General features: G+C 39.3%; 2 protein-coding genes across 2 annotated transcripts in view; both read left to right on the forward strand.

The window, feature by feature from the left end:
• The first annotated feature begins 24,644 nt into the window (after positions 1 to 24,644).
• Positions 24,645 to 85,060, forward strand: enpp2l (ectonucleotide pyrophosphatase/phosphodiesterase 2-like). The gene is made up of 25 exons (XM_061741444.1): positions 24,645 to 24,709; positions 33,732 to 33,837; positions 34,845 to 34,994; positions 39,374 to 39,499; positions 39,594 to 39,654; positions 50,535 to 50,632; positions 51,518 to 51,597; positions 51,816 to 51,935; positions 53,764 to 53,819; positions 54,542 to 54,607; positions 58,278 to 58,350; positions 58,449 to 58,557; positions 59,396 to 59,521; positions 60,971 to 61,002; positions 61,081 to 61,208; positions 62,260 to 62,338; positions 62,725 to 62,812; positions 63,093 to 63,265; positions 63,362 to 63,422; positions 66,356 to 66,495; positions 67,307 to 67,451; positions 68,302 to 68,379; positions 70,020 to 70,152; positions 71,993 to 72,146; positions 84,709 to 85,060. The coding sequence occupies exons 1-25, from the start codon at positions 24,647 to 24,649 to the stop codon at positions 84,877 to 84,879; spliced, it is 2,616 nt and encodes an 871-aa protein (XP_061597428.1). The 5' UTR covers positions 24,645 to 24,646; the 3' UTR covers positions 84,880 to 85,060.
• An 11,213-nt stretch (positions 85,061 to 96,273) lies between these two features.
• LOC133460710 (venom phosphodiesterase CdcPDE) overlaps positions 96,274 to 119,833 on the forward strand; it is a 60,539-nt gene continuing 36,979 nt past the window's right edge. The window contains exons 1-11 of the mRNA XM_061741445.1: positions 96,274 to 96,367; positions 97,657 to 97,744; positions 100,450 to 100,578; positions 100,694 to 100,819; positions 104,947 to 105,007; positions 106,505 to 106,602; positions 109,372 to 109,451; positions 111,657 to 111,776; positions 112,963 to 113,072; positions 119,032 to 119,097; positions 119,231 to 119,303. Coding sequence (XP_061597429.1) covers positions 96,323 to 96,367; positions 97,657 to 97,744; positions 100,450 to 100,578; positions 100,694 to 100,819; positions 104,947 to 105,007; positions 106,505 to 106,602; positions 109,372 to 109,451; positions 111,657 to 111,776; positions 112,963 to 113,072; positions 119,032 to 119,097; positions 119,231 to 119,303 — 996 coding nt within the window. The 5' untranslated portion in view covers positions 96,274 to 96,322. The remainder of the gene's footprint in view (positions 96,368 to 97,656; positions 97,745 to 100,449; positions 100,579 to 100,693; positions 100,820 to 104,946; positions 105,008 to 106,504; positions 106,603 to 109,371; positions 109,452 to 111,656; positions 111,777 to 112,962; positions 113,073 to 119,031; positions 119,098 to 119,230; positions 119,304 to 119,833) is intronic.

Consider the following 119,833-nt stretch of genomic DNA (forward strand, 5'->3'; position numbering starts at 1 on the left):
CAATTTTTAACTGTTTCAAGTAAATTTTCACTTGAAATAAGTAGGAAAAACTGCCAGTGGGACAAGATTTATCTTCTCATTACAAGCAAAACAAATCCTGTTCCAATGACAGATTTTTCTACTTATTTTAAGTGAAAATCTACTTGAAACAGGTGAAAATTGTTGTTTTTTCCAGTGATTAGTATTGTTTTTTAGTATTTTTTTACTAAAATGAGACATTTTGACTAGAAATGTTGTTTTGGTCAGTGCTATTATTTGTAATATATTATATTATTCGTAATCAGCACAAATTATCTGTCCCCATATGATAAAATCCACCCCCCCTGATTTTTTTTTTCACAACTCGAGTACTGGTTACAGGATGATGTTGGAAAGAAAAATTATGGGAGAAAACTGCATTGACTGCATTAGAGTAGCGGCTGTTGTATCTCTGGTTACCAGCAGAGGGCGCCAGACTTGACGTAGTATCACATCCATCCATCCAACTACCGTTTATACCACCTTCATCCCCCTGTTGGGGGTGTTAGCGACTGTAATCAGGTGAGACGCAGGGTACATCCTGGACAAGTGACCGAGTCAGACAGTTGTTTTTAAAACATTTAATTGCATGTGTTCTGTTCTGGATTATTTTTTTCCCCTCTACCTCTGAAGAGGACGAAGAGAACCAGTAGGAAGACTTAAACTTCATATGTGTAAACTGCTACGTACTGTATGCACTTCTGTATACTTTCATTTTGAATTAAAAAATAATAAATTGACTTTAGATCTGACAACTATAGGAGTTTTATCCACTGAAATGTTGATTTATTTTCTAAGTACAATGTTAATCTTTTAACCTAAAATCTTCTCACAATTTAAATAAACATGTTAACTATACATACACTCACTAGCCACTGAATTAGGTTCACCTGTTATATCGAATATACTTATATAAGTATATCTGTATATAAATATAAATATATATTCACCCCTATAATCTCTCATGTATAAAACAGTAAAGTGGAAAAAAATGGGACTTAAGTAGTTGGAGTCAAACAGGATCTTCACGGGAAAAGAAAGCCCTGCAGAAAAGATATGAAATTGTAATGTTCAATGAGTCGTGAACGCCAGAGCAAGCCATTAGTGTGTGTGTGTGTGTGTGTGTGTGTGTGTTTAAGCATAGTAAAACAAATATTAACTGTGTCCAAAGTACATTACGGTTCCTAAATTACGATGTGCAAATGTCAGCAGAGTCAATGTTTTTTAGTGGGATCCAATCTGAACTTCAAACTCTGTACTGGAGCATATGGCATTACATGGTATTACAATCAATACCATACCATAAAAATGTATATACTCGAGATTATCAGTTAAAGTTCTCCCAACCAAACATTATTTAAGTGATCAAAACGTGCACACAGGAATGCAAGCATTTTTATACCATATTTAGATATATATGAGCAACCACCATGTCACCATGGTCAGTCCAGTCACGTGGGCTCTAGATTGTCTTGGAAAATCACGTCACTCAGATTAATCCAGCACAGCATCCAAAGATGCAACTTGATGGTTTTTACACTTACCAGTGAAGAAAATAAAAACCCATTCCTCAGGTGTGTTAGTTAATGGTTTAAAGGAATTAATAAAATACATATGTTAGATTCAAAAAACCGTTCAGATTGCTAGCTGCACCAAATTCCACCTATCAATCAATCAATCAATCAAATTTTATTTATATAGCACCTTTCGTCCAAGTACATGAAATACAAGGTGCTTTGACATTTTGATTGAAAAATAAGCATAATAAACAAATAAAAACTGGGAGACCAAAAAGATAAAAACTGGGAGACCAATGCACCCTGACATACAATATAAAATATATAAAATTTATAAAAAGATAAAGGTTCAAGGATTAAGGCTAAAAAAAGAATAATCAGTCCACAACAATAAAAAATAATAAAAACATTATAAGAGATAGATAAATAAATAAAACAGATACCTTTAAAAAAATTTAAACGGAATAAAACTAAAACTATAAAATGTGATGCTACATAAAAGCCAGACCAAAGAGATGAGTTTTTAGTCTACGTTTAAAAATGTCCACATTTCCAGCTCCTCTCAGATCCTCCGGCAGGCTGTTCCACAGTTTTGGAGCATAGTGGTTAAAAGCAGCATCACCAAATCTTTTAGTTCTACCTAATTCTTTGTTTTTCTGAAGCATATGTGGGGGTTGTATATTTGTTCTGTAGAAACACTATTCTTCGGGACTGTGAACATTTTATTCATTCATTTTGCAAGCCCATACTGGAACCCATTCTAGTGATCACTGAGCAAGCGCTAGGGCACGTGCTCAACACTTTTGTAGTTCAGGGTCTTCAATTCCAGTCCTCGAGAGCCGGTGTCCTGCATGTTTTACATGCTACCCTGCATCAGCATGATACAAGTAGTTAAGTAGTGTAATCAACAGAGTTGTCCAGACCTTGATGACAAGCTTATGAGGACTGTTTATTTGAATCAGGTGTGTTGAAGCCGGGAACAATCTACAACATGCAGGACAGGGGGCCCCCGAGGTCCAGGATTGGGAAACACTGGTCTAGTTCTTTACAAGGACACACAGAGTCAAACAAGCACGCACACTCACACCTACAGTCGGTTTAGAATCACCAGTTTACCCAACATGTGTGATTATGGTCTGTGGGAGGAAGCCAGATCACCAGGTGGAAGCCCACGCAGACGTGGCAAGAACAAACAGGTTTCACAAAAGCTACAACTGAGCTTCAAATGTTGAACTCATCGCTCGGAGGTGACAGTCCCAAAGACCATAGTTTCATGCAAGGTTTTGTTAAAAAGTCACTGATAGCATAGCCATCCCCCAACTCCATCATAAGTGTGAAATGGTTACTGTAATTTTAAAGACACTGGGATGAACATGGAATAAATGACTGAGAAGATAAGTAAACAAACAAAATACAATGTAAAACAACAAAAAGAAAAAAATATTCTTAGAATGAGATTATTTTGATATAAAAAGTATCAAATTTGATCTTAAAGAAATTGAATAATAATTTAAAAATGCAATAAAATCAATACCAACCAATAAATATCAAACTACCTTGACTGTGTTCACACTGCAGGTCTTAATGCTCAATGCTGATTTTATGCCAAGATCCAATTTGTATCTATTCATTTTTTTGTGGTTGTACACGTTAGTATTTTAAATGTGTTTTATTTCAGACATCAATGAGAACAGGCTTCTGTGTTGAAGTGACCTGCATGCGCAGCAAGACAAAGTGATGTCCAACGCAGTATGTCAGGTGTACGGAGGTAAACAAAGATGCTGCTGCAGGAGACTTGTAGGTGTCTTTTCTGAAGTTTTTGTGCAGTGGAAGTGGAAAAAGTCGATATGCTCCCCGACTTTGGAACGTCCTCCCACCTGAACTACGGAACGTTGCCTTAATTACATCCTTCAAATCCGAAAGTTAAAACACACCTTTTTCAAGCTGGCCTTTTCTCTGACACTGATGCTTTTTCAAACTGATGTTATGTGGCAAAGCAACTGTTCTTAATTGCTTTAACGTTCATCTTTTTTCTTAGCTGTTGTAATGTTTTAACTTTTTAAGCTGACCTCGGGTGAGGAAAAGCACCAAATAAAATAAAATGTATTATTATTATTAATAATATTGTCTGAAACTGACATCAAACGCACACAAAGCTGCGGGCCCTGATGCAGAGCCGTCAGGGAGATTTGCGAGGCCCTGTGCGAAATGGCCTGTGCGAAATTTTGGGGTTTTTCGGGTCGGATCGGGTGTCTATATGCGCAATTTTAACTCTCCAATTAGCAAAATACTGGATACCTTCCCCTGCCTCATCATCATCTGGGCTTTCCTCGACGCGGGGCCCCGTAGCTGCTTCAGACCCGGTCGGATCGGTGATTTTTGTAACAAATTTATCAAACAAGCCTTTCAAAGGGGCATTAAACTGTTTTTTCAAATTTCCTGATTCTGTCTCGTTCTCTCGACATTGTGTGACAGTTTGTTCCACACTCCACTCGTCTGGATCAGAGCAGCTTGTGTCAAAGCGCTTGGTCTGACGCAGTTGTATTGAACAAACAGGCGCATCATTGCACATATATTTATTGATATGCACAGACTAGTACACATTTAGGTCTGTAATGGAACATGACTGTTGATATTTATAAGGGAAAAAAGGAAAAAAAAAAACGAAAAAAAAATAATAATTGAAAAAAAAAAAAAAAAACGGCCCATAGCGCAAGGCCCCTTGGGGCGCGAAGCCCCGTGCGGTCGCACGGTTCGCACACCCCTTGCGGCGGCCTTGCCCTGATGGCATTTCTGGACGTGTGCTCAGAGCATCCGCTGGGAAGCTGGCGGGGGTCCTGCCGGACTTATTCAACCTGTCCCTGGCCCGTGGTGCTTCAAATCCACCACCATTGTGCCAGTACCGAAGAGCTCCACACCAGCGTGTCTCAACGACTACCGTCCAGTAGGCCTCACCCCCATCATCTCCAAGGGCCTAGAGCAGCTGGTCCTGGCACACCTCAAATCCTGCCTGCCCCCCACCCTGGATCCCCACAAATTAGCCTACCGCAAGAACAGGAGCACAGAGGATGCCGTCTCCACAGCGCTGCACTCTGTCCTCTCACACCTGGACAACAACAACACTTATGCCAGAATGCCAGAATACTTCAGTTCAGCATTCAACACTGTCATCCTGACAAAGCTAGTAGTCAAACTTGTGGACCTGGGCAACACAGCTCCCATCTGCAACTGGCTACTGGACTTTCTGACCAACAGGCCACAACATGTCCGGTTAGACCACCACTGCTCCTCCACACTCACCATCAACACTGGTGTACCACAAGGCTGCGTGTTGAGTCCATTCCTCTTCTCCCTCTTCACCCATGACTGGAGACCTGTGCACGGCTCCAACACATCATCAAGTTTGCGGACGACACCACCATGATTGGCCTCATCAGGAACAAGGATGAGTCGGCCTACAGGGAGGAGGTGGATCACCTGGCCGCGTGGTGCGAGGACAATAACCTGAGGCTCAATAGCTCAAAAACCAAAGAACTGATTGTGGACTTCAGGAAGAATGCTGTCACTCATCCACCCATCCACATCAACAGTGTGGCAGTGGAACGTGTGACCAGCTTCAAATTCCTGGGGATTCACATTTCACAGGACCTCTCCTGGACAACAAACTGCTCCAACCTGGTCAAGAAGGCTCACCAGCACCTCTTCTTCTTGAGGACTCTGAGGAAACACCACCTCTCTCTCAGACGAGCTGGTGAACTTCTACCGCTGCACCATGGAGAGCATCCTTACCAGCTGTATCACAGTCTGGTACGGGAACTGCTCCAGCGCTGACCGGAAGGCACTGCAGAAGGTGGTCAAAAAATTGCCCAGCACATCGCCGGAGCTTCACTTCCTGCCATGAACACCATCCACAGGAAGCGTTGTCTCAGGAGAGCAACCAACATCATCAAGGACTCCTACCACCCAGCACACAGGCTGTTTGCCCTCCTGCCCTCTGGGAGGCGCTACAGGAGTCTCCGCACACGAACCACTAGGTTCAGGAACAGCTTCTTTCCCACAGCTGTCTCCCTGCTGAACTCTGCCCCCCCAGGCCCCCACACCAATACCCCAAACCTCAACCCCCCCAGAAGTGAACGGGGCTAGTACCCAGTAACTCTTTGCACCATTCAGCACAATTGTACATAATATAATTGCACTGGACTTTTTTACCAACTACCTCCTCGCACTACTGTAAATTCTTCCACACTGTGAATGCTGACATCACCCATGTACATACTGTAACTCAAATCTGTTGTAAATCATATAATCACATCTCATCTGTCCGTGATATATATGCCATTCATTCATATCTGACCTGCACCTTGTAGCAATAGTTATTTATTAATCTGCTCTGTGTACATACATATTTATATGTGTATATGCTGTACATTGTGTTTATTTCACTGCATAAACACTTTCGGTTACATGCTAACTGCATTTCGTTGCCCTGTACTTTGACATGTGCAATGACAAAAAAAGTTGAATCTAATCTAATCTGATCTAAAAACATGGCAGTGAACTCTGAACTCAGCACTGCCCACTATTGGATCAAATTACTTAACAATTAAGGCAACGTAAAATACGCCTATTTCCATACATAAGGGAGCATAAATGGGCCTTTAGATGTATAATTTTGCCACTTCATGCTTTCATGACTTGTCTGGTGAATATTGCTCTGGATACACTCTCACCACTTGCAGCGACATGGTATTCTGATTCCTGGTTTCATGTCCGTGCACACTCCCACAGAAAAAGAAAATGAGACTGTTTTGCAACGTAAATGATCAAAGTCTTCAATTTTCAAGTAAGTCTTTAGCCATGCAAGCACTTTATAAAACATTCACATCTGCTATTGGGACACAGTTGTTTCTGCCTTTTAATGCCTTTCAGCTGTCATCTGGACAGTAGGATATTATTTGGCAAAGGCTGTAACAATACTCTCACATGTCAGGGTTTTATGCTGTTTCAAAAAAGAATTGGTGATTTTACAAGTGAAAATGGTGAAACAGCTTGTGATGATTCAGTGATGATAATTATCTGTTAACTAGGAGAGTCCTTTACCCAAACACCTGCATCTTACTATTCTTTGAAAGTTTATGCAAACTTGCTGTCAACAGCCAAAAAAACAACAAACAGCATAAAACACAGTTCCTGTTCTTCTTTTAAGAATGAGATGCTCGTAAATCTAAATAAACCTAAATATGAACCATCAGATCATATCATTATTCTGAACCATAAAAAACTATAAGCAATGTCAAAAAGCATATACCAAGATTCATTAGCTTGCACAACCACCTTTGGAAGCAATAATTCTCCAAAATTGCTTCAGGTCATTGAGGTCTTTGGGCATTTGTTTATGCGCAACTATCTTCACATCCCACCACAGCATTTCAGCTACGTTGAGGCCAGAACTCTGAGCCACTGGAACAAGTTAATCCTTTTCATTTTCAGCCTTTCTGATTTAGATTTGCATGGGATCATTTCCCTGTTGCATCATCACCCTGCCCTCTAGTTCTCTCATAAAGTGCTATGCAAAAGTCTTAGGCAGTTTGGAAGAAATCTGTAAAGAATGTTGTAAAAAAATATCAAATGTATTTTTCTTTTGTAATTCAGTTGATCAAACAAAATGCAAAAGTGTGGAAACCGCTGTAATAAAACAAATCAGCGTTTGGGGTGACGGGTTGAACAGTGGCTTGGCATTGTAGTGCACTGTTTCCTCATAGCAGAAGGTTCCTGGTTCAAATCCCTGTAGGAGCCTTTCTGTGTGGAGTTTGTGTGTTCTCCCCATGCTTGCATGGGTTTTCCTGGGTACTCCAGGTTCTCCCCACCGTCCAATAACATGTCTCAGGTTAATTAATTAGTCTAAATAGGACTGTATGTCTTCCCATAAAGACCTGGGATGGGCTCCATTAGATCCCTGAGACCCTAAATAGATATGAACAGTTATACAATGGATGGATGGATTTTGTCTAATCCAGGGGTGTCAAACTCATTTTGCTTTTGACCAATTTTTTTCTCGCGGGCCGCATGCTGGTGCAAATTCATTTTTTTTTACTATTGTTATCTAATCCAATATCAGTTTAGTTAATTTTATAGGAAATATGCACTTTGTTTACACTCTAATTATGTAAAATATATTTCTTCAGGATCTTTTCTTGAAATTTCTCATTTTTTTTCAAATTATGTAAGATACTTTTAATATCATTTTGCAAAGATAAACAGAAACAAGTATGTTTTTTTATATATTTCGCTTTTTTATAGGAAATTTAATTAAAAGCAAAATGTTTCTTATTACATCCCAGTGTTTCTTTGTGATTTAGAGATTTTTCCAGTACAATTAAGTGTATTTATTTTTAAAAATTGGATATTTACGCCAGTGTGCCGAAAAAGTCAGCACTTCTCTTTTAACTGTTTTACTTTGTCACTATCCTCATATTCAAAACTGAAATTCTCCGAATAAATATCTTCTATCATCTTTTTTAGCAGTGATATTTTTCCTGCGAAAATATATAATAGTAGTCAGTTAATAAAAATAACGACCGTCTACAAAGAAATAAAATCGACAAATGCATTCTAGAAGACAAAAAAAATGTCGAAAACTGCTATTTTTGTGGAATAACGATGGATTTGTAGAAGAAATATATTATCGGATATGCTGCGATTCATGGCAATTATTTATGCCTTCCTTTTTAGTAAATTAACATTTCGTTTTTTTGCGTTGGAAACCTCTCTCGGGCCGCACATTTGACACCCCTGGTCTAATCACAATCAAAAGGTAAGTTGTTCCAAGCATCTTGGAGAACAAACCACAAGATCTTAATTGTATGTACAATGCCTCAAATCAATGTGTCTCTTCTTGTAATCTCAGTCAGACCCAATCATGTTGAGATCAGGGTTCTGTGGGGGCAAAACGATCACTTCCAAGACTCTTTTAAAAAAAATATTATTCTGATGATATTGGCTGCAGGTGTGAGGTCATTTCCCTCTTGAAAAATGAATATAAACTCAATCCCCAGGATTGGATGATGGATAATTATCTGCCTGTGATTATTAAGTACACCATCAATTATGAACACATCCTCAACTCCATTTGTAGAAATGGAACTCCAAATTTGCGAGGAACCTGCCATGACTCACTTTTTTTCATGCAGGAAATACAAAAAAGTAAAAGAATCGAAAACAAATCAGAAACAAACCAGAAACTGAATCATCAGAATGGGAACCAGGGCAGTAATAGGCAGGCAGACAACAGTACGGACTAGTAATGACTATTTATTTCTATACAGAGACACTCAGTAGTTGACGAAACACAGGTGCGATCAGGTAGGATTGAGAAAAGGAAGTTAAACAGGTCAATGCAAACTAAGGACATACTTTCATAATAAAGCCAGAATTAAACTACACAGGAACTAACTACTGTCGCAGCCAAATGTCTCAAATTTTGACTCATCAATCCAGATCATCTTTTACTACTTTCTACATAATTGAGTCGTTTGGGATGGTTTTGATGTTGCAGGTTTGTGGTAGAAGTGGCTTTTTGGCCCCAGGTCACCCCTGCAGGCCACTTCTGGCCAGAGCCGGATTAAATAAATGGACTACACTAGGCAGACTGTGATTTTTAGGCCCCCCTCCATCGATGTTATTTATGAAATCTTAAACTTACCAAAGTTACTAATAAAACTTAATTCACATTTAACATAGCATAGTCATAGTCAAGTTGGTTCTTTGTATTCCAAAATAAGTCATGTGTTGTATATTAAACAGTCTATCAGACTATTTTTAGATTTTTATTATTTATACGTTATTAGAACGCTCTATTAAATGCTATTAAATTATCCTTATCTTATTGATTGTGAGCATTTTGCAGAAAATCTTAATTAAATGTGTTGATTAAATTGAATAGTTAAATAAGAAGTAAAATCTACAAAGACCAATAAAATTAGAAGTAAGACCAAGTGTGCTGTAGTATGTATGTTCTGTATGTGTATATGTATGTATGTGTATGCATATGCAGAGCCGTTTGGGAGATTTGCGAGGCCCTGTGTGAAATGGCCAGGGGGGCCCTCGAAAATTTTTGGGTTTTTCGGGTCGGATCGGGTGTCTATATGCGCAATTTTAACTATCCAATTAGCAAAATACTGGATACCTTCCCCTGCCTCATCATCATCTGGGCTTGCCTCGACGCGGGGCCCCACGGCTGCTTGAGACCCGGTCGGATCGGTGATTTTTGTAACAAATTTATCAAACGAGCCTTTCAGAGAGGCATTAAACTCTTCCATTTTCTTTAGTTTTTTTCTTTTTTCATCCCCTGATGGAAATTTCCTGAATCTGTCTTGTTCTCTCGACATTGTGTGACAGTTTGTTCCAACTCCAACCGTCTGGATCAGAGCAGCTTGTGTCCGTGCTTGGTCTGATCAGTTGTATTGAACAACAGACACGCGTCATCATTGCACATATATTTATTGATATGCACAGACTAGTACATATTTAGGTCTGTAATGGAACGTGACTGTTGATATTTATAAGGGAAAAAAGGAAAAAAAAACGAAAAAATAAATAAAAATTGGGGGAAAAAAAAAACGGCCCATAGCGCCAGACCCCTTGGGGCACGAGGCCCCATGCGGTCGCACGGTTCGCACATCCCTTGCGGCGGCCCTGAGCTAAATGTGGTAATGTGCCATAAGGCCAAACATCTCCAGCTTGGTCTCATCTGCTGAAAGGACATTCCTCTTGAGTTTGTTCAAATGTAACTTGCCTAAAGTGTGAAACCATGTTCTTTTTAGAGAGATGAGCTTTTCTCATTCCAGCCCATCCAAATGAGACCAACTTGTGTATGCTTTTTGTTATGTACTGTTGTGGTCGTGAACATAAAACATAGTACTTTAAGCCTATGAGATACACTTTGGGAGTTTTTCCACATTTGTCCAAGCATACAGTACATGTTTTGACCTTGGGGTGAAACTGGGAAGTAGGAGTGATAAAATAAAAATGTACCTTTATTCTAACAAAAACTGATGTCAAAAACAAAAACCTGAATAGAGAGACACTGTGAACAACACAAGAGGCGAAGCAGAGGAGCGCAGCATGAGAACATAGCAGGAGGAGTAAACACAGGAGACTATCAACACACAAGGATAAGACACTAGCGTGGACCCATCACAGAAGGAAATGAGATTAAGAGGAAGGCTGGGAGGAAAGGCCAGATATTTTCAAAATAAAACCCAGGGGAAGAAAAAAAATCAAACAAAAGTACAAGAAATCAACAAAACCCCTCAACCATGACAATGTTCACTCCTGGGAAGCTGACCAACTTTCTTGAATGTTTTCCCTTGTGACTGTTTTCTCATGAGAGAACTCCACAATTGGTGAAAATGATCTTGTAAGGCTTCCCATGAGGATGGATAGCAATGCCTGTGATTATGTCTGACTTGACTTGATACAGTTTTCTGCATCACTTATCACCCTGTACTTTACTGCATTGCTTTTATACTGCTATGAGCTAGGGATTTGAGCCAATTTGATATCTTTGTGTCCCTGTCCACTTCATAAAAGTAGAACTACCTTACAACATGAGCTGGCATACCTTAAAGTCTTATTTGTTACATAGTCATTGCAGATGTAAATTGTACCAGAGGCAGGTGCTGTTAGCCTTAGGGGAGTAAAGCCAGTTGTTTTGTATTCTGCATATAGTAAAAAAAAACATAAAAATAATACAAATGCTAATTTGATGTTGTCATGATCAGTTTCTGGTTGCTTTGTCTACCCATGCATGATGTAAATATCATCATACGGACCAGTCTGGATTCACTTGGTCCCTCTCCAGAGTAAATCTCGCAAATTTGTAACCTGTTTGCACTATTAACTCCAAATATAAAAAGTCCTTGATTCATCTTGCAACCAGAAAAAGCAAAAACATGGACACCTGTTTGAAGGAGCAACTTTGAAAATGTCCTGTGACCCTTTTGTAGCCTTTAAAACTTATCACACAGGAAACTTCTTCTGGCACCGTGTCTTTATTGCCATATACTACAGATATCGGCATCTACAAAATCTTTTCTAAATAATATGGTTGTTTTTGAAAGTTTGATTAGGAGCAATGTGTGTGTGCGGCTATGTGTGTGTATGTGTGTGTGTGTATATGTATATACACAAAAAAAAAACTCACTGGGTTTGTATGTGTATATATATGTATGCGTATGTATGCGTATATGTATATATATTAAATATAGTAAAAATGCACATATATATGCCTTAGGTTTTTACCGGCATGGTATCAACCATTAATATGTGTGCAGACAAGGTAAAAAAAAAAAAAAAAAAAAAAAAAAAGAAAGTTTGATTACCCCTTCTTGTTGGGTCTTTTTTGCAGATAATTTGCCTTGTATGTCGACTATAAACTACGACGGAGTATTAGGGCCAAACAAAAAAACAAAAAAAGGAAATTACGAGAATAAAGTCATAATGTAATGAGAATAAAGTCGTAAAATTACGAGAATAAAGTCATAATATTACGAGAATAAAGTCATAATATTACCAGAATAAAGTCATTATATTACGAGAATAAAGTCGTAATATATTATAAATATATAAATATAACTTCACAAGATGCTCAATATTCCTCATTTTAACACAGGGAGAAGAAGCTCTTCCTGTTAGAGTTCTCATAAATTATATTCTCAAAATATTACGACTTTATTCTCGCAACATTACGACTTTATTCTCGTAATGCTACGACTTTATACTCGTAATGTTACGACTTTATTCTCGTAATTTTACGACTTTATTCTCGTAATATTACGACTTTATTCTCGTAATATTACGACTTTATTCTCATAATATTACGACTTTATTCTCGCAACATTACGACTTTATTCTCGTAATATTACGACTTTATTCTCATAATATTACGACTTTATTCTATTACGACTTTATTCTCGCAACATTACGACTTTATTCTCGTAATTTTACGACTTTATTCTCATTATATTATGACTTTATTCACGTAATTTCCAATTTTTTTTGTCTTAGTTTGGCCCTAATACTCCGTCGTAATAAACAGACCAGGTGCATTGAAACTCCAGCAGCAAAATGACCGGCATCAGCCCCTTAAGCAAGGCCTCAGGTGATTAGGACACACTGACCAATCAGATTCTCCTGAAGGTAATGGAGCGTAATCTGTGCTGGGGTTCAGGGCTGGCGGGGGTGGCGTGTGTGCACGTCTTTTTCCTTTGTGCTTTTCCATTCATCGTCAAGACAAAAACACGTCATCACAGGCCTTAGAAAAATGAATGAGGCCAACTTGTTTTCAACGGTTTGAACTGCTTTGTGTTCTAGGTGCTTGTGAATAAAAATCTTTGTGTGTGCGTTTGGCATGCAGCCGTGCCTCTGTATGTGTGCATGCCCATGCATATGTGACTGTTTAAGTATGTGTGTGGTCTTTGTAAGAGGAGGATGTTTCCCCTGTGGTGATGGATGTACAGATCACTTTCAAAGCCAGGAGATTTGTCCCCCCCCCCCCCCCATGAGAACAAAATGTTCCCAGCAGAGTGCAGGCTGTCAGTGAGAGCCTTTCAAAAAGCCCTCGTGTGTTTTTAAAGCATTTCTGTGAAAAGGAGCTGATGCTATGTCTTTCTGTGGTATTGTTTCAAAACCACAGGGCGGATAAAAATCTTATGAAGACTGATACCCATATTGCTGTGATCTCCGGAGGAGGTATTTGTCCTCTGCAGCGTGAGAGTGCAAGACAGCTTTGAAGAAGAGAGGTTTCCTCATGGCCCAGGTGTCCTTGTCTCAATGCTCTCAGAGAAAAACAAGATGTTCACTTCTTTCTCACTGTTTAATTGAAATGAACGCGGACATGTATATCTGAGGATACTTTTATTAAAACACACTTAAGACACACTTGTGTGTTTACATAAAATGGGGTTTCTGGCTGTGAGATTAAGGTCCTTATTAATATCTTATCTATAAATGCATTTTAATCATGTCCAACTTAAAGCAATAGCATTGCATCTAATTTTCCAATGGACAAATCAGCTTCAATTGCTGAATCTCTCCTTTAGCAAACTTTTGCATCTTTTCCACCAGGGCACACTGAGGGAATCAAATACCGGCTTAGTTGCAGAAAAGTACAAGGATTAGATGTGAAGCTGCAAGATGCAACAGTTCAAAGATAAATCAAGGACTTTTTGCTAGGAAATATTACAAATTGTATTGCAATTTATTTATTTCAAAACAGGGACAGTGCACAATAAGACATTCATCTTGTACAAGAGAATATGCATTGTGTCGGGTTGTAGCAGCTTGCTATTTTCCACCTGTAGTCCCTGGGCAGGTTGATGGAATAGTACATACAAATGAGTATAGAAAAAGAAAAAAAAAAGTAAAAGAGCAGAACAAAGCAAAGAGACAATAGATAAAATAGATAAATAGAAACATGGAAGCAGATTCAACAGAAAATCTGCAGGTAAGAGCAAAACTGAGAATGCACGGGCCAACTAGTCCTTCCGCAAGGTCAAATACTGTAGATTTGTGAAATCCAGTGGTGTCAAAGACAGCAGATTATCTTCATTCAGCAGGGAGCTTTACCTGAAACAGGTTACAAGCAATTAATGAGCACACTATGGGAGGGGAAATTCCCCAAAGATATTGAGATGACGGTTGATGATGATGGTTATTCGGTGTCCTGATGAAAGACAATCACTTCCTCCTGAGCTACAGCCTCCTAGTAGAGGCATCGCTATGCAGCTGACAATATTATATGCACAAATTCCAATTAGTTAGGGCTCAGATTCAGCATGGAGAGAAAGGTCCTTGTAACCAGTACTGGAGTTGAGGGGGGATGAGGGAGGATGCCCCCCCCCCCCCCCCCCCCGGAATAAAAATTGTCAAAATCATCTCCCCTGTAAAACTGCCATCCCCCCTTTCCATCCCTTATGTCATTTCATCAATGAATGTGGTTTTACTGCTATTTCAACATTTAGAGTCATCACCAGAAAAATAACACCAGAAAAATGTGACAATTTTCACCGGTTTCAAGTAAATTTTCACTTGAAATAAGAAGGAAAATCTACCAGTGGGACAATATTTATCTTCTTATTACAAGCAAATAAATCTTGTTCCACTGGCAGATTTTTCTACTTATTTCAAGTGAAAATGTTGTTTTTTCCAGTAATGAGTCTTGTTTTAAGTGTAATGTGATTTATTTTACTAAAATGAGACATTTTAACTAGAAATAAGAAATATTTTTGTTAAGATTTTCAGTTTTTTGCAGTGATCCATTTTACTTATCCTGTGAAGGACAGAGTCATATTGATAAGTTCAGAAAACTGTTTTTATTTTTGTGTTTTGATGTATTTGATGTAAGCCCAGTGGATATTTAAAGCTTACAGAAGGCTGCATTTAACTGCTGCTATGTCATTCCTGCAGTATTTCTGCAGGTGTTTTGGTCACTGCTATTATTTGTAATATATTATATTATTTGTAATCAGCACAAATTATCTGTCCCCATATGATAAAATCCACCATCCCCCCTGATTTTTTTTACAACTTGAGTACTGCTTGTAACCATGTTCCTCCCTGTATCACTGTGGTTACCCCCTTACATAGAAGGCTGGCTGCAGTAATTCTGTGCATAAACACAGATGACATTTAGAGCTCATTACCCGGACTGAGGGCACAGGGACGGTAACCTCTCGTCTACTGAGGCTGTAAATAAGTGAGATGCTGATGCCTCTCACCCAACTCCAGAGTGGATCAAGGTCCAGCCCATCCACAGCAGTGTGATTCAAGAACGTATACTGTGTATTGAGAAAAAACCAGAGACTAAGAAAATGTCAAGCCCCCATGGATATTTCCAAAAGAATTGAAAATAGAAAAATTGATCAAAGTCGTTCCCTTTACCTGCAAGTTGTTGTAATGTTGTGATTGATATGACTGTAGCTGTTGCTTTCTGTTAAACAAGCAAACTGGTCCACACTGATTGTATTTACAGCTGCAGGGAATCAACTTTGTGTTATTAGGTAATATGAGTGGCTAATTAGTGAGAATGTTCTGTGTTGGTTTCACGTTTAACATTTCTGTGCTTCACTATGACTATGAAAGCAAATTTGGACCAGAACTCACTGTATCTACTGTATTGTTCCCTCGTACTTCCACATATCAGTTACTGTGTGGACATATGGGGGAACAACTATCAGACAATATAAATCCAATATTTCTACTCCAAAAAAAAGCAATCAGAATTGTCAACCATGCCGAATACTACGCACCAACAAATCCACTTTTCATCCGGTCAAACACCATAAAATTATACGATTTAATCAAATTCAAGACAGCAATAACAATGTACAAGGTACACAACCAGATGCTCCCACACTGTATCCTGGAGTTGTTCCAGGTGAGGGAAAGCAAGCACAACCTAAGGGGCTATGGCATTTTTGAGCAGAAATGGCCAAGAACAAAAAAAATGTCAAGGTGTATCAGTGTCGAAGGGGTGAAACTATGGAACCGCCTGGATGAGGAACTAAAAAAAAGTAGCTCAATTTACAAATTAAAAAAAAATTATAAATCTAAAATAATAGATAAATATAGAACACTAATATCAATTATCTTCATATTAAACTGTCTAAATTATGCAACTTTCCTCCTGCAGCTGTCCTCAATCATGAGTGACCACATTTATTTTCTTCTCTTCTTTGTTCATTTTTTTTGTTCATTTTCTTTGTTTTGTTCGATCGTTTCGTTTTCTTCTTATTAGTATCTTTTTGTTTCTGAAGTCTGCCTTTTGTTGAAAAGGATAGGCGAAATAAGCCATGAGGCTTCAGCCTACACCTTTTGGTCAAAAAAGAAAAAAAAAAAAAAGGAAATGTGCACATATATATAATATATATATATATATATATATATATATATATATATATATATATATATATATATATATATATATATATATATATTTATACCTGTGTGTATATATATACAGTGTGCATATGCAAACATCTTAAAATGTAAATGACCAAAACAAAAAAAAAACAAAAGATGACCAAAACAAAAGAAACTAAACTAAACTAAACTATGAGAAAAGAGAAAAGCACCTAAAATGATGACCTATTAACCACTATTTCATTAACCTATTAACCACATTGTATAATGAAAAAGTCAGTGAACCCAAATGAATTCATGTCTAATTGAAACCCAAAGAGAGCATCCACTTAAAATATGTTGCATGATTGACTCAACCCCAATCCCATTATGATATGAAGATTTTTATAGTCTGACTTCATAATGGTGTTAGCTTTGTTTGCTGTTGGCAGGTAATATAACACCCTTTACTCACATGGGTCACATGAACTTATATGACCTTTAGGTTCATTCTTAATAAAAGACTTTTGATGAAACCAGAGGAGTAAGGAGACCTGTTTGATGAGCTGACATCTGTGCAGACATTCTAACACACAATTGTGCCTTTCAAGACAAAGAATGCACATATTACATAGTAAAACACTTTAACAACCAGCTTTAAAGTCAAGCTGTGTCAAACCTGGGCCCCTACAAATCCAAACACTTGAGACCATTGTCTGTGGAGGGCTGCGATAGCCAGGACGAGCTATGTGGGTGGTTTGAATGCATGACTTCAGGACTTCATGATAGCCTTGACTGGACTGCTGTTGTGATTTAGATAAGCAGCAAGAGAAGTTGCACAGGAGGTCAGTGGGAAACCGCTGCTTTTCTGCACAGTTGCCAAATGTTTCAGTCAGACTAACTTTCAAGCAGGTGTAGCCATCTCTCATTAAAATCTGGCCTTACAAAGTAACCTCAGCTCTTTGAGTTTCTTTGTACGGCCCCTTTAACCTGGATACGCCAGACTTCATGCAGTTTTCATGAACAAATATGTTATGATCGGATGACTCAGGCATGAGCATTTCAGTGCTTTCCTCTGTGATTCAGCTATGTACACACGTGGCATTTGGTCAAACAATTATATATTTGCTTTGGAGCATTTGTCAAGAGAACACGCGGTACATGTATAACTATACTGCATTCAGCAGTAAAGTGATTTTGCAACCCATAGTTTAAGTAGAACGGCTTCTTTTGCTGCATCAGTGTCATCCAGTCATTCAATGCGGTTTTCAACTGTAAGTGGTTCTGTTACCACTTTTATCCCTGCATGTTCTGACAATGAATGCTATTACGATTTCATGATTTTCTCCTATTTCTGAAATAAGAGCTGTTGGCTCAGATGTTAGCATTAAGTTTATACAATTTTGACGTTTTTCATCTTTGTTCAATTTTAGTTTTTCCTCAAATTCTGGTGGGCTCTCAGGGGATTTGTATTGTTTTAGAAACAATTGTATAATAATGACTGTAATACTGTATAGCTAGTAGCCACGACTCATAATGTTGTGAAATCTGGCTGTATTGTGTTGTTTTTCTGCTGCGTAAGCATCAAGTCACTGTGTTTCTGTGATTTCAACACAATATGTTAGGCAAAGGGAGAGAAGTCAGTCCTTTGGATTCAGCTTGGAGTTTCAGAGCATTTATTTCATAATGTGTGTGGAGAACATCTTATTTTTAGTATTTAAGTTTAAGTTTATTTTAGACGGGACAGTGCATATTACTTTAACTACATTAAGCAGTGTAAATACACCGGGTTTTAGCAGAAATGCTAGTTTCCACCTGCAGTCCGCACAGAAAACAAAAACAACTCAGTCAAACAATACAATCAAACAAGGGAACAAACATAAAACATACATAGTAGCAACATATATTTAGCAGCATTTAAAAACAGTATGGATTGTATCTTAAAGTGTAATGTGTAGTACTTTATCTTTAGTTTCTTCATAAACTACCAGTGCAGAACATACTAAGGATTTTGTTCTTTTTTTTTTTTTAGCACATAGAGTCTTTATTCTTTTCACCACTACAAACACTCCATTAGAGGCTGTATATCTGACACAAACAAAATATTGTAAAAACAAAATTCAAACCTTCAACATTTCTTTGGAGGTGCCTCATCCATGACGCCACGGACCTGTATGTGGACTTTGCATGAAGAATCAAAATATGACGGCGAGCTGATTTAAACAGAGACATGGTGGAATGAATGAGTCACTTAACACGTACTGGTTCGTCCAATCAGCTGCTGCAATGGGAACTTTCAGGATACCAAGGTTCATATTAAAAATGCTCTTTACACAGTTTCTCTGCTGATGAGGGAGGCGCTCAGAGCAGCATTACCTTTTTGTTTTTTATAAGGATTTTGTTCTTAATGACGTCAATGGAATAATCCAAAAAGGCCAAACTTCTACAATTCTTGATGACAATTTTAAAATTGTTAAGTGGAAGAAAGATCGTTGCTGTGCGTATCCCTGCCTGTTGAGCCGCATTTTGTAATAAACGTCCAAAATGTAATAACTTTGTAATTTAATTTTGTAATAAAGCCACATTTTGTAATAAACTGCCGCACTTTGTAACAAACTACCCCAACGCATTTTGTAATACATTTTGCCGCATTATGTAATAAGTTATTACATTTTGAGAAGATTATTACAAAATGCACTTGCAACTTTTTTATTCTCTAGAAAATATAATAACATGGTGCATTATGTAATAACAATTCTAAAGCACAGTTTATTTGTTTGTTATTGGCCTATATAATTCCAAACTTCAAATAGGCAACTAAACGTTATATTTGGATTATTATACATAGATTTATTGGGCTACCGTACATAGCTCTGAGGGAAATTGCATAAAAAACTACAAAAGTTACTCTTGTATAAATTCTTTGTTAAACAAACAACAATAATAGCTATTATTACATAATTGCTATGCAATAGCAATGGAGGAGCAGTGCCTCTTGGCGCAGCAAGAGGCACTATTGTTATTGTGTGCGTTTCATCTTATTATTCATTTTCCGGACAAACTTCGGCGCGTAACTAGTCCCGCAGCTTTGAGAAAACGTGAAAAGTAAAAACGTAGAAACGTGCACCTTAAGCGGGAATCGTGTGCTATGACTTTTAATAGCGATTGCTTTTAGCGCCATCCGGAACGCATTGGGATAACTTTGGGGCCTCACCACTCACACACCGTTACTCGAAAAATACTGAACCGATTTAGAAAGTTGTAGGCCCTGAATTTAACTACAGTCCTGTGGATTTTCAGAGCGATGGCACAAATAGTTTTTGCACGAAGTGCAAAAACATTTCCAAATTTCTAGGGGTGTAACAATATATCGTGCCACGAAATTTCGCGATACAAAAACGTCACGATACGTGTCGTGGAGGTGACAACCTGTATCGCGATATTGGGTTATTAATATTAATCTATTGTGTTGACTAGAAACGTGCATCCGACCGCGACCGCGGACCAAAATCTTACTCTGCTCAGAAGAAAGTAGTCCCGTTTTGCGGTCCTGTTTTGAGCTCTGCACCTTTACTTATTTAAGTCTGGTGTAGAGTTAAGCCTTACCTTATTAAATTAAACCTTTTTGGGGACGTGAGTAGGATAAACACGGGACAACTTCTGCGTGAGTTTGCGTGTACTTCAATGTCCGCTCAACAGCGTAGGATTTCAGAACATCAACACAACACCTAGTGCTGTATCACTCCGCACAAATCTAAAACATACTAAGCACTACAGATAAACTGACTAGTGTCATTATAGTCCCTGATTTACAGAATACGACTGGCTTTCTCTTTAAAACTTAAACAGTTATAAAGCATTACAAACTGAAACAATAGGGCAAACGCACAGCATTGTTTTGTATTATGTGTTTTTCAAATAAAAGACAATTTTTTCCAGTCATATGTTCCTCATTCAATGTTGTTAAAAAATACTGCTATAATATTGTATCGTATCGTTATCATGACTATCGTGAGATTAGTGTATCGTTAGACCCCTACAAATTTCCAAACTAATGGGGGGATTTTCCCATGTAAGTGAATGGGGCAGAATGTCACACTGTGGGTGGAAGGAGGTTCGAAAAAACCCAAAATTCACCTTTTTTCGGAGTCATCTTTCTCATTCTCTCATTCTTTAGAGTGGGAGGGACAGTAAAAATGTAATCAAAAGTTTTATTCAAAAAAATCTCACTTTGTATTCGCACTGCCGTTACTAACACATTTTAAGGAATATCTGAATAAAATTAAGATTGTCAGAATCTGCCGGGTTCTGTGTCTCTCACGATGTCTTTGTTTTTCTGCTAGGAGCTATGGTTTTCTCACAAATCTGAGTTATTTGAGAACTTGTCACAAGGCAAAATCTGGGGTTTTCTCACAGCCAACCCGGAGCCTTCTTCATTTCGAGGTTCTTGTTGCCCCTAGCAACCAGAGCTCAGCTGCTGACTCATTGCCTGAGCCAGAACTGGTTACATGACTGAGTCAGTACAGACTTCATATACTTTAACCTGGAAAATGGAGAAATCTGACCCCTGACCTTTTGACCTTAGACCAGTGATTCTTAACCATAGGGCCGCGGCCCACAGTTGGGCCGCGAGCCACCTAGTGGGCCGCAAAAAAAATTAAGTTTTGTACATGTGGGCCGCGGGGGCCGCAGGACTGCATAGCAACTCCCAACCAAATGACGACAAGACACTCAGCTAGCTGTACGTGTAATAGTAAAAGAAATGGTGTGTATTTACAGAGTAAATCCTTCATTTTGCACAGAGTTTAGATCCGCCAGGATCAGGGATCGATTACTTGGGTCTGCGCCCAGAGTGAGCGAGCGCGGCGTGATCATTTATCCTGATGTGTCCCCGCGGCCGGGGAGGTCGGTGCCGCTCGGGCTTGCGGGCTCCGTCGTTACTGCTGAAGGATTGTACATGTAGATGCGTGGGCTGTCGTGTCTGCTGGACGGGACTGTTCGGGCTTTCGCATCGGAAAGACTCGGCTGCTCCGCAGCCAGAGAGCAGCGGGCTCGTGCCCCTCTCAGCTGATCAGGCTCGGATGAAAGCTGACGAGTCCTCTGACAACTGATTAATGTAATATCTTAAATAAAGTACAATCAAACTAAGTTTTGTTCCCGCTCTATTTTTAAATATGCACACTTGTATGCTTGTGTGTGTGTGTGTGTGTGTGTGTGTGTGTGTGTTAAGGCGGCACTTCATGTGTGTTGACGGGGCCTTTCCACACGGCGCGCTGTGTGTGTGTTTTAAATACAGAAATGACACACACAAAACTGAGGGTGCGCCTTTCCACACGGTGCCCGTATGGTCGTCAAAATACGGTAATTAGCCTGACTGTATATACAGAGATGAGAAGCGTAACAGGTGGAAAGGGAAGTTCAACCCAGAATGGACAGATTCATCCTTGTTCAGTCTTCACACTGGGACAAAACCAGTGTGTCTCATACGTTCAGAGACCGTGGCGTTCAAAGTGCGAAAGTGAAACGCCACTGAAACAAAACACAAAGTTTTTCATCAAACATATCCACTCAAGTCTGAACTGAAGTCACAGAAAATAAACGGACCATCTTAAAACATCCTGCCCATATTTGGGTCCACATACAGCTGTGAAGCAGCTTTCTACACAATGAACAGAATTAAAACTAAATATCGTTCCAGGCTCACCAATGTTTATATTCATTTATTATAAAAATGTGTTGAGACAATTAACAAAGAAAAGGGGAAATTCAAACTGCTGGTAGAGAAATAAAATAAGATAGCATTTGAAAAATAAAATAAAATTTTTTTTATTTTTAAGAGAAAAAAATATGTGTAATTCAAGTTACAAATGTTAAGTAGCAAATATGTACTTTTTTAATATAACAGTCAGATGCAGATGTTGATACAACTATGAGGCTACTTGAATATATACATGTATATATATATATATATATATATATATATATATATATATATATATATATATATATATATATATATATATATATATATATATATATATATATATATATATATATATATATATATATATATATACATATAAATATATACATTTGTATATTATATATACAAATTAGCCCCACCCCTTCTTCTCATTGGCTGATATGTTATAGTCCAATATCTTTTGAATGGTTTGACATACAGAGTCATGGGTGGTGTCATTGGACTCTGTATTGAGTCCCTGACCTTCATTGGTGCAAATTAGCCCCGCCCCTTCTTCTGATTGGTTGTCTCTATTTTCTGCTATAACTTTTGAATGGTTTGACATAGAGAATCCTGTGTGGTGTCATTGGACTTAGTTTTGAGTCCTTCACCTTTATTGCTTGCAAAATGCAATAATGTACACAAATGGGCAGCAGCCCGTCGTGGCACTCTCAAAAGTTCTGCGAGGAAATTGTCTAGTGCACCATGTTACTACATTTCCTAGAAAATAAAAACGTTTTTTTTATAATAATCTTCTCAAAATGCAATAACTTATAACATACAGGACTGTCTCAGAAAATTAGAATATTGTGATAAAGTTCTTTATTTTCTGTAATGCAAAAATGTCATACATTCTGGATTCATTACAAATCAACTGAAATGTTGCAAGCCTTTTATTATTTTAATATTGCTGATCATGGCTTACAGCTTAAGAAAACTCAAATATCCTATCTCAAAAGATTTGAATATTCTGGGAATCTTAATCTTAAACTGTAAGCCATAATCAGCAATATTAACATAATAAAAGGCTTGCAATATTTCAGTTGAATTGTAATGAATCCAGAATGTATGACATTTTTGTTTTTTTTAAATTGCATTACAAAACCTTATCACAATATTCAAATTTTCTGAGGCAGCCCTGTATATATATATATATATATATATATATATATATATATATATATATATATATATGTAACCATCATGTCACCATGGTCAGTCCAGTCACGTGGGCTCTGGATTGTCTTGGAAAATCATGTCACTCAGAATAGTCCAACACAGTTTTTACACATACCAGTGAAGAAAATAAAAACCCATTCCTTAGGTGTGTCAGTTAATGGTTTAAAGGATTTAATAAAATACATATAGATTCAAGAAACCGTTCAGATTGCCAGCTGCACCAAATTCCACCTAATTCTTTGTTTTTCTGAAGCATATGTGGGGGTTGTATATTTGTTCTGTAAACGCTATTCTTCGCAACTGAGAACATGTTCTTTTTTTATTGCATTATAGAGAATAAAGAACTTTATCACAATATTCTAATTTTCTGAGACAGTCCTGTGTGGGAAAGTGTATTACAAAATTGGGCAGTTTATTACAAAATGCGGCTTTATTACAAAATGAAATAAAAAAGTTATTACATTTTGGACGTTTATTACAAAATGCGTCTCAACACTGCCCCCCCCTCTCCCTCTCCCTCCCCCTCTCTATCTGTGATCAGCTCAGAGCTTCAGCTCAGAGCTTCATCAGCAGGAGTCCGGAGCGTCGCCCCGACCTGACGCACGCCTGTACCAGCGCGCAGCTGTCACCATTACTTCATTACTTCATGCTTATTGGCCCGAGCCGGAGAGAGAGAGAGAGAGAGAGGGAGAGGCCGAGCGAGAGAGCAAACAGCGGGGGAGAGAGAGAGAGAGAGAGAGAGAGAGAGAGAGAGAGAGAGAGAGAGAGAGAGAGAGAGAGAGAGAGAGACGCTCCGCTCCATCGATCTGCAGACGCGCTCCGAGGATCCGTGTCCGCCGCCGGCCGCAACATTTATTCCTCCGCTCTGATCCCTCTTGGAATGCAAAAAAGTTGACTCTCTGCTCGGATCATGCTACTGGTACGGTAAGACTGTCGCAGTTTTGTTGTTTGCTCTTTTGCTGGGGGCCAACATGTTTCCCCCAGTTGCCCCGTTCCCCTCCCCCGAAAACATAGATAGCGCTGTTTAAGAATTGATCTATCGACCTGTCAGTGACAGGACAGGAGTGCTCTTTGACTCGCATGAGTGCAAGCACTGAGTTTTGGAAGCTTAAGGAAAGGGGAAATTACATAACTCGCAGGGGGAGAGTTTAATTATGGAGTAGCTGCTGTTGGCCTGGCTGCAAGATGGATGATGATGATGATGATGATGATGATGATGATGATGATGATGATGATGATGATGATGATGATGATGATGATGATGATGATGATGATGATGATGATGATGATGGCTTGCCTGGAACAGTTCAATGTCAACAATGACAGATTTGTTTTCCTGGGGGAGGTAAAGGTAAGCAAATGCTGTAGTTCGCACTGTGGATTGCCGTCGCTTCCTGCAGGATTATGATAATCATCATCAACTGAAAAAGTAAGACTCTTGAAAGGTCATTATGATTGTCATTTACAAGTAATCATTCAATATTATGGTTCAACATCACTCTTGAAAACAAAATAGCAGGGGCATGAACTGAAATGATGTTCATTCACTTTTTATTTTTACCTGCTTTCAATCATTTATAGAACTATCCAACTTGTTTGTATGAATATAAGCTTCCAAGGGAGAAATATTCTAACTGATCTTTGGAGTACAAATGGAAACATCATGGAAATGAGAGAACTTCCTAAAAAATAAATTGACTAAATTACTAAATTAAAAACCCAACCAAGCTTTTGCATCTCCAGGAAAAATGGCCCTATAATTTCATTTTATTTCTTGTTTCCAATTAAAGAATTTTTATTCCGGATGATGGACTTTTTTAATCTATATTTTTCTTAATGTTAATTTGTTAATTTGTCTTGGACTGGCTGCAAGTTCCGAGTTAACATCCACTCTTGAAGGATGGCAAATTGGTTAGGATCCAAACTTGGAAAAAGATTTTAAACAAGTTCATATTTAACCTTTTTTTATTCATAATGAGGGAATCAGAAAAAATGAATAATCATGTGTTCAGTATTATCATTTTTGTCAGTCATTGTTGTGGACCATTATTGAGCTGCTCTTCTCTAAAACATGGCTTCAGTGACGTTTGTTGTTTTAGTCAAAGCTCTTCTATAGGGTTCCTCTTCAACCACTTTCTGCAGGGGGGCCCGTCTGGACTTTGACTGGGTCATCCTATCGCTTTGACGCTTTTCTTTTTCAGTCACTCTGTTGTAGATTAAATGCCATGTTTGGGATCATTGTCCAGTGGCATGACCTGATTTCAGCAAAGTTTTGTCTGTTGGACAGACGGCCTCACCTTTGACTTGAAAGTACTTTGGTAAACAGAGGAGTTCAAGGCTGCAGGATGCAGGTCCCATGACCGCTAAGCAAGCCCAAATCACCAACCGTACGAGGTGTTTCTGCAGCCCTCCCAAATAAATCGGTCTTTTTCTAACATTAAACATGCCACCTGAGACTTGCATAGCCTGCGATGTTGCTGGTTTTGATTTTGGGTAGGCCTGTGTTGAAAAAAACGATTTTCCGATTCTAAATCGATTCTCATATTAATTCCTAAAAATCGATTGTTATGTCGATTTTTATTTCATCATTACATTACAACTTTTGGTATTTTTTTGTTTTATGGCCCAAAAAAGGAATGTTTTGTTGGACACGAGAATAACTAGTGCCATGTTTTTGCCTTTAAATATGTTTAAAGCTATGAAAACATTAATGTTTTCAGTTATTATTGCATGAATTGTCTATAATTAATTACTTTATATACTGTCTTGGGATAACATTTGCATAAAATGCTAAAAACCAAATTCTCAAAAATGAAAAACCAAAATAGACCGAAAATGGAAAAAATAAAAAAGGAATGTGGGAAAAAATAAAAACAATTTCATGCATCTCTGTTTGCTGCCCTGGATCTGTTTGATAATTCTGCCCCACATGATGTTTCTGAAAGCACTTCTATCAGCATTCTGGGAGGTGATTGGTCCTTTCAGCATCATTAGCTGCCAATACTTGCTGTTGAATATCAATATAATACAAGTATTCATATGTTGCATAGCTACATAGTCATATAATTCATGCAACTGCTCAAAAAACTGTTTTAATAACACTAAACCAAATTGATATCGGAATCGAATCGGATCAAATCGAATCTTGATAATCAATTCAGAATCTTAAGAATCGGAATCGAATCGATTCTTGACATTTGAATCGATCCCCAGCCCTAATTTTGAGTATTAGTCTGACCACGGGGTCAATATGTTCAGATGTTCACTCTTGGGAGGAATGACAACTGAAACTATAACTGTCATTCTCCCTCGATTAATTAACAACAATTGCTTTTTTAGGGCCATGTGATGTCTTTCACTCTTGACATTGTGTTAACCGAATGCTTCAGACAAGCACCTTGCCAAACACTCTGGTCTTATAAAGGTCTGTACACATGCTGATAGGTAACATGTCCTTTGATCATTGGTCCTGTCCTGTCCTGTCCTGTCCCTTAGATTAGAATCCGTGGTGGCGCAGCAGCGGATCTCCGAACCACAGCTTCCCATTCCTCTCTATCTTCAGCTTTCCGTAAGGTGTTGCTCAGCTAAAGTCCCGTCCATTCTTTGATGTTATCTTCCCAGCGTTTCTTCTGCCTCCCTCTCCTTCTGCCCCCATTTACGGTACCCTGCATGATGGTCTTGGCAAGGCCAGATGAGCGAGTAGTGTGCCCATACAATCTCAGTTTCCGTTGTCGAACGACGGTCAGAAGGTCAACATGTGGTCCAATGGCATTTTCGATTCTTCCTCTCACTTCCTCATTTGTGATATGATCTTTAAATGAGATACCAAGTAGTCTTCTAATCTATAGCACCTAATTTCCATGGCTCTGATTCTTCTTTCAGTATCAGCATTTAGTGTCCATGACTCACAGGCATAGAGAAAAATTGACATGACCAAGGAACATAGCAGTCCGATCTTAGAGCTAATAGCAATGTTCTTATTGTTCCAGATGGGTTTAAGTTTGGTCAGAGCGGCTGTAGTCTGGGCTATTCTGGACAGTATTTCAGGCTTTGATCCTTCGTCGGAGATTATTGAGCCTAGATATTTGAATTTTGTAACACTTTCAAGTATTTGACCGTTGGCCTTTATTTCTTTCTTCGATGACTCTTTGCTGTTGGTCATAATCTTGGTTTTCTCAGCGCTAATCTCCATGCCAAAGTTGGTCGAGGCTTTGTCCAGTTGTTCCACCAAACTAGCCAGTTCACATTCATTTCCAGCTGATCATTGGTACCTGGTTGCTACTTATCCTTTTAATTCCAATGAAAGCAGTTGTGGTCATTTTAGTATGTTAAACTCTGCTTCTACATTTTAACTTAGAGTAAAAAAAAAGAGGAATCACACAGTGTAGTATACCCTATATTTATCAAATTAAATTGAGAATCAGATTATATTGTTTCCTGATATGTAAAACCCCATCACTGTAATTATCATATGTATAAAAAGTAAAGAAAGCAACAAGAGGAAAGTGTGTAGTACATCATGGTTCACCAGCAGTCCAGGACTAAAACAGCTTTATTAAAGGACTGGGTCAGGGTCAACCCTCATCATGAGCTTGGTCAAACAGGAAGGTCCTAAGCCTAATCTTAAAGGTAGATAGTGTGTCTGCATCCCAGACACTAACTGGCAACTTGTCCCAAAAGAGAGGAGCCTGATAACTGAAGGCTCTGCCTCCCATTCAGCTTTTTAAACCTCAAGGATCCTGTACACTGCAAAAACAGACCTTGGAAGAATAAGCCTAATGTTCACAATTCTGAACAAAATTGTTTTATTTTAAGTAAAAATATCTTTGCCAATGGGGTAAGAAAAAAATATCCTTGACTTGAATTCTCAAAACTAGCAAAAGAAAGTCTAAAATAATCTTCAACTTTCTTGAAACAAGTTTTCAATTTTTGCAGCGTAAGCCTGCGGTCGGACCGGGAGGCTTTGTTGGGACAATATGGGGCTATGAGTTGTTTTCAGGAAAACATGGAGCTTGGCCCTTAAGGGTTTTATATATGTGGAAAAGAATTTTACATTGTATTCTGGATTTCACAGAAAATCAGTGAAGGGAGGCTAAGATTGGAGAAACATTCTCCTGTTACTCTTCATCAGTACATTCACTGCCACATTCTGAATAACCTGATGGCTGTTCAGAGTCATTTTACAATGTCCTACCGTTAATTATTTGCGGTATTCCAATCCTGAATTTACAAATACGTGGATGAGTTTTTCTGCATCACTCTTGAGGTAAGATTTTCTTTATTTTAGCAAAATGACAAAGGTGACAGAAAGACATTCTAGGCACTTGTTTTGTATATGCGATTGAAAGGACTAATCCTGGTCAACAGTTACCCCAAGAGCAAAGTGAAGAGTAGTCTGAAGACAACAGCCTCAGTTATATCAGCTTAATGGAGGGGTGTAAGTGAGCATCATTTAGCAATTAAAGTGTATGCCATGTGACTAAGAATATGGCCTGATGGAAGCAAATGGAGAGGGAAATGTAAGGACCCTAGCAGGGAGCCCTGTGGAACACCATGATCAAATCTGTTTTAGGACAGAAGCCCCTCATTCATATAAACAAACTGGAATCTAAATGTGACTTAAACCAGACTAAAGCAGCTTATTTAATCCTAATAACATCCACAAGCCTCTGTAATAGAATGTTGGGGTCATTCATACAAATGCAGCACTAAGAGTAGCACTAAGATTTAAAGGTGAAAGTACATACACAAGTCCACTAAAAGAAGCCATGAAGAGATTGTGGGTAACTTTCATCACTATTGTTTCTGAACAATAATGTTGCCTGTCTGAAAGTCCTCAGAAAATTGGTCAATTAGTTGATTTTTTACAGTTTTCAAGAACTTTAAATCAGCTGGAGATTAGATATAGGTGTTTAATTAACTAACATAACTAGATCAAGTCCAGCTTTTTAATGTAAAGGTTTAAGAAAAGCAGTATTTTGACAACACATAGTAGGATTAAATATTTTGTTTTATCTATCAGAGTACTCCATATCAGTCTGTTATGAAAGACACTGTTTGGAAAAATTTTTAATTTTTCTAAATAGTGCCACAAAACACTTCCTGTTCCTGGTCAACAGAGACTGGTATGATTCATTTTGGAAAAACTAAATCCCAAATGTATACAAGCAAATTCATTACAAAACAGTTTTACAAAAGTAATATCTGAACACTTCAATAAGATCAATGAAAGCAGTTCAAATAATAACAAAGTCCTCATAATCTATCAATAATATAACAAAATAAAAATAAAAGAATATTCAAAACCTGTCAGTCCATGGTCCCTCACTTACGTCAATGTTTCCCAACCCTGGTCCTCGTGGCAACACAGTCCTGCATGAGGCTACTCTGCTTCAGCACTGTGATACAAGTAGCTGCGTCATCAACAGAGTCATACAGACCCTGAGGACAAGGTGGTGATGACTGTTAATATGAATCAGGTGTGCTGAAACAGGGTAGTATCTAAAACATGCAGCACCGCGTGGCCCGCGGACCAGCGTTGGGAAACACGGACCTAGTCAACGGCTTTGATCACTTACATCTGTCTTCTCATGAACATGTTGGCCAGTGCATTGCAGTTGTCGCACATGCCTTGCATTTGTGGCTTGCCCTTTCCATTTTTTTGGCATAAATGTCACAACAAACTCAGCTGGGTTTTCCTTCTTACAAAAGGATTCCTCCTTGTTATCCTTAAAGGGGATCTATTATTGCATTTAATGTATATTTTAAACAGGCCTTGAATGTCTTAAAAACAATCTAAAGCTTGTTTTTTCCTCATAAATCAGAAATTCAGCTTCTGGGCCCTGTCTCTAGTTTTACCGCTTCTAAAGCCTTTTTCTGTGCTTCATTTTAAGGGCGGGGGGGGCTATGATAATGAGGCTCTGCGCTGATTGGCTGCTTGAATGACGTGTAGGAGGGGAGGAGAATAAGCCTCGCTCCGGCCAGAGCAGCCGGCTGCGTCGTACACAAAACGTGTCCCATGCGAGAAGCTTCTGCGACAAAATCAATTCCATGGCTTTATTTTTTTTGTATTGGACTGTCCTAACTGGCCGCGAGTTTAACAGTTTCAGTGTGGACAGAGAGCGTCCGATTTCACGCAGCTCGACGTGATAGTCGGACGCTCTCATTCAGTTACACGCTGTAAGCTTAAAGCCTGATTTACGGTTCTGCGTTAAATAGACACGTACCCTACGCCGTAGGCTCTGCGTTGGTGTAACGCGGAACTATAAATCAGCTTTTAGTCATCTCTTCTTCACACAGGAAGATTTCTCATCATTTCTTATGTTACAAGACAGATGAATCATGTTAACTGTAAATAAATCACAACACTGAATTTTCACAAATGGCAACTTTATTGTTAAAAAAATAAAATATGAGTTGTATATAAATAACATTTATGCACTATTGGCTCAAGGAAGGACCGTGCGTTTTCTGAAGGTGCCGTTGAACAGCTTCAGGTGCTTGGAAGATCTGAAACCAGACAGAAAAAATGTATTACTAATTTAACGAGTGAGTGGCTCCGTTAGGGAACACTGGAGCCGGGCCGGTCCGTGAGCAGCTCCGGCAGCTCCGTATGTGGCGCCGGTGCTCCGGAGCTAAGCTAAATACTTAGCCCATGCAAAGATCATACAAATATAAATAACATAAAAAAAAAGGAACTTACCGCTGACTCATGTGCAGTTGCCGGGTCCGTGCTGTTGGAACTGATCCTTTTATGAGGGTAAATGTCGATGCAAAACCTAATTTTAACTGTCCCTCGCTATTGAAACCGGTGGAAAACAGTCACCGCTGCTGAACAATGGCGGAGCTCCAGCCGGCGGAGAGAGCTGGTTGTGGGCGTGGTTTATGCAGCGGAGGCCGACCTATGGAAATCAGCGCCTGTCGTTACGTAACGATAGGCGCTGATTCTGAACGGCTTGTAAAAGTCACATGACACTGGAAGGATCCGCCGGGCGGGGTGAACAGACCCTGCAGAATTCAGTTGCATTCCTCCTTCTCTGAGTTGTCAGGGTGAGGGAAGACCACTTTATGCATGTTAAAGCAAGAAAAAACGTGTTTTTCATAATAGGTCCCCTTTAACCTCCAACCCTTCCTTCTATAAAGCCTCCTGACTGTCATTTTCCTTACCGCTCTCATCCTGATCAATACCACATATCCATTGAACTGTGAGCAGGGCCTCAGGAAAATGTTCTATATCAGAACTAGGAGAAATCTTCATGTCTGACTTAAAAAAGAAAGTTCTAATTAGTGGAAATTATCCGCTTACAGGTGTGGTTACCATTGGAGATTAAAAAAGGGAGTTAATAAGGGGCATATGGTGTGTGTGTATGTGCATGCTCAAAGGATGGGATGCAGGAAAGGAGAATGCGCTTGAAGTCCATGTAATACACGTATTGTTTTCCTATTCATTTATAATGCCTGGCCATTGTTGACAGGGAACATCACAGGTGTGTATAAGTTCAATAAAACACAAAAATATCATAAAATATATCAATATTTATAGATGTGTTTGGATACCATGGGTAAATAACATAATGGAACCTTAAAACAAACAGATGAAATTAACTGTATTTTCTAGAGAGAAAACTTGAAAATCTGTCAGCTTTGACTAGAGCACAATATAAGGTTTAATTAATATTTGCATTTTGTATATGATCAATCCACCTTCATCAATTAAATAGAAGTATTAACATTAGGTAACAATATATGCACTGTAATGTGTGGGTTATGGGAAAACATGGTTGAACAGACTGGTCAGGATGTGATATAACAGATATGTTGCTGGTTTGCTACTGCACAGAGCTCAACAGGACAGAAACAGCCCAGACGCAAACCAGATTCCAAAAGTCGTTTCCAAAACGGCTTCATTTGATGAGATATCAGCCGTAAGAATGAGAAGGCTGCTGTGAACGAATTTTATTTGTGAAAATGCTCATACGGTCCTCATAACCTCAATCTTAGCTGTATCTGAAGATTATCGAAGAGGGAAGAAAAAACGTCATTCTTGGAATGTTTGCCACTAGGAAGTTATTTAACAGATGTGTTATGCTGGTCACACAAAGGAGACACCTGTGATTTTCAATTTGTGACTCAAAATCACTCGGCCACTTGGTGACTAATTGAATAATGCTGGGGGTCTTGACTGAGATAAGAAAGAAAGAAAAAGATGTCTCATTCACCTGTAAGCGAGGCCGGTTTTAGGGGGGGGGGGGGGGGGCAGGGGTGGGCTGTGCAAACATGTGTCCTGCCCACCCAATCAAAGTTATGGGGATCCTTTATTTTTGTTTTTTATTTTTTATTTTTTTATAAATATAAAAAAATATCACAGAATATCTGTACCATTTCTGATTGGGTGGGCACTGCGCATCATTTTTAAACACAACAATTAACGCATACCGCAAAAGTTGTGTCTCAGCGGAGGAACCCGATGTCCCAGCAAAATGAGACAACATAGAAGTTCAGAACAGCAGACACACTGAAGGCTGATTTATGGTTCTGCGTTACACCAACGCAGAATGGTGCGCGTCGACGCGCGTAGCCGTGGCAACAGAGCTTGCACAGCACCGCAGCGCACCGCCACCCGCACCGCCACCCGCCCTCACCGGGATGGAGACACCTCCATCCCCACGGACCCCCATACTGGGGAGGTGGTATTTTTGGCCGCGTTTTCTCGTTTTCTGCGCCATTCTTCAGCAAACGTGACTCGAGTGTGTGAAGTTTTCCGGCAAGACTATCGACGTGACGAGTGCGCGCATGGGACAGAGGGGGGGCGTGGGCGGGGCTTAATATGAAGGCATCTGAGTGGTTCTTTCCCCCCTGCCAATCCTCTGGTCCTCTGACCAATCTGTGCCATTCGGTGCGCAAAAAACAGATTGGTCAGAGTTTTTACAGGATTAAAGCTGTCAGAGAGGTTGGATTTTTTTCTTTCCTTTTTCTGAACACATTATTCACTGGCTACTCTCAGGATGGAAGGACCATTTCACCCAGTATAACAATAAATGTTTTTGAATACGATTACAGACTATACCTTTAAGAAGGACTCAACTTCATTGTTGCTTTATCTTGGGAATTTGGCAGCCTGTTTCTGGTCACAAATGTTCAGGATGTTCTCAGAGAAGAGGAAGACAAAGTTGCATTTGGAACAAAGTGGCCACCTTTCCATTTCACATCTGTGTGTTGGTCAACATCAACACTAAAGTACAGTACTGTTGCCAGGCAGGGCAATGAGGCTATATTTGTTCTAGAGCTGCTGGTTAGTCTGACGTTTGACTTTCCACAGTTGGAAAGCGGAGAGTAAACTGCAAGAAATAATGGTGTCTCTGGTTTTGCTGCAGGTAGTGCTTGTGTTCTGCCTATGGGGGACTGATGTCAGCAGGGCTTATGTGTTTCAAGCCAGCCGACCTTCAGAAGGAGGAGACAACCCACCGCCTCAGACTAAAGGTGAGATGTTTGGGGGGGGGATTTCTCTCTTTTTTCCCTGGCCTTTAGTCTTTAACACATTCACAGCTGGGATAGGCTCCAACAGACCCCCGTGACCCTGACATAGATTGATGAATTAATATTTTTCACACTTTTCCATTCACACAGTCTCTTCTGTAATGAAGCATCAGGAGAAAGTAGAGTTGTGTACTATATGCAGTAATGGGATAAGGTCAGGATATGACTAGAATATGGCAGTTATTGTTCTTACAAACATGCTTCAAGTGTACAGGTATACACTAGGAATGGGCGATGTCTTACCGTTCACGATATACCGTCAGATAAATTCCTGTTGATGATGTTTTTGTGTAAAGCTGATTTATGGTTCTGTGTTAAATCGACGCACAAAGAAAGAAAGAAAGAAAGAAAGAAAGAAAGAAAGAAAGAAAGAAAGAAAGAAAGAAAGAAAGAAAGAAAGAAAGAAAGAAAGAAAGAAAGAAAGAAAGAAAGAAAGAAAGGATAAATTCCCGTTGATACGTGTTTGTGTAAAAAACATGGCGGATCTGAGAGGGAGGAGTCATTACAGTTTTGCAGTACAGGTGTACTCATTTAATTGGTTTTTATTAATTAAATTTAATTGGTGTAGTTTAGTAGCATTTAGTATCTTTTGGAGCAGTGTTTTGGGGGCTCCAAAGACTGAATGTGGTGATAGATTTATAGTTTTTATTTCACTTTTGGTCTCCTTTCATTTGGTCACTAGTTTTTGACTAAAATGCTCACAGTTTTCTTACACTTGGATCAACTTGAACTAAATATCAATTATATCAGTTATTTGGTGTCCAAAAATAAACAGTTTTATAATTTCCAATTTGTCATTGTGGAATTCCTGTGAGATTAAACTAAACAAGACCTAAAACCTGAAATCTCTGCTTGATTGAACAGCTTTCAAGCAAATGATTTGAACTCCAGAGCGAGTATGAGGCATCAGAATCCATCTGTCCGTCTCACTCCCCCTCTCGTCCCTCCAGTGATCTCTGAGTGGATCAGCACAGCGGGCTCCTGTAAGGGGAGGTGCTTTGAGCTGGAGGTGGCCGATCCTCCAGGATGCAGATGTGACAATCTGTGTAAAACCTACTACAGCTGCTGCAGTGACTTCGATGAGCACTGCCTGAAAACAGGTCAGTCTTACACAGTATCAAGCCACCACTTCTCCTGTTCTCTTACTCTAAGGTATATGTTGAAAGTTACTCTTTCTGTGTTCGCAAATACAAACCGTATTTCCACATGAGTTGTGAAGTTTTCTTAAATGCTACAAGAATTTAATTTGTCACTTTGGTTCAGCCTTTAGTTATTAATGACAAAAGAACAAATGTAATCCTTTTCATTCTAATCACTGACTTACTCCGTTGTTTATGGAAAGTACTGAATTTCATGTCAGTAACCCATTATAGACGTTGGCAGAGTGTAGCGTGATGTTACCACATCCTTTTAATTATATTTCTTTAAACACTACTGAACTGAAGATTCTAATTATTGCAGTTTTGAAAGGAAGATTCTGTGGCCATTCTTCCTGAATTCCAGTTTTTAGCAGTTCAATATGCTGATCATTACTATCTGATTGTCCCTTCTCAAAAAGAGCTTTCTATGAAACATCAGAACAGCAGATAGATCAGTTCAGCACATACGATATGTATCAGATGGACTTTCTCATCTGTGGCAAGTACTAGAACATGTTATCCATATTTCTGAAAAGCAAGAGAAAACATCTGACCACAGATCATGTGTCCACTGTCTTTGTGTCTATTTGAGATGAACTCATGTCCAGAGAACTCGGTTGTGCTTTGGCAGGAGTTGACACATGTCCTCTTCCTCGTGTATTACGCTTTTTGTTATGTTTTTGATGTAGTAGCAGATTCTGTTGATTGATGATGGTTTTGCAAAACACTCCCAATTCCATGTGATCATATTGATCACAGTGGTATTACGGTGTCCCATATAGTCCTGCTTAAAGACCCGAAGGTCACGCACATAGGGCCCGATTTACTAAGATCCTAAATAAAGAGTACTAAATTGCGTGTGCACTGAAAAAGTTTGTGCGTGCTGTTGTTGTGTGTTTTGCGGCTGATCAACTAAGATTGCGTGCGCAATTGATAACAGGTGCAAACCTCAGTATTTAAATGAGGTGTTGCGCGTCTTACGGTTTGCGGCGCAAACTTTGCGCCATGGAGAGTGGATGGAAAGCAGGATATAGTCGCAAGCGCAAAATGAAATTTGACGAGTTGGAGTTAGAGATATTAGTGGAAGAGGCAAATTGTTGTGCCGTATTCAGCACCCCTGCCGTGAAAAGCACCCCCTCGTATATTCAATGATAAGTAGACCAAGAAAAAAAACAACACACAACACTTCAATATATTCATATATACACACTCACACAAACATACTTAGGAGTTCATATTATATATATTTACAAATATTATGGAAGACAACACAGTAAGCAGGCTATTAATTAATGACACCAATAACCATTTACCCGATTTTTTTTTTTTTACCCGAATCCATGAGCGCATTTAAACATGAATCATTAACACAAAACTGGACGCTAAACAGAAAATGGACAACAGAACATGAACAGAACCCGGAATGAGAATATAATTTTTGTCAGACGAGGGGGTTCTTTTCACGGCAGGGGTGCTGAATACGGCACAACACCGGGGTATGACTGCAGAACAAGTATAGGCGCACAATGAGAAACACTTTTTTCTCCATGAAAACACGTGATTTATTTATTATCACAAATAAAAAAATGAATGTGCCTCCTGTGGCAACCTTTTGCTGAATAATACTCGATTTAACATTCAAATAAAATATTTCTCCTTTTGCATGTGGAGATTAGCACCTTCCTTTCGAACGTATTAAATACAGACGCAATCACAATCCCCGCAAAAACTTTCAGGCTTGGTAAATCTCATTGCGCGTGGTAAATGGACCTATTTGCATCTTTCCCTCCCAGTATTTAGCGATTTCTGGCGGGTACGCCCCATATTGATTATTCATCAGGGCAAAAGTACTAAATGAATAGCGTGTGCTATTTTGTGCATTTGAGAGGCGCAGTCCTCTTTGCACGCTGTTAGTAGATCAGCTTGCACATTGGTTTGCGGGTGCTGTCAAGTTTGCACACGTTTTTACACACGCAAACCTTTAGTAAATCGGGCCCATAGAGCACCGGTCTCAAGCCTTGACCTTTACACACTGAGATTTCCCCAGAATCTGAATCTTTTTACATTATTAACTGTAGATTTTCTGTTGCCATCCATCTGAAAACATCTGCTTAAATATTATGCCGTGCGCAGTACTGTCGGTACTGTATGTACCATGTTATTCTTGGCTGTTTTTGTCTATTTTATATGCTATATTCACAAGGAGATTATTTTGCGGTGTATTTACAAGACATATTTATTGAAAATATTTTATGAGTATTCTGTGGTTTCTGTTCTCCGTTTTACCCTTTTCTAGTCAATAAACCTGTGGATAAATAGAAGAATGTCTTCACAGTATTGATTAACTAAAAGTGTTCAACTTACTTCCAAAGTATAGTCAGTACATGATGTTGATGTTGAAAGACCTAAGTTGGGGATGTCAACATACAAGCCATTACAACCATTTCAGTCTTTTATGAAAGACACTGGAAAAAATTTACATTTTCTAAATAGTGGAACAAAACAACAACACTTGTGACACTGGTCAACAGAGACTGGTATGATTCGTTTTGTACATTACAACAGTCCAGTATAGAACTAATAAAAACAGGGATTGCCTTCTCAAGGTCCTGGGGCCTCATCTATAAAGCTTGCTTGCGCACAAAAAGGGCCTGAAAGATGCACAAGCCACCTTCTATGCAAAGGCTGGGATCTAAAAAGAAAAAAGTGCGTATCCCTACGGCAACCCCGACCCTCCCGTAGGAACTTACTTAAGACATGGGGAACTGGCGACGCAGGCTGTGAGGTGGTGAAATGAAGCCAGATTCATGTCATACTCTTAATAATGTCATCACATATCACAACATATATCAGACTTATAATAAAATAGCGCTGATCGTGTCCCTCTGTGTTTGAAGCTCAGCGTCAGTCAGGACGCTCAGCTGCTGCTGGAGCTGCAGCCGCGGTGAGTGGGCTTGCCACCCGTCCCTTGAAATACGGAATTGTTACGTAATCGGGAATTAAAATTCATATAAAACTGTTTATTCTGTATTTCACAATCGTCCCATGCACGTCTGTCACATACGCACACACTAGTTAAGCCTAATTATGCCTAAATAATGGTTCCGCGTTAAATCGACGCAGAGCCTACGCCGTAGGGTTACGCCGTAGGTTACGCAGCGACGCGCCCTGTACGGTGCGCGTGGCCGCGTAACCTACGCCGTATGCTCTGCGTCGATTTAACGCGGAACCATAAATCAGCCTTGAGCAGCACAGAGGGGAGGGGAGGAGGGGTAGCGGGGCTCCCGTCCCGTCTTCGCACAGTGTCTTGATGATTTGCGATTAAGGGCTGAGCCTACCGTTAGTTCTTAAACTGTAAAAAAAAAAAGGGGGGGGGGGACAAAAGCACGAGTTTGAAAAGTGGGGGGGACATGTCCCCCCTGTTTCCAGTGGAAATTGCGCCCTTGCGCCTCACAGCGTTTTATTTTCTCAATTTACTCAAGGGCAACACACACAGGGAGGACAGGGCTGAGAATTGATCCTTGAGGGACCCCACAGGTAAGGGGGCTTTAGAGGAAGCTCCTTTGAAACCCAATCTTGGTGCCTTCACCATCACTAATTGACCTGCTCATTGGAGAATCTTCTACAATGGTGTTACTTGTGTGTTCTTTAAACATCCCTCTCTCTCTCTCTCTCTCTCTCTCTCTCTCTCTCTCTCTCTCTCTCTCTCTCTCTCTCTCTCTCTCTCTCTCTCTCTCTCTCTATGTTGGAAAGCTGTCTCACAAAGGGAGTTTTGTTCACATTAAAGTATCAGTTTTAATTTATTTTAAAAGAACATTTGCCTAGCTGTAGCATCCCCTCTAGTGGTATTATTGGTGTTTATATTAACCCATTACACTCCAGCCTGTTTTCAATGCCCATCTGCTTCTCTGCTGGAGTGGATCAGGTTTTAACCACTACAGCATGTTTGCTATTGTGTCCAATACCAAGCACATGAAGTATCCAGATGGTGCAAAATACAGAACAGGATAAACATTTTCTGATGTAAATGATGCAACTTGGAATTAGGCATAATTCGAATCATCTGATGCTCATTTAGACATTGGACGGGTGAAGCAAAAGCTCAGAAGTTTCATCTTGAAAAAGTTAAGAAACTTAAAGACTTAAAAAAGGAAAAAAAAGAGAGGAGAGAACAATGAAACCCTTTGTATCTTTTTTCTGATCATTTATGCTACATTTAAACTGCCTCAGACTGAATTTATTTACATCGCCTGCATTCAACGTGTCTTCTGAAAGAGCAGTGAAGTTACAGTTATGAAAGTTGGTGAAATTAACTTCCCCCCTGGCTCGTTGTGTCTCAGAGGGAGGTTTCCAGTGCACGCAGGACCGCTGCGGGGAGGAGAGGAATGACGATAATGCCTGCCACTGCTCGGAGGACTGTCTGGAGAGAGGAGACTGCTGCTCCAACTACAAATCCACCTGCCAAGGTACATGTGATGATGCACTTTTATTACCAACACTTTATACAAATGTATTATTATATAAATGTGGTCTAAGTGTGGCTTATCACTTCTATCCAAGCTGAGACATCGTGGTTACAAGGAGACTGTGAGGAGATCAAGACTGCTGAATGCCCTGCAGGGTAAGACTGATCATAAACCTGCTTGCAGATTGTTTGTAGTTCAATAATTATGCATATAACAAGAGCCACCTCTGACAGTTTAAAAGAAAATGACCAAACTCCTAGAATAAAATAATCCGATAAGAGTTCAGTAACGGCCCGAACCGTAACGTGCACCCAGGTGTGTTATACATCAAAATGTGTGTCTCCATCCTGCGACAACACGCACTACTTTTCTCTTTCAAAAGCGTTACCGTGGCGACGCTAGACGCCAAAAAAGCGCGCCCACCCTTCATCTGATTGGTTCAGACTGAAAAAACGTTGTGCCTCAAGCCCCACAATACGGTGTGACGTACATGAACGAAAATCGGTACACACCTGTATCATGTCGCAACTTAAAGAAAAAGTCTCTTGGCGCCATGGCCGAAGCCGAACAGGAAGTCGGCCATTTTGAACATTCTGAATTAATCGCGTAATTTTGGAGCAATTTATGCCATTCCTTCGACAGTTAATACGGCCCGAACCATAATGTGCACCCAGGTGTGTTATACATCAAAATATGCGTCTACATCCTGCGACTACGCGCATTACTTTTCTCTTTCAAAAGTGTTACCGTGGCGACGCTAGATGCCAAAAAGCGCGCCCCCCCCTTCGTCTGATTGGTCCATATTTGATAGTTCCCCAAAAGTCACCAAATTTTTCATGCAAGCCAGACCTGGTGATTCATTTGATATTTCATGGTTTGTATTAATGGGCGTGGCCTAATGGCTCAACAGCGCCCCCTAGAATAATTTTCTTTACCATAACTTTTGAATGGTTTGACATAGAGAGTCGTGAGTGGTGTCATCGGACTCTGTATTGAGTCCTTGACCTTCATTGGCCTTAATTAGCCCCGCCCCTTCTTCTGATTGGTTGTCCCTATTTTCTGCTATAACTTTTGAATGGTTTGACATAGGAAGTCGTGGGTGATGTCATTTCTGATATGCTTATGGGGGGCGGTGGCCATGAGTGCGAGGGCCCGTTCATCGCTGCTTGCAGCTTTAATTCTACTGGCTTTCTCACACAATCCAAACAATATCCACGTTTGGTTTCTGCCTGATTGTCTGTAAAAGTGGCTGTTTATGTTGTTTGACTATTTAATATACCAGGGATCTATCCAGGTCGTGCCCCATCATTATTAAAATGGGAAAGACTGTAAGATGTGCAAAGCTGTGCTCAATTCACTGTTTGACCTTCTTCCAGTTTGGTCAACCAGAAAACCCGGTGCTAACAAACTGAAAGTGTGTACTATCAACCTATCATGCCAGGGGCTTTAGTTGGTAAATCAAATCGTTTTGTGTGTATTCATATATGGGCAGGAAAAAGAGCCTGATTAAACAGCCAAGTCGATCTTTAGCTGAAGCTTGACTGAACGGTAACCCTTTCTTTTACAGTACAGTATTAACCAGGTAATACCATGGTAATTACACTGTAATTACCTAGTAGTAACTTGTATTTACAAGGTAATTACATGGTAACTACCGGGTAATTTACCCAGTAAGTACTAGGTAATTATTACGTATTTTCTTGTACCATGTAATTATGTATATTTACCATGTAATTACATGGTAAATACCTGGTTGTTTAAACTAAACATTACAAGGTAATTACAAAGACATTGGATGGGAACTATGAGGGAAATTACAGGTATTTACTAGGTTAATATTGGTAAGTAAGTACCAGGTAATTACTAAGTATTTTTCTGCAAACTACCAGGAAATTATAACCTATATTTGAGGTAGTTACCAGCTAATTACACTTCAATGACCATGTAGTTACCTTGTATTTACTATACATTTCATGGATAACTACCGGGTATTTACCCATTCCTTATTGATTCATTTATTATCAATGGATTGGTGCATGTACCCCCGAGGGGTGTAAATGACTCTATTGACCTTGTAATTAAACTGCTAGTTACCATGTTTTACCTGGCAATTGGCAGGAACTTACCTTGTAGTTACTTGCCCAGTAATTCTATTTCCTAAGTATTTACCCAATAAGTACAGACTTTTTTACCTGGCTTTTACTCAGTAATTAAAGTGAAACTGGACTGTAAAAGAAAGCGTGTGTTGTTTCCATAATATTACCTGGTACTTCCTCATTAAGTACAGAAATAATTACCTGATAATTAAAGTGAAACTGGACTGTAAAATAAAGTGTGTGTTGTTTCCATAATATTACCTGGTACTTCCTTATTAAGTACAGAAATAATTACCTGATAATTAAAGTGAAACTGGACTGTAAAAGAAAGTGTGTGTTGTTTCCATAATATTACCTGGTAATTGTAGAATATAATTATAAAGATTTGAACAATTGGCAAAACGTCTGATAATTACCTCCCCTTTACCCCGCAATTAGAAAGTTGGACCACACCCCCTCACACAGAGCCGTCTGGGAGATTTGCGAGGCCCTGTGCGAAATGGATGGGGGGGCCCTCGCGCGTGAGCGTAGCGAGCGTGCGCAACATTTTGGGGTTTTTCGGGTCGGATCGGGTGTCTATATGCGCAATTTTAACTCTCCAATTAGCAAAATACTGGATACCTTCCCCTGCCTCATCATCATCTGGGCTTGCCTCGACGCGGGGCCCCACGGCTGCTTGAGACCTGGTCGGATCGGTGATCTTTGTAACAAATTTATCAACCGAGCCTTTCAGAGAGGGATTAAACTCTTCCATTTTCTTTAGTTGTTTTCTTTTTTCATCCCCTGATGGAAATTTCCTGAATCTGTCTCGTTCTCTCGACATTGTGTGACGGTTTGTTCCAACTCCACCCGTCTGGATCAGAGCAGCTTGTGTCAATGCGCTTGGTCTGACTCATCATTGCACATATATTTATTGATATGCACAGACTAGTACACATTTAGGTCTGTAATGGAATGTGACTGTTGATATTTATAAGGGAAAAAAGGAAAAAAAAAATAAAAAATTAAAGCTGCAAGCAGCGATGAACGGGCCCTCGCACTCACGGCCACCGCCCCCCTTAAGCATATCAGAAACGACACCACCCACGACTTCCTATGTCAAACCATTCAGAAGTTATAGCAGAAAATCGGGACAACCAATCAGAAGAAGGGGCGGGGCTAATTCAGGCCAATGAAGGTCAAGGACTTCATAAAGAATCTGATGACACCACCCACGACTCTCTATGTTAAACCATTCCAAAGTTATAGCAGAAAATCGGGACAACCAATCAGAAGAGGGGGCGGGGCTAATTAAGGCCAACGAAGCTTAAGGACTCATTACAGAGTCCCATGACACCACCCACAACTTCCTATGTCAAACCATTCAAAAGTTATGGCAGATAAAAGTATTCTAGGGGGCGCTGTTGAGCCGTTAGGCCACGCTCATTAATGCAAACCATGAAATATCAAATTTATCGCCAACTCTGGCTTGCATGCAAAATTTGGTGACTTTTGGAGAACTATCAAATATGGACCAATCACATGAAGGGGGGGCGCGCCTTTTGGCGTCTAGCGTCGCCAACGGTAACAGTTTTGAAAGAGAAAAGTAATGCGTGGTGTCGCAGGATGTAGACGCACATTTTGATGTATATCACACCTGGGTGCACGTTACGGTTCGGGCTGAATTAACTGCCGAAGGAATGGCATAAATTTCGCCAAAATGACACAATTTATTCAAAATGGCCGACATCCTGTTCGGTTTCGGCCATGGCTCCAAGAGACTTTTCTTTAAGTTGTGCCATGATACAGTTGTGTAGCGATTTTCGTGCATGTACGTCAAACCGTATTGTGGGGCTTGAGGCACAAAGTTTTCCGGGGGGCGCTGTTGAGCCATTTTGCCACGCCCATTAATGCAAACCATGAAATATCAAATTTATCGCGAGGCCTGGCTTGCATGCCAAATTTGGTGCCTTTTGGGGAACTATCAAATATGGACCAATCAGATGAAGGGGGGGTGCGCTTGTTGGCGTCTACCGTCGCCACGGTAACACTTTTGAAAGAGAAAAGTAATGCGTGTAGTCGCAGGATGGAGACGCACATTTTGATGTATAACACACCTGGGTTCACGATACGGTTCGGGCTGAATTAACTCTCGAAGGAATGGCATAAATTGCGCCAAAGTGACACGATTAATTCAAAATGGCCGACTTCCTGTTAGGTTTCGGGCATGACGCCAAGAGACTTTTCTTTAAGTTGTCCCATGATACAGGTGTGTACCGATTTTCGTGCATGTACGTCAAACCGTATCGTGGGGCTTGAGGCACAAAATTTTCAAGGGGGCGCTGTTGAGCCATTTTACCACGCCCATTAATGCAAACCATTAAATATCAAATTTTTCGCCAGGCCTGACTTGGGTGCAAAATTTGGTGACTTTTTGGGCATGTTAAGGGGGGCAAAAAGGCCATCACTTTGTCAGAAGAAAAAAAAAAATAATAATAATTAAAGCTGCAAGCAGCGATGAACGGGCCCTCGCACTCACGGCCGCCGCCCCCCATAAGCATATCAGAAATGACACCACCCACGACTTCCTATGTCAAACCATTCGAAAGTTATAGCAGAAAAAAGGGACAACCAATCACAAGAAGGGGCGGGGCTAATTCAGGCCAATGAAGGTCAAGGACTCCATACAGAGTCTGATGACACCACCCACGACTCTCCATGTCAAACCATTCAAAAGTTATAGCAGGAAATAGGGACAACCAATCAAAAGAAGGGGCGGGGCTAATTTCCACCAATTATGGTCAAGGACTCAATACCGAGTCCCATGACACCACCCATGACTCTTTATGTCAAACCATTCAAAAGTTATGGCAGAGAAAAGTTTTCCGGGGGGTGCTGTTGAGCCATTTTGCCACGCCCATTAATGCAAACCATGAAATATCAAATTTATCACCAGGCCTGGCTTGCATGCAAAATTTGGTGACTTTTGGAGAACTATCAAATATGGACCAATCAGATTAAGGGGGCACGCTTTTTGGCGTCTAGCATCGCCACGGTAACACTTTTGAAAGAGAAAAGTAATGCGCGTAGTCGCAAGATGGAGACGCACATTTTGAGGTATAAGTCACCTGGATGCACGTTACGGTTCGGGCCGTATTAATTGCCGAAGGAATGGCATTAATTGCGCCAAAATTACACAATTAATTCAAAATGGCCGACTTCCTGTTCAATTTCGGCCATGGCGCCAAGAGACTTTTCTTTAAGTTGCGACATGATACAGGTGTGTACCGATTTTCGTTCATGTACGTCAAACCGTATTATGGGGCTTGAGGCTCAAAGTTTTTTTCCCTCTGAACCAATCAGATGAAGGGTGGGCGCACTTTTTGGTGTCTAGCGTTGCCGCGGTAACGCTTTTAAATGAGAAAAGTAATGTGCGTCGTTGCAGGACAGGGACGCACATATTGATGTAGAAAAAAAAAATTGCTGACAAAAAAGTCTGGATACTGCGGGAATCGAACTCTGATCTCTGACTCCAAAGACAGGAACGCTCTGGCTGAGCTAAGACTCAGCTTCTCATTTCTATTTGACGTACTGACTTAGGAGAGACCAACATATCGATATTTAGTAATGTAAGTCTGGAGCTGTTTTTTCTAATTTTGTTAAATATTTGTAAGTTATAAATATTAGTAAAACCCTACTATTTTAATTATTACTTTTTCTGTAACCATTCTGCCAAGGTTGTAACCGGGCTGAGCTGGGAATATTTCTGACGTCACCACATTACAGGGAGCTGATTGGTCGGGGGGCGGGGCCGTCATCACCCTACTCGCCACTGATTGGTCGGGGGGCGGGGCCGTCATCACCCTACTCGCCAACGATTGGTCGGGGGGCGGGGCCGTCATCACCCTCCGCGCCACTGATTGGTCGGGAGGCGGGGCCGTCATCACCCTACTCGCCACCGATTGGTCGGGGGGCGGGGCCGGCAGACGTTTGAATCAGGAAGCGGGAGTCAGCGCGAGAGCGACTGGCGGCTCGTGGCGATTTTATTATAAAAAAGGGACAACCAATCAGAAGAAGGGGCGGGGCTAATTCAGGCCAAAGAAGCTCAAGGACTCATTGCAGAGTCCCTTGACACCACCTACGACTTCCTATGTCAAACCATTCAAAGTTTATAGCAGAAAAAAGGGACAACCAATCAGAAGAAGGGGCGGGGCTAATTCAGGCCAATGAAGGTCAAGGACTCCATACAGAATCTGATGACACCACCCACGACTCTCTATGTCAAACCATTCAAAAGTTATGGCAGAGAAAAGTATTCAAGGTGGCGCTGTTGAGCCGTTAGGCCACGCCCATTAATGCAAACCATGAAATATAAAATGTATCACCAGGCCTGGCTTGCATGCAAAATTTGGTGACTTTTGGAGAACTATCAAATGGACCAATCACATGAAGGGGGGGCGCGCCTTTTGGCGTCTAGCGTCGCCACGGTAACACTTTTGAAAGAGAAAAGTAATGCGTGGTGTCGCAGGATGTAGACGCACATTTTGATGTATAACACACCTGGGTGCACGATACGGTTCGGGCTGAATTAACTCTCGAAGGAATGGCATAAATTTCGCCAAAATGACACAATTTATTCAAAATGGCCGACACCCTGTTCGGTTTTGGCCATGGCTCCAAGAGACTTTTCTTTAAGTTGTGCCATGATACAGGTGTGTAGCGATTTTCGTGCATGTACGTCAAACCGTATTGTGGGGCTTGAGGCACAAAGTTTTCCGGGGGGCGCTGTTGAGCCATTTTGCCACGCCCATTAATGCAAACCATGAAATATCAAATTTATCACCAGGCCTGGCTTGCATGCCAAATTTGGTGCCTTTTGGGGAACTATCAAATATGGACCAATCAGATGAAGGGGGGGTGCGCTTGTTGGCGTCTAGCGTCGCCACGGTAACACTTTCGAAAGAGAAAAGTAATGCGTGTAGTCGCAGGATGGAGACGCACATTTTGATGTATAACACATCTGGGTTCACGATACGGTTCGGGCTGAATTAACTCTCGAAGAATGGCATATATTGCTCCAAAATTACACAATTAATTCAGAATGTTCAAAATGGCCGACTTCCTGTTCGGGTTCGGCCATGGCGCCAAGAGACTTTTCTTTTAGTTGCGACATGATACAGGAGTGTACCAATTTTCGTTCATGTACGTCAAACCGTATTATGGGGCTTGAGGCGCAACGTTTTTTCTGTCTGAACCAACCAGATGAAGGGTGGGCGCGCTTTTTGGCGTCTAGCGTCGCCACGGTAACGCTTTTGAAAGAGAAAAGTAATGCGTGTGGTCGCAGGAGGGAGACGCACATTTTGATGTATAATACAACTGGGTGCACGTTACGGTTCGGGCTGAATTAACTGCCGAAGGAATGGCATAAATTGCGCCAAAGTGACACGATTAATTCAAAATGGCCGACTTCCTGTTCGGTTTCGGGCATGACGGCAAGAGACTTTTCTTTAAGTTGTCCCATGATACAGGTGTGTACCGATTTTCGTGCATGTACGTCAAACCGTATCGTGGGGCTTGAGGCACAAAGTTTTCAAGGGGGCGCTGTTGAGCCATTTTGCCACGCCCATTAATGCAAACCATTAAATATCAAATTTTTCGCCAGGCCTGACTTGGGTGCAAAATTTGGTGACTTTTTGGGCATGTTAAGGGGGGCAAAAAGGCCATCACTTTGTCAGAAGAAAAATAATAATAAGAAGAATTAAAGCTGCAAGCAGCGATGAACGGGCCCTCGCACTCACGGCCACCGCCCCCATAAGCATATCAGAAATGACACCACCCACGACTTCCTATGTCAAACCATTCAAAAGTTATGGCAGAGAAAAGGGACAACCAATGACAAGAAGGGGCGGGGCTAATTCAGGCCAATGAAGGTCAAGGACTCCATACAGAATCTGATGACCCCACCCACGACTCTCTATGTCAAACCATTCCAAAGTTATAGAAGAAAATCGGGACATCCAATCAGAAGAAGGGGCGGGGCTAATTAAGGCCAACGAAGCTTAAGGACTCATTACAGAGTCCCATGAAACCACCCACGACTTCCTATGTCAAACCATTCAAAAGTTATAGCAGAAAAAAGGGACAACCAATCAGAAGAAGGGGCGGGGCTAATTCAGGCCAATGAAGGTCAAGGGCTCCATAAAGAATCTGATGACACCACCCACGACTCTCTATGTCAAACCATTCAAAAGTTATGGCAGAGAAAAGTATTCTAGGGGGCGCTGTTCAGCCGTTAGGCCACGCCCATTAATGCAAGCCATGAAATATCAAATTTATCGCCAAGTCTGGCTTGCATGCAAAATTTGGTGACTTTTGGAGAACTATCAAATATGGACCAATCAGATGATGGGGGGGCGCGCCTTTTGGCGTCTAGCGTCGCCACGGTAACACCTTTGAAAGAGAAAAGTAATGCGCGTAGTCGCAGGATGGAGACGCACATTTTGATGTATAACACACTTGGGGACACGTTACGGTTCGGGCTGAATTAACTGCCGAAGGAATGGCATAAATTTCGCCAAAATGACACGATTAATTCAAAATGGCCGACATCCTGTTCGGTTTCGGGCATGACGGCAGGAGACTTTTGTTTAAGTTGCGCCATGATACAGGTGTGTACCGATTTTCATGCATGTACGTCTAACCGTATTGTGGGGCTTGAGGCACAAAGTTTTCAAGGGGGCGCTGTTGAGCCATTTTGCCACGCCCATTAATGCAAACCATGAAATATCAAATTTTTCGCCAGGCCTGGCTTGGGTGCAAAATTTGGTGCCTTTTGGAGAACTATCAAATATGGACCAATCAGATGAAGGGGGGGTGCGCTTGTTGGCGTCTAGCGTCGCCACGGTAACACTTTTTAAAGAGAAAAGTAATGCGCATCGTCGCAGGATGTAGACGCACATTTTGATGTATAACACACCTGGGTGCACGATACGGTTCGGGCTGAATTAACTGCCGAAGGAATGGCATAAATTTCGCCAAAATGACACAATTTATTCAAAATGGCCGACTTCCTGTTCGGTTTCGGCCATGGCTCCAAGAGACTTTTCTTTTAGTTGTGACATGATACAGGTGTGTAGCGATTTTCGTGCATGTACGTCAAACCGTATTGTGGGGCTTGAGGCACAAAGTTTTTCGGGGGGCGCTGTTGAGCCATTTTGCCACGCCCATTAATGTAAACCATGAAAGATCAAATTTATCGCCAGGTCTGGCTTGCATGCCAAATTTGGTGCCTTTTGGGGAACTATCAAATATGGATCAATCAGATGAAGAGGGGGTCCGCTTGTTGGCGTCTAGCGTCGCCACGGTAACACTTTTGAAAGAGAAAAGTAATGCGTGTAGTCGCAGGATGGAGACGCACATTTTGATGTATAACACATCTTGGTTCACGATACGGTTCGGGCTGAATTAACTCTCGAAGGAATGGCATATATTGCTCCAAAATTACGCAATTAATTCAGAATGTTCAAAATGGCCGACTTCCTGTTTGGTTTCGGCCATGGCGCCAAGAGACTTTTCTTTTAGTTGCGACATGATACAGGTGTGTTCCAATTTTCGTTCATGTACGTCAAACCGTATTATGGGGCTTGAGGCGCAAAGTTTTTTCTGTCTGAACCAACCAGATGAAGGGTGGCCGCGCTTTTTGGCGTCTAGCGTCGCCACGGTAACGCTTTTGAAAGAGAAAAGTAATGCGTGTAGTCGCAGGATGGAGACGCACATTTTGATGTATAACACACTTGGGTGCACGTTACGGTTCGGGCTGAATTAACTTTCGAAGGAATGGCATAAATTTCGCCAAAATGACACAACTAATTCAAAATGGCCGACTTCCTGTTCGGTTTCTCGACATGACGCCAAGAGACTTTTCTTTAAGTTGCCCCATGATACAGGTGTGTACCGATTTTCGTGCATGTACGACATACCGCATTCTGGGGCTTGAAGCACAAAGTTTTCAAGGGGGCGCTGTTGAGCCATTTTAACACGCCCATTAATGCAAACCATTAAATATCAAATTTTTCGCCAGGCCTGACTTAGGTGCAAAATTTGGTGACTTTTTAGGCATGTTAAGGGGGGCAAAAGGGCCATCACTTTGTCAGAAGAAAAATAATAATAATAAAAATTCCTGCAAATACAATAGGGCCTTCGCACTGAAGGTGCTCGGGCCCTAAAAATTCCTGCAAATACAATAGGGCCTTCGCACTGAAGGTGCTCGGGCCCTAATAAAAATTCCTGCAAATACAATAGGGCCTTCGCACTGCAAGTGCTCGGGCCCTAAAAATAAAAATTTGGAAAAAAAAAAAAAAAAAAAAACAGCCCATAGCGCGAGGGCCCTTGGGCCGCGAGGACCCGTGCGGTCGCACGGTTCGCACACCCCTTGCGGCGGCCCTGCCCTCACATATACAGTACCTCCTCACACACCACCACCACCTTGTAACAAGTACGCCAAAACAGGTGATCTGTCAAAGACTTTTTTTTTTCTTCAAAAGGATAAAGAAAAAAATACAAAGTTCTGTATAAAAACATATTGTACAGTGTAAAACGTATTGCATAGTGTAAAACATAAAACTAGGCACAGTGTTGAAAATATAGGTCCATTCAGTCAATCAATGCAACAAATAAAAAATACAGTGCATAGTGAGTGTATAAAAGACGTGAAAAAGGAAATCAGTAGTTACACTCCTTAAAGTCTAATGCACTCCAATGCACACGCCAAAAACTGTAGATCCTGACTCAGTGATGTGGTGGCTGTCTGTGTCTTTCATATCAGTGCAGTCTATGTTTTTTTACCTGTTTCATTTAACTGTCTTCCAATGATCTTAAAATTACCTCACTAAAAATCTAATTGAAAATCCTAATCCTTCAAAACTCTGGTTTCTTATTTGTGCCATTCTTGTCCTTCTCAGCTTCATCCGTCCTCCTCTCATCATGCTGTCTCTTGATGGGTTCAGAGCTTCCTACCTGAAGAAAGGCAAATCCGTCATCCCCAACATTCATAAACTCAGTACGTCTCCTCTCCTTCTCATTCTGCTGACTCCGAATGCAGCTAGTAATCGTGAAGTCACTAAGTTTGGGAATTAAATTAATTGTAAGAGTCAAGTCAATGCTGGGCCTATTTTGCTAGTGACTGAAATAACATGAATTGAAGCAGTTTGGAGTTTGGCCGACATGTTTTGTTACAGCAAAATTACATTTGATGTTAGCCCTTGAAGCCATAAAGTGCTTTTTTGAGCCTCTGAGAAGTCTGAAACATGTCTGCCCCTAAAGTTGTGGTGTGGATAGAGTCCCTTCAGACAAACAGTGGTACCTTTAATTTTGCATGTGTACAAAAAGTGTCGAATAATGACTGATTGTACAGACATCTCCATGTGGTCATGGCTTCTACTCCCTTAAGTCATAAATATCAAATTCAGTGAAAGCAGAGGCCACGAACTCTCATCCTTCTGCATCTATTGATGGTAGATTATGTGGCTTCGGTAGTCGACTGATTCAAACTTAAGACAAGATACAAACCTTGTACACACGTTAAAATGATCTTGGTTTGCTAGTAAGGACCCTAACCATGCTTTTTGCTGAAGTGGGATAAACTATTTGTGGTCTTACCAGAGGCTTAAAATACTTCAGATCATTTATTTTAATGTACTGTAGGTCTATTCCCCATCAGTGCTGACATTCATTCTCGCTTTCCTGCAAACACATATTCTGTTCTCACACAAAACTGCATTAGTTCATGCTGATGATGTTCCTAACAAAGGTTTCTAAAATAGATCTAGGGTAGTTTCAACTCCAAGTGCTCTTATAAGTGATAAAAGACCTTGCCCATGCAGTCAATGTTGTTGCAATTGATTTCAATTGAAGTGTGCTGAACATCACGGTTGTTCCCTCTCAGGATCATGCGGTACGACAGCACCATACATGCGGCCGGTCTACCCATCAAAGACCTTTCCAAACTTATACACCCTTGCCACAGTAAGTGATTTTGCATAATGTTTGTATTGAACAAGACTTGAGGGTACAGTAAAGAAAGCCTGTTAATGAGTAGTCGTGTGTTTGACATCTGAGTAATCACAAATATTTGCAAACAGCTATGCGCAGTATGCCCTCATAATCTGTTCGCGTCAGGATTCTGCTGCTGGCTTGAGTTTTAACATTAACTGTGTTGATGTTACGACGGGATCTCTCTGCAGGGTCTGTACCCGGAGTCCCATGGGATTGTGGGAAACACCATGCATGACCCAATATTCAATGCCACTTTCAACCTACGTACCAGAGAGAAACTGAACCACCGCTGGTGGGGCGGACAGCCGGTGAGTACGCTCCGGATTCCAGCTTGTGATTGGACCGTGGTCCTCTCAAACTCTCAAACTCTCATATGAACTAAATTGCTTTCCCTCCATTGGTGAGGAGTCACCTGGATTTTAACCAAGAAACTGGATTTCACCCAAAATCCAGTTAACTAAAACACATTGTCAAAGTTTGATTAGTTCACAACTTCAGCTAATGTATTTTTTGACAAAGTACTTTTTTTTTTTTTTTTTTTATTCAAATTTTTATTTGGAACAAAGATGATACATGTTATACAATATTGCATGCTTAAATCATGTACCTGTTTTTGATATAAATAAAAGTAAAATAAAAATAAAAAGAAGACAACTCATTCATAAAGAGAGGGAAAAGGGGAAAAAATAATATAAAAGGGGAGGGGAAAAAAACAAACAAAAAAATATTTCTCACACCTTTTTACCTGCTCTTTTCCTAGTATCATAGCAATGAAAATGGAGAGGGAAAAGGAAAAATTAAAAAAGAAAAAGAAGGAAGGGGGACTAGCTACAAACATGTTCAATTAAATTCAATTCAATTTTATTTATATAGCGTCTAATACAACAGATGTTGTCTCTAGACGCTTTCCAGAGATCCAGAACATGAACATGAACATAAACATAAACATAAACACAAACATAAACCCCCGAGCAATTATTATATAAACAATGGCAGGTAAAAACTCCCATAGTGGGAGAAAAGCCTTAAGCCAAACAGTGGCAAGGAAAAACTCCCCTTTAGGAGGGAAGAAACCTTGAGCAGGACCAGGCTCATAAGGGGGGACCCTCCTGCCGAAGGCCAGACTGGGGGAGTCAGGGACGTCAGCAGCACAGCAGGCAGGTGGAAGCAGCAGCGGGATGACCAGAGGGGGGGGGTGCAGGCAGGCGGAAGCAGCAACAGCAGACATCCACATAGGCAGGTGGAAGCAGCAACGGGATGACCGGGGATGGGGGGGGGGGGGCCGGGAACACAGGCCAGAACGCAGCTCCCGAGGCTCCAGCCTGCAAACATGCACAAAAGAGAAAAAAGGGGGGCCGGCACAAGAAACTACAGGATCGATGGACAAAAATGATAGCTATGAGATATTTATAATAAATAAAAATGGTAATGGAGAAGAGAGGCAGGGAAAAGGAGAGGAGAAGAAGGGTGAGAGGCACCGCCCAGCGGATCATGTCGGTGCCCCCCTGCAGCATAAGCCTATAGCAGCATATCTACCGCGAAGCTATATTTGAGACTAACTATTATAGTTTTGTTCTATAGCTGCAGCTATGACTACTGACTCTAACACACTAGAGTTTACACTACCTAGAGATTTACCAACACCAGCTAGAGGTTTACTAAACACTAACTATAGGCTTTACTAAACAGAAATGTTTTAAGTTTAGTTCTAAAGGTGGAGGTGGTGTCAGCCTCCTTAACCCAGATTGGAAGTTGGTTCCAAAGTAATGGTGCCTGATAGCAGAACGCCCGCCCTCCAAATCTACATTTAGATACTCTAGGAACTACGAGTAAACCTGCACTCTGAGAGCGGAGAGCTCTGCCAGGAACATAAGGCACTATCAAATCTTGTAAATACTGCAGAGCTAAGCCGTTTTGGGCTTTATATGCAAGTAATAAAATTTTAAATTGAATTCTGAATTGTACAGGTAGCCAAGGTAGTTCACCTGAAACAATATACAGTAGAGTAGCTACTTTTTGGTTTAAGGTACAGTTCTCAGTTCCCATCAGGCCTTTGGTGGATTTACAAGTCACGACACAGTCATGTGTTGATGTTTCAATTGTTTTTTTTTTGTTTCTTTTCTTTCTGTTCTGCAGATTTGGATCACGGCAGAGAAACAAGGAGTAAAAGCAGGGACTTTCTTCTGGCCTTGGTACTGAAGTTGGTACTGAATACTTTTCAGTAGTTTCAGATATTTGGCAGATTTTTACATTCTTAAGAAATATACCTAGTGTTAACTGATTCACAGTACGGTCGAGTAACTGTTCTTTTCCTTGTTTTTTGTAAAATCTAAAGTCTAAATAATGAGATCGATTTTTTTATTACTTTCTTCAGAGTCACGTAGTATTTCATAGAAACGCCTTTAACTGTTAAACCTAAAGTTCATACATTTTGCGTACCTTTCTCCAAGCTTCTTATAGCATTTTGCTGGATTTTGAAAACATCTTGTTCCATCAGACCATTAGACAGCTCCTTCAGATGTTTGTCCCTTCCTAACTGCTATCATTTATGCAAAAGCATTGCAATAAGGAGTTTATCTAGATGGAGCTTTCTAAAAATTGGATGAATAACCATATTTGGAAAATGTCTAACTTCATACAGAGTTGGGTGAGCTAACAATAACTGTTATAAATGTGATGTGTTTCAATCTGAGCAGTCATACCAGAAACATCTAAAAGCTCAACTTTATAACCAGTAGGAGCCACAATTAACTGATCAAAACGGCATGTTAGAAAAATGATAGATATCATGTGTTGTTGTTGTAATAGGAGTTGTCTTGTATGGAAAAGTACACCCTGCAGCATATGAGGGATTTTAGTCTGAACATAGACTTTTAGTTTCAGCATAAACTTAATAATATCTACATTTTTTCAGGGTGATTCCTCTTGAAAGAAGGATTTTGACCATCCTGCGGTGGCTACATCTGCCTGATGATGAGAGGTATGAGCATCTGTTCTTCAGATATTCTTTCTTTTCACGTATTTTTGTGGAATAGGTTAAATGCCAGTATTTTTTTTAGCGGCAGATTTAAGGCATGCGCGTCTCAGGAAATATGACCCTAAGCCCGACCTTAGTGCGGCGAGACAAGAAGGGATGCACCTGTAATACACTGTAAACTACAATACATGAAGCGTTGGCTAGTTGGTTTTCTAAAGAGTGATTTTGGAGCCTCTTTTTCCCAGAGAGTGTAAAATACAAAAAAATTAAGAATATATTATTAGGGCCCGAGCACTTACAGTGCGAAGGCAAAGTTGATTGTGGAAATGTGACATGTTTCCATATCAAGCCCTTGTAAACTGGGGTACTCCTCCGGACGCTTGATGTGACCATTGCCCTCTTTCTAAATCAGCGTCAAACTGTGTCATCACAGCAGAAATAAATGATTAACATATGCAACAGAGATTTTGGAGAAATTATCCAAATGTTATTTCTAACGTCTTGGTGTAAATTTTATCACTTTTTGTGTGTTTTGCATCTGACCCACTATGAGGTTTGTCCCTTCTTTAATGTTCTTAAACATTCTTTAAGACCAAGTGTGTGAAAATGTCAGTGACCTTTCGAGTGCCTGCTTGGTTTGTGCACTCAGCTGTGTGAATGATGTGTGTTTGCATGCAGCTTGAACCGAACGTTTTTGTAGTTATTCACTTTCCCTGAAAAGTCAACAAGAAAGGACAGAAAGTATGGTTCTCTGGATCAGGAAATAATAATATTAGAAAAATATTTAGTACTTATGAGCTCCCAAGTAAAAACAACCTCAGATAAACAATATAAAAACCAGTCTGACAAACTATTATTCTTACTACTTCCACAACAAGTAAGAGGGTAAGTAGCACCAAGGTGCTGCTTCTTAGATAGATCTGATTAATGGAGCTCTATAAAAGCAAATGTCTTCCAACTTCACTGGTCTGGATCACACAATTCCAAAGAGGAAAGACATCAGCACAGATCGTGGAGATGCAGCTGCCCCAGATGCACAAACATTTCAGTTTGGCTCAAATTAACAACATCTGGCGGCAGAACAACATAGCACCAAAGAAAACTACAAGCCAGGTCAGACATGGCATGTTGCTGTCCGTCCATCCCTGAAGGCTTATAAGGACATTTTCAGACAGTTTCAGACACTCCTCAGGAGTAGACGTCTCAGTAAGATCAATCCAGAGCACGATCATTCTGAAGAAGTTGGGTGTAGCACCCTATAATGTAATAACTTCCTGAAAACGTAATAACACCTGAAAATGTAATAAAATTTGCACTAAACTCATTTGAAAATGTAATAAAATCCAATAATGTAATAACTTCACCAATAATGTAATAAAATATCCTGACTGATATTGTAATAACATTTTTACCGATAATGTAATACCTTATTACATTATTGGGAATTTATTACATTTTAAGGTGGGTCTTTTTCTTTCAAAACTGATAATGTAATACTTGGCAGATAATGTAATATATATGTTCATTTTCAGTCCAGAGTTCTACATTTTGTGTTTTAAGAATCTAAGAATGTTATATACACTGGATTTAAAACACCAGGATGACTATTGGGTTAAATTGCAGACTTTGAGTACCATGTAATAAATTCCCAATAATCTAATCTAGGTATTACATTATTGGTAAAAATGTTATTACAATATCCGTCAGGATATTTTATTACATTATTGGTGAAGTTATTACATTATTGGGTTTTATTACATTTTCAATTGAGTTAAGTGCAAATGTTATTACATTTTCAGGCGTTATTACATTTTCAGGAAATGATTACATTATAGGGTGCTACAGTTGGGTCCTTTATTTGTGTTCTAGATATTTAAACACCTAGACTTTTTGACCTGCATCTACAACAACTTTATGAAGTATTTAGAGAGTCAAATGAGAGAAGCTGTCTGTTTGACTGCTGAAGTTTGGCTGAAATAAAGTCACGCAACTCAGAAAAATGAGAAAAACAGAAGGATGAAAGTGTTGTATGTCCCAATTAATGTCTTACTCTCTGCCCATTGAAACTGCTGTACGTGTTATCGTGGGGTTATCGTGGGGTGTACTCAGTGCTTCCACACTCCTTCTGAACTCGGCTTTTGTGTAATATATTGCGTGCTTGTTGGGTTAACCTAAATTTAAGACCAGTTGAGGACTAGATAGATAACCACTGTTCTGTTATGACTTTGCCCCTTGAAATGCTCTCGGTAAAAAGATAAAAAGAATTGGACAAAAGTAGACCTGGGGTCCGTTTCACAAAGCAGGTTTAGTGAAAACTCTGAGTCTGTTAACCCTGAAATGAGGGAAACTCTGAGTTTTCCGTTTCACAAAGGGAGGTAACTCAAACCAGAGAAAGAGAGGTAACTCTAGCCTGTTTCACAAAGAGAGGTAACTTAAGCTCTCGGTCAGTTACCATAGTAACAGACGCTCTGAACCTAACCTGGTCGGGACCAGGTTTATTTCAGCGAACCTGGAGTTTCTCTCTGTCTCCTCCCTCAGTGGCGTCAATTCAGCCAATGGGTCTTTACGCAATACACATCCGTTTTCTGCACCACGGACAGCAAGCGGCAGATATGAGAGCAGAAAAGGCTTATCTAACAAACTCAATTTAACTCTTTATTCACTATGTCAGTGCAACAATATCACATGGACATCCCAGTTTAACTTCAAACAGTTAAAGTCCAAACGCAAAAAGGAGAGGGAGACGGGAGAGTAAAAAAAAGTCAAATATTTCCCTTAAACAGATGTATAAGAGGATTTATATCTTACTTTGAGATGAACTTGCATAATTAATCCATCAGTGGCTAACAGCCTCGTTAATATCTTCTGGACCCATCACTTGCCTTCTTTCTTTTTTTTTATTGCGTGGTTGTCTGCTTCCTTTTCATTTTTGTAAGTTAGTAACACTGCAGAGCGCACTAAAAACGAGATTGATAGCGACCACTGTCTTCAGGGACGCTGGGACATTTCAAGATATGAGGGGTATACAAGTGTTGGGATAGATAATACCTACTGAAATCCATCATGTTGTTCTGATATGCATTTGAAGTTATTTTATATGTATTAAGTAATAGAATAAATCAATACAAATAGATGCAGAGTAATTCCATAAATGTATTTAAAAAAAAAAAAAATTTACATTCTCCCCTGAAGCCGAGGTGTGGCAGCTGCCGTACCCAATTGACGGCCCTGATCTAAATGACAATAAAATTTCATTTTTTTTTCCAAAATATGCTCTCATACTCGCCATATGCACGTATTAACGCTTCTAACTCCAGTGGCGTGAAGTATGTGGATCTTCAGATGCAAACTAACGTTTCCTCAAAGGGATTTTGTAAATTGAAAAGATAAATAAAGTTAAAAAGAAAAAAAAGAAAATGTATGTCGCTCTTTTGTGTCGCCGGTTGCCATGGTGAATCCTTGTATCAGCGCTCTACTGATGATGGCTTTTTATTTCCCTCACGCACAAGCTTAACTCCAGGTGAAACTACTCAAATCCGCTGTTCTGGAACCGAAAACTCAGAGTTTCCGATCTCAGAGTAGATCAACTAAGAGTTCAGGATTAGACCCAGAGTTTGTTGAACCTACTTTGTGAAACGGACCCCTGACCGTTACTCTTGTCATCTTTCTTCAGACCGTATGTTTATGCCGTCCACTCTGAGCAGCCAGACACCTTCGGACATCGCCTGGGCCCGCTCAGCAACGAGGTCAGTGAGACGCCTCCGAGGTCGCTGAAGCTGGACGCAGGAGTCGGGATCTGTTCTGCCATTGATTTGTCCTTTCGTTTCATTCATACGTCCCTCAGCTGGACAACCCTCTGAGAGAAATAGACAACATCATCGGTCAGCTGATGAATGGACTGAAGCAGATGAACCTTCACCGCTGCGTCAATGTCATCATTGTCGGAGACCATGGTACATTGATTTCCTCAAAGCTTTTTGTCAAAACTACAACCAGTACTGGAGTTGAGGGGGGATGAGGGGGGATGGCACCCCCCCCTGAAATAAAAACAGTCCAAATCATCCCCCCTGTAAAACTGCCATCCCCCCTTTCCATCCCTTATGTCATTTCATCAATGAATGTGGTTTTACTGCTATTTCAACATTTAGAGTCATCACCAATAAAAAAAACTTATTTGACAATTTTCACCTGTTTTAAGTAAATTTTCACTTGAAATAAGTAGGAAAATCTTCCAGTGGGACAAGATTTATTTTCTTATTACAAGCAAAAAAATCTTGTTCCACTTGTAGATTTTTCTACTTATTTTAAGTGAAAATCTACTTGAAACAGGTGAAAATGTTTTTTTCCAGTGATGAGTCTTGTTTTAAGTATAATGAGATTTTTTTTACTAAAATGAGACATTTTAACTAGAAATAAGAAAAATATTCTTGTTAAGATTTTGAGTTTTTGCAGTGATCTTACTTATCCTGTGAAGGACAGAGTCATATTGATAAGTTCAGAAAAGTGTTTTTTATTGTAGTGTTTTGATGTATTTGATGTAAGCCCAGTGGATATTTAAAGCTTACAGAAGGCTGCATTTAACTGCTGCTATGTCATTCCTGCAGTATTTCTGCAGGTGTTTTGGTCAGTGCTATTATTTGTAATATATTATATTATTTGTAATCAGCACAAATTATCTGTCCCCATATGATAAAATCCACCATCCCCCCTGATTTTTTTTTACAACTCGAGTACTGAATGCAACAATTAACATAAGATAAGAATGTAAATCATGACTGTGTTTTCTGTCAGGTATGGAAGAGGCCCACTGTGACACGATAGAGTTTCTCAGCAGCTACCCTCTCAACATAGACGAGATCACACTGATCCCAGGTTCGCTGGGGAGAATACGGCCACGCGATCCCAAATCCACCACATGTAAGATCAAAGTTTGTTTGTTTTATTTAGGATCCCCATTAGCACTAGCAACAGCATTAGCTATTCTTCCTGGGGTCCGACATACACACAACACACAAATTAACACTTAATACATAACAGACATACATTATACAAGACTGTCTCAGAAAATTAGAATATTGTGATAAAGTTCTTTATTTTCTGTAATGTAATTAAAAAAACAAAAATGTCATACATTCTGGATTCATTACAAATCAACTGAAATATTGCAAGCCTTTTATTATTTTAATATTGCTGATTATGGTTTACAGTTTAATATTAAGATTCCCAGAATATTCAAATTTTTTGAGATAGGATATTTGAGTTTTCTTAAAGGAGCTTGAGGCCGGATTGTGGCAAGATTTATGAAAAAGATCTGTATACATTTTAAGTTTTCTAGTAATAATGTCAGATGAAGCGTTCCAAACCCAAAAGAGTGAGCCCTCTAGTGTATCGCTCCGTTGCCTTGAACAGGCTGTGTGCTGCAAAATGTGCTGCAATTCGGTCCCGAATTTCCCGCGCTGTCCTGTGGATGTGACGTCACATGACGCTGCATGTGCGTTCTCCCCGTTCTCCCGTGCCGGCTTCACTGTTGGCTGCAGTACCCCCAACGGCCGTCGTGGTGAAGGGTGGCGCTAGAGAGTCTAATTTCTTAAAAGGAGCCTCAAGCTCCTTTAAGCTGTAAGCCATGATCAGCAATATTAAAATAATAAAAGGCTTGCAATATTTCAGTTGTTTTGTAATGAATCCAGAATGTATGACATTTTTGTTTTAGTAATTGCATTACAGAAAATCACAATATTCTAATTTTCTTAGACAGTCCTGTACATGACAAACAGAACAATAATAGACACAACTCCCTTAGTCACAAACACCACAGAGGAGAACTAAATCACCATCATTTTTTTTTTCAGACATAAATACATAGAAATTAAGTCAAATAAACCACCTTCATAAACAATACCTGTCTGAATTCTTGACCACTTTTCACTTTTATTGTGATAGGGTTTACACTACCTGTAATTAATTCTATTCAAACTTCATTCTGTTCCTTCCAAATGTCAAATGATAATTCATTAAATTTTAAAAGATATTGTTTCAACTGAATCTTAAACCAATCTTTGCTACCTGCATGAGAAATATGAACTGGTATAGAGTTCCAGCCAACCACGGCTCTGTAAAAAAAAGTTCTCTGTATGAAACCTGTAGTATGAACGTCCTTCCTGATGTAATTCTTGTACTGTAACCATGGTGAGCAAAATGATAGTATAATCTGTCATACAGTTGTTTCAGAGATTGTGTCGCCAGTATATTCCTCAGAAAATGTAACAAAGTATAAATAAAGTAAAGTGACTGGTTTTATCAGCAGACTGAGACAGATGTTTGTAAAATACGAAACAGGCTTAATTTTCCGCAATTTTGTATTTCCAGATGACCCAAAAGTCGTGGTTGCAAACCTCACTGTAAGTAACATGGCAGAGTAAACCAAACCGAGCCGCGTTGTTTTCACAGACGGCTCAACGCTGTGTTTGTTGTTTCAGTGTAAAATGCCAACTCAGCACTTCAAGCCGTACCTAAAGCAACATCTGCCCAAGAGGCTTCACTACGCCAACAACCGCAGGATTGAGGATGTCCACCTGCTGATGGAGAGGAAGTGGCACATTGCCAGGTAACATGAGGCGCTCAGATCTCTGGGTAGATCGGTGCAGACGCCATTGTTTTACCGATTTTGAGACATGGGGGGGAAATGAGCCTTCTCTCCACATTTCAAATTGCCATAAATTCATGTTGTTGGAGTTGAGCAGAAGTGGGTAGAGTAGCCAAAAATTGTACTCAAGTAAAAGTGCTGTTACTTCAGAATAATATGACTCAAGTAGAAGTAAAAAGTAGTCATCCAAATAATTACTTGAGTAAAAGTAAAACAAGTACTTGGTGAAAAAACTACTCAAGTACTGAGTAACTGTTGAGTAACGTCTGATTTATTTCTTTAACACAACCATTCAAACAGACAAAAGTACAAAACAATCATCTTCAGGCAAATTAAATCAATAAAATACATTAAAATTAATAAAAAATAAAAAAATTGCTTAAATTAAAATAATCTTAAAGTAAATTCAAGTGCTTTGATAAATAATAAAATAAATAAAATAACAGAATAAAAAAATAAATTAAGCACAAGTAGCACAAAATTTCCAGCCTTTGTACTTTTCTTTTTTAACCAGGCAGAACTAGAACAAACCCATGAACTCATAGAAACTCTGTGTGTGTTTGAGTCTGTGTAAATGTGACAAAACATGCAAAAACTATTTTTTTTTACAAAGAATCACCCAGTGATGTCACGAGATTGACCCGTACGTGGATAAAAGAGATAAAAGAAAAGTAACAGCTCAACGTAGCCTAATGTAGCGGAGTAAGAGGAACAGTTTCTTCTTCACAAATCTACTCAAGTAAAAGTAAAAAGTATAGTGATTCAAAACTACTCCTAAAAATACAAAATTTCCCAAAACTAAACTAAACTAAATGTAACGGAGTAAATGTAACTCGTTACTACCCACCTCTGGAGTTGAGTACTGGGGCCTGCTGAAATCAGGTCCCAAGCTTATCTGAGGTTATAATCAAATTAAAAACATATTTTGCCATATTATGTGTTCACACTTTTCCTTTCAACCAGCTCAACTTAATTGCTGCTGAGACATTTTACAGCTGAAATGTAATTTCAGGAAAATGCCAGAAAAATCAAGATCTCGGTGTGGTTTCTTTGGTGACCACGGTTTCGACAACAAGATAACCAGCATGAAGGTAGTGTATTAAGTTGCACTCTTTTATTCCATCAACATCCCCTTTTGCAAAGACAAAACTGATGTTTTGTCTTTGTTTTACTGATGTTTGCAGACCTTTACTTAGAAAACACTACATAAACACCTTTACGGAAAAGGTATTGTTACTGCATCCTGGTCTTGGCTGCCTTACTTTATTATACACAAGGAAAAACAAAATATAGAAATATATATAATGTTTTGTTGCATTGTAGACCAATCTCAGAACCTATTTCTACTCACAACACTTTAAAATGAAACAGTGAATGTAAAGAAAAAAGGATTATTTTCAAAGAACCTTTCACTAGGGCACATTTGAGTGGTGTATTTGTGTTTTTTTGACTTTGTGCATTTCCCTTTTGCATGCAGACGATCTTTGTGGGTCACGGACCGAGTTTCAAATTTCAGAAATATGTGCCAGAGTTTGAGAATATAGAGTTATACAACGTCATGTGTGGTGAGAATACTCTCATTTTTCTTTGATAGTGAGACACAGAGAGCAAACATTATAAGCATAAAAGTGTGAGAGAAAAAAAAAATCCCTTTTTGTATTTTTCCTAAAGCTTGTTTAGTGAGAGGATGTAGTTTAAGAGAAATGTCAGCATCACTTTATAGTCTGATAGAGCTATTCATAGTCCTCTAAAGTATACAAATCTCTCCAAAAGGCTGAACAATTGATGTTTCTCGGTCATATTTCTCACCCGTCCTCTTCTTTCTCCTGAACGTCTGGGTGTAAGACCTGCTGGGGTTGAAGCCAGTCCCCAACAACGGGACGTACGGCAGCCTGAATGACATGCTGAAGGAGCCGCCGTTCCAGCCCGCCATGCCGGAGGAAGTCACGGCTCCCTCGCCGGCGTCGGGCCCGGGCAGCCAGGTCATCGACGACCTGGGCTGCAGCTGCGACGATGCGGTCCGTGCCACAAAGACAAACTTCCCCTCACCAAACTGTTCTGTATTTGCAGCTTTGGTCATCAGTCCTGATTCTTCAGACTGTTTTCTGTTTTAGAACAAGGTGGAGGAGATAATTGAAGCATTCAGTCCTGCGCCAGACGGAGTCTACAATTACAGTAGGTTCCTCATCCACAAGGACAAATAACACTGACCGCAATCCATCCCTCCATCATCACATATGGGATGTAATGTTATAATCTAACACATAATCAACACTAATCCAGCAATATATAATAATACATTTCAGAAATATTTTTTTACATGTAAAGTATCTGCTGGTTGCTTGTAGGAATCTTAGCGGATTTCTGTAGACAGAAAAGTGTTTTGAAGAAGCAGAAGTGGATGACAAACTGCAATAGAAACTAATCGGTTCGTGAAGCTTAAAAACCAATAAAAAATAAATAAATTAAAAAGAATAAATTAAAGCTGCAAGCAGCGATGAACGGGCCCTCGCACCCTTGTGCACGTTCAGGCTGCAGTGGAAGCTTGTATGACTTGCATGTAGATTCTTCAGGACTGGACATTTAGCGGATGAAACCACCCACGACTCTCTATATCAAACCATTCAAATGTTATGGCAGAAAGTAGGAACTATCAAATATGAACCAATCAGATGAAGGTGGGGCGCGCTTTTTGGCGTCTATCGTCGCCGCGGTAACGCTTTTGACTGAGAAAAGTAATGCGCATCGTTGCACGATCGAGACCCACATTTCGATGTATAACACACCTCGGTGCACATTACGGTTTGGCCGAAGAAGTGGCCATAGAAATGGCATAAATTGCGGCAAAATTACACAATTAATTCAAAATGGCCGACTTCCTGTTCGGTTTCGGCCATGGCGCCAAGAGACTTTTCTTTAAGTTGCGACATGATACAGGCGTGTACCGATTTTCATGCATGTACGTTAAACCGTATTGTGGGGCTTGAGGCACAAAGTTTTCTAGGGGGTGCTGTTGAGCCATTAGGCCACGCCCATTAATGCAAACCATTAAATATCAAATTTTTTGCCAGGCCTGGCTTGCATGCAAAATTTGGTGACTTTTGGGGCACGTTTAGGGGGGCAAAAAGGCCTTCCTTTTGTCAGAACAATAAAAACGAGGATAAAAATAAAAACGAGAACTCCTACAGATACAATAGGGCCTTTGCACTGTCAGTGCTCGGGCCCTAATAAAAAACAATTTACCGCTGTCTGTTAGTCTGCTAACCAAGTTACAACTACAGTAGGTTGGTTATCAGACTGGATCTATAATTCACCTTCACAGCTATATTAATGCTCATTGTACCCCAGGGACTTATTCTCATGTTAAAAGATCATTTTCAATTATATTTGATGCAATATTTTAGGATGTTTTGTCGAGCGTTTCTCCGTCTTCTATCCCTGCTGTCAGCAAAAAAGTAGCCAAAGTAACTCCTCCGCCTGTTTAGGTTGTCTTTTTGACCTGCACAGAATGAATCACACATCAGCGAAGCTGAAACTAGCCCGCAGAGCTACGGTGGGCATCATGACGGAATGATTAAGAGACTGAAGAACATAATGATGGAAGAGAGAATGAGAGAGCGGCTGAATCAGAGACCAAACAAGAGTTAACTCTACAGTGTCATAAAAGCGATGTAACCTCAGTGCCTGAGATCAAAATGATTAAAGCTCTTTTGTCTTGCTGTAAAGTGGAAACTATTATCCACTTCTGAAAAACGGTGGATAATAGAATAATTTGAAGGTATGTTTATCCATTTTGCAATATAATAAGCAATAACTGATGTGAACCCAAATCTGGTTTAACAAACTAAACAAATGAAAACAGCAGAACTGCATGTCCATCCATCCATCCATCTTCCGCTTATCCGTTCCCGGGTGGCGGGGGCAGCAGCCTAAACAGGGATGCCCAGACTTCCACCCCAGACACTTCCTCCAGCTCTTCCGGGGGGAGTCCGAGGCGTTCCCAGGCCAGCCGAGAGACATAGTCTCTCCAGCGTGTCCTGGGTCTTCCCCGGGGTCTCCTCCTGGAGGGACATGCCTGGAACACCTCCCTAGGGAGGTGGGACATGCCTGGAACACCTCCCTAGGGAGGAGGGACATGCCTGGAACACCTCCCTAGGGAGGAGGGACATGCCCGGAACACCTCCCTAGGGAGGCGTCCAGGAGGATCATCCGGTAAAGATGCCCAAGCCACCTCAGCTAACTCCTCTCAATGTGAAGGAGCAGCGGCTCGACTCCGAGCTCCTCCCGGGTGACTGAACTCCTCACCCTATCTCTAAGGGAGCGTCCAGCCACCCTGCGGAGGAAACTCATCTCGGCCGCTTGTATCCACGATCTTGTCCTTCCGGTCACTACCCAAAGTTCATGACCGTAGGTGAGGGTAGGTGCGTAGATTGACCAGTAAATCGAGAGCTTCGCCTTTCGACTCAGCTCCTTCTTCACCACGACGGTCCGGTACATCGACCGCATAACTGCGGACGCTGCATCGATCCGTCTGTCAATCTCCCGCTCCATCGTTCCCTCACTCGTGAACAAGATCCCGAGATACTTGAACTCCTCGACCTGAGGCAGGACTTCTCCACCCACCCGGAGAAGGCATGCCACCCTTTCCCGGTGGAGAACCATGGCCTCGGTTTTGGACAGTGATGGGCAGGTCCCGGTCCAATGAAGCCAACAGGACAACATCATCAGCAAAAAGCAGAGATGAAATCCTGAGGTTCCCGAACCGGATCCCCTCCGGCATGTCTGCTTATCCAACAAATGATGCCCATTTTGAAAGCTGCAAACCCACTCACTATGTGTTGACTTCATTAACACATACGTCACCATAGGCATCAACATTTAGCATAGGGACAGAGAGGGGGTCACATGACTGCCGGGACTTGCTTTCATTGCTTTATGGGATAGTTGTTCTGTAGTGGCTGAGCTAGGCTTGCTCTTTTTCAAGGGAGTCATCCGTGCAAATCACTTTTGTTTCTGAATGATCATTTTTATCCTTTAATCAAACATTTAATTTGATTTTGGGTTCCTTGGTGACACTCACGAGTGTTTATGTGTGTGTTTGTCTCCAGACAGCACTCATGTCCCATTCGGGCGGCCAGCAGTGCTGTTCCATACGGAGTACAGCCTTCTCCATCACGTGGAGTTCCTCAGTGGATACAGCAGAGAGCTGGCCGTGCCTCTGTGGACGGCGTACACACTTCCGCGACAGGTAAACACACACTGGTGGACTTTTCAGAGTTTATACCAAGAAAGCCATGGAAATCCTAAATCCTCTGCAAATATTTGAATCGGAATTAAATAATCCTTAAACATGAGGGGGAAAAATACGGAAGAGTATTAGGGCCAGGCAGGAGAAAAAATATTTGAGAGGGGAAGATTTTTTTTTATTGTGCACTTCGAGTAAAAAGTCGAAATGTCGAGAATAAAGTCAAAATGTTGAGATTAATGTTGAAATACAATTTTGAGAAAAAAGTTGAAATTTTGAGAATAATGTTGAAATAAAATTTTAAGAATAAAGTCGAAAATTCGTGAATAAAGTCGAAATTTCTAGAATCAAGTTGAAATACAATTTCGTGAATAAAGTCAAAATTGTAGTTCAACATTAATCTCGACATTTTGACTTTTTTCTTGAAGTGCATAATGAAAAAAAATCTTCCTCCTCTATTATAATATTATTTTTATTTTTCTCCTGCCCTAATACTCTTCCGTAGGAAAAGTCATTAATCATGTAGCATCATCGAAAAAGATGAACAGCACATTTCTTCACGAAACCATTACACTAGTGGTTTGTGTACATTTTGTAGGTGTTTAAACAAATCACATTTGTTTGTCACCAATCAGGTTGCAGTTAGTTTTGAGGAAATAATGCATAAAAGAGGCAGGATGACTCCCCATCCACATAAAGATGCAATCATTTATCAGATCTGAACTCTGAAGATGAATTCTGTCTGTATTTTCTTTCATTACTACAGTGTAGTAACCATTAAACCATTCTGTGTCATATTGGTCTTTTTTCCCAGGATGACATGACTCCTGTCCCGAACGATTCTCCAACAAGCACAAAGTGTATTCAAGTGGATCCAAGAGTTTCCCCTGATCACAGCCAGAGCTGCACATCCTACGGCCAGAGCAGCCAGCTCACCCACGGCTTCCTCTTCCCTCCAGGTGACGTCGCTCTCCATGACTGGTGACCAGTACTCGAGTTGTAAAATAAAATCAGGGGGGATGGTGGATTTTATCATGTGGGGACAGATAATTTGTGCTGATTACAAATAATATAATATATTACAAATAATAGCACTGACCAAAACACCTGCAGAAATACTGCAGGAATGACATAGCAGCAGTTAAATGCAGCCTTCTGTAAACTTTAAATATCCACTGGGCTTACATCAAATACATCAAAACACAACAATAAAAAACACTTTTCTGAACTTATCAATATGACTCTGTCCTTCACAGGATAAGTAACATGGATCACTGCAAAAACTCACAATCTTAACAAGAATATTTGTCTTGTGTTAAAATGTGTCATTTTAGTAAAAAAGTCTTATCACACTTAAAACAAGACTCATCACTGGTAAAAAAAAACAACAATTTCCACCTGTTTCAAGTAGATTTTCACCTAAAATAAGTAGAAAAATCTGCCAGTGGAACAAGATTTTTTTGCTTGTAATGAGAAGATAAATCTTCTTCCACTGGCAGATTTTTCTATTTATTTCAAGTGAAAATTTACTTGAAACAGGTGAAAATTGTCAAATAAGTTATTTTTCTGGTGATGACTCTAAATGTTGAAATAGCAGTAAAAACCACATTCATTGATGAAATGACATAAGGGATGGAAAGACAGGATGGCAGTTTTACAGGGGGGATGATTTGGACCGTTTATTATTTCAGGGGGGATGCCATCCCCCCTCATCCCCCCTCAACTCCAGTACTGCTGGTGATGCTCAGTATCAACACCCTGCCAGATGCGCTTTATATCAACGCTTATTGTATATCTTTGTGTTGACAGAGCTGGCAACATCTCCAGAGTCCAGATACGACGCTTCTCTCATCACCAACACCGTCCCCATGTATCCCGCCTTCAAGAGTGAGTCTCTGACCTCAGTGGAAGCTCATGTTGCTCCGTGGCAGAAATGACGACCGTAGCCTCTAACTAAGGGCTGAATTGATGAGTTTAACATCCAAACAGACAGTTTTGTCTCTCTCCGACCAGGTTTTATCTTATTTGGCCCATGTTAGATGTATTTGTCGTGTCTCTCTCTTCTTTTACATCGGTGACGTTCTCAGCAGTGTCACATGAGACAAAGGACAGAAAATTGGTGATGTTGAGCGTGAGCGGGGACGGCCTGACACCCATTGTTTATGTGTGAGAGAGCAACCTTATCAGGACAGAACACAGGCTGTCTCTCTGAAGCGCTGCCTCATGCAGTAACTGATAATGTATCATTGTCATTTGATCTCTGTGTGTGTGTGGGCTTTGAGAATGTATTGGTTCTCTTGTAAAGGCTGTGGAATGGTTTGGATAGATGAGGATTGATTGGAAACAACAGGGGGATGATTTGCACCTGAACAGCTTCTACTTTGTAAATACTTGCATTGTAATTGTTTAAAAGTCGCTGTTTTGTAACTAGTTTTGTAACTCATATTCTTCCTGCAGCTGGTGTTTCCCATGCCTTTATAAACTATTGAAATATTTTCATCGTTTTTCTACAGTTGAGGACTTGAGAACCTCAGTTTCTCCGCCCGTTTGTTCTAGATAACTGTGGATCTAAAATGTTAGATTCACTCTTGTATTTGCAGATGGACGACAGCATCACAGTTGGATCACAGATGGACATGTGCACTGCAAAAACTCAAAATCTTAACAAGAATATTTGTCTTATTTCTAATTAAAATGTCTCATTTTTAGTCTAAAAATCTCATTACACTTAAAACAAGACTCATCACTGGAAAAAACAATTTTCCCCTGTTTCAAGTAGATTTTAATTTAAAATAAGTAAAAAAATCTGCCAGTGGAACAAGATTTTTTTGCTTGTAATGAGAAGATAAATCTTGTTCCACTGGCAGATTCTAGATTCTACTTATTTCAAGTGAATATTTACTTGAAACAGGTGAAAATTGTCAAATAACAAGTTATTTTTCTGGTAATGACTCTTGTTTTATGTGTAATGAGATTTTTGACTAAAAATTAGACATTTTAACTAGAAATAAGACAAATATTCCTGGTAAGATTGTGAGTTTTTGCAGTGTGGATCACATGTGCAGTATACAGGACTGTCTCAGTAAATTAGAATATTGTGATAAAGTTCTTTATTTTCTGTAATGCAATTAAAAAAACAAAAATTTCATACATTCTGGATTCATTACAAATCAACTGAAATATTGCAAGCCTTTTATTATTTTAATATTGCTGATTATGGCTTACAGTTTAAGATTAAGACTCCCAGAATATTAAAATTTTTGTAATGAATCCAGAATGTATGACATTTTTGCATTACAGAAAATAAAGGACTTGATCACAATATTCTAATTTTTCTGAGTCAGTCCTGTATATGCAGTAAATAGACAGAAATGTATGCAGCAGAAGTGATTTTTAGTATTCATACCTGCATTAACAGACACTTTCGCTAATCCCCCACTTAGGAAATGACTTGGTGACACGATTGTTGTTAGTTAAAATGACAAGTATTTGCTTTGTATAGTACCATTTCTTTATTTTCTGTGCAGGAATATGGAATTACCTGCAGGGGGCGCTGCTGCACCGTTATGCAGCTGAAAACAATGGTGTAAATATTCTCTCAGGACCTGTTTTTGACCACAACTATGATGGTCTTCGGGACACCGCAGAGCAGATTAAAGAGTAAGTTCCCTGCATTAACTTGTATTACCATAAAACCATTGAAACTTAAATGTATTATTAATTTAAAAAGTACCCATTTAGAAAAAGGTGACTAGCTCTGTTGACCAAAGCTTTATAAGACATGTAATATCAAGAAACATACCTTTCTATCTGCTATATAAATACATTCTCACATGTACAATAACACAACTAAACAGCAGGTTGTTCCACCCCTCTTACTGTTTGCAATTGAATCTGTGTCACCCTTTTACAAAGCACTTGGTGAGGATTTCAGGGTCTCAGTTGGAAATGAACAGGTTACTATGATGGGGCCTCACACAACTCAGCTGGTTGAGCGGGCTGAAGTCCTCTAACAGCAAATATATTTGTAAATATACAAATACAGCATTCAAGTGCCAAACATCATGTTTCCGTGAATGCTGAAATGCACTGATAAGAAGCCAGCGGTTCCTGCTGAAACCACACAGTAAACAGCAGCAACAATATTGTAACCCAGACCCAGACGCTTTAGCCGCACCTTTAAAAAAGCAGTTAGAAAGACAGACATAAGACAGGAGGGAAACATGGTCAAACATTGTCAAATTGTCCAACAGAGGCTCTCTGAGAATCTCTTTTCTTCGATCACACATCAAACATTCTTGTAATATCAAGAGAATCCTTTTCATGATATGAAACTCTTTTTCACTGATAAACTAGGTGTCTTACGTTTTTTAGTTACATGACTTTTATTTTGAATTTAAATAGTTAATACCCAAGTATACCTTAAAAATATGTCAAAATAAGACAAAAAAGTGTCTTCCAAAAAGAGGACTTTAAAAAAATATATATTTTTCAATTTTTTTTCCTCTTTCTCCTTTATTTCATTCAACAACAATGAAATATAGTAGACTACCAAGAGGGTTGCTGAAGGAAACACATAGACACACAAAAACACCTTGGTTTGAAGATTAAAATGCATGTATATGCTTTAGGTTTTACCAAACCTGGTATTAACCATTAATATATATTTAAAAAAGGGGAAAAAAGACACTGAGTCCAGTTCTGTTCTTTAGCCAGCAGGTGCATATGATTCATTAATTTCCCTTTGAAGATCAGTATTAAGAAAAAAAAAGAAAAAAACAGGAAAATGTTCTCTTTATAAAATGAAATTGTGATATTGTGATCCTACGGAGCCCCTAAAGGGACATGGATTTTAATTTTTTTTATAATGAGTTTTACGCGCGCGCGTGAAACCTTTAGGCGCGCGCGTAAAACCTTTAAGTGAGCACGTAAAGTTGTTTACTTGCAAGCAAAGTGGTAATGTCCTTATAAAGGAGTCCCAGGTTAAAATATAGCTCAGCTAAATCCTGTTATGTCATTTCCATTCATAAAAAGAGCAGGGTGCAACTGGAGAGTCTCCTGTTCCAGCAAAACTCCCATGTACTTGTTTTTACGTGCTCACGTAGAACAAGTTTTAGGCGCTCACTTTCAAGTTTTGCGAGAGCGTGTGAAACTTTTTAGTGAGTGCATGAACGTTTTACGTGCTCACGTAATCAACTTTACGTGCTCACTTAAAGGTTTTACGTGCACGCTTAAAACTCATTATAAAAAAAATAAAAAATCCGTGTCCCTTTAGGGGCTCCGTATGATCCAAGACAAACAATCAAATAGTACCAAAAACCTTTTTGTAAAGCATTCCAAAAAAACAATATATAGAGAAATATAAAACCAAAAAACAGCAGCTATCATACCAGCTGAATATTGAGGTGATACTGTTTTTTGAATTGGTTATTTGAAATGATCTGGTAGAAAAGTCCACCGTCCCTCTGTGTGAGTGTGTAACCTCCCTCATGCTCTCCAGGTTCTCGGCTGACGGCCTGCTCGTCCCGACACACTTCTACACCATCGTGACGAGCTGCCAGGAGAGCAACCAGACGGTGGAGGAGTGTGAGGGAGCGCTCAGCGTGTTCTCCTTCCTCCTGCCTCACAGGCCAGACAACAGTGAAGCCTGCAATGTGAGTCTGAACAAAAGCCCAGCAGGAGCAGCCTTGTCACAACTTATGCAATCGGGAATTTCTCTGTGTGCAAGCAGGTTTTCACGCAGGTTTTCAAGCAGGTTTTCAAGCAGGTTTTCATGAACCGGGTCATTTCCTTAGTGTTTCGGTAGATTCCAGTAAATGGAAGCAGATGAGTACAAAAAAATATTTTACAGTTTATATATGTATATATATATATATATATATATATATATATATATATATATATATATATATATATATATATGGGTATATATAAGTGGGTTTGGTACATGTGGATGAATGTAAGCACATCTTGATGCTGTTAAGCCGAGATAGGCCAGTTTGAGCAACATTATTTCTTTTTCCTATTTATTTACTTTTTTCTTTCTTTATCTCATATGTATGTGGGTATGCATGTGTATGTGCATGTGTATGTATGCATGTGTATGTGCATGTGTATGTATATGTATGTGTATATGTATGTATATATGTATATATATATATATATATATATATATATATATATATATATATATATATATATATATATATATATGTGTATATATATATATATATATATATATGTATATATATATATGTATGAATATATATATTTATTTATTTATTTTCCCTCTCACGTAGTTGTTTAGTTTAGTTTTTTTCAAATCTTGCACTGTAGTGGTTATATTATGTTAAAAGGGTAGACAAAATAAGCTTTGGCTTCTGTCTACACCTTTTGGTCCTCGATCTACATGAAAAAAAACTTTGTATCGACAAATAACTTTACAACGTGACCAAATAAAATATATCAATCAATCAATCAATCAATCAATATATGTATATATATATATATATATATATATATATATATATATATATATATATATATATATATATATATATATATATATATATATATATATATATATATATATATATATATATATATATATATATATATAGGACTGTCTCAGAAAATTAGAATATTGTGATAAAGTTCTTTAAGTTCTTTATTTTCTGTAATGCAATTCAAAAAACAAAAATGTCATTCTGGATTCAGTTTAAGATTAAGATTCCCAGAATATTCTAATTTTTTGAGATAGGATATTTGAGTTTTCTTAAACTGTAAACCATGATCAGCAATATTAAAATAATAAAAGGCTTGCAATATTTCAGTTGATTTGTAATGAATCCAGAATGTATGACATTTTTGCATTACAGAAAATAAAGGACTTTATCACAATATTCTAATTTTCTGAGACAGTCCTGTATGCATGTACACACACAACGCTAATCTCAGTAGCTTTTCCAAGCAAGGGACCACATAAGCCATATTTGTATTAGCGACTAGTGCACTTGGACCCAGTCTGCAGCTGACTGCTGTTGAAACAACAGTCTTACTTGAGTTAAGGCAAAAATTTATTTTAACCCATGAAAAAAAAATATTTACAATTTATTATAACAATTTGAGGAAAGGTTTAATGACTGTTTTTTTCTCGAATAAGTTTTTTATTATTTTCTCTCTACAGATGATACACTGTCTCATGATTCTTTGACTTTGCTACTTTGCCTTTCAAAATAATGTTAAGACTGTTTATCCCGTTTATGACCTGGAAGCTGAGTAGTGAACTTGTGAGCTTTATTACTTTTATTATTATTATTTATTTTATTTAAGCAGCAATTCTCTCTTAAAGGAGGATGTTTTGTCACACTGTGTTGCGTATTTAAAAGATGACTATTTGGTTAAAACCAAGATGAAGTATAGGGAAAGCTTGAACAAGGCCAGACGAGAAGGGACTCTTCGGTTTGTCATGTGCTTTGCTGGTAACACAAGAAAAACTGCAAATGTCATATATGACACTGAAGTTCCTGAGGCGTGCTGTTCTAAGGTGACTTTTAAAGGTCAAAGCACTTGGGGATGACACATAGAAACAAGGAAATAAGCATGACAATGTATGACTGTTAATCATAGATAATGTGTCAGATTCTTTCCTAAATAATCATCTGCAATTAGCTTCTGCTGAGCATGACTCAGACCTCATCAATAACCAGTCAGTTGTATTAACTATGTTTGTGTTACGACATCGTAGGTTTCATTTTGGATTAAGTTTCATGCCGCACTGTTGAATTGTTATGAAACAAGTCTGTACACAGTAGTGTGAGACTTCCTGACAAAATCATCTATTCTCATTTTTTATATTCCCAATATTGTTACAAAGATGTACTTGATTTAGCCATTTTTATGTTATATGCATATATGTACATGTATATTTCAGCTGTAGGAGCCTCAACAATAACATTACTGGTGCTCTGCTGTTAGCCCAGACGATTCCTCACTGCAAAAACTCAAAATCTTAACAAGAATATTTGTCTTATTTCTAGTTAAAATGTCTCATTACAAGTTATTTTTCTGGTAATGACTTAGTTTTATAACGATAAATTATCTATGCTTATTCTTATTAACTATCAAATGCATGCATTAAAATAAGAAGCATTGCTTACTTCATTTAATCAGTTCATTGTAGCAACATGCATGCAGCCTAACTCTGAAATTATAATTAAAAACGGAGATACATTAAGAAATATGGAACTCAGGAGAATGTTGTAGTGAATAGGTTAAAATCAGAGCTACTATTTCAATACTTTGAAATTTTGCAACATACATTTGCTGTACTGTGTCATATCACGCACTGTAGATATGATCAAATGTGAATTTGGAGACACCCGGCTGAAGGCTGAGTTTAGCTTATATAATTTTGTAGCTACACTGCAAAAACTCAAAATCTTAACAAGAAAGTTTGTCTTATTTCTAGTTAAACTGTCTCATTTTAGTAAAAAAAAATCTCATTACACTTAAAACAAGACTCATCACTGGAAAAAACAACAATTTTCACCTGTTTCTAGCAGATTTTCACTTAAAACAAGTAGAAAAATCTGCCAGTGGAACAAACATTTTTTGCTTGTAATGAGAAGATAAATCTTGTCCCACTGGCAGATTTTTCTACTTATTTCAAGTGAAAATTTACTTGAAACAGGTGAAAATTGTCATATAACAAGTTATTTTTCCGCTAATGACTCTTGTTTTAAGTAATGAGATTTTCGACTAAAAATTAGACATTTTAACTAGAAATAAGACAAATATTCCTGGTAAGATTCTGAGTTTTTGCAGTGCTGGCCCTCGAGGGGCCGCGTCCTGCACGCTTTTGATGCATCTTTGCTTAAACCCACCCCGTATAGACATGGCTGTGTCATTACCAGACTGGTGTGGACCTTGATGAAGTATTGATAAAGATCTTTCATTGGAATCCGTTGTGTCGAAGCAGGGAAACATCTAAAACACGCAGGACATGGCCAGGAATCGCCCAACCTTGCTTTAGAATCAGAATCAGAAATCACTTAAATGAATCGGCCTCATTGCATTTTGCAACAACGTGCACTTTTCAAACAGTTGATTTCATTTTTGTTCATTGAATTTCAACACGAGAACATGCCGCAAAACAAGACCTATCCCAGATCACGTTGAAGTCCGCACCTTCCTAAACTTTGAAGCTTTGACATACATAAGCTTGAATTATGAGACATTTTAGTCAAAGCTGGCCTCAAACAGTGAAACAGATGATGGCTGTCCTGCTGTTAGCCAGTGTTGGGATTTTTGATGAATCTGGGACGGGGCACCTTCAGGTGCTTTCTGTTTTTAAGGTAAAGGTTATTCCAGGTAAAACCATCTAGACCAGGGGTCGGCAACCCAAAATGTTGAAAGAGCCATATTGGACCAAAAACACAAAAAACACATATGTCTGGAGCCACAAAAAATGAAAAGTCTTGTATAAGCCTTAGAATGAAGGCAACACATGCTGCATGTTTCTATATTAGTTATAACTGGGGGAAGATTTTTTTTTTTCATTATGCACATCGCGAAAAAAGTGGAAATGTCGAATAAAAAGTCGAAATGTTGAGAAAAATGTTGAAAGGTCGAGAAAAAAGTCAAAATTTCGAGAAAAAAGTTGAAATGTCGAGAAAAAAGTCGAAATGTCGAGAAAAAAGTTGAAATGTCAAGATTAATGTTGAAGTACAATCTTGATAAAAAAGTCGAAATGTCGAGAAAAAATTCGAAATGTCGAGAAAAAAGTCGAAATGTTCAGAAAAAAGTTGACATGTCGAGAAAAAAGTTGAAATGTCGAGAAAAAATTTGAAATGTCAAGATTAATGTTGAAGTACAATCTTGAGAAAAAAGTCGAAATGTTCAGAAAAAAGTTGAAATGTCGAGAAAAAAGTCGAAATGTTGAGAAAAAAGTCGAAATGTTGAGAAAAAAGTTGAAATGTCGAGAAAAAAGCCAAAATTTCGAGAAAAAAAGTCGAAATGTCGAGTTTAAAAAGGAAAGGAAAAAGGAAGAAAAAAAGGAAAAAAAGAAGAAAAAAAAGGAAAAAAAAGGTCAAACGTTTTTACCAAATCTCCAGGAGCCACTAGGGTGGCGCTAAAGAGCCGCGGGTTGCCGACCCCTGCTCTAGACGATGAGCTTTTACTCTTAACAAGATTCCAAACTATTTGACATTTTCTGACTCAGTCTGACTCACACGAAGACTTGGGAGAGCAGTGATCTTTGGAGACGGCATGCAGCAGTTATGACACACTGGCTTCGTAATATCATATTAGACACGCAAAATAAATCTCGATATTTTACTCCCACAAAAGTGCTTTTTTTTTAAAAATACCGGTATATCCTTTAAAACATGTGCTTTTCTATTCCCTCAATACCAAAGAAACGTCGAAACTAAAGTCCTTTAAATCTAAAGTCTCATTATAGCTGGTTTTGCTTTTGGATTAAGGATAAACCTGTTTTCCTTTTATCTTTATAGCAGCTGGCCCATTTTATGGATTTCTGTCCATCATGGACAGCAGTCAGTCCATCTGCGCATCATTTTCTTCCAAATTCCCGTCGAGCACAAGCTTCCAAAGCACACTGTAAAATAAATCATTTACTGTAAAAACACTTTCACAATTGCCAAATGTGTCACAATACGGCCCATCCTGTCTATGAGAACACATTTATTAGGGATATGTATGTCAAGTGTAAAATACTGAAAATAACAGTAATTAAGTCAGACAGTCCAGAGGAGGTGGTGCACATAAAAGTTTTTGTTACGTAAAAGATTGGCAAACACTTACAGTTACCACTGGCAAGTGTCAAATGAAATTCCTGTTTGGGGAAACTAAACAAATCCACAAAGTTCTTATTCAGAGTCAGAGGAATGGGAGTTTCAGGACTTCCCGCTCTCTGTGGGAGCTCTATTTAGATTAGTTTCCACTCACCGAAGCAGCTGTTTGAATAAACTACTGTACCACCCTGACTGAGCGTTTCAGCTCAGTCAGCACAAATCTAGACTGACAGATGAGTCGGCCGCAGAACCACAAACAAGCACGTGGAGTTTAACAGATCAGAACATGGAAAAGGAAGTTATCAGAACTTCCTCTTTTATTTTATTTACATTTTTGTTTCCTGTCCGTCAGAATTGAAGTGTAAGCATTATTTTTTTTTTCTCTGCAAGAGTTAAAATGGTTAAAAACCAGTCTGGCCACCAAAACTACTGCATGCCTTGATCTGTCCTTAGCGATTACATCCTTATATGTTCATCCTTTTGCACTTTTAACGTTACACAAGTACATTTTGCACATGTGGCAAAGCATGTTCTGTATATTACACATTTTCTTGTGAAACTTGGATGTTATCACGCAGAAACTCCTCCCAGTAATGCCATCCGTTATTTAGTTGTCATTCCTCCCTCGTACCAAACAACATCAGAGGAATTATGATTCAGATATAACATTTCCTCGCTAAATGTAAAAGCACAAGAGGTACATTTAACATAAATCCACGTATGTGCTCAACAACACCTTTACCATTGAATACTAAAGGAAACAATCAAAACAAAGTGTTAATGTACAGTAGGAGGATGTTTTCTTTTTTCTTTTCCAGCCCAGCCAAACATCGCACAAACTAAAATATCACAAAACCTAGAGGTCGTTTACCTTTTATTTATTTATTTGCACAGTGATAACACTATATTTTTTTTTTTTATCATACAAGGACAAATAATTTGTGCAGGAGAGGAAAAGAAGCCCGAAGGGCTTATAAAAAATCCTCCCCTCAATACAAAATCACCAAAACAAATCAGTCAATAGAAAAAGAATAGAAAGGAAAAAAGAAAAGGTAAAAGAAACAAAGAAAAATACAATAAGTACACAAACAAAAATATCCATGAAATGGCAATTTCATTTCAGTAAGAATAGCCTGTTAATTTTGTCTAAATAAAAGATACCCCACCAAGCTGGTCCTAAACATTTTTAAGGATACCTGCTGTTCACGTCTCCCTTGCATCTATGACGGGGGTCGGCAACCCGCGGCTCTAGAGCCGCATGCGGCTCTTTAGCGCCGCCCTAGTGGCTCCCTGGAGCTTTTTCAAAAATGCTTGACCTTTTTTTTCCTTTTTTTCTTCTTTTTTTCCCCTTTTTTTGTTTTTTTCCTCTTTTTTTCTTGTTTCTTAATTTTTTCCTTTTTTTTCCTCTTTTTGTTCTTCCTTTTTCCTTTCCTTTTTAATCTCGACATCTCGACTTTTTTCTCTCGAAATTTTGGCTTTTTTCTCAACATTTCAACTTTTTTCTCGACATTTCGACTTTTTTCTCGACATTTCGACTTTTTTCTCGACATTTTTTAATTTTTTCTCGACATGTCAACTTTTTTCTGAACATTTCGACTTTTTTCTCGACATTTCGAATTTTTACTCGACATTTCGACTTTTTTCTCAAGATTGTACTTCAACATTAATCTTGACATTTAAAATTTTTTCTCGACATTTCGACTTTTTTTCTCGACATTTCGAATTTTTTCTCGACATTTCGACTTTTTTCTCAAGATTGTACTTCAACATTAATCTCGACATTTCGACTTTTTTCTCAACATTTCAACTTTTTTCTCGACATTTCGACTTTTTTCTCAACATTTCAACTTTTTTCTCGAGATTGTACTTCATTCTAAGGCTTATACAAGACTTTTGATTTTTTGCGGCTCCAGACATATTCGTTCTTTTAATGTTTTTGGTCCAATATGGCTCTTTCAACATTCTGGGTTGCCGACCCCTGATCTATGAGATTAAAGACACAAAGCCTGGAGTCTCTATTGAGTCTGTGTGATCGTCAGTGACGTGCGCTGCACGGTGCGTTGACTGGCCAGCATCATGCAGATCAATCCGCTGCTTGTGTCCTTCTGGGGTCAAGAAAAGGATAGACAGAAAAGTGGTTGAGGTTAAAGGAGCAAAATTAGGGAGAAGATTAAACAAGTGGGGCCAGAAAATAGGATAGGCTTAAGAAAAAAAAAAAGTCAAAGAAGACACAGAAGGATCTTTCCGAGCAGGTGGATTTCAAAGAGAGCATGCAAGGACTCAAGAGCTACTTAGCAGCTACACTGCAAAACCATCCGATCTAGAAATACACTTTATATTCTTATTTTTCTTATTTTAAGCAAAAATATTTTTGCCAGTGGGGTAAGAAACATTTGATCAACTAGAATTCTTAAAACCAACAAAACAGTCTGAAAACGTCCTCTGATTTTCTTGAAAAATTACTCTTTTTTTTGCAGTGCAACAGTCCAACATCAAGGTTTAGACCCCGTCCACACGTAGCCGGGTATTTTTAAAACCGAATATTTCCCCCCTCCGTTTATAAAAAAATTTGCATCCACATTACATCGTTTTAAAAAAAAACCCTTCCACACGTAACCGAAGATCTGCGTTTTCGACCACATTCATAAGCATTTCAAACCTGTAGATAATCTGCGGCTTCCGGGGAAGCTGCACCTCCGTGGCTCCGCTTCCCCGGCAGGGCGTCTCCTTTTCCCCCCCGTGTCCCGCCACGGAGCTGCCGCGTTATCGACGCAGCCCTACGCCGTAGCCTACGCCAAAAATCTTCACTTTGCCCGGAGTTTTTTTAAACCTTCGTTTATTTGCGTTTTCATGTGGATGACAGGTCAAAACGTAGGAAAATATCTCCGGTTTAGCAGATATCCGTAGATATCCGGCTACGTGTGGACGGGGTCGAAGATTTTTGAAAACTCCGTTTATGTAGATGCGTGTAGACACACACAACCGGAGTTTTGCGTTTTCGAATGTCACATTATGCGCCAAAACAACAACAAATCTGCTCTGACGTGCAACCTTTGTTTACTACAGAACTACAGATGATCCAGCATCTGTTCTCCAAGCTATTTATTAAATAAATGGTCTCTGGTCTTGACCACCGCTTACTGCGTTACACCGACACAGAGCCTACGCCGTAGGGTACGCGGCGACGCGCACCGTACGGCGTAGGCTACGGCGTACCCTACGGCGTAGGCTACGGCGTAGGGCTGCGTCGATAACGCGGCAGCTCCGTGGCGGGACACGGGGGGGAGATGGAGACGCGCCTGCCGGGGAAGCGGAGCCGCGGAGGTGCAGCTTCCCCGGGATCCGCAGATTATCTACAGGTTTGAAATGCTTATGAATGTGGTCGAAAACGCAGATCTTCGGTTACGTGTGGAAGGGTTTTTTTTTTTTAAACTATGTAATGTGGATGCAAATTTTTTTAGAAACGGAGGGGGGAAATATTCGGTTTTAAAAATACCCGGCTACGTGTGGACGGGGTCTTCACTTTGCCCGGAGTTTTTTTAAACCTTCGTTTATTTGCGTTTTCGTGTGGATGACAGGTCAAAACGTAGGAAAATATCTCCGGTTTAGCAGATATCCGCAGATATCCGGCTACGTGTGGACGGGGTCTTACTTCACTGTAAAATGTCAAGGATGTGTGTGAAGGACATCTGTTTTTAATAAGCACTGAAATCCGTCGCAGCTCTGTCCGTCTGAAGTCTCCTTCAGAGTGGATTGTATTGTCTTAAATCCAACTAAGGTGTCGGGGTCTGTTCTTAAACTTGTTTCTCACTGAAAGATTAAACAGCACTCCAAACTTTTTTTATTTACCACTGCTAATTCTCTGATGCACCCGTAATCCTGTCAGGAAGGAGATGTGATCTTTTGGAAACACGTGTGCAGTAAAACGTTCCTCTTGTCATGGTTGTGTGGAAGCACAAAGCTCTAACTTTTGCCACAAATTATTGAGTCTTTGTTAACAGCTGTCAAAATGAAATGCGTCTAAAATGTTAAGCTGATGGAAAACCAAGAAATCTCCAGATGTCTGTCGGACTTCTGTGCTACAAGGGATGTTTTAATCTTGGTTGTTATGATTTACTTGCCAATTTAGGCCAATGTTTAAGTATTGTTTAAGGAAAAGGAGCAATCACCGTCTTTATACTGAAAATATGAATATGTTAATACGATAAATGTTTCACTGAAAGTAAATTCTGTATATTGATTATTCTGCCCAGTTAAAAACAGATATACAGGACTGTCTCAGAAAATTAGAATATTGTGATAAAGTCCTTTATTTTCTGTAATGCAAAACTGTCATACATTCTGGATTCATTACAAATCAACTGAAATATTGCAAGCCTTTTATTATTTTAATATTGCTGATCATGGCTTACAGCTAAAGAAAACTCAAATATCCTATCTCAAAAAATTAGAATATTCTAGGAATCTTAATCTTAAACTGTAAGCCATAATCAGCAATATTCAAATAATAAAAGGCTTGCAATATTTCAGTTGATTTGTAATGAATCCAGAATGTATGACATTTTTGTTTTTTTTAATTGCATTACAGAAAATAAAGAACTTTATCACAATATTCTAATTTTCTGAGACAGTCCTGTATATTGATTATTCTGCCTAGTTAAAAACACAGATGACCCTTGCAATGTCTCTGAGTTTGCTGTACTATGATTTAAACTGATCATTTGATAATCCATCCCTGTGACATGCTCCTATCCACTAATCCATCTCGCCCCACTGCCTTTTCTCTATTGATAAATTGTCATTTGATATACTGCCATGAATTTAGCAAACTTCTTCCTAAATCAGTTTATAAATCTGTGCAAAATATCAGATATCAGTCCCACACTTTGATATGATCTTCCCTCGAAAGAATACACGACAGGGTGTCGATCTGTAATTAAAAATTAGCTCTTTTCTCACCTCCACCTGACTCACCAGTTATTTCGTGGGAAAATGCAGTTTTAATAGCGAACAAAACAGACGTTGACCTTTTAAACCATGGAAGAATGGTTTTTATAAGCTTTTGCAAGTATTTCAGATGTAACATGCAGTGTCTAGTATAACCTAATGAGGAACCTCTAAAGAAAGAAGTGAGGAGGTCATGTGTGGCAAGTTAAACTTCACCATAAGGAACTGAAATACCAGTTGTTGGAAAGAAGCATGCGTTCTCTGAAAAACAGCAGGGTAAAGGGAAACACCAGCTAGTGTTTTTCTGTGGCGTACGTTTGCACGCATGATGGGAAAAACAACCTCACATACAGTACAGTTCCTTGGAAAAATCTTGACGAATGTTGTTGGTTTGCGTCAAGGCCGAGTCAAGGTCGCGCAGGAGGCAGGACTCCTACGCAGAGCAGATGTTTTAGGTGACTGTTAAATCACACCTACACACAGAATAAAAATAAATTCGCTCCAAAAGGAGAAAATTCTACCTTAAAGATGTGATACCCAAAAATTACAACACAAAAGATGCTCCGAAGGGAGGAAAACAAAGCTACCATCTATGAAAACCTACTGAGACCTGATGCTGGAGCAAAAGGGCTGCAAAGAAAAATCACTTGAATGAGGAAAAACTATGAGCACAAGGCTAGGATAAACTATGGATCTTGGATCTTGCAATTTTAGGAATATAGCCAATACTCAATTACAATCAGCGGACATTAGATATTTAGGCATAAACATCTCCCCTAGGCTGTCAGAGTTAATAAAATAAAATTATGTTCAGCTTTTAAAGAAAATAGAAGATGATCTTTCCAGATGGAACTCTCTCCCCATTTCACTCATGGGAAGAATAGCCACCATTAAAATGATGGCAAAAGTTGTTTTTTTTTTTTCAATGATACCATCCAAACCCCCTTTTTCCTGGTTTAAATCATTGGACTCATATGTATCAAAATTTCTGTGGAAAAATAAAACACCACGTATTAGTTTAAAGACATTGCAAAAATCCAAATAATGTGGAGGTTTAGAGTTACCTAATTTCCAGTATTACTTCATAGCCAATAAACTACAGTATATTGTAAAATGGTCAAAAAATCATCCTTCAATGGCTGGACTCAGAGCAAGTGTTTTGCAATGAGCTAGAAATCTCAGAGTTACCATTTATTAGGCAAAGCATCAAACATCATCAATGTTTCAAAAGCATTAATATTAGCACAACTCTGACTGCCTGGTGGGAATTTCTTAAAGTAGCTAAAATTTCACTTTTTCCATGTGACCGTACACCCATACGGAACAACCCAGACATCCTGAAAAATGATAAAAAGATGGTAAACTTTACTCAATGGAGGGATCAAGGGATCAAGGGATCTTGGATCTTGGATCTTGGATCCTGGATCCGGGCTGGGATGGCGACGAAGGATGACAGACCAGCACAAGACAAAGTGAGACGCAGACTATATGAACACATGGGGGATGAGGGAACAGGTGGACACAATCGGGAATCAGCGTAGGCGATCCGACCGGTGGCACATGAGGAAGGGCAAGTGACCTGAAACGAGAGGAGAGTTACTTTTCAAAATAAAACCAGAAATGATGAGACAAAAAACACAAAAGAAGACATGACAGTTTGTGTTTGGCCTAATAAAAGCACGCCTTTGGGGAATCTAATACGGTTGTATTAAGGAAACAGTTGTCTTTCGTTCACGTGAATGAAGACGAAAAAATGTAATTAAAGAAATGATCAAGTACTGAAAATCATGAACAAAAGATAACATAAAATAAATCAAATGTACTATTTAATCTCATGTCCTTTGGCTTTTGCACACAGAATTGTTTGAGGCATTCACTCTTGTGTGGCAGCTTTTGCAGGATGGAACATTGCAAAGTGCTTTAACTACACTGCAAAAACTCAAAATCTTAACAAGAATATTTGTCTTATTTCTAGTTAAAATGTCTCATTTTTAGTCAAAGAAATCTCATTACATTTAAAAACAAGATTCATCACTGGAAAAAACAACAATTTTCACCTGTTTAAAGTAGATTTTCACTTAAAATAAGTAGAAAAATCTGCCAGTGGAACAAGATTTTTTTGCTTGTAATGAGAAGATAAATCTTGTTCCACTGGCAGATTTTTCTACTTATTTCAAGTGAAAATGTACTTGAAAGAGGTGAAAATTGTCAAATAACTAGTTATTTTTCTGGTAATGACTCTTGTTTTAAGTGTAATGAGAGTTTTTGACAAAAAATGAGACATTTTAACTAGAAATAAGACGAATATTCCTGGTAAGATTTTGAGTTTTTGCAGTGCATCACCAAAAAAAAGGATTCCAGCAGGATCCCTCTCCTCCTGCATTCAAGATTAAGGATTTTAAAGATTCAAGATTTTCTGTGTAAAATAACCCATTTCCCACGTGTGTCTCTGCAGAACGTTGAGGATGAGTCTCAGTGGGTGGAAGACCTGCTGAAGCAGCACACGGCCAGAGTCCGAGACGTGGAGATTCTGACGGGCCTGGACCTCTACAGATCCACCAACTTGACTTACGTCAACACCCTAAGACTTAAAACCTACCTGCACACCTTTGAGAGTGACGACTAGACGCACAGAGACAGACACAAATAATAGGATGTTTTCTTTTGTACAAGTCTTGTATTTTCACTTCATGCTATCTGGAAAGACGGTGCATAGCTGTTCCGCTCCTTAGGAACTGCCCGAGATGTGCTTTGAAAGGGTTATACATTTGAAGAAAAGAAACAATTAAAAGAATGTGTTTTTTTTTTCCTTTTCTTTTTTTTTTTGGCAGATTATTACCAGTAAACTATCACAAAATCTGGGGAAGCATAACCGAGCACATTGATGGCGCAGAGAGGGGGACTTCAAGCTGAAACTCATAAACAAGGCTACCTTTTCCCAGCATACATAAAGGACTATACCAGCGTTTTAGTTTTATAACGATAAATTATCTATGCTTATTCTTATTAACTATCAAATGCATGCATTAAAATAAAAAGCATTGCTTACTTCATTTAATCAGTTCATTGTAGCAACATGCATGCAGCCTAACTCTGAAATTATAATTAAAAACGGAGATACATTAAGAAATATGGAACTCAGGAGAATGTTGTAGTGAATAGGTTAAAATCAGAGCTACTATTTCAATACTTTGAAATTTTGCAACATACATTCGCTGTACTGTGTCGTATCACGCACTGTAGATATGATCAAATGTGAATTTGGAGACACCCGGCTGAAGGCTGAGTTTAGCTTATATCATTTTGTAGCTACACTGCAAAAACTCAAAATCTTAACAAGAATATTTGTCTTATTTCTAGTTAAACTGTCTCATTTTTAGTAAAAAAAAACTCATTACACTTAAAACAAGACTCATCACTGGAAAAAACTACAATTTTCACCTGTTTAAAGTAGATTTTCACTTAAAATAAGTAGAAAAAAATGCCAGTGGAACAAGATTTCTTTGCTTGTAATGAGAAGATAAATCTTGTCCCACTGGCAGATTTTTCTACTTATTTCAAGTGAACATTTACTTGAAACAGGTGAAAATTGTCATATAAAGTTATTTTTCTGGTAATGACTCTTGTTTTAAGTGTAGTGAGATTTTTTGACTAAAAATTAGACATTTTAACTAGAAATAAGACAAATATTCCTGGTAAGATTTTCGAGTTTTTGCAGTGTAATGTGTGTTAAATACCTACCAAAGACTGTTTGGCCCACACTTGGCCCATATCTGCCCACTTTGGCCCACTTTTGGCTTTGAGTGGCGGCATTGACGCAAGGGGACCTGAACTTGGCCACATATCCACCGGCCACGGCCCGGGTCTTTATTTTCTTCAGGTCACTGGGACACGCCTGGCCCTCACAACACTTAGCATGTCCCGTGTCAAATCTATATGACATTTGGGTGTATTTGGTTCATGCATCACATGCCAAAAATCAAGTTCATGAACTTTGGGATATGTAAGGCCCACATAGCTCCTTCCAGTGCCGTAACCGAGACATAAATGCCGAAAGTAGCCCAGATAAGGCCCAAATGTGACTGCTGTGTGGATAGCCTAGCTTTTCTAACACACTATGACTTTTTTCCCCCAACGTCTGTGATATAAAGTGCTCTCTGTATTCTTGCCAAAATCTGCATACAGGACTGTCTCAGAAAATTAGAATATTGTGATAAAGTTCTTTATTTTCTGTAATGCAATTACAAAAACATAAATGTCATACATTCTGGATTCATTACAAATCAACTGAAATATTGCAAGCCTTTTATTATTTTAATATTGCTGATTATGGTTTACAGTTTAAGATTAAGATTCCCAGAATATTCTAATTTTTTTATATAGGATATTTGAGTTTTCTTTAGCTGTAAGCCATGATCAGCAATAATAAAATAATAAAAGGCTTGCAATATTTCAGTTGATTTGTAATGAATCCAGAATGTATGACATTTTTGCATTACAGAAAATAAAGGACTTTATCACAATATTCTAATTTTCTGAGACAGTCCTGTATAACCCAATATGCATATTTGTCAAATGTCAAATTATTATTTACATGTTTAAAAAAAAATGTAACACAGAACAAGATTTATAAATCCATAGGTCTTTTCTTTTTGGAAAATAAATAGCATTTAACACATGAGTAAAGGTGGATAAATAAAGAAAACCTCATTGAAAATGACTGTTTTGGATGTGACTAGAAGGAAGTAGGAAGTAGACTACAGGTTGGCACTACTCCCACACAGTCATGCTCCCGGACACATTCAGGGAGACCTATTAAGATGCTGACACAATTTCCTGACATTTTAACGAAATGGCATGCTGTTGGTAAAAATACCACAGAGTCATAGTTCACACACGTTTCAAGTAGATTTTCACTTGAAATAAGTAGAAAAATCTGCCAGTGGAACAAGATTTTTTTGCTTGTAATGAGAAGATAAATCTTGTCCCACTGGCAGATTTTTCTACTTATTTCAAGTGAATATTTACTTGAAACAGGTGAAAATTGTCATATAACAAGTTATTTTTCCGGTAATGACTCTTGTTTTAAGTGTAATGAGATTTTTTGACTAAAAATTAGACATTTTAACTAGAAATAAGACGAATATTCCTGGTAAGATTTTGAGTTTTTGCAGTGTAATGTGTGTTAAATACCTACCAAAGACTGTTTGGCCCACACTTGGCCCATATCTGCCCACTTTGGCCCACGTTTGGCTTTGAGTGGCGGCATTGACGCAAGGGGACCTGAACTTGGCCACATATCCACCGGCCACGGCCCGGGTCTTTATTTTCTTCAGGTCACTGGGACACGCCTGGCCCTCACAACACTTAGCATGTCCCGTTTCAAATCTATATGACATTTGGGTGTATTTGGTTCATGCATCACATGCCAAAAATCAAGTTCATGAACTTTGCGATATGTAAGGCCCACATAGCTCCTTCCAGTGCCGTAACCAAGACATAAATGCCGAAAGTAGCCCAGATAAGGCCCAAATGTGACCGCTGTGTGGATAGCCTAGCTTTTCTAACACACCATGACTTTTTTCCCCCAACGTCTGTGATATAAAGTGCTCTCTGTATTCTTGCCAAAATCTGCATACAGGACTGTCTCAGAAAATTAGAATATTGTGATAAAGTTCTTTATTTTCTGTAATGCAATTAAAAAAAACAAAAATGTCATACATTCTGGATTCATTACAAATCAACTGAAATATTGCAAGCCTTTTATTATTTTAATATTGCTGATTATGGCTTACATCTTTAGATTAAGATTCCCAGAATATTCTAATTTTTTTAGATAGGATATTTGAGTTTTGAATGAATGAATGAATGAAGTTTATTCAGTCATTGCAACACAAAAACAACACCAAAAAAACATTGTACACAGCATTAACTATTAAACCAAAAAAAAAAAAAAAAAAAAATGTGTTGAACAATAACTGAAAAGGCTTAGGCAGAAGCAAACTGCTTATAAAAGCCTATCCTATATTAACAACTTTCTATTTTTGGCTACCAACCTCCAGAAAACCAAAAAGAGAGTAGAAAAGCAAAGAAACAACAAAAGGCAAAGAAACAATAGAAAAGCAAAGAAACATTAACAGATGGTCAATTGCACTTATAAGCTTCAAAAATAGCTTTACAAACCATTTTCTTAAATACAACAAAAGAATGACATGTTTTTAAATTTATGTTGGCATCATTCCAGAATTGAACTCCAACGATGGAGACACGTCTCCTTTTCATACCTTTTTTAGCCATTTGTACTGTGAAATTGCAGACACCTCTGAGATTGTAACGAGTCTCCTGAATTGAAAAGAACATCTGTATTGGGTCGGGGAGCATTTTTGATTTTGCTTTAAACATAATTTGCATGATTTTAAAATAAAACAAATCATAAAATTTAATAACATGAGAATTTAGAAAAAGTGGATCTGTGTGAGCGTAGTAATCAGCCTTATTGATGGTACGTATGGCTCGTTTTTGAAGTTTTATTATTGCATTTAAGGTGGTTTTAAAGGTGGATCCCCACAATTCCACACAGTATGATAAATAGGGAACAATCAATGAGTAGTAAATCAAATGCAAGGCCTTGGAATTCAGTATATTTCTAGATTTATACAGGATTGCGAGTGATTTTGAAATTTTCCCTTTAATATATTCAATGTGTTGTTTCCATGTTAGCTTTTGGTCGATGACAACCCCAAGGAATTTAGTCTCAAAAACCCTTTCAATATAGTTTTCTTAAGCTGTAAGCCATGATCAGCAATATTAAAATAATAAAAGGCTTGCAATATTTCAGTTGATTTGTAATGAATCCAGAATGTATGACATTTTTGCATTACAGAAAATTAAGGACTTTATCACAATATTCTAATTTTCTGAGACAGTCCTGTATAACCCAATATGCATATTTGTCAAATGTCAAATTATTATTTACATGTTTAAAAAAAAATGTAACACAGAACAAGATTTATAAATCCATAGGTCTTTTCTTTTTGGAAAATAAATAGCATTTAACACATGAGTAAAGGTGGATAAATAAAGAAAACCTCATTGAAAATGACTGTTTTGGATGTGACGTAGTAGACTACAGGTTGGCACTACTCCCACACAGTCATGCTCCCGGACACATTCAGGGAGACCTTTTAAGATGCTGACACAATTTCCTGACATTTTAACGAAATGGCATGCTGTTGGTAAAAATACCACAGAGTCATAGTTCAAACACGGCAGTTTCGACTCGTCTTTGGAGCGCTGGAGGTCGACTGAGTCACTCTTATCCTCCCAATTCCCTCCCTGTGTGGGTTGCCTTGTTAAAATCTGTGTTGCAGCTTTTGCCACCCACTTAAAACCAAGCACATGATGTGTTATCATGTGAAGTTGAGTGGTTACAAAGTTGGTAAAGCTTGACAATTCTACTCTGATCCGGGTCTGCGGGTTGCACAGTATCCTACAAATCTGAACGGCCCACTGAATTTTATGCATTTCAGGACCGATTTGATTTGGACCCAAAACAAAGTGATAAGCTTGTGTTACATTGTAGTTTTGCACTTAGTGGTGACTTCAAACATCTAAATAAATACGCTTTATCAGCCGAACAGTTGTTTATTTTAAAGAGTGCAATGATTGTGTGCCTCCCCTTGCTCTGCCAGAGCTGATCAAGGCGTGCATGTGATTCAGTTTCACACATTTATGACAAAGCATCATAATAAGTATGGAGGATTTTTTTGTGCCAAAATTAAATTATCATTAATAATCATTAATTAATTAAAATGGGAATTAAATATATCATTAATTAATTAAATGTGTCATTAATTAATTAAAATTAGAATGAAATATGTCATTAATTAATTAAAATACAATTCATTTTAAGTAAAAATATATATTTATTATTTCAGCATTTAATTAATTTGACGAGTGAAACTGACAGTTTTACATTTACATTTCATGATTCAGCAACACAAAATCATTAATTAAATGTGTCATTAATTAATTAAATGCTGAAATAATAAATATATATTTTTACTTAAAATGAATTGTATTTTAATTAATTAATGACATATTTCATTCTAATTTTAATTAATTAATGACACATTTAATTAATTCATGATATGTTACATTCCCATTTTAATTAATTAATGATGTATATATTTATTTAATTTTGGCACAAAAAATCCTCCATAAATAAGCACCGAGTGTGATAGTATTAATTCACTGAAACTGTTGTCCCCGTTTACTTAAACCCGGAGCTGCTTTTCCCCACAGAGGTGACGAGAACATTCACGTTTCTAAAGGAAATCTGTTTTCTTTTAATACAATTGTTTTGTCTTTACTTATACATACTATGATTATATTTTACTGAACAACACAGAGTAAAGAAATGGGTCATAGCAGTTGGATAAAGAGTTTTTGGTTTATATACAAAGAACCTCCTATATGATCAACGTTTTCCTTTTCCTACAGTATGTCTTTGTGAATTTCTTCTGTGGTATAACTGCTCCGTCTCAAAAATGCGATGCCTTTATCCTAACTAAAAGTATCAATCATTTTGGTAAATTTTCCTCAATGGTATGAAGAGTGAACATATTGAATTGTAGCTCTGCAGTGCAATGGATGATGGTGCAAGCCAGTAAGTAAAATTAAACATTAACATTAGTTCACCTCCACTTAAATGAACATCCAGCTCTCTTTTGCAGAATCCAGAGAAACCCTATCTTTTTTTTTTTAAAGTGACTTATAAGGGTGCCAATATACAGTAAGGCCCAAATATGAAAAACAAAAAATCTTCTATTAATTCAGTTACATTCACCAAACAACACTTCTTGTGTTTGTTTCTGCTGTCTTGCTCCATTTAACTTACCGCTTTCATTATCTTGACTTTGCCCAGATAGAAAATAGCAAGAAGCTGTCTTTTGTCTTGTTTGGTATTAACTTTTAAAAACATTACACAGAAAAAATATAAGTTACTATTGTAATCACCAGAAGAGAAAAAAATAATCAGTGAAAAGTGATTTTTTTGAGGAGCTTGTCAAGTTGGAGATCAAGTCATGTTTATTACTGTAGTCTAGTCAAAGTAAAAGTGTAGAGTATAGATTCGGAAAACCTTCCCTGAGTGTAACTGAGGTTTTATTTTAATGACTATGAAACCAAATAACTGTACAGGTCTTTTTCTGTCTTCCTCTGCAGTTAGTCTGCCCTCCATAACAACTTAATAGTACGTAAGTAAGTAAGTAAAGTTCATTTATATAGCACCTTTCACAGACAACGGAATGTCACAAAAAATAAAACATCAATAATAACACAAATAAAACACTACAATGAAAATATAAATATGATAAAAACAATACAATGATAAAAACTCCTGGAATAAAAGTACATAGGCTTATAGGCTAATAGGCTTAACAGCTGAGCACCTGGGGAGGGATTTCAAAGGCTGCTCCCTCTCTCCTTTAAAATCACATGTTCGTACTGACAAGCAACTGTGCCACTAGTTTTAAAATACAGATAAAATTACTAAAATCATACAAAAACAAAATTATGGAAACTTAAAATAGTTTCTCATTGCACCATACTCATGGGATAAGATGAACCCTTGTGCTGTCTTTGGGTCAAGGAAGGAGGAAGGAAGGGAGAAAAGAAGGAAGGAAGGGAGAAAGGAAGGGAAGAAGGATGGAAAGAAGGAAGGAAGGAAGAAAAGAAAGGAGGAAGGGAAAAAAGAAGGAAGGAAGGGAGAAAAGAAGGAAGGAAGGAAAGAAGGGAGGAAAGAAGGAAGGAATGAAGGAAAGAAGGAAGGACGGGAAAAAGGAAGGTATGGAAAAAAGAATGAAGGATGGAAAGGAGAAAACAAGGAAATAATGTATGAGGGGAGAAAAGAAGGAAGGAAGGAAGGAAGGAAGGAAGGAAGGAAGGAAGGAAGGAAGGAAGGAAGGAAGGAAGGAAAGGAGGGAGAAAAGAAGGAAGGAAGGGAGAAAAGAAGGAAGGAAGGGAAAGAAGAAGGAAGGAAGGAAGGAAGGAAGGAAGGAAGGAAGGAAGGAAGGAAGGAAGGAAGGAAGGAAGGAAGGAAGGAAGGAAGGAAGGAAGGAAGGAAGGAAGGGAGAAAAGAAGGAAGGGAGAAAAGAAGGAAGGAAGGAAAGGAGAAAACAAGGAAAGAATGTATGAGGGGAGAAAAGAAGGAAGAGAGGAAGGAAGGAATGGAGGAAGGAAGGAAGGAAGGAAGGAAGGAAGGAAGGAAGGAAGGAAGGAAGGAAGGAAGGAAGGAAGGAAGGAACTAAGGAAGGAAGGAAGGAAGGAAGGAAGGAAGGAAGGAAGGAAGGAAGGAAGGAAGGAAGGAAGGAAGGAAGGAAGGAAGGAAGGAAGGAAGGAAGGAAGGAAGGAAGGAAGGAAGGAAGGAAAAAAAGAAGGAAGGAAGGAAGGAAGGAAAGAAGGAAATGAGAAAACAAGGAAAGAATGTACAAGGGGAGAAAAGAAGGAACAGAAGGAAGGAAGGAAGGAAGGAAGGAAGGAAGGAAGGAAGGAAGGAAGGAAGGAAGGAAGGAAGGAAGGAAGGAAGGAAGGAAGGAAGGAAGGAAGGAAGGAAGGAAGGAAGGAAGGAAGGAAAGGAGTAAAGAAGGAAGGGAGAAGGAAGGAGAGAGCAGGAGGAAAAAAGGATAGAAGAATTGGGTCATTTTGACCCAAAGACAGTACTAGGGTTAAAGTGTACTTAATGCTCCAATCTGCAAGTGGAGAAAACCTCTCTGTAAGGCTCTTCTGAAAAGAAACTTTTGAATCTGTGTTTGGTCCAATAACTTTTCAGCAGGATCATCGATTTTAAATGTTTCTTTTTAAATCTTTATGCTGTTTCGGTTTTTCTTTTGTGGTGAGTTTTATCCCCTGGATGGAAGCACAGTAGTCACTTGCAATCCTGATGACTTTATGATGCAGCTTAGCCTGTTAGTCAATAGGGTGCAATATATTAGTACTGGAGCTGCACAGGAATCTGCACATCTGACTGAGCCTTACAGCCAGAGCTCTTCTCTGCTTAGCTTTATAAATAAAGCACTTTATTTAGCGTAAGCTGTTAACTTTGCTTAGATATAAACAAATCATCTGTGTGAGAGGTTGGGGCGTGTGGAAATGATCACAGTTAGATTGCAGCTGAATCACCGGACTTTCATTCATTGGAACTTTTCAGAACAAGAGACTTTTCAACTTTTCCACTTTCCCCTCTGCAGTCATTACAGGGAAGAGAGTTATTATTAATTTGATCCAGGGTTGGGCCCTACTGGGCGCTGCTCCCAGAGCCGCCTACTCACCTCTGCTGAACCAGGGTCTTTCCCTAAACTCAGCCACTTTCTGTAAATAACTGTCACCAAGGCATCAAATCGTTTTTCTGCAAGACTGCATGTTAAAATTGATGCAATTTAGTAAGTCGTCACTTGTTGGACATGATCCTACTCATTACTGTCACGTATTGCAATGCTATCTTTCATTTTTGCCTTAGAAATGAGATATACGTGGTTTCTAGATTCAAGTGTAAGGATTTTTTTAATGAGTAAAATACTGATGGGCTGCCTCATTTACACAGGCGCAGCACATTTCAGCAACAAGGCAATTCAAGGTGCTTTACATAATGAAAATATGCAAACTGAAGAGGAGGATCAAGCTGTTGGTGATGTCTCAGATATCTTATAATTCCCATGAAAAATACAGTTTACTTGTTCACCCGTTTAGCAGCAAGATAATATCCTTGACAACGGTTAAGCACAATGTTCAAAGATTAAGATAAGCTTGTTTCCAAAGAAAACCCATATTTGAACTAGGAATCTAATCAGCCAAATGATGGCATTTAAAATATAACTAGACTTAAAAAAAAGACATGGTTAAAGTTAGGCACTAAATATTAATTGGTTATAGATAGATAGGCATGTTTAGAAAATAAAGAATATAGTGGTTAAAAATATGTATTTTCCTTGATGTGTGATGATTCTTCCCAAACTGGAAAAATACAAACAAAAAATGGATTAAAGATGTATTTCATATAATTTTGTGAAGCTGGGCTACAAAGCCTTGCATAAACAACGACACCGCTGAGAATGATTTTTCCTTTAACTCATTAGACTGATGGCTCCATAAACTTCTTTTCATATCTCATGTTTACTGTGTACTGTAATCTGTTTCATAGCAGGTTCTCAACAATAAGCTATGATTGTGTACTGGATAAGTCGTGTGTTTGTTTGCCAAACGCATCCCTGGAAAAACCCAGAGAAATCCTCATGCAGTCAGACATCATTTGCAAGTAATACATCTCAATCATATCAGTTTTTATCATAGATTTCATGTGCTGGGAAATGAGCTAAATCAGTTATACAAAATAATATTGAAGGCGTGGGTGTATTCATAGACCAAGACATCATTTCCCAGTAGGGACTTGTCTTTTTTTTTTCTTTTTTTTTTTTTTGCCAGCAGCGCCTGGTGAAACCCAAAAAAGCACTTGATTTGTTGGCAAGACAAAAAAGGCGGGGCAGGTTTATTTTTATAGTACATTTCAGCAACAAGGCAATCCAAGGTGCGTTACATAATGAAAGGATCATCAATCACCACGTCTTTCTAGATCAGGGGTCGTCAACTCGCGGCTCCAGAGCCGCATGCGGCTCTTTAGCGCCGCCCTAGTGGCTCCCTGGAGAATTTTTCAAAAATGTTTGACATTTTTTTTTCATTTTTTTCTTCATTTAAATTTTTTTTTTCCCCTTTCTTCTTTTTTTCTTTTTCTTTTTTTTCTCTTTTTTATCTGTTTTTTCTTCATTTTTTTCTCTTTTCTTTTTCCTTTTTTTCCTCTTTTTTTTTCCTTTTTCCTTTCCTTTTTAATCTCGACATTTCAACTTTTTTCTCAAAATTTTGACTTTTTTCTCGTCATTTCGACTTTTTGCTCAACATTTTGATTTCGCCTTTCGCCATTTTCCTTCAGCTTATACATACAAGACTATTCATTTTTTGCGGCTCCAGACATATTTGTTTTTTGTGTTTTTGGTCCAATATGGCTCTTTCAACATTTTGGGTTGCCGACCCCTGTTCTAGATCTTTGCTGTTTCATTCTAGATGTTGACTTTGATACACCTCACACCTCGTGTGCAGTCTTGTGATCAAATCCTCCATACTTCATGAGGATAGGATATCACTGTGGTTAACGTTATCACATCTTCAAGAAATCAGTCCAAAGTGAATGGTTTTGCTTTGCCATACCGTGAGGGCTTATCGAGTAAAACAGAGATAGCTCCAACCTCAAGGTTTACGGCACATAATAACTTGCGTCATCCCATTTGCGTTGATGCTGCAGCTCCTCCTTTACTGGCAGCAAAGTATGACTCAGTATTCCAGATCATCTAAGCATAATTAATAATCCATTACTTGCTCATGCAATAGTCAGTTTTACTACTTTCAGTTGAATGAGTTAATTAGTTATTATTTGTGACTTTGATCTCTAATATCTGTTACTGACAACAAACTTCACAGAATACTTACAGGACTGTCTCAGAAAATTAGAATATTGTGATTTTCTGTAATGCAACTACAAAAACAAAAACGTCATACATTCTGGATTCATTACAAATCAACTGAAATAATGCAAGCCTTTTATTATTTTAATATTGCTGATCATGGCATTGGCATTACAGTTTAAGAAAACTCAAATATCCTATCTCAAAAAATTTGAATATTCTGGGAATCTTAATCTTAAACTGTGTAAACCATAATCAATAAAGAACTTTATCACAATATTCTAATTTTCCTGTATTCATTGCTTCATTTCAGCCCATTTTTATTTATTTATTTTTAATTAGGGTTAGAATGTGTCAAAACTATCACCGTCTATCTGCTTTTTGATGGAATGAAAGCGCAGAAATGTGAAGCGATCTATAAGTACCAGTAATCAGCTGCTTATCTAAAGACTGCTCTTGGTCCAGAGGTCGTACTACCATAACGCTGTTCAGTGTTTCCCCTCTGTTTGTCTTTGATCCGTCTGTCCGTTTGCTGTCAGTGTGTGCAGCCACAGACTTATGGTAGCCATGGAGTGGGTGAAGAAAAACAAAAAGAGGATCGTTGTAAGTATTGTTTGATTGTTTGGAGGTCTGAATTGATGCTAATGGAGTAAACCGTGTTGCTCTGCCTCTTCGTTTCCACCTTAAAGGTGTGCGACTTGTATTGAACTTTAAATGGTGTGGTGCCAAGGGCAACCCCCTTGTTATTTTTTTTTGCACGAGCTGTTTAGGTTTTTCGCAAGAAACCAAACCAAAAAGATCTATTGTGATGTGCCTGTCTTTACATAATAGTAAGCATATGTTCGATTTCAGATAGAGTCTTCATAAGTAATATTAATAAAGCACCCTATGCTTTGAAAGTGCATATTATTATTAGTAATATTGTATATCTATGCAATGTTCCACATATTTATGTATGTTAGATTATAGCACATTATATCTTACTGCAGTAATTCTTTTAGTGCAAGTAGAAGCTGAAATTGAAATGATTTACCTGATTGTGGCTGACGCTCTTCACATACCTCAAAATATCCTCCTCCATCATGCAGTTTCTAACTGCATGATTTCTAGCTGCAGAACTACAACTACAACGTGTCCTACATGATCTTAAAAACATTCCCACAAATAATGAAACAGACAGCTTTTCCAATGGCGCATATCTGTTTATTTGATTTATTCATTTTTGTTAGTTCTCTTTTGCTGAACTTGGAACTTAGATAAACTCTTTTACGTGGCGAGACATTTCCGATTATGAAGCAGGCAGGGTGTAAAAATTGAAAAAAAAAAAAAAAAAATTGAAACATTGATTGATTGAGTTTAATGAATCGCATATGAAAGTAGTCTACTTCCACTTTTGTTTGTTTAAAGAGCCTGATGCTTTATAAAATACAATTGCTCCACCATAAACAGATACTATAAATGTGAGTAATTTAATCAAAGCTATTAAACTGGTTTACAACCTACATCAATTTACATGACCTCAAACGTGACGAAGGCTTTTATGACAGCACGACAGCAATGTGAATTGCAAGTATAAACATGCTGGAACTGCCCAGGAATGTTAAAGGGATGACATGCGGCTATAATCTTTGACGTTCATTTTTGTAAATAAGTCATGAAACCCCTCGGGGTTCCCTCTCAAAATAATCCTGGCAACGGCATAAATAAAAAGGCACGGGCCTGTCCTGAACAAGCAGGGAACCGGTTCAAGTTTATCAAGTTCATGTTGCAGCTTGTCAGGTAAAGCTTAACTCAAGTCGTCATTTGCTCTAGTGCACATGTAAGAAGTCTATTTTTATATCCCTTGGTGTCTGCGTGTGTGTGTTTTCATTGTATGCATGTGTGTGAGACAGATTGGTGTCTTGGCTGTATCGATTGTGACGTTAATCCTCGGTCTTGGACTTGGCCTAGGACTCGACTTGCAGAGATGTAGAAACAAAGGTGCTGTCAGAAAACACGCAAATGCACACACACTTTTTTTCCAGCATGCACACGTGTCTGCATAAGCTCACTTCCTTGGAAATACTTGTTAGTGACATATAAAGCAACTAAGGAAATTTTCAACTATGACTTTTCACAAAAGTATAAGTTTACAGAAATATCAGCGGTGGCTCACAGGAAGTTTTGTAATCTTCTTGCATTCTTCTTGTCCTACGACTGCTGCCTGGTTTTTGAGTAATGGCTTGAAGAGCGTCTGGAAAGTTTATAAATGTGTTCATGAACTCTTTTGCGTTAATGGAAGCGCAGGTAATGCAGTTGCCTCACAGCTGGAGGTCTAATTCTCACCGGGGACGCTGTGGGTGCTGAGTGCGTGTTAGGTTCCCCAATGACTTCAGCACCCACGCCCTGGGCGGGGTTGGCGAGTTTGCATGTTCTCCCCGTGATCCCTTGGGTAGCTAACGTGAGCTATACCCTCACAAAAACATGCACACAGTCCTGGGGCCTCATTTATAAAAGAGTGTGTTGGATTCATACTAAAAGTGCACGTAAACCCAAAAGCCGAAATTGGCGGACGCAAAAAAAAATCTGGATTTATAAAACCGTGTGCACGCACACTTGCACGCAATGTTCGCTTTATAAATCACAGTCCAGCTGGAAGGTTGCGCAGGTGAATTTGCCTCATATCCCGCCCTCTACACGCCCACTTCATACCATAAATGGGCAATGCAAAGTAGTATTTACATATGAATGAGCCTGCTGAGCATGCGCAGCGTCTTCCTGCAGCCTGTTTCTGCTGTGCGTCAGGATGAATGAGACTGTCGAGCAACCGTGCCACTAAATTTCACGGAGACTGAGATCGAGATGTGGATGAGGTGGAGGCCAGGAAAACGACATTATTTGGTGGTCACAGTAAAAGTAGAAAAAGTATATAAAATAGTATAAAATAAAGCGAGTGAGTGGCAGCACGCCGTTGCTGCGCTAAACAGCGTGAGTGCCACTGACAGATCTGTTGCAGAAAAAAAAGAAGTGGTGTGATTTGAAGGTGGAGGCCAAGAGGTACGGAGCCCCTAAAGGGACACAGATTTTTTTATATATATAATGAGTTTTACGTGCGCGCATGAAACCTTTAAGGCTGACTTATGGTTCCGCGTTACACCAACGCAGAGCCTACTGCGTAGGTGCGCGTCGCCGCGTAACCTACGGCGTAACCCTACAGCGTAACCCTACGGCGTAACCCTACGGCGTAGGCTCTGCATCGTTTTAACGCGGAACCATAATTTAGGCTTACGCGCGTGCGTAAAACTCATTATATATTAAAAAAAATCTGAGTCCCTTTAGGTGCTCCGTAGAGTGGCCCGGCACTCATTTGTTCTGTCCTCAGTCACTCTACAGTGTTGAAGTGGTGGGTGACGAGGAGGTTCCCGGCGTGTCCTGCACCGCGGCTGCAGCAGCACCAGAGTCCTGACTGACGCTGTGCTCCAAACACAGAGGGACACGATCAGCACTTTTATATTATAAGTCTGATATGTGATGACATTAAGAGTATGACATGAAACTGGCTTCATTTCACCACCTCAGTGCCTGCGTCGCCAGTTCCCCATATCTTAAGACTGTTCCTGCGCGAGGGTCAGGGTTGGCGTAGGGATAGGCACATTTTTCAGTTAGTTTTTTCTTTTTAAATCCCAACCTTTGCGTAGAAGGTGGTTTGCGCATCTTTCAAGCCCTGTTTTGTGATGGGGTGGGGAGGATCTGGCCGGAATAACGTGATCCTTCCACGCGCTACGTCCGGCCGGAGAAACCCCACCCTGTCTGGTGAAAAGAAGCTGTTCACTCCTCAGGTTAAGGAGGAAACCTGAGCTCAGTGCGGGGCCTTCCAGGGTTGGTAGAGGGAGCAATGCCCAGGACTGACTTAGGTAGGAGCACTGGGTGATAAAATGGCGAAAAAAATATTTTTAAAGCATAAATAAATTTAAATAAAAAACTCCTTTCAAACAACCTTTGAAGCTATTTGCAGGTATAACCAGCAAAGGTCTGAAACATTGGTGAAAGTTACAGTTTTACATTACTTTTCCATAAAATGTAAGTGACTCACAATCATAGACAAATATAATACATTTAAGCTGGTGGCACACAATAACTTACATTTTCTCATGTCTTTCTTGAACAGACCCATTAAATGATGTGTACACTCAGAGCCTCAGAACTACTACCCTGATGTACTGATGTTCACTCGGGTCAGATCGTCTGATTGGTCCTCCCACAGACTTCTGGCATAAATTCATTCACAAAGCGTTTCTTGATTAGCTCCCATCCCATCTACACTTAGCCTCCAAAAGGTTATTCTTTTACCAGTACGAAGTAGTCTAATCTGACACAGGGGGAAAAGAGATATTTAAATATGTTAATCCAAACTTTTGGAATCAGCTCCAATCCCTCTTGAACCGTAAGGATCCAGTCTCCCTTCACAAAGCATGAGCATATTATAAATGTTTTACATGCATCAGTATCTAGCTGCAGATACTGTGGGTGGTCATGACCGTACTTATATATATGTATATATGTATATGTATATATATATATATATATATATATATATATATACAGTGTATGTATATTGTATATATATATATATATATATATTTATATGTTTATATATGAATAGATAGATAGATAGATATTTATTTTAGTTATGATTTATGTTTCAGTCAACACCTCCTGCAGAAACAGATGCTATGAGCCCTTTGACGATGACGTTCCTGGCTGCAGATGTGACACAAACTGCATGTCCACAAACAGCTGTTGCTATGACTACCATGACACCTGCACCGTTGCAAGTAAGACCCTGTTCCTTATTATTTCAATAGCAGAGACTAACATTTAACGTCATAGTACATCTGTTACATCCGTAAAAACAAACATCTGTTACGTACCCGTCTCCATCCCCTCCAGCCCAGCAGTGGCAATGCACAAAGCTGCGCTGCGGTGAGAAGAGGCTGACCGAGAGCAAATGTCACTGCTCTGACGACTGTCTCGCTTCAGGAGACTGCTGCACAAACTACAAGCACATCTGCCACGGTGAGACTGCAGCGCACACAGGCAATGGCCACACTACTGTATACGCTATGCAGGTCGTCTGATTCGTCATGCACAAGTTTAGGCCAGAGAAGTTCTTTTTTTTCTCAGTTGCCGTTAATATTAGTATCTTCCTTTTGAAAAGTACTAATCATACTTTAAAGATTATTTTCGAGATGATGGGAATGGAAGAGAGGAAAGCATTGAAACATCAAGGTTTGTTAACATCTTGCTACATGCTCTAGAGCAGTGTCTCCCAACCTGGGGTCTGGGCCCCCCCTGCGGGGGCTCCAGAGATCTCTGGGGGGGCGCGAAACTTTGTCTGCTTTGAAATTATGCAGTTGTAAAAATTATATTTGCGAATGAGTCATTCATAAGACATTGTTAGGAATAATTTATGAATGTCTTGAATATTTTTTGTTTTTTATACACTGGTGACAAACACAGGAAATAATTTTATTCCTTATTATTATATCATTACTCAACATTTAATCTACTCCGACAGGTTGTTAAAGGAAAAATGTAAAAAAAATGTTGGTCTCATATTAAAAGAGACATTTTTCAGAAATATTTTTATGTCCTTTTGTGCGTATTTTATACATTGGTGACATTGGAGAAAAACAAAGGCATATGTATAGAGAGTAAACCAAAGAGAAATGTATCAAAAAAACATAATTAATGTTCATTTTCAATGTTTTCAATTAAAGACTATTTTGGTGCTATTACGTACGGGTCGGGGGGCCTGGCTGGTCTTAGACACAAGTAGGGGGGGGAAACAAGGAAAAAAGGTTGGGAACGACTGCTCTAGAGAATTGTATTCAATGGAACTTTTCACATACTTCTTCACATTGCAACATTGCAATCCTCCCTGAGTCTGACATCAGGGACTGGTTAAACCCACGCAACACAGATCAAGATGTTTGTATTTCAGCAGAAAACAGATTTCTCAGAACTACCGGTATATTTCCAGGTTGCCTTAAAGGAGCATGAGGCAGGATTGAGGCAGGATTTATGAAAATAATTCGTATACGTTTTAAGTTTTCTAGTAATAATGTCAGATGAAGCGTTCCAAACCAAAAAGAATGAGCCCTCTAGTGTATCTCTCCGTTGCCTTGAACAGGCTGTGTGCTGCAAAATGTGCTGCAATTCCGGGCCGGAATTTCCCGCGCTGTCCTGCGGATGTGACGTCACATGACGCTGCATGTGCGTTCTCCCCGTACTCCCGTGCCGGCTTCACTGTTGGCTGCAGTACCCCTAACGGCCGTCGTGGTGAAGGGTGGCGCTAGAGAGTCTCATTTCTTAAAAGGAGCCTCAAGCTCCTTTAAGTGCACATGCATGTATGCAACAGCATATAAATTATAAACACTCACCGGCCACTTTATTAGGGACACCTGTCCAACTACTCAAGTTTCTAACCAGCCAATCACATGGCAGCAACTCAATGCATTCAGGCATGTAGACGTGGTCAAGACGATCGGCTGCAGGTTAAACCGAGCATCAGAATGGGGGAAAAGGTGATTTACGTGACTTTTAACGTGGAATGGTTGTTAGTACCAGACAGGATGGTCTGAGTATTTCAGAAACTGCTGATCTACTGGGATTTTCACGCACAACCATCTCTAGGGTTTGGAGAGAGTAGTTCGAAGAAGAGGTCAGAGGAGAACGGCCAGACTGGTTCCAGCTGATAGAAAGGCAACAGTAACTCAAATAACCACTGTTGAAACCGAGGTTTGCAGAAGAGAATCTCTGAACGCACAACACGTCCAACATTAAGGCGGATGGGTTACAGCAGCAGAAGACCCCACCGGGTGCCACTCCTGTCAGCGAAGAACAGGAAACTGAGGCTACAATTCACATAGACTCACCAAAGCTGGACAACGCTGCCTGGTCTGCTGAGTCTCCATTTCTTTTGAGACATTCGGATGTTCGGGTCAGAATCTGGCGTCAACAACATGAAAGCATGGATCCATCCTGCCTCGTATCAACGGTTCAGGCTGGTGGTGAGGGTGTAATGGTAGGGGGGTATTCTCCTGGCACACTTTGGAACCATTAGTACCAACTGAGCATCGTGTCAACGCCACAGCCTACCTGAGTATTGTTGCTGACCATGTCCATCCCTTTATGACCATAGTGGACCATCTTTTGAAGCTACTTCCAGCAGGATAAGGCACCAGGTCATAAAGAATCATCTCAGATTGGTTTCTTGATCATGACAATAAGTTGCTACTCAAACGGCCTCCACAGTCACCAGATCTAAGTCCAATGAAACCTTTGGGATGTGGTGGAACGGGAGATTCTCATCATGGATGTGCAGCTGAAAAATCTGCAGCAACTGCGTGATGCTGTCATGTCAATACGAACCAAACTATCCTGTACCTTGTTGAATCTACGCCACAAAGGATTTAGGCAGTTCTGAAGGCACCGGTACCAGCAAGGTGTAGCTAGTAAAAAAAGTGGCAAGTGAGTGCATATATAATTTATTTATGTATTTTTTTCTTTGACAAAAAATTAAAAAATCATGGGTCACAAGATTTCTCTTTTTAACTGCAAGCTACTCTGGGAAAGCAGAGCAATGACCCCAAACTGAACCAGAAGCAGTGGCGCAAAAAGTGGGTAAATTCTATGACAACCAACTGGCCCGGGAGGCTCGATGACAACCAGTGCTCTGCTCTGGCAACATGAAAACCAGTGATCACAATACATCCTTTTGTACACATTTCTTTTCATCAGTTTCAAGTTCAGACTTCAGCATACATGGAAGAACATTTACATAACTACCAAGTTGCTGCTCTGAAGCAACTTTGGATTCCCAGCCAAAGATACAAGGCATCTAAAAAGTATCCAAAAATACTCCTATCATCTCATGTGACAGTTCTGTGTCATTTTATAGATTTTTTTATTTTAATATTCTCTATATTAACAACAGTGAAGCCATTTCACAGCAAACCGATTTTTTTTTTTAAAGCAGCTACTTCAACAGTTTGATTTAAATGAAAGCTTGCCAGCCAACTTGGTGTAACAGCCAGACCTTCTCATTTTTAAACATATTTGCTTTGTTATGTTTTTTGTCCATGTTTTTTTGTTGTTTAATGTAAACTAATCTTCATTTTATATCAGTGGAATGTTTGCTGTGTTGATGAAGCTACTACCACACCTGTGTGTGCTACCTTCCTTCCTTCCTTCCTTCCTTCCTTCCTTCCTTCCTTCCTTCCTTCCTTCCTTCCTTCCTTCCTTCCTTCCTTCCTTCCTTCCTTCCTTCCTTCCTTTCTTCCTTCCTTCCATCCTTCCATCCTTCTTCCCTTCCTTCCTTCCTTCCTTCCTTCCTTCCATCCTTCCATCCTTCTTCCCTTCCTTCCTTCCTTCCTTCCTTCCTTCCTTCCATCCTTCTTCCCTTCCTTCCTTCCTTCCTTCCTTCCTTCCTTCCTTCCTTCCATCCTTCCATCCTTCCTTCCTTCCTTCCTTCCTTCCTTCCTTCCTTCCTTCCTTCCTTCCTTCCTTCCTTCCTTCGATCCTTCTTCCTTCCTTCCTTCCTTCTTCCCTTCCTCTTTCCTTCCTTCCTTCTTTCCTCCTGCTCTCTCCTTCCTTCTTCCATTCCTTGTTTCTCCCTTCCTTCCTCTTTTCTCCCTTCCGTCCTTCCTTCCTTCTTTTTTCCCTTCCTTCCTTCTTTCCTCCTGCTCTCTCCTTCCTTCCTTCCTTCCTTCCTTTTTCCCTTCCTTCCTTCTTTCCTCCTGCTCTCTCCTTCCTTTTTCCCTTCCTTCCTTCCTTCCTTTCTTATTTTCTCCCTTCCCTTTCTCCCATCCTCTCTTCCTTCCTTCTTTCCTTCCTTCTTGCCTCCCTACTTTTCTCCCTTCCTTCCTTCTTTCCTCCCTTCTTCTCTTCCTCCTTCCTTGACCCGAAGACAGCACAGGGGTTAAGAGAATTGTGGCGAGGAGCTTGGACAGCCCTCAGTCACCAGCTCTGGCCTGGTGTGTCTCAACTACCGTTGATTCAGCGTCACAAGCCAGAGGCATTCATTTCAATCTTACTCACAAGATTTAGACATTTACTGGTTTGGCAAATGTAAACTATATCATATGACCATATACAAGCCAATCATTAGTACTTTTTATATTTGTTTTACCTTGGTGTAGGAGAGACGGAGTGGGTGGAGGACAAATGTGAGGACCTATCAACGGCTTCATGTCCAGCAGGGTAAGAACTGAAATCACAGCATCCTCAGATCTAATGATCATTTGTTTGAATAATCCTTTGAATTCTGACTGAAAATGTAATTCCTCTGCTGTTTTTGAAACATTCTGAACTCATAAAGTAACTGCTAAAATAATAGTAATGATAAATAAATGAATAAACAGATTGTCCCTTCTGTTATAAGGTTTTAGTTATTTAAATATTTAAAAAAATATATAGTCAAGTTTTAAGTTAAATATCTGTTCCTTGTTTATGTTCATCTTTGATGGCGCTCTGAACAACATCGTCACCAAACAGTTATAAATATAAAAGCTTTGGTTACGTAACAACAAATCTATTTAGAAAAACCCCAAATCTCAGTGTCAAAATTTTACCTTCACAAACAAGTTTTAAGAGGATTTAATTTTTATTTGTCCACTGTGGTGCTTTTTTTTTTTTTTTTTAATCTGAAACATTTGTTAACAATGCACCTTGCATCCACACCAATATATTTTTTCCCAACATCCTTCTTCATGAAATGAACTTCAACTGAAATGCCTCTAGAAAATACATAGTTAACATAGATTAATTTACTGGTTTGGCAAATGTAAACTATATCGCTGGAGGATAAAATGCAGATCCCTAATGTATACGCAGTGACAGAATGGAACAACAAGCCCTGCAGACTTTATTCCCTTACATCAACAGCTGTCATGCTGCTAAAGTCAGCTTTTAATAACATTGCAACTCAATTTAATTCAAGTCACTTCAATTCAATTTAGTCGCAGTAGTGTCTATTACCATATAAATGGTATTTAGTCACTTTACAGAGAGCCAGAGCATCATCCCCAAGCAATCATCAAATAAACAAAGGGAGGTAATCACTCCCCTAGCAGGCGAAAAACCTTCAGCCAAACAGTAGCAAGGAAAAAAAAACATTGGTACAAAGGCACAAAATATTTATTGGCACAAAGAAAGCCATATATAAAGCAATCTGCAACAGATGTTTTCCTTCTGCTTTCCTTCAGGAAAATGGGCAGTCATGTGACTCGCATTTCTGCCGGTGCACTGTAGCACAATAAAAACAGAGTAAAGTCAACTTAGCCATAGAATTTGTCTTGATTTCATGAACTTTTACATGTTTACGAAGCACTATCTTTATCGTTTTATCCAAACCAGAAATCTGGGAAACTCCCAGAATGCATCAGGGTTGCTGGAAAGCTCAGTTGCTTTAATTCAAAGATGAAAACCTTTGTATTTACTGCTGCATTTCAGTAATCCATCATAATGCACTGCAACGTTTATTTCTTGCCTCTAATTTGTTTTATTCTTTTTAAATGATGTACATCCGTCTTTAATTACTGCTTTTAAACTCTTACTTTAATGCATTTTTTAAAAATCTTTTTATGTCAAGCACTTTGAATTGTCTTGTACGTGAAATGTGCTAGACGGATAAACACTCCTCGCCTATCTCACTGGTGCTGATCATCTGCTCCTCATTTATATGTTTTATTGTCACAGCTTTAAGCAACAGCCGCTGCTCCTTGTATCGTTGGATGGACTGAGGGCTGACTACCTGGACACGTGGAGCTATCTCGTACCTGTTCTGGACAAACTGAGTAAATCTCAACCACGTTATATTTTGTGTTACCGATGCTACCAATATTGATGTTTTCATTGCAAATATCAATGCTATGCATGTGTGTTCAAAAAGCTTTTAACATTGTGTTGCTGGGCTGTGCTGTGCTGGGCCACTGGGGCGAGAAGGGAGTGGTGAAAGAATGATGGTCTGTTATGATATGGTAGTTGTTCGGACCCAGATGTAGGAGAGATCCAGGTGAGATCCAGGTCAACACAGTCAAATTTCAGGGTGCCGTCCTCGGGGCCGGGCAGACCAGCAAGACAGTCTGGGGGGCCGTCCTCGGGACTGAGCAGACGGGTCAGAGGGTCATTCTTGGGACTGAGCAGACGGGTCAGAGGGTCATTCTTGGGACTGAGCAGACGGGTCGTGGGGTCGTTCTCGGGACTGGGCCCTTGGCTCCGGGAGACATAGAACCCGAGGGGCCGGCTGAGGGGGACAAAGAGTCCCAGACCATCACTGGAACAGCAACATGGCGAGGTGCGTCCGGGACCACCGCTGGAGCAGGAATAGACTGGGGCTGGTGCCGACGTCGTTTCCCCTGGGGTTTGTTGAGGAATTTATCAAACCAGTTAAGAAGTCCGCTTTGTGGTTTATAAGTTTTTATTCAGCCGGCGGTCAGCAGACCTACACAGACGCAGTGTCTTGGTCGGTGTGCTGACCTCGAGTGATGTTGTAACCAGGTTTTTATACAAGAAGTTTAACAGGAATACACAAATCAGGCGAGAGACAAAAGTAATTTACAGTCGGATGTAATATGTGGCTAAATGTCATTATCAGACATTTGGCATGACTGTCACAGACTTCAAAATTACCCCATAGGGTGTTCTCGTGATTCAAGTCTGTTTGAACCAACTTCCAGGTGTCGGGATCTGCACGGGGGGTAGGAAGTTGGGTAGGAAGTTGGAGCTACCTCAAAGGTCTTGAGTCCAGTTCAAAGCCCTGCAGGGGGCCACGTGCTACAATGCTTCATCAGGTTGAACACACCTGGGCCCCCCTCGAGCCAGGTGTGTTCCCCAGAAGGGGGAGGAAGAGGCTGGGGTGCGTCCAGGACCCCCACCGGAACAGGCTGGGGCTGGCGGCAGGTCCCTGTCCTCTTCACCATACGGTGGCAGAACTCCACTTGGTCACCGTAGAAGAACTCCTACAGATCCACATTCTTTCCTGGTGGGTCCATGCTGGCTGGTCCGTTCTGTTATGATATGGTAGTTGTTCGGACTCAGATGTAGGAGAGAGCAGGAGGCCGGAGGCGGGAGTTCTCAAAAAAAGCAGGATTTATTTCAAAGTAACAAAAGGCGCTGCTTAGCAGGATACAAAAAACTAACGCTTTACACAGGGATCAAAACTGGGCTCAGGAAAAACACAGAGGGATGAAACAATACGGACCAGCAGGCAGCAGGGGAAAGACAAGAATAGATATACACAAGGGATAACGAGACACAGGTGCAGACGATGAGGGCAGATGGGAAACAGGAAGGTAAAACCAGAACTTTAACACAAGAGCACGGGTTTCAAAATAAAACAGGGAGGGTGAAACCCTGACATGCTCCATGTCATTGTCAGTGGCTGTATGTTGCTGTATCTGTGTGAATGGGTTTCCATTGTCTAGCCTGGGTTTGGGACTCTTTACCGTTGTGCTTGCCTGGGTGGCTCCTTGTTGGGGGGTTCCCGCGCTCCATGCGGGTCTCCGCGTCCCCCCGTTGCTCTTGCAGCTTGCCTTTGGCTCTGGGGTTTCCACCTTGGGCATCGCGTTGGTCCCGGGACACTACTGTCTTAGGCTATATAATAATGGCATTTTGTCCATCTTGCTAAGTACAGGTTTTAAGTCATAGGCTGTGGGTAATTTGTTCCATTGATCATATTTCTGCTGCAATGTCCAACCATTGGCTCAGTCCAGGTGAGTCCATCTTCAGGCAATTTCTTGTAATGGCTTTCTTAGCTGCAAGAGATATGTATATGTCCTCTTTATTTATTACATCCTCTGGAATCACTCCTAAGTAAATAACTCTGGGATCTTTAGGAATCTCATATCCCAAAACTTTCCCCATGGTTCTTAGTATCCCATCCCAAAATGCCTGTATTTTCTTACATGACCAGAAAAGATGAGAGTGGTTGGCACTCGCACTGTCTCCAGCAATATTGTTGCTCACCCAGTTGTTTATTTTTAATTTTTGGAGTAATAAAAAAAAACTTTTCCAACCAAATTCCCTCCATCTTTTGGCGCTGGTTGAGGTGTGTTGGGTCGTATTCATGGAGTCCCAATCCCCCTCTGACAACTCTATGTTAAATTCTTTTGCCCATTTGGCTTTTATGTACATTGTATTTTTTCCCTGTTGCTTCAGTAAACCTGGGGGGATGTTTTCACCTTGCATACACACATTTACACAGACACACATGCCTGCTCACTTACTTACAGTAGATGCTCACTCCACAGTTTTGGGGACAAATAACTGCAGTGGTCTGGATTCAGTTTTAGAGACCTGGGATGGTTCTGTCTCTGCCTGCTTCTGTGTTTTGCTTGTTACTCTCTCTCTTTTCAGATTCCTAATGATTCTCTGCCTGTTGTGTGTTTCTTGTCTTTTAGATTTGCAGCAGATGCTGCAAATCTAAAATGCTGCAGAAAAGTAACCTCCTGATCAATCAGCTGCACCGTTTTTCTGAAGAATGCCTCAAAGCATTTCATCCTGTCCAGATGTCGATGATAATGTCAACTTATTTATTCATTTATTTTTTTCTCTGCTTTTTATAGAGAACTGTGGAACATCAGCACCATACATGCAGGCAGCATTTCCAAGCAAGACTTTTCCTAATCACTACACACTTGTAACGGTAAAGGTGTTATGGTTTTGATAGTTCCTGTTTTATTTGGAAGCCCGTGTCTTTGTGTTTCAGTTCTGGTTTGACTTTCCTGTTTCCCATCTGCCCTGATCGTCTGCCCCTGTGTCACCTTAACCCTTCTGTGTATATCTGGTGTTGTTTTTCTCTTGCTCCCTCCTGGTCCGTACTGTTTCCTCCCTCGATGTCTCATGCCATGGTTTTGGATGTTTACCAAGTTTATGCTCTGTTTTGTTTTATGTTTTTGCTGAGCAATCCTGCTCAGCAGCGTTTTGGTTTTGTTTAAGTTAAGTTAATCACATTTTTTGGAACTCCTGCCTCCTGCTCTCCTACGTCTGGGTCCTACTCCAACCGCATTCCTAACAAAAGACACTCACATGGAAGAGCCCAAAGTCATGCAAGCATCCACATCCACATTCACGTGGGGCTTGTGTTACCCTTTTAAAAACAAGTGCCACAGAGAAATGTTTGACATGAATCTTATCACATTAATATCCACATGTATGTGTCAAGAGTAGGGTTGCAAAGCTGTGGAAAATTTCCGGTAAATTTCCGTAAACTTTCCGTAAACTTTCCATGGGAAGTTAAGCTGGGGAATTTTGGAAATATTCCAAATTGGAAACTTTCCATGGGAATTATGGGAATTATGGGAATTTATGGGAATTATTGGGAATTTATGGGAATTTATGGGAATTAACTGGAAATTGGGGGTAATTTAAACAAACTGTATCATATCCAAACGTTAGTCCCTAACTTACCAGCTAGCTAGCTACTGTGTTAATACATTTTTATTGAATATTTGCAAGTTAAACATTAATACCATTATAGATCAAATATGTTTACCCCATAATATTATCAAAACTTACTTGACTTTATATAGTCCGTGGGCTCAAATGTGTGGCTTCAATAGTCTTGTGCTTTGAGCTCAAATGTGTGGCCTCCAGGCTTCAAGCAATCACCTGTGCATGTGATGGAGGAATGCACAGTGCCTGTAGGGGGCGTGGCCTCAATAGCCCTGCAGTAAGCTGTGTGCATGTGATGGAGGAATGCACAGTGCCTGTAGGGGGCCTGGCCTCAATAGCCCTGCAGTAAGCAATGTGCTGTGTGCATGTGATTGAGGAGTGTACTCATGTACCCATATATTCCCATTAATTCCCATTGAAAGTTTCCAACTTTGAAAATTCCCGGAATTTTGCAACCCTAGTCAAGAGGTTGTTGTACTGCATAAACAGCTGTGCAATTAACAGAAGAATTCTAAGCTGTGCGTCAGACAAATCCCTGGAACTGGAGTTTTCCAAAAAAGTTTACTTGGAAAAGAGGAAGACACTCAGGCTGTTATGTTAATTTCTCACAAAGTAAAAGCTTTTCAGTTGCTTTTTTTCGTCTTACAAATACACAGTTCGAAGTACACAGTTTTCCAAAGGCATGCAGGCCTACACTGTAAGAAAAGCCTGTAGAAACTACCGTAAAAAACTGTGAAATAGCAACGGTGAAGGACCGTAAATGTTACAGATGAAAATCTTTGCTGACATTGTGTCAGAGTTTGTCTCTCTAACGTGTAATAACTCATTTAATGAAGACATTACTGAAATAATTCTATGATAGTATGTAGATGTTTATTTCACAACAAAACCTCGCTATTAATACTACAAAATATATTACACAACACACAATCTTTTAATAAAATAAGCGGAAAAATTCAGTCAAATTACTGTCTTATACTTAAGACTTACTTAATTACTTATAATGAGGCTTTTACCGATTAATAATGCCTCTATTTTGATGTTTTACAGTGAAATTTAATGGGATTAGATGTAAAATAAGCAATGGCTGCACGTAAATTGTACAGGAGAAAATAGCTTTAATGAATTTATAGTCATGCTAATTTGGCTGAAAATGTTGAATGTTGAATTGACCAGTTTTGTAAGTAAATTGTATGATGTTTTTTGTAAAGGATTACAGTTTGAAATAGTAAAATTTACAAGTTGTTCTGTAATGTGTTTTACAATCCGCTGTATCTTTTACAGTATTATTCTGGCAACCACAGCTGCCAGTTTGTTTCCGTAAAAACAACGTTTTTTTTCTTACAGTGTACTTGACACATAACACACGTCTTTGCGACTCATCTCAATGTTTCTGTCCCGTGCTTGGTGTTTAATAACTGTTATGTCTCTTCCTTTCTCTCCCTTTCACTACCAGGGTCTCTACCCAGAGTCAAATGGTCTAATTGACAACTTTATGTATGACCCAGTGTTTAATGCAACTTTCAGCTTGTCCAGTCCTGAGAAAGATAACCCTGCCTGGTACTACGGACAACCAGTGAGTCCTGTTTGGTTGGAGCTAAGTCTTGGATAAGTTAATCTTTTCTTGTTAATACGTTGTCAAAGATATACCAATATACCACTGTATGAATAGAAAAGATAAAATGAAAAATGTTATCTGTTTAATATTTTGATATGCATTGTTAATCTTAAGTTGTGAAAGCAGATACAGATCATTGAGCATGTGCAGTACTCGAGTTGTAAAATAAAATCAGGGGGGATGGTGGATTTTATCATATGGTGCCAGATAATTTGAGCTGATTACAAATAATATAATATATTACAAATAAAAGCACTGACCAAAACACCTGCAGAAATACTGCAGGAATGACATAGCAGCAGTCAAATGCAGCCTTCTGTAAGCTTTAAATATCCACTGGACTTACATCAAATACATCAAAACACAAAAATAAAAAACTGTTTTCTGAATTTATCAATATGATTCTCTCCTTCACAGGATAAGTAAAATGGATCACTGCAAAAACTCAAAATAAGAATATGTGTCTTACTTCTAGTTAAAATGTTTCATTTTAGTAAAATAAATCTTATTTCACTTAAAACAAGAATCATCACTGGAAAAAACAACAATTTTCACCTGTTTCAAGTAGATTTTCACTTGAAATAAGTAGAAAAATCTGCCAGTGGAACAAGATGTTATTGCTTGTAATGAGAAGTTACTTGAAACAGGTGAAAATTGTCAAATGAGTTATTTTTCTGGTGATGACTCTAAATGTTGAAATAGCAGTAAAACCACATTCATTGATGAAATGACATAAGGGATGGAAAGGGGGGATGGCAGTTTTACAGGGGGGATGATTTGGACCGTTTTTATTTCAGGGGGGATGCCATCCCCCTCATCCCCCCTCAACTCCAGTACTGAGCATGTGAAGAAAAATGGGTAATTCGTAACGTTTGGGATACTGAAACCTCAGGAAATGAAATCCATTTCTTTTGGCTTATTGGAGCAATCATGACAAATTGCCTATTTTTGTATATTGAATGATACGTTTTGGTTGTTTACTGGTAACCAATAATTTGACCTTTCATAAAAAGAGTAATATACTTTTCATGACAAGAGGAACATTTTTTATTTTGTCAGACTTCTCATTATTTACTTATATTAAATATGTATTTTTTTTTTTCTGACACATTTCAAAGATTTTAAAAGATTGCTTTTCTTACAGATTTGGCACACAGCGAGGTACCAGGAACTGAAGTCCGGGACCTTCTTCTGGCCAGGGTCGGATGTCAAAATCAACGACAGCTTTCCCAACCTTTACCAACCCTACGATGGGTAAAGTTTATGCTTTTCACAGCCACGCATGACATCAAGTTGCTAGTTATGTAACAAAACCTTCAAGTGAAGTGTTTGAAATGTTTTTGAGAGACTGAAATGATTAGAATTCTGAATCCACACACACTCACCATCTTGTTGCGCAAACTTTCTAGTGGGCCCTCTTTCATTTTTTTTCAATAACGAGGAATACTATACTATATAATAAATACTATAGTTACTAAAGATATACCCCCCGAAATTCAATTTCATTTTGAGTCTGTACTGACTCATAGACATACAAAGAAAGAGATGAAACTATTTATACAAACAGAAGCTGGTTCAAAATAGAAATCATTAGGACTGAGCAGATGAACACAGGTCCTTTAAATTATTTCACATATCACATGATTTGGTTTAACTTTTGCATATTCTTCAAATAAAAGCTGACAGAGCATTGACGTTCCAAACTTATTTAATTTAATTTAATTAATTTCTTTAATTTGTTGGTCTGCTGTTGCCACATATTCTGTTGATATATTTTAACTTCTGCATAGGTTTATCTGGTTTTTCCAGCTACTTATGGGAGCATGTTTGAAGGGTGCCATGCTGACTACATTTAAACATCACTCTGCAGCACCAGAAAGCTCTTAAAGTACTTAATACTATATAAACTCCAAGCCATGAAGAAGAGCTGATCTCAGTAGTGTTTGGTCTTTCTCTTACGGAAGAGTATTAGGGCCAGGCAGGATACAAATAAAAATGATATTTAATTAGGGCCAGGCAGGAGAAAAATAAAAATAATATTTTAGAGGAGAAAGATTTTTTTTCATTATGCACTTCAAGAAAAAAGTCGAAATGTCGAGAAAAAAGTCGAAAAGTCGAGATTAATGTAGAAGTAGAATTTCGAGAAAAAAGTCGAAATGTCGAGAAAAAAGTCGAAATGTCGAGAAAAAAGTCGAAATTTTAAGAAAAAAGTTGAAATGTGGAGAAAAAAGTCGAAAAGTCGAGTTTAATGTTGAAGTACAATTTTGAGAAAAAAGTCGAAATGTCGAGAAAAAAGTCGAAATGTTGAGAAAAAAGGCAAAATTTCGTCCTTATTCACGAAATTTCAACTTTTTTCTCGAAATTGTATTTCAACATTAATCTCGACATTTCAACTTTTTTCTCTACATTTCGTCTTTTTTCTTGAAGTGCACAATAAAAAAAAATCTCTCTTGCCTGGCCCTAATACTCTTCCGTATTCTCTTTACTCTTCTATCCGCTGCTATTCTTCTATCACAGGTAACTCTCTCACTCCTCTCAACTCATTCCACACTGCCTGCACTCTCTTCCTCCCCTCTTTCCCACACTCTGCATTGCACCGAACAGCGTGTAGCTCAAGTATTTGAACTCCTCTTCTCCCTTGTGAGGGGAAGAAAAGAAGCAAATGAGTGCAGTGCTTTTGACCCGGCTTTGGTCTAGAACAGGGGTCGGCAACCCAAAATGTTGAAAGAGCCATATTGGACCAAAAACACAAAAAAAAACAAATATGTTTGGAGCCGCAAAAAATGAAAAGTCTTGTATTAGTTATAACTGGGGGAAGATTTTTTTTTTCATTATGCACTTCGAGAAAAAAGTCGATATGTTGAGAAAAAAATCGAAATGTTGAGAAAAAAGTCGAAATGTCAAGATTAATGTTGAAGTACAATCTCGAGAAAAAGTCAAAATGTCGAGAAAAAAGTTGAAATGTCGAGAAAAAAGTCGAAATGTCGAGAAAAAAGTCGAAATGTCAAGATTAATGTTGAAGAACAATCTTGAGAAAAAAGTCGAAATGTCGAGAAAAAGTTGAAATGTTGAGAAAAATGTCGAAATTTCGTGAAAGAAGTCGAAATGTCGAGATTAATGTTGAAATCTTTGTTAACAGAAATGTAATATTTATTCTACACATTTTTACAACATTGGAAACCGTTCAGAATATCATGTCATGTTTGTCCTCCTACAGAAACCACATTAACACAAAAAATATATTTTTCCCTCCCCCATCTATTTCCATTTTCAATGCTGACCCCTGGTCTAGAAATATATGAGTATGCAGCTCGAATCAATGTCATTGATCAACTATGATGAGGTTTTATCACCTCATTACACTGTTGTTGGAACACCTCTATTGACTCTTTGAGCTGTTTTTTCTCATCATCACCTGTGTTTGTGAAGAAATCCAAAATTCAGTTGTGGATGGGTCTTAGTTCTGCAGGGTAGGCCGACTTCAAAACCAGCCCCACATACTGTAAGTGACACTTTTTATAAGAGCAGTTGAGGAACACTCCCTTTACTGCAGTACTCATCCTGCATGGTAGCTGGTGCTAGTGACAAAAAGGAAACTGCTGTTCTGTAAGAAAAGCAGTTCAACTTTTGAAATATTTTTGGGGAAAATTCTGAAATAATTGAAAGTTCTGCACCTTTGATTTGTTTTTTGAATTGACACCAAAGTCGCCTAGGTAGCACGTGTTGGAACCTCAATTTAGGCTTTGAGATTGAGAACAATGATCTAATTAAGTCAAAGTGCCTTTAAGGTTTGGGGAATGTGCCCTTTCTACAGATGATTAATTTAGTTGACAATAGCACGCCCATTGCTTTGCGTGACTATACACGATTTCTTGATCTTGATCTCAAATGTTGACATTGACCCAAAGTCTCTGATTAGGGGAACATGGGAAAAGTCCAAGAGGGTGACACACACATATTCTTATGGTCTTATGGTCCCGCTCATGGGAAGAGATTAGACTCTCTTTTTTTTCCTGAAATGGCAATGATTATAATGTACAAAAGCAGCATTTTTATCAGTAGATGTTCAATTCAATTTATTTTTTATTTTTTTGTAGTGGATACAAAAAGATACAGTATGGACATAATTCACCATGTAGTTATGATCGTGGCTGGTTAAGCTGAATGTTACACAGTATGTTTGCACTGGAGTAAATATTGTAGAAAACACTCAGACCCAGCTTGTTCTTTCCCTGCTTGTTCTTGTCAAATGCTGGAGAGATGTTATAGATAAAAAGAAATAATAATTATAGTGCGTCACTAAATTGGAATGGTTGGTTGAAAGGTTTTTGGCATTGTGTTGATGCTATTGTTGTTCTCAAGTCCTGGTGGGAATTAAGAATTAACAAAAAAAAACCCTTTCCTGAACATTTTGATGGTGATGTACTCTCTAAAGTACGGCATTATCTTAATTTCTGGTTTTGATGTCATTGGTAACTTATTCATTTCTAGAATGGTCTGAGCAATCTTATGAAAAATGTTAATTATTCATGGAATGTTGCTATAAAATGAGGGTTGCTTGTGACGCCTGTGTTCCACTGAGTGTACAGTAGAAGCACCGCTTACCGGCTGCATTGTGTCAGTTGCTGTGAATCACAGCCATTCTACGGTGGATTAACTGACAAGAAGCACTGCAGAAGCAACCATTCACTCTGCAAGGATAAATATCCATTAACCCTTGTGCTGTCTTCGGGGCAAGGAAGGAGGAAGAGAAGAACGAAGGAAGGAAGGAAGGAAGGAAGGAAGGAAGGAAGGAAGGAAGGAAGGAAGGAAGGAAGGAAGGAAGGAAGGAAGGAAGGAAGGAAGGAAGGAAGGAAAGAAAGAAAGGAAGGAAGGGACAAAGGAAGGAGAGAGCAGGAGGAAGGAAGGAAGGAAGGAAGGGAAGAAGGAAGGAAAGGAAGGAAGGAAGGAAGGAAGGAAGGAAGGAAGGAAGGAAGGAAGGAAGGAAGGGAGGAAGGAAGGAAGGAAGGAAGGAAGGAAGGAAGGAAGGAAGGAAGGAAGGAAGGAAGGAAGGAAGGAAGGAAGGAAGGAAGGAAGGAAGGAAGGAAGGAAGGAAGGAAGGAAAGAAAGAAAGAAAGAAAGAAAGAAAGGAAGGAAGGACGAAGGAAGGAGAGAGCAGGAGGAAGGAAGGAAGGAAGGAAGGGAAGAAGGAAGGAAGGAAGGAAGGAAGGAAGGAAGGAAGGAAGGAAGGAAGGAAGGAAGGAAGGAAGGAAGGAAGGAAGGAAGGAAGGAAGGAAGGAAGGATCAGGAAAGAAGGAAGGGAAGAAAGGAAGAAAGAAAGGAAGGAAGGAAGGAAGGAAGGAAGGAAGGGAAGGAAGGAAGGGAAGAAGGAAGGAAGGAAGGAGAAGGAAGGAAGGAAGGAAGGAAGGAAGGAAGGAAGGAAGGAAGGATCAGGAAAGAAGGAAGGGAAGAAAGGAAGAAAGAAAGAAAGAAGAAAGAAAGAAAGGAAGGAAGGAAGGGAAGGGAAGGAAGGAAGAAGGAAGGAAGGAAGGAAGGAAGGAAGGAAGGAGAGAGCAGAAGGAAGAATGAAAAGAAAGAAGAAAGGAAGAAAGAAAGAAAGAAAGGAAGGAAGGAAGGAAGGAAGGAAGGAAGGAAGGAAGGAAGGAAGGAAGAAGGAAGGAAGGAAGGGAAGGAAGGAAGGGAAGAAGGAAGGAATGAAGGAAGGAAGGAAGGAAGGAAGGAAGGAAGGAAGGAAGGAAGGAAGAAGGAAGGAAGGAAGGAAGGAAGGAAGGAAGGAAGGAAGGAAGGAAGAGAAGGAAAGAAAGAAAGGAAGGAAGGGACAAAGGAAGGAGAGAGCAGGAGGAAGGAAGGAAGGAAGGAAGGGAAGAAGGAAGGAAGGAAGGAAGGGAAGGAAGGAAGGAAGGAAGGAAGGAAGGAAGGAAGGAAGGAAGAAGGAAGGGAAGGAAGGAAGGAAGGAAGGAGATCGGAAGGAAGGAAGGAAGGAAGGAAGGAAGGAAGGAAGGAAGGGAGGAAGGAAGGAAGGAAGGAATGAAGGAAGGAAGGAAGGAAGAAGAAGAAAGAAAGAAAGAAGGAAGGAAGGGACGAAGGAAGGAGAGAGCAGGAGAAGGAAGGAAGGAAGGAAGGGAAGAAGGAAGGAAGGAAGGAAGGAAGGAAGGAAGGATCAGGAAGAAGGAAGGAAGAAAGAAGAATGAAGAAAGGAAGAAAGAAGAAAGAAGAAAGGATGGAAGGAAGGGAAGGAAGGATGGAAGGAAGGAAGTTGAAGTGATGGAAGAGGAAGGAAGGATTGGAAGAGTTGGTTTTTGTTGTAGTTGTTGTGAGATTAGGTTAGTTGTTGTTTGGTTGTTGGTTGGTATTGGTTGGTTGTTAAGGATGAGTTGGAAGGAAGTTGTTGAAGAAGGATTTAGGAAGGATTGTTTTTTGGTTGTTTTGTTTGGTTTTTTTTGTTGTTTGGTGATGTTTGTTGTTGTTTGATTTTTTGTTTTTGTTTGTGTTGTTTTGGTAGGTTGGTTGTTGTTTTTGTTGTTGTTGTTGTTGTTGTTTTTTTTGTGTTGTGTTTGTAGGATTTTGTTGTTAAGGAAGGAAGTTGTAGAAGTTGTAGGAATGGATTGGAAGGAAGGAAGGAGAGAGGAAGGAAGGAAGGATGAGAGAAGAGGAAGGAAGGAGAGGAAGGAAGAAGGGAAGGAGAGAAGCAAGAAGAGGAAGGAAGGGAAGGAAAGAGCAGGAGGAAGGAAGGAAGGAAGGAAGGAAGGAAGGGAGAAAAGAGGAAGGGAAGAAGGAAGGAAAGAGCAAGAGGAAAGAAGGAACAGGAGAATTAGGTCATTTTGACACAAAGACAGTACTAGGGTTAAAAAACGTTCATCCTAACAAGGAACTTGTGAAAAAAATAAATAAAAAAAACATCAATCGTGAGAGCAGAAAGTGGCGTACGCCCGTTTTTTGTGTGTGCAACAGGTTTTGTACATGAGCTTTATCAAGACTATCTTCCACTCTGTTCCCTCTCACTCACTAACCTGATTGAGGAGTACTTGTAAAAGCAGAAAGAGAAGAAGAAACCTGGAGGAGGGAGACTAGAAAACAGAATAAATAAATAAACATGTTAAGCAAACACATAAAACATGTTTGAGTTCCCTTGCCTTTGACACATACTTTTGTTTAAGGTAAAAGGCTTTTCAAGAGCATACCATTTACTCTTGAAGTCTCTGTTTGTTTTCAGCAAAGTGCCATTTGAAGAACGAGTATTTACGGTGCTTCAGTGGTTGCAGCTGCCGGATGATCAAAGGTCTGTCTTACTTTTCAGTTCATTACTTTCAGACTATCATCATAGAAATCAAAGGGGAAAGAAATTCTCAAATTTTAAGATTTGCGTATTTGAATTATCATCAAAAAGGTTTATGAAGCTTCTTTTTTTTCAGACCAGATTTCTACACATTATATCTAGAGGAACCAGATAAATCTGGACACAGCTTCGGTCCGGTCAGCGGAGGGGTGAGGTCACAAGATCGATAATCAGGAAGCAAAAGTTGATCAGTCTTCCTCTGCTATTTCTATCTTACACCGTACCTCCTACCTATCATGTCATATCTCTATTAACCCTAGTACTGTCTTTGGGTCAAAATCACCTAATCTCCTGTTCCTTCTTCCTTCCTCTTTTCTCCCTTCCTTCCTTCCTTCCTTCTTTTTCCCTTCCTTTCCTTCTTTCCTCCCTTCTTTCCTTCTTTTTTCCCTCCCTTCCTTCTTTTCTCCCTTCCTTCCTTCTTTCCTCCCTTCTTTCCTTCCTCCCTTCTTTTCTCCCATCCTTCTTTCTTTTCTCCCTTCCTTCTTTCTTTTCTCCCTTCCTTCTTTCCTTCCTTCCTTCCTTCCCTCCTCCCTTCCTTCCTTCCTTCCTTCCTTCCTTCCTTCCATCCTTCTTTTTCCCTTCCTTCCTTCCTTCATTTTCCCTTCCTTCCTTCTTTTCTCCGTTCCTTCCTTCTTTCCTTCCTTCCTTCTTTTTCCCTTCCTTCCTTCCTTCTTTTCTC

This window comes from Cololabis saira, chromosome 15, assembly GCF_033807715.1.
Source record: "Cololabis saira isolate AMF1-May2022 chromosome 15, fColSai1.1, whole genome shotgun sequence".
NCBI lineage: Eukaryota > Metazoa > Chordata > Actinopteri > Beloniformes > Belonidae > Cololabis > Cololabis saira.

Bases quoted from the DNA above. Each gene is read 5' to 3' on its own strand.
- enpp2l (XM_061741444.1), top strand. From the start codon at position 24,647: ATGGCTTGCCTGGAACAGTTCAATGTCAACAATGACAGATTTGTTTTC. The intron at 58,351-58,448 runs GTCAGTGAGACG...TACGTCCCTCAG, and splicing joins TGGGCCCGCTCAGCAACGAG to CTGGACAACCCTCTGAGAGA. The intron at 59,522-60,970 runs GTAAGATCAAAG...TTGTATTTCCAG, and splicing joins CGATCCCAAATCCACCACAT to ATGACCCAAAAGTCGTGGTT.